Source organism: Rattus rattus, chromosome 3 (assembly GCF_011064425.1).
Source record: "Rattus rattus isolate New Zealand chromosome 3, Rrattus_CSIRO_v1, whole genome shotgun sequence".
NCBI lineage: Eukaryota > Metazoa > Chordata > Mammalia > Rodentia > Muridae > Rattus > Rattus rattus.
In genome coordinates, this window is record NC_046156.1 from 127,289,121 (window position 1) to 127,433,299 (window position 144,179).

Genomic DNA, 144,179 nt, shown 5'->3' on the forward strand with positions numbered 1-144,179 from the left:
GAACGTCCTGGAGCCTGACATATTGACAGCTGGGTGTCCCCCTGGAAGTGCGAGTGAAGAATAGAATGGGCTAAAAGCTGCTCAGTATGTAACACCTCCACCCCCTTTACACTGCCCCACTTCATCCTTACCAGTGAAAACTAGGACTGTATCCTAAGGAGGCAGAAGTTAAATACTCTGATCCAGAGCTGAGAGGGAAGATGTCATGCAAAAGGAAATCTGGTGAGCAGAGTCATATGGGGCAGTGACTCGGATCTTCAGTAAAATGGCACAGCGCTTTTAAGTCTTACCTGCATGATGATTGCCCAGGAAGCTTTTCTATCTCTGCTTTCACAGGTAAGAGACTAAGACATAACTGGAGCAACAGTGGGTTTTCAAGATCTCTGGTGATTCCAGAGTGACTAGGACAGGACACCTCATTCTCATTTCGGCTGCCATCCATGTCTGCACATTAATTCTCTATCTTAATCAAAGGCAACTTGGAAGAATCCTCTTGCGTGAATGGGCAAACCCCCCAAACAGCAATTCAAAGAACCAGTTAAGGAGAAGACTGAAAACCTAAATTACTATCTCCAAAAAGAGGAGAAAAATAAAGATGAACATCAGGGAAAATAAATTGCAAGACAAGAAAAATGTTCTTGGAAATTAAAATTTTTCAGGAGGGAGAAAGAGAGCTCAAAGTAAAGACCTCAAGAAATTGAACAAGAATCAGACCAGGACATTCCACACATTTCAGAATCTCCAGGAAGAAGAAGCAAAAGGGAAGGGACTTCTTACATGAGTTTCCAGAATGAGACACAAGGTCTTCATCACAGTGGAGACTGAAGACTTCCATCATACTGTGGCATCCAGAAATTTCAAAACTCTAGAGCTAGAGAAGTCTCTAACAATGCAGAAAATATGGCCACATGGAGGGAGAAGACCTGAGTGGCTTAAACGTCCCCAGAACCACGCTGCAAACTAAACGGTAGAGCATGGTTACTTCAAGACTGTAGATGTCCCGCCCTAACCCAACAGTATGAAGTGTGATGATGACATTTTAGAAATGCAAGGTCTCATAGAATTGCTTCCAGTGTCCCCTTCCCCTGGAAGTTTCTGCAGCTTATGCTCTGCCCTGTAAGTGCATAAAGCAGGCAGAGAGGCTCATGGATGCTTCTTCCATACTTCTTAAGGCCCATATTCAGCTCTCTGGCCTGTGCTGCAAATAGATTTATACACCTCTCACTTCCCTACCCTTTCCCATTCCCAGTCACCGTAAGTATGCCTGTAAAGGACACTTTTAAGCAAGCCTCTCAGGATATCTTACCCTGGACTTAACGCAGACTAAAAACTGCAGCTGGGCAAAGATCACGATGCATTTCTATGATGCCAACTTTCACTTTTGAGATGTAGGCAGGAAGGGCAGATTCAAGGTCATGAGACTGTAAGTGCATTAAGAGCTGGGAAGGAGTACAAATGGGCAGGACACGGAGTCTGCTGGTAACTGCAGCATGCACATGACTTGTTACATGGCCAGGTAATAGGAGGCACAAGAGGCTTGTTGACTTGAATTCAACTGATTTGACAAGGAAAAGGTTATGTAGCAGTGACATGGTCCATACATTTTTCTAATGTAACCCATATTGTTTTGCCTTGATTGAATCACTATGTTCCCATCACTGATCGAATTCTTAACAGAAGCAACTCAGGGAAGGAAGGGGGACAGGTTTACTTCAGTGCACATCAAAGAAGGGAAATTCCTAGTAGCAGTGAGGGCAGGCAGTGACATGAGCCTGGTGGGAGCCTGGGGCAGCCAGTCACTCTCCATCTGCAGTCAGGATGCAGAGAGAGAGATGAATGAGGCGTCCGGCTCACTTTATCATTTTATGCAGTCAGGGACTCCAGCCCCCAAAATGGTCCTGCCCATAGTCAGGGTAAGTCTTCCTTGCACAGTTAAAGCTCTCTGGAAACACCCTCATAAACATACCCAGAGGTTTGACTTCTAAATCCCATCAACTTGACAATGAAGATTAGTCAACACAGGGCAAATAGGTGGTTTTTGGTTTTTTGTTTTGTTTTTCCTGTATCTCCCCAGGAGAGCCATGTTATATTAATAGAATAAATAATTTTCTTTAAAAAAGAAAAATGTCATCCTCTCCACAGGCACATAAGTATTTGACAAAGTTTCAAATATTTCACAATAAAAATATCAAGATAAAAGACTTTCATACTCAATCTGACAGCATGCAATACCCACAGCAAACATGGTACGAGAGAAAAATTGAAAGCATTCCTCCCCCACCCCCCACCAAAAAAGTCAAGGATGTCCTTCCTACTCAACATTAGACAGGGAATTCTAGAGGTGATTAAATGATATAAATAAATAAATAAAGTAAAAGGCACAGGTCAGCACGCAGGAGTTCAACCCACAGCAACATCAAAAAAAGAAGGGGGAAAAAAGGAAAAATATTACAGACTGAGAGAGATACAGGGACAGTATTTACTGTTAACATGATTTTTAATATAGCAAATCTTAAAGAATGTACAAAAAATATAATGTCAAACAAGTTGTACAAGGATTTCAAGGTGATATTGATAGACAAGGATTACATTTCTCCAGGCTAGTGAGAAGCCATGCAAAAATACAAAGCTAAGGAAAGAAGTCCTTTTACAATAATGTGAAAGATAAAGTGCTTGGTAGTAAGGGTAATAAAAGAAATACAAGGCTTCTTCACCAAAAAATGGGGGAAAGATTATGGCTTTATGGCAATGGAAATTTTTGTTTGGAAGTTAGAAATTCTAAAAACATGAAGATGATACTTTCCAAATTGGTCCAAACACAATCCCTGTGCGAATACCAGGTTCATGTGGAAAATTGACAATCTGATTTTAACATCGTTCTTGATATTCATGAACCTCAAAGCAGCCAAAAGCATCTTGAAAAAGAACAATGAAGTTGGAAGAGTTATACCTCCTAATTTCAAAACTTGCTACCAAGATACAATAGCAGGGTTAGCCTGGTGCTGTCCTAAGAACAGAAACTTACGTGAACTGGGAGTCTACAAATAAGTGCCTGTAACTGGGGGGTTTTGTCAAAGTCAACTGCTTTTTGATATGGTTACTAAAAAGATAAATCACAGTAAAAGGACAGCCTACAATGACGATGGATCAACCAGATATCCGCTTGAAATAAAAAGAACTTCAGTCTTTACTGTATACCACACACACCAAGAAATTAATTCAAATTGGATCAAAAGATGTCAATGTGTGATCTAAAGCTCCAAAATATCTAATATTCAAGAAGACAAGAACTTCATGAAAATGTATATCAGCACCCTCATTCCTAGTTAATGGGAATATCAAATAGAGTCAATACTTTGGAAAATAGTTGAACAAATCTTCAGAAGGTCAATCGTATAATTATCATATCATCCAGCCATATTACTCCCAGGAGTACCCCCAAAAGAGATCATCTATAAATGCAGAATACCTTCACAGACAAACAAACCAGTGTTCATCAATCATAATGCTCAAATGTCCTCTAGTAGTTGAGTAAACAAAATGATATATTTCTTGTCTGATAAGTAGACTATGTGGCAGAGTATTGTTACATGCTGTAGTATAGCTGAATTTTGAAAACAGTGTACTAAATGAAAGAAGCCAGATAAAAGATTACATAGTGGGATGGAGAGATGGCTCAGTGGTTAAGAGCACTGACTGCTCTTCCAGAGGTCCTGAGTTCAAATCCCAGCAACTACACGGTAGCTCACAACCATCTGTAATGGAATCTGATGCCCTCTTTTGGTGTGTCTAAGACAGCAACAGTGTACTCATATAAATATAATTATTAAATATTTGTAAAGGCCACATACTGTGTAATCCCATCTATAGGAAATATTTAGAATGGAAAACTCAAGAAACAAAAAGTTTAGAAGTTACTAGGGACTTGATGGGAATAACAAATTGAGAGTGGGTACTAAGTGGGTTCATAGTTCCTTTGGGGGTGATGAAAACTTCTAGAATTAGATAAATGGGATGGCAGCATTCCTTGTGTAGCTTCTAAAAACCACAGAAACATATACATGTGTGAAACCAGATAGGCACAGAGTTAGACATACCTAAGAAAAGGAACAGCTCTATTTTGGTAGCTGTTTTTGCTGATGGTCAGAATGGCCCCTTTTGTGATTAAATATTGAAGCCACAGTTGAGCTGTTCCCTCCATATCAAAAATTTAGGTCACTTTCAAAAAAGGGGGGCACTTTCCTTATTCTCCCATACATGTGCTAATGAAGCATCTGCATCTCCAGGTGACCCTGACTTGATTATAAAGTCACTTACATTATACACTACAACCCCACCCTTTTGTAGACTTTTCTCAAGGATTATGGGAAGATCTGAGGGTTTTAATCTAGCACGGTAGAGTCCATGGCAGCAGAAGTGTATTTTGATAAATGCCCCTCATCACAGTGGACCAAGAAGCAAAGAAAGAATGCTAGCATTCTTTAGCCTTCTCCTTTTCCCTTTCTATGCCATTTGGGTACACACACACACACACACACACACACACACACACACACACTGCCAACCCATGTACAAGATGGTGCTTGCCACGTTCAAGGTAGGCCTTCCCTTCCTGAGTCAGACCTCTCTGAAGACTCTCTCAGGCATGCAGACATGTACCTCACTCATCTCTTGGGTGTTCCCTAGGTAAGGGATGAAAATTTCAGTAGCTGAAGAGGAAGATTGAAGAAAAACTGTAGTTGGGTGATCTTTATTCAGTAAACCAGGAAAGGCACTAGACTCTTGAGGAGGCTGTCAGTGTGGCTGTAGTCTGTAGAGAATGGGGGCTGGTGACAGCTGCTGATGGATTTGGCCTTAGAAACAGATGAGAAGAGAGCAATGATTGCTGAGCAAAGAAGTGGGGAGAGTGATGAGAAATTCCACTTGTGAGCCTCTGTTCTTTCAAGGAGGAAGAGGATGAGTTCTTGAGTCATCCCAGAGTAGCAAAAGGCTTGAGAAGTGGGGAATCAGTAGATGGCCTGGCGACAGAGGTCAGGGTTTAAGAGCAGAGAATGATGTCTCTGGGATAGCTGAGTAGCCTTTGACAATGTATCAATCAGCCATGAGCAATTGCCTCATCAAAGATGAGGCTTGATGAGGCAAGTGGGATAAGAGGGACAGTGTTCTGGAGTGACTGGCCAAACCTTTGTGACATTATCAGAAGTCTGGAAGAAAGAACAGCATCCTCAAAAGATATGCGGAAGGAGAGTCAAAGCCATTTATAATTTGAAGATCACAAACAAATCTGACATGATTTTGAATCCCATGCCTATAACATAGGAACAAAAGTAGGCTAAGACCATGGAGCCACACCTCTTGTGAGCATGATTTCATTTGTCAGAGCAATCCTTTATAGCATGGTTATTCCCGTTGTATAGACAGGGAAACCGAGCTCCAGAGAAGAAATTTCCTCCTCATGCTTTGGTTGGGAGCCTAGCCTCTAATAGCTTAGCCATTTCTCCAGCCTGAGAAGTCATTTCCACAAAGTCACTGTGGCTTGTATTTTCCATAGATACATCTGTACAATGTGTCCTTCCCTCTCTCTTCTTAAAGGATAGTCAAATTCTCCTACCCCTTGTTACAGGTGGAGTTGTAACTGCTTTTACCAAATAGACTTTGTCCAAAATACCTTTATGTTGTTTTTAAGACTGTGTCATAAATGCCATGTCTACCACCTGGTTTCTGTTGGACATTGCTCTATCATAAGATAATCACCATATGGGGATTTGGTACACCTAAAGCCACCATGATGGAGCATGGTCTAAACATGGAGGCACATTTACTCCCAACTCCCGTTCAGGTTCTTACCCAGCGTCTGACATCTGATTGCGGGCCCCTAAAAGGCCCATCACCACCACCAAATAAAACGTTCCCAGATCAGTCCATCCTGAGATTTTTAATCCACATCATCAGCAAAATCAATTGGTCATCATCGTTTTTTTGGATAGTGAATCTTTTCTGTCATCCAGACTGAATTTAAAGTCACTTAGGGGGACACACCTCTTGACATGGGGAACGGGATAGCATTTCAAGAGAGGATTAGCTAAGAAGAGCGGAATGTGCCAGCTGAATGTGGGCAACACCATTTCGTGGGCTGGGGCCCGGGTAGATTAAAAAGGGAAAAGAGAAAGGACACGCACTAGTGTTCATTCCTCTGTGGATAAAACGTGACCCTCCCTCTAGCACCCAGCACATGCCTTCTCCGCCATGATGCTCAAATCATGAGCCAAGGTCAAACCTTCCTTTCTTAGATATTGCCTTGGCCTGGTATTTTGTCACAAGAGTGAGAAGGGTAACTAATGCAAATATGTTTCCAGGCAGAGTGTAACACCGCAAATATACGGAGGACAGCCTTATACCAACAGCGAAGAAATACCCAAGGACCGGCAAGATGGCTCCGCAGGTACAGGCTCAGCTGGAGAGATGGTTCAGTGTACTGATTGGAGTTTGGTCCACAGCACCCATAGCAGGCAGCTCAAATGACTGCTACAACTCCAGGGAGATCTGACACCTCCGAACTCCAAGGCACACACTCACCAGTGTGAACGCATACACCCACGCACACTCAAGTACACATATAATGTGAAAGTAATAAGGATGAATAATTTTGAGAAAAAAATTAACCAGGATTCATGAAAGCTGTGTGACCTGGCAGCTTAACTTTGTGTGTGTGTGTGTGTGTGTGTGTGTGTGTGTGTGTGTGTGTGTACATTTATGAGTGCCCGTGGATGCCAGGTGAGTCTCTGCACTGCTCTCTCAAATTGTTTGTGGCCCTTATTAAGCTTAAAGAGGCCAAAGGCACAATAGATGTTGAAACCAAGCAGCCCATTGCAATAGAAACTCCTGAGTTAGAACTGAAAATTCCAGTGTGCATGGAGCTGAATCTGCCGTTTCTTCTGTGCTTTGTCTTACCATCACCTCCTAGAGAAGATGGCTCTGTTCCTCCAGAAAGCCATGACACAACGGATGGCAGAGTGTCCTAGCAATCATGAAGCCAACTAAATGTCAAGAGAACAGGAGTAGAGGCACCCTGTGTTTCATTAGCACCGTACAGTGAAGTGGCGAACCCCATCTGAACTGAAATCTAAGCCACTCCAAGCTCAAGGGGCCTGCAGCTGTGGGAGGTTAACCTCCTCGATTCTAAAGACTGAACCACTGTTGTTCCTGAACTTAGAAGCAAAGCTCACCTGGAGCCACGGGGCCATCAAAGCAGCATTTCTAACAAGCAGTCCTTGTTACTCCTTGCTCACCAGCTAGAATTGTTCCCACCTCACCGTTAGCTGGAGTCCAAACTGGATAGTTTCACATCAGGAGAACAAAAGCTAAGTGTTCAATGTCTCCATGGTCTCAACACTATTACATCACTAGTCATTTTTTTCTGAAATGATTCTGAACTATATCCCAACCCTGACATCGGTGATTAGCAAGATTTCCATAAAAATCCTCTTCTAGGGCATCACCCAGAGGAGTCACTCTGACAGCTGGGGCTGCGCAGACAGTGTGGGTTTTCTTTCCTGTGGTAGCTACTTCTTAAAAGGGTCTGGTGACCTCAGGAGTTGCTCGAGCCAAGGAAATGGCCTTAGCAAGCCAACCACAGTATCCAGCTTCTCCCCACATCCTCCAAGTTTATTCTCTCACTTTTCCCTTCCCCAATTTGTCTTCTGCTTTCTCAAGTCTCCTAAGTTAACAGGAAAGAATAGTAGATTTGTAGAGGGGCTAGGAGAGCCATGCAAGAGTTTCCAAATTGGCAAGCACGCATCATGTGATAACAGTCAACAGAGCAAATCTTGGGGTCAGTGATATCGTTACAAATCTCACATTTTTATGATTTGATGTTTCTTGTTTTCCTGGCGGAAGATTTGGGGATAGTCTGTCACCAGTGTGAACTCTGTGTTCACACTGAGCTAAGGCAAATGTAGTCCTATCACAGGGTGAACTCTGTGAACACTGTGAACTAAGGCAAACGTATCTGTTTAACTTATGTTGAGACCATTCCCGTTCTTGCTTTCACTTCTCCAAAGGTGTTCTTGGTGGCTGCTCATCAAATTTCCAATGTATTTCTGGAACTATAGGTTGTAGGGGAATGGGTGATAGAGAAGGACCAGGGTATGGAGTCACACTGTTCTGTCATTTGCTGGCTGTCACTTGAGAAGAGACTTAGGGCAGAGAGGACATACCAACCTTGCTGCTGCTTCCTGATATTGCAAGTAGCTGGAGTCCTGTGATTGGTCACCTGGAGGTGATAAGAATGCTGGATCCCTGCCAGGTCTACCACTGAAGCTTGCTATGCAAGCCTGTTGAAGCTCTTGATGGTTGAAGCTCTTTTGTTGATGGTTGACTACAGAGGGGGTCCTGGGAAATGCAGCTTTCAGAAGTAGCCTTTTTGTGTTAACTTACAAAGGAGTTCCGATGAGCGCCATCTGCATTGGAAATGCAGAAATAGTAATGTTTTATCCGCATAAGCCATTGAAACTTGCAGTTTGCTAAAGACCCTCTGATTTCTTGGAGTTCAGATGAAGGTACTTAATAAGCCAGCAGGTCAAGTCATGTGTTGTGTGGCAGAAAACAGTAATGGTAGAAGCTAGGAAAGACACAGATCCATCCAGATCCATCCAGATCCATCGGTGACTCATGGTCAACAGAGAGCAAGCACCCAAGGTTCACACACGTGATCAGTGAAGGCCAAGGGGCAGATCCTGTAATGACTGCTGCTGGCATGAGACGAACCCATTCCTACAGTCTTCATTTGACTTTGAGAATTGTTTTTGTTATCTCCTGATTGGTGGTGGGATTATTTTAGATTATTCCTCTTACTGTGAATTACGCAGTTTGTTCTTAGCTCCCTTGCTAGTCTGCAGACACTGGCCAAATGAAAATTCTGGTCCCACAATTTTGACTAAATGTCAGTAAGCTTTCCGGCTGATTTTGTTAATGTTTCGACAAAGTTCACCTTTCACATCAGCTTAATTAATGCTTAATGTCTATTTCCACATCCTAATTACAATGGAAGAGATAAATGATATCGCCCCACGTGGCAATTGTGAGCTGGGGCATGAAAAGCCCTTCAAGCGGTGCCTATAAAGTAGGGCACAAACTTCAACTTATCACCTAAGTGTGGAGGACTGGAGGCTCTCCAAACGTCCATTTATCCTGCAGGACAGAGCCCAAGGAATTGTCTATCACGTGACTTACTTACACCCTCAGTCTGAACAGTCTCCAAAATACCTTAGTTTTTATTTAGTTTAAGATATTTTGTTATTTTTCCTTTTGACATCTTTGAACTGTGAGTTATTCATACACACACACACACACACACACATATATATATATATATACATATACATATTTCTGGGTAGCTTTATGGAATTTATTGCTAGTTTAATTCCATTATGGCGGAGAACAGACTCCATATAGCTGAATTCTCTCATGGATTATTGTCATTCTTCACTCAGATGCTGTGATTTATTCCTCGGCCCATTGTGATTTCCATGTTTTTGTGGATTTCTCACATTCCTTGTTAGTGATTTACTCTCATTGACGGTACCATAGCCAAATAACTTGCTTTGTGTCCTGCCATTTTGATCTAGTCCTTTTGTCCTTCTTCGTGGCCTACTTGCATGAAGCCAGGCCTGGGGGTACACGCCTCGGAATGCCACCATATGGAAGGCTGAGGCAGGAGGATCTCGAGTTTAAGGCCAGCCAGCTCTACAGTGTACTGCCTACCCCTAGGCTGCCCTCAAATGCTCAGTTCTCTGTGCTTCTGCCTTCTAAGTGATAGGATTACAGACAAGTGTCACCATGCAGAGCATATATAATTATCTGAAGCTGCGATATATACAGCATGTGTCCTTATCCTTTCCAATAAAATACAAGTTCCCAAAAGGGCAGGGACAAGAAATTGTTGATCTTGTCTATACTCAACACATTGCCTGGAACACAGTGGGCACTCAGTAGCTAATGAATAAGTAAATTTATATATGAGCACTGATTCTTCTGTGGTATTATTTTATGCGTTCAATTACCGACTATCTTTATTAAATATTGAGGTCTGGGTTGGCAGACAATGCCACCCTGAACTTGGTTCATGTCTAGCTTTTGGATTGAGGTAATATCATCCAGACTTATGAACTTGGGTGACCAGCACAGCACTGAATTACAGAAACATCTTTTGTTCCCATCATGGTGAGTAGAAGAGAGTTAGAGGAGTCCACAGTAAAAGTCTGGCATGGCAGTAGGACCAGCTCTCCCTTACCATTGCTCCTATTGTTTCTAGATTTCCTCCTTAGCCTGGGGTTGGTTTTCCATGAATAACCTGCTTCCAGGTCAATAAACCGGTCCAAGATGATGAGCATCTTTCATGACAGCTAAGCTCTAATCCCAGATTCTAATCCTGGTTTCTCGGTTACACACCTGTAAGTCACCTTGCCTGACGGAGCAGTGCTGGGTTTCCCTTGCGCTGTCAGGAGGCCCCCTGGTTCACCAGGTCACTGTGGGACAGAGAGGAAGTTTGACAATGCTGTGAAAAGGATGACGTAGGTAGCAGTGCTCAATTTTTAATTAAGAGATGAAACTAGAGACTCACTCTTTATGAGATTTTGGGTTATAGCAGTGATGGCCAACCATTATGAGGCAGTCTTAGATTGTGCTACACAGACTCCATCAGAGGTACTTCTAGTACTGTTACATTGCTTAAAAAGCATGGCTTGGGGACGTGTGACCCAGTACACATGAGGCTATAGGTACCCCTGCTATAAAAGGGGTATGAGACATGATGGCACGAGCCTGTAACTTGAGCATTCCAGAAGACACAGAAAGGCAAGAAGTTCAATGTCATCTTTGGCTAGACAGTAAGTTTAAACTGGCCTAGGATACATAAAACGCTATCCTTTTTCTAAAAGGTCATGATGTCATAAGTATGTGTTCCCTCAATCATTTCACAAATACAGGTGAAGCACTCTCATTGTACAAAGCACCTTTCTTATCACAAAAGACAAAAGAAGGATAAGGATCCCTGGTCACATAGGTTTACATTCTGGTGGTCAAGTCAAACTAGAAATAAATCACCTCAACGTGGTCAGTAGAGTGAAAGAGAGATTACCCAGAAATTTGTAGAATAGTGTTTACTGTAGAGCTGGAGAAGTTGGGTTATAATGAATGTTAGGAGGTAATGGTGAAATGTGTCCAGAGGAGTAAATAGACACAACAGTGAAGAAATGAATGGTGCCTATCCATTGTACTTAATATTAAAGTCCCTGGAAGCTAAAGTTCAGCAAGAAGCTGAGGAAGGGAAGGAAGAGAGAATTACCATCACTTGATTTTGAGACTGCCCAGAATGAATCTGTTGAGAGTAAAGCGAATACAGTAAGACTGACTCAGGAGATCTATGGTCCTGGGAACTCACAATGACTTTGTTCAGAAGCTCAGGTAATATCCTGCCAGGGGTGGGGAGTCCCAAAAGACTGACCAGGCCATTCCTATTAATAAATCACTGGGCCCAGGACTTGTCCCTTGAAATCACTTAAGATTGGTGTTCTCTTTTCGACACCATTGCTCCCACTACCCATGGCTCTAGAGGAGTGTAGGAACCCTCCACAGCACAGATTTTACCTTGACCATAACATGTTTGACTTGTGCTTTTATTTTTCTGGCTTTCTTAAGAACAACAATGAAATAGGGTCTCTGTGTGTAGCCATATTGTCCGAGAAATCACCTTATATTCAAGGCTACCCTTGAACTCATAGAGATCCGCCTGCCTCTGACTCCCAACTGCTGAGATTAAAGATGTGAGGCACCACCAGCCCCTTTCCTGCCTTTTTTGACTCAGAGTCTGGCTATGGAGCCCCTTGAACCCTTGCTTCTCCTTGTCTGCCTCTCAGTGTCTGGGGTGACAGGTGTGCTTCACCCTGGCCTGGTCTTGTCCTCATGAACTGCCTTTCCCTCTGGTGACTTATGTGCTACTTAAGTAGGACCCATCTTTTTGTTTCATTTGTTTCATAATTTCTGCACAGTATCACTTGGCTTATATGTGGCTTAATTTTTTAACTCCACTGTGACAGACTTAAAGTGATTTCAAATCTCTGGTTTTCTCAGTATAAACTCATCTTTGTTTCTGAGTTTTATTAACTCAATATTTCAACAGTGTCCGATTGGCCCCAATCACGTGTCTGCTCCGACCTCTGAATAATTACCTCTTCATCTTTACCTTCATCTTTCTGTAACTAGATAGAAAAGGTGGCCACGAAACTCATTGTTTTCAGAATGGCTCACAATGCAGGCAGATACTCTACAACATGTCTGCATGCTTCATTTGAGTTACATTATATGTTAAGAAAATTTGAAATATCTCCCAATAGTAGTAGTATTGTCTCCTTTTTGCATATTTATTGAAGTAGAATTATATATCACATTATTTCAGAGATATAATTAAATGATATTTCATAAATTATAAGGCAGTATTAACCACTTTGTAAATTAGCATGAAAATTTTCTAGTTATTTAATTTTTCTTAAGAAACAAGTAATTGACAAAAAAAGAAATAAGTAATTGACATAGTCTCGGAATCTAAATGGGATTTGAAATAGGTCAACTGATCTATATTACTCACGTGCACCTTCAAAAAAATTCATGCATGAGACATTTCAGCTAACATTGGTGATTCACCTAGAATTAGCACTCTTGACTTCATAAGAGCTTACGCCTTGGCCTTGCCTTCAGAAACTATAATTAATTTGTTGGGCACATGACAAAGGCATCAAAGTCAAGTTTATACATCTCCAGGTGGTGCTGATGTGAGGCTGTGTTTAAAGCTCACCAGAAATGACGATGTTGTCATAAGTGAACATTTCTAGAAAGGACACATAGGAGCAAACTCTGACCTAGGGGTTGAAGCCACTTGGAAAGAGAAGACTCTTGAGATGAAGGGATCAAAGCAAGTCAAGAGGTATGGGGAAGAGAAAGAGACATGTATATGTGCACACACATAGGGGTGAGGGTTGGGGCTAGTTTGGTGCCACACAGCATGAGAGGTTAGCCCCAGCTCAGTTGATGCTGAAAGAATTTTTTCTTGTTGTTTTGATGGAGGAATGAGTAATTGGCACAAGATGTGTGCTATACCTAGGGTTGGAAGCACTTGATTTTAGAAAATCTTGCTAACAGCAAAATGATCCATGACTGGTGATCTTGAGGAGCTCAGAGATCTTGTCAGAAATGTAGGCCCATCCAACACTTGACTATTCCACTTAATAACACAGCCAGGAAACCCACATTCACATTAAAGATAAGTGTGATTGGCATTAGCTTAATTTCTGATAGGTTTCAGACACTGGCAAGATTGCTTCTGTCACTTCTTGAGTTGAAATTTTATCAATATAAAGACATGTATGGAGGGCCAATGCTCATAGAAGTAATTATCTAGAATGGTGGACCCAGAACCTTCACAGTGGCATTTTTGTCACATACACACTAAAATAAGTGTACCTGGCTGAGATGTACTGCCTTTTCCAGCAGAAAGTAAATGTTATAAAAGTAGGAACTTCATTTGGATTATGATTCATTGCTATCTAGGTAAGTAATCACTGTTCAATACAGGTTTACTTAATGAATGAGTGAATGAGCAAAAGAGAGAAGTGCAGGGTCTATGCAGAACTAGGTCATAGTTCCGAGCCATGGAGTTCCAGGATGTTGGGGGAGCAAGCGGTCTGAGCAGATGTGAATCTGCATAGAACTAGACATCATTCTTCAGTAACCAGGTAGCTATTGCTTTTGATGACAGTAGTGTGATTTCACACTGCTTCAGAACCTGAGGATGCTCTTCCTCCCACTACAATAGCTATGATAGATAACAATGATATGGTCTCCATGAATAAAGAAGATATTCAGGCATCTTCCCAGTGCCTCTTAATGGAAGGTTTTAAACCAGCTAAGACTCTTGGGCAGCAGTTCTCAATCTGTAGATTGCTACTTCTTTGGGGGGGGGTCAAAAACCCTTTTGCAGGGGTCACCTAAGACCATCAGAAAACACAGATATTTACATTATAGTAGAAAAATTACAATTCTGAAGTAGCAATGGAAATAGTTTTATGAGTGAGTGTCACCACAACATGAGGAACTGTCTTGAAGGGTTGCAGCATAAGACGGTTGAGAAGCACTGCCCTAAGGTTTAAAGTTCACTTGGTGGTTGATGGAAGCCCAGAAAACAGAGCAGAAAGGCTTCCATCTTCCCATTGCAGACTGTGCAACCATCTGCTGTGCTGGTGGCTGTCATGGGGAAGAATCCAATAAGGGTCCAGAAAGCCAAGACTCACTGATATCAACACAAGATGGACTCAGAGACCCCAACATGAGGAGGAATCCTCTCTGATCATTCATCTTCAGTGATGCTGTGGGATGTCTTCATGCTTGAGGACTCGTGTATGCAAGCACGGCCTGCTAACTTACTTTCATTGCCCAACCTTCTGACCACACCATAAGTGGATACATTATATATTGTCGTCTCAAAGACTCCTCTAAAGAAGTCCTTAACTATTGGTGATGAGTTTTTTTTTTAATCATTTGCTCTCTCAACCCAACCACATTGACAGCTATAAGTTAGCCTTTCTATGCAAATGTAACCTCTTGATTCCTATTCTCAGCCATTATTGGCTCTATGTTGATCATAAGATACTGACCAGACCAAGTATGATGGTACATATCTTTGATCCCAGCACTTGGGAGGCAGAATCAACAGGATCTCAGTAAGTCTGAGGTCATTCTGGTTTAAATGGTCAGTTCCAGTCCTGCCAGAACATAGTCTGCCTCAGGGAGGGAGGGAGGGAGAACGAGAGAGAGAGAGAGAGAGAGAGAGAGAGAGAGAGAGAGAGAGAGAGAGGTGGGAAGGGGAGCAGAGGGGGAAGGTGAGGGAGGAGATCACAAAGTCAATTCTCTTTTAGACTCCGCCTATTTCTGGGGCCATACCCACCCTCAGCCACACCCATATTACTCCAGTCTTCTCAGCCTTTATCAAAAACTCAGAAATATGTTCAGTTCTATCTCAAACCTTTCATGCTGTCGGTCAATTCTGGAATCAAACTCATCCCTCAGTCATCCTCCATTCACATTGTCATAGAGTGCCACCTCTTCCTTCTCTGGTTTGTGCTCTAACCAAGCTAGGTGTCTTGTTAAGGTTGCTATTGGCATGATGAGATGCTGTGACCAAAACATGGGAAGGAGAGACTTTATTTGGCTTACAATTCCACACTGCAGTCCAGCACAGAAACCTGGAGGGCAGAACCTGACGCTCAGGCTGTGTGGGATGCTGCTTCTGGCTTGCTCCTCATAGCTTGCTCAGCCTGCTTTCTTATAGAATTTAGGACCATCAGCCCAGGGGAGCACCATCCACATATACTGGGCCCTCCCCCATCAATAATTAGGTGTGCTTAGAGTCATTTTCTTAATTGAAGCTTTCTTCTCTCTGATCTCTTGATTGTGTTGACATAAAAGTTGACAGAAAACAAGCCAGTACACAGGGTAAATGTAAGAGTTTCTCACCTAGCTCTTCTCTACTATGGCACACAATTCAACTATAAGGGAATAATTACTGAGTAATTATTTACGTAACATTTTTTCTTCATTAGAAATACCACATCAGTCATAGCACTGGGATAGTTGGTGTTACTTACTTACATTTTCTTCTTCTGAACCTTTTTTTATTTTACAATATTAGGAGAATTATAGAATTATATGTGTGCAGAGTAAAAGAGGAGATTGTATATCTCGACTGGTAACAAGATCTAGGTTGAAAGTTGGAGGGATTTGGGGCTTATTAGCAAATTTGTGCTGATATAACTAACAATAAAGACTGGACCAAACCAATATGGTTCTCACTCCGGAGGCCATATGGCCAAGCTTACAGTGCCAGTAAGAGCCACAAGTGCTCCCTTTCTAAGTTGTAAATGGTCATTTTCTTATTGTGTTCCTCTCCACACCATGGGTGGGAGGGCTCTTGTCTCTTCCTCTGTTTTGTTCTAAATCATATTCCTTGTGTGTGTGTGTGTGTGTGTTTATGTGTGTGTGTGTGTGTGTGTGTGTGTGTGTGTGTGTGTGTATGATCATGCTTGATCAAACAGTCAGAGGAAAACTTACAGGAGTCACTTTTCTTTTTCTATCATGTGGGCTCAGGGACTTAATTGAGGTTGTAAGGCCTATCAACACCTACCTTTATCCACCAAGTCATCTGGACAGCCCCTAGTCCTTTTATTATCAATGACACCAATAGTATCATGTGAGCCCCATTCTCATGACCTCATTTAAGCCTAATTAGCACCCCAGTCAATGCCACTGGAGGTCAGTACTTCATACGTGACAGGGGTGGGTGTCCCAGTCACAACTCAGTCCATAGCAGGTCATCGGCAAGGATTTCTTATGGTGGCAAGTTCTGAGCTGGTTTAAAGAGTGATGGTAGTACCCATGAGAAAGTGGGTCATATGAAATGTCAGGACAGAGTGGTAATTAGAGGAGTCCAAAGGAGAAAGAAAGCGGAGCCTCCTTCTGAAACTCTGTACTGTGGGCATGAGGCAGCCGTTGCTATCTTAGTCAGAGCAGCACCATTTATCCACAGGTAATCAGCTACCCTCAGCAACATCAGGCCTACTGATGGCCCCTCCTCGAAGGCAAGGAGACTCACTGGAACATCGTTTCAGAGTTCAGGTATACCTTCCTAGTTGTATACAGTCCTTCCTGGATGCTTTTGGTCTCACAAGTCCCTTTTCAGAGACACTGCCCAGACAAGAGAAAAGCAGAGGCCATGAGAGCTCGTGGTGGCCTCTTCTACACTGTAGCAAGAAGCCAAGAGGGTCTCCACTGAGGACATTTTATTCCCTTTATAAAATACAATGCGAGTGTGTCCACTGAGGGCTTCTATGGTCCCAAAAGACTTGGAAAATGTTGAGATCGTTGCACAAAGAACAAGAAAGAGCTAATGCGATGTGTGTTCCCTTCCCTCAAGTTCATTCACTGAGATTCTAAGCCCCACAGCGACAGTGTGATGACATAAGGTCCTTGGTAAGTGATTAGGTAATCTTGATTCTCCATGACTGAGACTAGAGCCACTTAATGACCCCAGAAAGCTAGAGTGTTCCTCCCCTACCCCTGGGGATGAGAAGAGACTCTGTTTGTAGGGGGAGTAAAGAGGCTGAAGAACTCACGTGTGAGAGGAATGACAATGGTCCTAGAAATGGGATTTTGAATACAAACATTCACAAGAAGAGCTGATTCTGGGGAAGCCACCATGAGCACTGACATGTAGTGGAGGGAAAGTGCTGGAAACAGGAAAGAGGATGACCTGCTAACCTGCCCAAGGGCCAAGCTACCCAGGCATGTCCAGTCTGTGTGCATCCCAGGAGAGATCTGCGGGTACCTTAACATGACTGTGGGTGAGAATGCCTTAATATCAAAAGGACAGACACATCCTGGTAGTGCTAGAATGTGTTGAGCCCGGTAGTCTGCCTGTCTTACAATTTTGTGTTTAACAGATCTGACCCTCTTACCCTGGGCTTCCTGTGCCCCAGCACTGATTCCATTTTCGCTATGAGAAGAGCCAGGGAAAATGGCCAGTTCCTCAGTCTCCTCTCCTCTCTCTCCTCCTATCGAGGCTCCATATCTGGAAGCTGTTTGGGACAGATACGAAGGTAGAAAAAGACAGGTTAGTCTACAGCCTTACTGCACTGAACATGCCCCATGTCATCTGATCTCAGAAGCTAAGCAGGGTTTGGCCTGGTTAGTACTTGAAAGGAAGAAAAAGATAGGGAGGCAAGAAATTATAATTGTCATCAGAGGACCCACGGAAACCACAGGTGACAGCTGGCATTTACCTGACATCTGCAGCTTGCTCTTGGCTCCTGAGACTAAATGGAAATCTCTGCTTTGCAACAACTGTGTTAGGGGAAAATATGCCCCTGGGAGCCAGCCACTGCCAACACTGCCTCATGAATGTTTTCCCTAAAGAAGAGGTTAGATTTAATAACTGTAGTAAGTAATGTCTTTATTAAGAATTGCTAAAATTAGAAAATGCCATAGATACTCCATCACTCAGAGATTGGTGGTGGTGGTGGTGGCGGTGATGGTGATGGCGATGATGGTGATAGTGGTTGTGGTAGTGGTAGTGATGATGGTGGTGGTGATGGTGGTGGTGGTCGTGATGGTGGTAATAATGCTGATGGTGGTGGTGGTGGTGGTGGTGGCCGTGACAGTGATGGTGATAATGGTGGTGGTGACCATGGAGGGAAAATTAGCTCATGTAGCACTTTAAGGCTTATGATCTTCCTGGGCCTGCTTGAACATCTGCTCTATCCCTGCCAAGGATTAGTACGTGTGCCTGCTCTCCCCAGACACACGTGTTTTAGCAGGTTGCCCCTCTATCTCCCGCCTGCATCTCTGTAGCTGCCAGTTTGTTACCAGCTCCAAAGGCTCACTTGTGTAGTGCAATGGTCACTTTTTATAAAGAAGATCACCTTCACCTAAAGACATGACTTCTTTAGATGGCCTTTCATGGTCTGACAGCTCTCCTTTATACATTGACTATGTTCTCAGCATTCCCACCACACAGTATTAACGCATCGCTTTGTGTGTCTTCCTTTCTGTCCACTGTCAGGTAAAGGCCGAGATTGCATCCTGTGCACTGCCTCATTCCCATAACACTCTACCTTCATTAATGGCATCAGAGCACACTTGAAGCCCTTTGATAACCATCAGGCAGGACTGTCTATGTGAAATCTTGGAACCTCCCGTTTGTCTCATATTTCACCTCCAAGTCTCAGTCAGGTGTCACTGGAGGATTTATCTCTGTGTTTTGCCAGGGAGGGATAATTAGCTCAGATGTCTGTTCACGCTCTTCCATCCTCTGCCTTTTAAAAATTATCTCTAAGTATGGTGGAGGGCAGATGGGTCTTCCAATTACTTGAGCTTGCAGGCTGGTGTCCAGTGACTTTTCTTTTGGTGTCTACCTTAAGCTATCTTGCCTGTAACAGTGAAATGGGATAACAGAAGCATTGAGAATAGAGATCTAGTTTGAATTGCTGCTGCACCCCCTACCTCTAGCTCCTATGACCTTAAACAACTCCTTCACTGCTCCTCGAATTCATCTAGAAAATGGTCTAGCAACTCCGCACTAAGACGCTTGCAGTCCCTAACCTGAGTTAAGGACCTTGGAAGATGTCTTCCACTCTGGTGAGGAATCAGGACATGCCAAGCGGTTTCTGACCATGTGAGTCCCGATTCTGTATTTAATGGAGTGCTACAGCCATTTGATTTATTCCACCTTGTCCCCTTGGAGCCCCCTCCCTGTGTTTTGTGGTTGGTTTTTGTCTCTATGCAGTATTAGTTCTGTGAAAGCGAAAGCGTTGAGGTAGGAAGCCACTGCACCTACTATTTTATGAATCAGGCTGACTTTAAGTGTAAAAATAAAAATACTGTTTTGAAATAACAAACACATAGACAAATTGATCTATAAGAAATTATTTCCAATTCTGTATTTGAAAATATGACATTATAATAAAAACATAAGAAAATGCAGGATGTAATTGCTATTTTGGGTTATCAACTTGACTACATATAATTTTTTTTTGTTTGTTTTTTTTTTTTTTTCGGAGCTGGGGACCGAACCCAGGGCCTTGCGCTCGCTAGGCAAGCGCTCTACCGCTGAGCTAAATCCCCAACCCCGACTACATATAAAATTAACTAGAACCAAGTTCAATATGTGGTGTGTAAGGGTGGGTATGTATGTGTGAGGAGTGAGGAGTGTTTCTTGACAGAATCATTTGAGGTGAGAGGAACCACCCTACATCCAGATCATTCTTTAAATTACCTTTTTTGACATTTTTACTTGTTCTTTCAATATATTGCATCCCAACCACAGTTTCCTCTCCCTCCCATCCTCCCAACCCATGTCCCCTCCCATTGACCTCCCCCCTCCATTTCAGAAAAAACATCAGGCCTCCCAGGCATGTCAACCAGACATGGCATGCCAACTTGCAATATGACTCGTCACCTCCCCTCACATCAAGGCTGGATGATGCAACACAATAGGAGGGAAAGGGTCCCAAAAGCAAGCAAAAGAGAAAGAGCTCCTGCTCCCACTCTCACTGTTAGGATTCCTAGAAGAAGATCAAGCATCACATTTGTAACATAAATGTGAGGCCCCAATCTTCACCAACTACAGCAGCTAGCCTGGGCAACACAGTTAAGCTGGCCCTGGAGAAATGGTTGTGGGAGAACTGGCCGTGCACCTAGACTGGACGGCATGGTAGACCTAGCCTGCCTTGGTGATGTGTGTGCTAGAGAGCTTGGGGTGTGAGTGTGGGAGAGCCAGTCACCCTCTTATATCTCCTCAAGCAGGAGAGCTGTCCATGCCCCTCAACTGGGTCCTGGTAGAGTGGGCACAGGAGAGCTAGCAGGCTTAATAACTGTCACCACAGGTTCAAACACAGGGATTTGAGTTGGACCACTCCAACTTCTACCCTATCTGTGAACTGCTGGAGCCTATGAAGGGGCCAGTCCTACAGATCCAAAGCTGCTGGATCTCCATAATGCAGAGTAGCAACAGGATATCCCAGAGAGAGAGGGAGGGGGAGTAATCCACATGAGGTTCCAAAATTAACAGTGTAACAGAAGCCAGAGGCCTTGAATGAGACCAGTGTCTTGCACTGAACATTTGCACATAAAACTGTTTGGGTAATACATCCCTGGCCCAATAGGAAACCTTATAGGGCCTCTGGGAACAGGAAGATTGGGGCGCTTGTCACTGCAGTCTAGACACCGCCCGGATCTAAAGGGATCCAGTCAAACAGCTCCCTGCATCCAAATCCCAAGGGAGGGAGAGCTAGACCTTCAGAGGGGCAGACAGGCCTGGGAAGCCAGAGGAGACTATGCTCTACCCACATTTCTGACTCTAGAGGAAAATGCCTAGCGCCATCTGGGCCCCCAGTGCACAGGGTCCCGAGCGAAGGCGGGGCAGGCCCTTCTAGTTGTGGCCCTCACTGAGAGCTGAAACCCGGATCTGAGAAGCGACTTCAGACCAGAGACCAGAGGCAAGACCAACTTTTCTGCTCCAAGTGAACTTCCTGGTGGACTCAGTACACATGATGATGGAGGACTTCAAGACAGACATAAAGAACTCCCTTAGAGAAATGCAGGAAAACACATATAAACAAACAGAAGCCTATAGAGAGGAAATGCAAAAACCCCTGAAAGAATTACAGGAAAACACAATCAAACAGGTGAAGGAATTAAAATTGGAAATAGAAGGAATAAAGAAAGCACAAAGGGAGACAACCCTGGATATAGAAAACCAAAGGAAAAGATATAAGCATCACCAGCAGAATGCAAGAAATAGAAGAGAGAATCTCAGGAGCAGAAGAGTCCATAGAAATCATCTACACAACTGTCAAAGATAATGTAAAACAGAAAAAGATACTGGCCCAAAACATACAGGAAATCCAGGACTCAATGAGAAGATCAAACCTAAGGATAATAGCTATAAAAGAGAGTGAAGACTCCCAACTCAAAGGACCAGTAAACATCCTCAATAAAATCATAGAAGAAAACTTCCCTAACCTAAAGAAAGAGATGCCCATAAACATACAAGAAGCCTACAGAACTCCACATAGATTGGACCAGAAAAGAAACTCCTCCTGTCACATAATAGTCAAAACACCAAATGCACAAAATAAAGAAAGAATATTAAAAGCAGTAAGGGGAAAAGGTCAAGTACCATATAAAGGCAGACCCATCAGAATTACACCAGACTTCTCACCAGAGACTATGAAAGCCAGAAGATCCTGGACAGATGTCATACAGACCCTAAGAGAACACAAATGCCAGCCCAGGTTACTGTATCCAGCAAAGCTCTCAAGTAACATTGAGGGAGTAACCAAGATATTCCATGACAAAACCAAATTTACACAATATCTTTCTACAAATCCAGCCCTACAAAGGATAATAAATGGTAAAACCCAACACAAGGAGGCAAGCTACACCCTAGAAAAAGCAAGAAACTAATCGTCTTGGCATCAACACAAAGAGAAGAAAAGCACATAAACTTAACCTCACATCCAAATATAACAGGAAGCAATAATCACCATTCCTTAATATCTCTCAGCATCAATGGTCTCAACTCCCCAATTAAAAGACATAGATTAACAAACTGGATACGCAGTGAGGACCCTGCATTCTGCTGCCAACAGGAAACACACCTCAGAGACAAAGACAGACACTACCTCAGAGTGAAAGGCTGGAAAACAACTTTCCAAGCAAATGATTGGAAGAAGAGTAAGCTGGAGTAGCCATTCTAATACCTAATGAAATCAATTTTCAACTAAAACTCATCAAAAAAGGTAAGGAAAGACACTTCATATTCATCAAAGGAAAAATCCACCAAGATGAACTCTCAATCCTAAATATCTATGCTCCAAATACAAGGGCACCTACATACATAAAAGAAACCTTACTAAAGCTCAAAGCACACATTGCACCTCACACAATAATAGTAGGAGATTTCAACCCCCCACTCGCATCAATGGACAGATTATGGAAACAGTAATTAAACAGAGACATGGACAGACTAAGAGAAGTCATGAACCAAATGGATTTAACAGATGTTTATAGAACATTCTATCCTAAAACAAAAGGATATACCTTCTTCTCACCACCTCATGGTACTTTCTCCAAAATTGACCATATGATCGGTCATAAAACAGGCCTCAACAGATACAGAAAGATAGAAATAATCCCATGCGTACTATCAGACCACCATGGGCTAAAGCTGGTCTTCAGTAACAATAAGGAAAGAATGCCCACATATACATATAAGATGCATAATACTCTACTCAATGATAACCTGGTCAAGGAAGAAATAAAGAAAGAAATTAAAGACTTCTTAGAATTTAATGAAAATGAAGGTACAACATACCAAAACTTATGGGACACAATGAAAGCTGTGCTAAGAGGAAAACTCATAGCGCTGAGTGCCTGCAGAAAGAAACAGGAGAGAGCATATATCAGCAGCTTGACAGCACACCTAAAAGCTCTAGAACAAAAAGAAGAAAACACTTCCAGGAGGAGTAGAAGGCAGGAAATAATCATACTCAGAGTTGAAATCAACCAAGTAGAAGCAAAAAGGACTATACAAAGAATCCACAGAACCAAAAGCTGGTTCGTGGAGAAAATCAACAAGATAGATAAACCCTTAGCCAGACTAACCAGAGGACATAGAGAGTGTGTCCAAATTACCAAATCAGAAATGAAAAGGGAGACATAACAACAGAATCTGAGGAAATTCAAAAAATCATCAGATCCTTCTACAAAAGCCTATATTCAACAAAACTTGAAAATCTGAAGGAAATGGACAACTTCCTTGACAGATACCAGATACTCAAGTTAAATCAGGAACAAGTAAACCATTTAAACAATCCTATAAACAGGTTGGGAATGTAGTTCAGTGGTAGAGTGCTTGCCTAGCAAGCGCAAGGCCCTGGGTTCGGTCCTCAGCTCCGGAAAAAAAAAAGAAAAGAAAAGAAAAGATGTTCACTAAACAACCCATAACTCTTAAAGAAATAGACGCAGTCATTAAAAGTCCCCCAACCAAAAAAGCCCAGGTCCAGATGGGTTCAGTGCAGAATTCTATTCTTCTTCATAGAAGACCTCATATCAATACTATCCAAACTGTTCCACGGAATTGAAACAGATGGAGCGCTACCGAATTCCTTCTATGAAGCCACAATTACTCTTATACCTAAATCACACAAAGACCCAACAAAGAAAGAGAACTTCAGACCAATTTCCCTTATGAATATCGATGCAAAAATACTCAATAAAATTCTGGCAAACTGAATACAAGAACACGTCAAAACAATCATCCATCATGATCAAGTAGGCTTCATTCCAGGGATGCAGGCGTGGTTTAATATTTGGAAAACCATCAACGTAATCCACTATATAAACAAACTGAAAGATAAAAACCACATGATCATTTCAGTAGATGCTGAGAAAGCATTTAACAAAATTCAACACCCCTTCATGATAAAAGTCCTGGAAAGAACAGGAATTCAAGGCCCATACCTAAACATAGTAAAAGCCATATACAGCAAACCAGTGGCTAACATTAAACTAAATGGAGAGAAACTTGAAGCAATCCCACTAAAATCAGGGACTAGACAAGGCTGTCCACTCTCTCTCCTACTTATTCAATATAGTTCTTGAAGTCCTAGCCAGAGCAATCAGACAACAAAAGGAGGTCAAAGGATACAAATTGGAAAGGAAGAAGTCAAAATATCACCATTTGCAGATGATATGATAGTATATTTAAGTGATCCCAAAAAGTTCCACCAGAGAACTACTAAACCTGATAAACACCTTCAGCAAAGTGGCTGGGTATAAAATTAACTCAAATAAATCAGTAGACTTCCTCTACACAAAAGAGAAACAAGTTGAGAAAGAAATTAGGGAAACGACGCCCTTCATAATAGTCCCAAATAATATAAAATACCTTGGTGTGACTTTAACCAAGCAAGTGACAGATCTGTATGATAAGAACTTCAAGCCTCTGAAGAAAGAAATTGAGGAAGATCTCAGAAGATGGAAAGATCTCCCATGCTCATGGATTGGCAGGATTAATGTAGTAAAAATGGCCATTTTACCAAAAGCGATCTACAGATTCAATGAAATCACCATCAAAATTCCAACCCAATTCTTCATAGAGTTAGACAGAACAATTTGCAAATATATCTGGAATAACTAAAAACCCAGGATAGCTAAAACTATCCTCAACAATAAAAGGACTTCAGAGGGAATCACTATCTCTGAACTCAAGCAGTATTACAGAGCAATAGTGATAAAAAACTGCATTGTATTGGTACAGAGACAGAGAGATAGACCAGTGGAATAGAATTGAAGACCCAGAAATGAACTCACACACCTATGGTCACTTGATTTTTGACAAAGTAGCCAAAACCATCCAATGGAAAAAAGATATCATTTTCAACAAATGTTGCTGGTTCAACTGGAGGTCAGCATGCAGAAGAATGCAGATCAATCCATTCTTATCACCCTGTACAAAGTTTAAGTCCAAGTGAATCAAGGACTTCCACATCAAACCAGATACACTCAAACTAATAGAAGAAAAAGTAGGGAAAAGTCTCGAACACATGGGCACTGGAGAAAATTTCCTGAACAAAACATCAATGGTTTATGCTCTAAGATCAAGAATCGACAAATGGGATCTCATAAAACTACAAAGCTTCTGTAAGGCAAAGGACACTGTTGTTAGGACAAAATGGCAACCAACAGATTGGGAAAAGATCTTTACCAATTCTACAACTGATAGAGGGCTTATATCCAAAATATACAAAGAACTCAAGAAGTTAGACCACAGGGAGACAAATAACCCTATTAAAAAATGGGGTTCAGAGCTAAACAAAGAATTCACAGCTGAGGAATGCCGAATGGCTGAGAAACACCTAAAGAAATGTTCAACATCTTTAGTCATAAGGGAAATGCAAATCAAAACAACCCTGAGATTTCACCTCACACCAGTGAGAATGGCTAAGATCAAAAACTCAGGTGACAGCAGATGCTGGAGAGGATGTGGAGAAAGAGGAACACTCCTCCATTGTTGGTGGGATTGCAGACTGGTACAACCATTCTGGAAATCAGTCTGGAGGTTCCTCAGAAAATTAGACATTGAACTACCTGAGGACCCGGCTATACCTCTCTTTGGCATATACCCAAAAGATGGTATAACATATAACATATAACATAGACAAAGACACATGCTCCACTATATTCATAGCAGCCTTATTTATAATAGCCAGAAGCTGGAAAGAACCCAGATGCCCTTCAACAGAGGAATGGATACAGAAAATGTGGTACATCTACACAATGGAATATTACTCAGCTATCAAAAACAATGACTTTATTAAATTCATAGGCAAATGGATGGAACTGGAAAATATCATCCTGAGTGAGGTAACCCAACCACAGAAAAACACACATGGTATGTGTTCATTGATAAGTGGATATTAGCCCAAATGCTCGAATTACCCCTAGATGCACTGAACACATGAAACTCAAGAAGGATGATCAAAATGCGAATGGTTCACTCCTTCTTTAAAAGGGGAACAAGAATACCCTTGGCAGGGAAGAGAGAGGCAAAGATTAGAACAGAGACAGAAGGAACACCCATTCAGAGCCTGCCCCACATGTGGCCCATACATATACAGCCACCAAACTAGGTAAGATGGATGAAGTAAAGAAGTGCAGGCTGACAAGACCGGATGTAGATCTCTCCTGAGAGACACACCCAGAATACAGCAAATACATAGGCTAATGCCAGCAGCAATCCACTGAACTGAGAATAGGACCCCTGTTGAAGGAATCAGAGAAGGGACTGAAAGAGCTTGAAGGGGCTTGAGACCCCATATGAACAACAATGCTAACCAACCAGAGCTTCCAGGGACTAAGCCACTACCCAAAGATAATACATGGACTGACCCTGGGCTCCAACCTCATAGGTAGCAATGAATAGCCTAGTAAGAGCACCAGTTGAAGGGGAAGCCCTTGGTCCTGCCAAGACTGAACCCCGAGTGAACGTGATTGTTGGGGGGAAGGTGGTAATGGGGGGAGTATGAGGAGGGGAAGCCTATATAGAAGGGGAGGGGGAGGGGTTATGGGAATGTTGGTCCGGAAACCGGGAAAGGGAATAACAATTGAAATGTAAATAAGAAATACCAAAGTTAATAAAGATGGAGAAAAAAAGAAATTTAAGTTAAAATTGAGTTAAAAAGAAAAAAAGAACTGGGTAAAATGGTGTACTGTGTGACACACCTTAACCTCCACAGGGAGACAGGTTTTGTTGTTGTTGTTTTGGGAGGGTTTTTATTTTTATGTTTTGTTTTCTTTTGAAAAGGAGGCTGCAAAGGATGAGGGTGGATATGGAGGATGGGGAGATGGGTGGGATTGGGGTGCATGGTATAAAATTCACAAACAATAAAAAGTTTAATATATATTAAATATAATTATATATTAAAGTTTTTATTATTTATATTTATTTATATATAATATTTTATATTATATATAAAATCACACACATACACACACACACACACATGCAGAGGGCCTAGGGAGACCTATGGGTCCAGGTTAGTTGCTTCTCTGTGTTTCCTTGTGGTGCCCTTGTCCCCTCTGTTTCCTACATAAATCCAGATATTTTGAGATCCTTAAATCTGGGCAACACCTTCTGGCAGCAGCTTTTACAAAGGACACAGAGGCCTGCTTTCCCTCACCCCTGACTGGAAAGTTCACTCAATCACTTGTGTTAGCGCTTACTTCTTTGGGATTCTAGGATATACTGAAGGCCAGCTGAGACATCCAACTTCATGGACTGAACAATTATTGGACTGGATTTCCCATCAGGAGGCAGCCACTGCTGGAATAGTCAACAATGGAACCCGTAGACTATTCTAATACACTCTGTGTGTGTGTGTGTGTGTGTGTGTGTCTGTCTGTCTGTCTGTCTGACTGTCTGTGTCTGTGAGTGTGTGTGTCTGTGTCTGTGTGTGTCTGTCTGTCTGTGTCTGTGAGTGTGTGTGTGTCTGTGTCTGTGAGTGTCTGTGAATGTGTACACACATATATGTATGTATGTGTGTATATGTGTATGTGTGTTTGTGTGTGTGTTATGTGTGTGAATGTGTGTGTGAGTGTGTGTGTGAATGTGTGAGTGTGTATGTGAGTGTATATGTATATGTATGAGTGTGTGTGAGTATGTGAGTGTATATGTATATGTGTGTATGAGTGTGTGTGTGTCTGTTTTCTGTTTCTCTATAGAACCCTGACTAATATAAGTTATGAATATACAGGTCCCCACTATTAATTTCCGGGCTCTGCTGTCTGTTCCATGGGATTCAAAGTCCAGGAAGAACATTGTTTTAAACCCTGACAGTCTGTCCAACCGAAGCATTTTTGTATTATCACGCCGGAATGAATATATTTAACTTTAATGGAGAACATTTTATTCAAAATTGCTCCATTCCCAATCATATAAACTATTTCACTCTAGCAAAACGATCTCGCTACAATACAAACTTCTGAAATCTTTACTTCAGTTAGATGGAAAAACAAACCAAACCAACAACTGCCCCCCCACCCCAATCCATCGGTGAGACCAGTTAATCAGTTATGTAAATGTGTCTGAGGACACGTCTACAAAATTGGTCCCAATCAACCATATGTCAAGGGCTTCTGACAATGGAGCCAGAACAATGGCAGCTTTCCTGAACTGTGTGTATAGACGTGAACACACAAAACAAGCAAAAAGCTCATTTCAAGTAAAATTGCTTTCAGTGAGAACCACTCATGTCATACTGGATTGAACGGACTCCATGGAGCACCCCATGTTAAAAAACCATCTTCAAACATAGCCTTCTTGAAAGGATTATTAAGATTATTTGTCAAATCTAATGAAAATTTTATTTTAATTACAGAATTCAAAGCGAGTTGCCATTGTAATGTATTTTCCCCCGGGGAAGGCTGTCAGACTTCTAGTTTCTGCCATTACTCCATAGATACCCAAGCTATAGTTTTCTGTTTCCCGTTGACCCTTATGTCAGCCAGTGTGGTGACATCTGTCTTAATGGGAGCAGTGACAACCATCGCATGACCAGAGAGGACAATAAGTATTCCCCCTACCTGTAATGAAGAAGTGTGCAGTGCTTGGTCCTCCATGTCAGAGGCACTTAATTTCCTAGAGACACAGAGGCGTGGGATTTAGCTGGTGGCTTTGCAGACTTAGCTTGAATCAAAGAGAGAACTCTGTTCCCTGAACATGATCAAATCTGTAACACTGCTTGATGAACAGAAGCCAGAAACAACCCAGTGAAGACATGGCCTCACCCCACCTTACCTCAGACTGATGGTGATCTGCCCTGAAAATCAAGAGGCTCCAAGCCCAGTGCAAACCGGATTATGTGGCTGGACATTGGGAGTACCCGGTCTCAGGTAGAGTGTGGGTTCATTGCCACCCTCCTGAGAACTGTCTCAGCCCAGCATGTCTGAGAGCCAAGTGGCAGGAGCTGAGGCACAGGATGAAGCTGCAGAGGTTTCTGGTGGATGATTCCAGGCTGTCTCTAAAGCGTTAATTCTTTTCTTTATCTTCTTTCTTTCATTACTGTCTTAGTTAGGGTTTTACTGCTGTGAACAGACACTGTAACCAAGGCAAGTCTTATAAAGGACAACATTTCATTGGGACTGGCTGACAGGTTCAGAGGTTCAGTCCATTATCATCAAGGTGAGGTAGCATCCAGGCAGGCCTGGTGCAGGAGGAGCTGAGAGTTTTACATCTTCATTGGAAGGCTGCTAACAGAATACTAGCTTCTAAGCAGCTAGGATGAGTGTCTTAAACCCAGTGCCCAGGATGACACACCTACTCCAACAAGGCCACACCTCCAAATAGTGCCGCTTCCAGGGCCAAGCATATTCAAGCCATGACAATTACTTTCTTTCAAAACAAAAACAAAAACAAACAAACATGTTCTCATGTAATTTGAGCTGGCCTCAAAACAACTACTATGTACTCAGAACTGAGCGGGAGCTTCTGGTCCCCTGCCCTCTACCACCCCTAGTGCTGGGATTACGGCTGGGATCAAATCCAGAGCACTAGCCTGCCAGGCCAACACTCTACTAACTGAGCTGCACTTCCAGCCTCATTTATTCTTTTAAAAGATCTTACTCAGTACTTTTTAAAGCTTGGCATGCAAGAATTATACATATTAATGGGGTGCAATGTATGTAATGTAATGAGGCATGTATGTATCATGAAATAATCAAATCATACTAAGTAGCATTTCCATCTCCTTAGAAACACCATTTGTTTGTGTTGGGAAGCTTGAAACTCGTCTCTTTTAGCATTTATAAAGTACATAATCACTTGCTATGACTTGGATGTATTCCATTCCGAGAGGCCAACAGTTCTCTGTTCTACGCGCCTGCATACGAACTAAAGGAGTCCTGAGGCAGGTCACTTGTGTTCAACACTTTCTGTCAGCATCTCAGGGTCCCTCACAGATGTTCAGGCCATACCACGCCATGTGTCACAAGTCCACACCCCAACACTCCTGGTCCAACAATCTGTGTGAGCTAAACTCTATGCAAGTGTGATTATGTGTGCAAGTGCGTGTGCTCCTTGTTAACGGGACTACGTACTTAAACCGATAGATGTAACTGCAAAGCAAAGCTCAGTTTCTCTCAAAACTATGCTGAGCTCTGGAAAGAGTCTACAAAGACCAGCCACAGATTAATGTCCTGACAGCCGGAGGTCAAGTTCCTGTCAACACTGGGATGAGGAAGGTCCAAAAGCCATGTGAGGAGTCAGCATTCAGGCTTCTTCACAGTGTAGAATTTTAATCTTCTATAAAGAACCCCAGACTGGCTCAGGATGGTGGTGCACCCCTGTAGTCCTAGCACTTTGGAGGCTGAGTTTGAGGCCAATGTGGGCGACACAGTAAGACTCTCAGAGCAAAACACCTAGTTGGGAACATTGCATAGTAGACAGTCTAACAGATTGTGGAAGGAAAGAGAGTTAGCACAGACAATCCCCAGACCCTGTTAACAATGGCAGAAAGAAGGCATTTTGGGATTCCCACTGTCCTCATGTCACCCGGGGCCTGGAGGTCCTGGTGTCGGTGATTGTCTAGTGTCATGTGGCTAGTTGATAAGTAGTAAAGCCACACACAAAGTCAAAGTCAATGCACACCACACGAGCCTCTTTCTGGAAGTTAGATTCCAAGTGGAAGAAACTGTTCAACCCAGGTTCCGAGGCATCACTCAGGTCTAGGTGGTGAGCAGGAGTTGTGCGTAGAGATTTGGGGCTGGGGAGCCAGGACACTCACTAGGGTCCATCTTCTTCCACATCCTCCTGAGCCTTTACTTTCCTCCAGGAATGAGGTAACTGTGTCTACTGGGAGAGGAAGCAATGGGTTTCTGCAAAGTATATCTGTATGAAGTGTGTGTGTGTGTGTGTGTGTGTGTGTGTGTGTGTGTGTGTGTGTGTGTGTGTGTGTGTAGCCCAGCGGTCAACCCCAGGTGTCATTCCTCGGGTTCCATCCACCTTGGTTTTTGAGACAAAGTCACTCATTGTCCTGAAGCTTTCAAGTTAGACTAGGTGGGCTAGTTGGGGAGCCCATCTCTACCTCCCCTATCTGCTGCATCTTGACAAGTACATGGTCAGCATCTCAGGCAGAGGAGTCAGCAAGCCTTGCAAAGTGTGAAGCTGCTATTAGGGGTCTCTGTAATCAATAAAGTTGCTGGGAGGCTTCTGCAGGTAACAGAGCATGGCCAGAGATGGGTCTCAAATGGGGCCACTTCGTTTCTGCTAAGTGACAAAATATTGTGACCATGCAATGAGCACCTGATTGGGGACTACTCCTTTTACGAGTAGCAGAAGGTTAAGGAACTTGCTGGACAGTTACATCAGCAGGAACTGGAATGCAAACAAGGCTGGCTGCCTTCCATCTAAGGAACAGCTGGTATTCTACTGAGAGAGGGCAGCAGCCCAGGCTCTGAGGTCCAGTTGAGACGACACTTCCATAGGTCTGCACTCCTCCCTGGAGCCAAGCACCTCAGGGTCCCAGAGCATGGCAGAGGCTGAGATACAAGAGCAGGGGGGCTGGCACAGGAGTGAGGGGAAGCCATCTCTACACTGTGGTGACTCACTTTACCAATTGTCAGAGCTCCTTTGCAGCAATGTTGGGAACCAGAAAAGCAGGATGACAACTGTATAGAAATGTCACAGCCATGCCTATTATTTTGTATGCTAACTAAAACAAGCACTAGTAGTGTGTGTGTGTGTGTGTTGTGTGTGTGTGTGTCCTCCTCTATGATCTCACATTTATTTTTGAGATACAGTCTCACTGCCTGTAGAGCTTGTTGTTTGAGGCGATGCTGGCTGACCAGCAAGCTCCCAGGATCTGTCTTTGCCCCCAGCTTTGGGGTTGCACATATGTGTGGCCATAGCTGGCTTTTGCATGGGTGCTGACGATATTTCTTCTTGCCTTCACAGAAAGTGTTTCACCCTCTGAGTCATCCCTCGATGTCTTAGGTATGGTTTCTATTGCTGCAATGAAACACCATGACCAGAGAAACTTGGAGAGGAAAGGGTTTCTTTGGCTTACACTTCCACACCACTGTTCATCATTGGAGGAAGTCAGGGCAGGAACTCAAGGTCAGAACCTGGAAGCAGGAACTGACGCCAAGCACCAGAGTGCTGCTTACTGGCTTGTTCAACCTGTTTTCTTATATATCCCAGGACCATCTGCTCAAAGGTGGCATTGCCCACAGTAATCTAGGTCCTACCACATCAATAGAGTACTCTAGAAACTTGCCTACAAGCCAATTTTCAGGAGACATGTTCCTCAATTAAAATTCCTCTTTTCCAGATGCCCATGGCTTATGTCAAGTTGATATAAAACTAGTCTGTACACCCAGCCTCCTAAATTTAATTTTAAAAACCCTGAATTTTTGAGGGGGGGAAAACAGAAAGAAATACTGGGAACCATGGGAAAACATTTTAGATACTTTTTCAGACCTTTTGTTCTTCAAACATATTTTTCTTTAAGATAAGACAATATGCTTACTCATGTTGTGAAAATTATCCTACCATATCTTTTTTCATGTTAATTCAATACTTAAACTGGGAGAAATGCTGGGCTGGAGAGGTGTCTCAGCAGTTAAGAGTGCTCATTGACAGTTCAGAGGACAAGCATCCCGGGGTGATACATAACCATCTTAACTCCAATTCCAGATCTGACACCCTCTTCTGGCTTCCATGGCACCTGCACTTGAGAGCACATACGCCATCTCACACACACATGTGCACAAATAAAAATAAATTTCAATAAAATGGTATGGGGGAAGTGAGGAGACTTGAGTCTAACCAACCTCGGATCAAATTATAGTCTTGCTATTCTTGACTGTGTCAAAACTTCTCTTGTCTCAGTGGCCATAGTCACAACTCCTCCAATCTTAATCACAACCTGCCCTCCCTACCTCCCCCTTGTTCCTCTTTCTGTCCCCTTCCCTTCTCCTTCCAGTAGGGATAAGAAAAGTTTTTATTTCCTGTGTACATTGGGAAAAGTATAAGAAATTGAATTGCAGGCCTTTAGCATAGTGTCTCATAAATAATGACATTCACCATTGCTCCAAACGCCCACCCCCAGGGACTCAGACGCATTCAGCTCTATTGCCCCCTCTGTGTTAATCTTCATGCTTCTCCACAATCGTGTGTTGATGAGCAATGACCATCAGAGGGTATGCACAGTTTGGAAGCTTGTCATACAGACTCTCAAGCTGTGTTCTCATTTGTGATGCGTCTTACAGCTCCATGAAGGAAACCAGTTCTGAAGTCAGGAACTATGATCCAGGAAACAAGAGGAACCCAGCCCTTGAGAGTCAGGGGGTGGGGGGGCATCCAAACTAAGGATGGTCCCTATCTGGGTACCGACTACTGTAATACCTTTTAATTAGCAAATGTAAATTGATGCTAATAATGAGTTCTCTAATTTGAGCTCTCAGTTTTCTGGCCCCTGGGATCCATTTGTCTGGAATCCAGTACCTGACTGGCACACATTCAGCCTTTAAATTTCCATCTGACCAACCTAGGTGAGCAGCTGCTGTTGTTAAAGAGGATCAGGGACTCTGTCTCTTCCTGGAAGGACTTGAGGTCTTTGGGTCACAGGTCAACAGCACGCAGGGACATACATTGCTTTGGGGGAGAGGCTGCAAGAGTCCGAAAAATGTTGAGTGCGGAATCACAGCCCTTCACAAGTGCTACTGCTCTGACACAAATTAGGTTAAAGGCTTTCCATCGAACACTGAGTCCCCAGGGAAAACGCAGCCCTTTGGAACAAATACCTCCTTAAAGCTGCCAATCTCAGACATGCAAAGGACAAAACCGAGCTAAAGCAAGGACCAGAGAGCAGGAAAGTAACTCACACAGTCCTGTTAATAAACATACCACTTGCTTTTAAAAGGTATTTATTAAGTAATTGTTTGGTTATTATCCAAAGAAAGGGAATGTAAATTCTGTGCCACAGGTACATGAGAGCTACATCAAAGTCTTGGTTAACACGTACAAATGCCTTCAAAGAAAGAAGCCAAAATACCCTCAATGACATTTCTGACATACTACGGTGACATAAATAGACCAGTCAGTAGCGCCAAGCTACACCATATATCCATATTGCTGTTATGGTACTTAGAAATAGTCACTTGAATAAATATTTTCTAGTATGTTAAATCCACAAGGCTAAATGCAAAGAATATGATTTTATGATTTAAGTTATATATGTGATTTGGAGTTTGAATTTCTACGACTATAAGTATCTATCAAGTGCCCCCCCCCAAGTGTTCTTTCTCTCTGTGTTTGGGGAAGAAGTGGAGTCAAGGGAGGAAGGGTGTTTGTGACTATTTTGGCTGAACTTTCAGGCCATCTTCATGAGACATGTTTTCTGAAAGTAAGATTTTTCTTTTTCCTTTTTCTTTCTTCTCCTTCCAGTTTTGAGAGTGTCTGACAGCCTTTTGAGCATAGGTACTTACAATAAAGGCATAAAGTATTAGTGGAAATTCCAGTAAGTGACCAAAGAGCAGGGGCATAAACACAGAACACTGAAGAAATAAGGTAACAATGTCGCCAGCCTCAATGGCTACTTCCAGTGGCCTAAAAGCATTAGCGTTCAGAAGGAAAATCACAAAAATAAGCTCATCAGAATCTTCCCCCTCAATTGCTTCACATTTGTATTATTACAAAGACTTGGATAATTGTATCTGAAAAAAATATGAATTCAGAAGTGGCATGAGCTTAATATTGGGGGTCTGTGTCGCTACTCTGTAACTTCCTGTTGATTTTGAAAAGCAGATAAACAGATTATACTCCCAATTCATTGGACTTCCATTTGTCACTGATCAACTGTACAACTTTCTCTCGGCCATGCCAGCTATTGTCACAGTTTAGATTGCAAAGAAATCACAGATGACTCATTAGCTAACAAACCAAGTTAGACATGGTGTGTCTTCAAGGACCTTCTCGTTCTTGTCTTCAAGGACCTTCTCTTTCTTGTGATGCTGTTATTTTGCACTAGATACAGTGTTTCTGAAAACACAGTGGCTCTATGAGCTTACACGTTGTGACAAGAACATTCCGTGTATGTAAATATTAAGCAATGTTTTAAAGAGGTACAGACTGCTCTTTAAGAGACAAAAGTGTAGGCACCAGTCTTGCACAAAATCTCACAGTTTTTCTTTTTTCGATATTAAGTTCAAGTATATGGATAAATTTTTAAAAAGACAAAATGAGTTAACAAAAGCATTTGCATGGGAAAAAACTGGACTGTTGGGTTCATCCATCACAACATCTCGTCACAAAGGCCAGCACTGCAGCTTAAAGTTCACTATGAAGGGGTTTTTCTAGGCATAGGTGGTACTAGAAGTGTTTCTAAATTTCCTTACCACAGATTTTTAAAATTATTGTTTGTTTGCTTGCTTGCCTGTTGAGATGGGGTCTCACTCTGCATCCCAGGCTGTGGTGAAACTCACTAAACAACTCGGGCAGTCTTGAACTCCTGGTAATCCTTCTGCCTCAGCTTCTCAAATGCTGGGGTCACAAGTATGTACCACCAAACCCAGCTAGAATTTCCAATTTAGAATAATTGACAAACATAAACATTTAAAGTGATCATTCAAAACATTCTTGTTCAGTTAAGTTACTGTCTATATTAAGGAACATGACCTTGAATTAGAGACTGCCCAAACTGTGACAGAAACCTGACTTCTGGGTAACCAGGGCAATGAAAATAAGAATAAAAAAGAAGCTGACGTCTTTCCTTTCTGAATGCCTTCAGCATGATTCTCACTGGCAGACATAGTAGCTCTGTCTACGATGATTGTGGTGACAGCCTATTCAAACATATTTGCAGCCAAGAATACAACATTGGTGTAGTACCCACTAGAGATGTCTACTCCATAACTCAGCCATCTTTATCCATTATCCACAAAAAAAAAAAAAAAAAAAAAAAAAAAAGCACAGAGATGATTGTGAGATCTCCAAGAATAAATAAAATCTTTGGCTTATTAATTTCTCAGAGCCCAGAACATAGCAGGCCCATCCAAAATGTTGACCAAAGGCAAGCATTCCCAAATAATTGGCTTCAGTGTGATTTTCTTTTGCCCTGAGTCTTAACCAATACAAGAAATATAATAACATAAGGAACTTGCAAGCAATTTTTAAAAAGTAATAATCGGAGAGGACAAATTAGAGATTCCTTTCTCTAAACCCATCCTTTTCCTTTTCAGGTTAACCAGTGAGAAACAGGGTGGCCCCTTTCTCTGTAATTCATTCTCAGGATGTGAGTTTCAGGACTTCTGGTAGGGACCCCAAGAGATGGGGCTAGTGAAGAGATCAAGAAGCTAATTAGAAGTTGGGCTTGTTTCTCTCCAAAACAGTGATTAAATATTTTATTTTAGAAACTTGTCTCAATTCAAGTGTAATATGTTTATAGACACAACTCTGAAGGTTCAGGAAACCAAAATGCCTCCTTTTAATTTACTGAGCACTATTAAGGAGATGAGGGCTGGATGCCTCACACACATGGAACTGAGTGCATCCGTGTGCTGGCCGGCACGCTCCCGAGAATTAACAGAACAGTCAACTGGTTAACGTTGTGTGTTTAGAGTGACTTTTGTGTCCAGATGGATTTGAAAAATATTTCCTTAAAAGTGCTTCTAGTTATGATTGGCTTTTGATGTTTCCAAAGTAAATAGGCAATCTATCACTTCAGCATAATAATCTTTCCTTTTAAGCAGGTGCAAAACAATCAAAACAATTTAACGTCTTAAAATGGCCTAAACAGTCCTTTCAGTAAGAGCTGCTCACAGAATGGAAACAATCATTCTGGAACGATAGATTTAGATCGCCCTGTTGAATAGAGAGACAAAGGAGTGCCTTTGCCAATGAAAACTTAACTTTCAGAACCCAAATGTACAATATGTATTGAAAGGTGTACACATTCTTAATTACGACTGTGAAAGAGACTCGAACTCCACTGACCGTGTCTCTCAGCTAGGCAGTGACATGCGATTAGCAATGCTGTCTTGGAGATGGGACGTGGCAGAGATGAGTTGAAATAAATTATTACACCTTTAAAAAAGTTATGAATGGCGGGGGGCAGAAATGTTTGGAAAATTCTGAGCCTGCCTTACCATTTGAAACTTTCTGACATCCCATAGGTTGTCTGAGCTGGCCAGAGTAAATAATAATTACCTTATTCACAAATTAAAGGCTTGTGGTCTGTTCACATATTAAGACAAAAATAGGCAGTCTATGATTAGCTGTGGTTTTCAAAATATCTCACTTCCTGAATCGATGCATGCAATTAAACATATTTTTTAACGTATAACTTAATTTTAAGATGCATTCCACTCTCTTCCCATCATGAAGGCGGAGCATTTAGGCGCGACAGGATTTATTATTCTAAAATAATATACTATTAAAAACAGTCGAGAGGAACAGGGACATACTTTAAAACATTTTATATGAGATTAGTAATTCTTTCGCATGTACTCTGGAGTGCCTGCCTGGTACGAGAACCATTAGCCACATCCGTCTGTTGAATGCCTGAAATATACCTAGTACAACTGAAGAACTGAGTTGTTTATTTTATTTAACTCTGAATTAGGACAAAGACTTTGTAAAATATGTTACTTAAAAAGTTTTAAGTGTACTCATGAAATTTAAGCCATTGGACCTACTTTTCCGTGCTCAAATTAAATGCATCAACTATTACTAATGAAGCTAACTGTCCAACGTCAAGTGGGTTGCACGTATAGGGAACATACTGGATTTCAGAATTACTATGTTGTTGGAGATTTCTCATCAATAATTGTCTACTCATTACGTACATGCCTTACGCTACGGGGCTTTGGGGTGCGTGTGATGGAGCTTGGTGGAGACTGCTAGCTTTGAAAGGCCATGTCTTAAGTTGTAGTTTGTAATGTCATTTCATTTCTATTATGATGAGAAAAGCAGATGGAGTTTAGTGTTACACACCAAGAAGGACAGAAAGCCGTCGCCCGCACTGTGCCCCTCCTTCCTCTGAGCTGCAAAGCTGCCAGTAGCCCCAATAATAAAATCACGGGTGTGCAGGGGTTGCACATGAGTGCTCTGGTGGGCGCACAAGCAGATCAATCTGCATGGACCCTGCCCATCTGGCTCTACTCCCCACCCCCAATTGTTTCCAGACCCATTTGTCTCTAATCCCCAAACTGACGTTCTGCCTCCTCCCAAGTCCCGCTTGGCTACGGCTTCGGGTGTAGAGCAATGAGCGATGGCGGAGAGATGGGATGTGCTGTCATGTGTTGATGCTCGACTTTGTCCAGGCCCGGGAACTCTCATCCTTCAGAGTGGAAAGCTTTCTCTGGGAGAAGGATTCAAATCCTAGCAGTTTGAACACTGCCACCCGGTACTTCTTGGACATGATGTTGTACAGAATGGGGTTGATGGCAGCGCTGAGGTAGAAGAGGACAAAGGACACCAGGTTGCAGTACTGGCTGATCTGAGCGATCTCCAGAGAGCCAGGCTCGAAGGACTTGGAAAAGAGGTATCTTCCCACGTGGAAGGGCAGCCAGCAGAGGATGAAAGCAAACACCACCACAGCTGAAGGCACACAGAGAGAGACCGTCAGGGTGGGGCACAGCACAAATCACTTCACATCTTTAAGTCTGGACTTTCTTTTCATCATGAGCTGCATGCCCACTGACAAACATCATCTCTTGCTCTTTAACACGGGAAACATGGAACCCTGCCCTCCTTATAAATACTGCCTCCGTTGGTTCTAACACTATAGCACACAGCAAGACTGTCAGACCAACCGCTAACAATCTTCACTGAGCTTCCCAGTCTGTGTGGTAACTACTCTGCTTTGTGATTGACTTGACATGAAGCTCAGCTAAACAGTTTAGTAATGATTATCCCCCATTTATATGCATTATACAGACAACAAGTATAAATGAGGCCAGGTGTTTGCTCTCCACCACAGCAGTGGATCAGAGTTCCCAGGAGCACTTCTCACCCTCCATGCTGGGGTCAAGCATGCCCAGTAAATACTCCAGCCCTGAGCAATGGCTCCGGCAGCACCCTTGTGGGCATACTTAAGAAACAGATTCATTGGCTATCACGTAGACTGAATAAATTCAATTCTGTAGGTAAGGGAATAATGGGGAAAGACCTTGTTTGTCTTCTGTTTTCTTTTCTTTTCTTTCTTTCTTTCTTTCTTCCTCTCTTTCTTTCTTTCTTTCTTTCTTTCTTTCTTTCTGTTTTAGGACAGGCTTTGTTATGTTTCGTGGACCGCTGAACTTAGATTTTTAAAGTAAGTCTTACAAGGGACTGAATGTGCAATTGGAATTAGTAGCCACAGGGAAAGCAAGTCTGTGTCATCTCTAAAAGATATAAGTAGTGGGGTGGGGGGCAGGTAAGCCAAACAATAATAATTACCACCCACCCAAGGCTTCATTTTAGTCATATAAGATAGTTTCTTCAAGAATTCCAAATTTTTAGATTGTTTTTAAAATTCAGCAATGAGAGAAAAATATTGTTCTGGTCCCTGTGCCACTTTAATGTCCCCTTCAAATTTTCAGATGACAATGGGATCGGCATTGAGATGCCAGTGAGATTAGTGAGATTAGGTTATTAGTAACTTCTCTTTAGGACTAAGTGACACATGGAAAGCTATGCACCACGGCAGCAATGTAGACCCTGTCTGGTGCATATGAGTTTACAGTCCCATGGAGGACACAGGGCAAGCACTCATCTGGAAACAGAACCTGACATCCTTGAGAAATCTCTAACATTCTGACATGCAGAATTTGAGAACAATAAAATTGCAAATGAGAAATCATCCCCCTGCAAAAACTAACAAGTATTAAATGTCAGCAAACATGAAATCCCTTGAAAAGTGAGATCAGAGGTTCCTCTTGGACACGAACACCATCTTCATGACTTTACCACACCAAGCGCATGCCTTTGGGGAAGCAGAGTTTATGCAGTAACCGTTCAGTACCCAGACCTTCCTGAAGGACAACTTGAGGAAAGGATGACTTCTCCACCCTATCCTGGCCTATGTTACTGGGGAGACAAATACGAAAACAAGAAAAAGGAGACCCCAGCATTAACCCCCTCCTGGCAAAACCATAGAATAAACAGAGTGGATGTAATTATCTGAGAAAGATGCAGGGCAGAAAACAAATCCCAATATTGAAAACAAACAAAATACATCTCTAAGCTGTCCTTAACAGAGTGACCCAAATTTGTGGTTAGACTTACCATGGAGTAGTTTCTAAACCCAATGCCTGCCTGCTTACCTTAATATTACTGCTTTGATAACCACAAATTCTATGTGAGGGCAAGAACCTAAACCTCGCCGTTAACAATTAGGGGCCTCAATAAACCGTGAGGAGGTATTTCCATCTTGGACCAATTTTCCCAGACCAAGGTTGCTCGTTTTAAGGAATTACCAATATGAGGGGTTTTTTTTTCGTGGAGAAGATACAGGAAAAGACAGGAAGAAAATAGAAAGCAGTGAGACCGAGAACCAAGGTGAGAGAGGCAGAGAAAGACAGAGGCTTGAGAGACTTGGGGAGCGGAGATGATGAGAAACAGAAATAGAGGCCCGTGGTGATGGGTGAAGGGCAAACAGTAGGGGGAAGAAAGGTCAGCGGGTGCCAGGACTCACCGAGCATCTTCACTGTCTGCTTGTGGTTCTGGTCCCGGAGCGAGGCGCCCACCGCTGCGTCTCCGCGTCTCCGCCACAGCTTCCTCCCGATGAGACTGTAGAGCACAGTGAGGCAGAAGACCGGTAGAAAGAAGAAGACGCTGGACACCCACACCATGACCGTGAGCAGCCCAGAGCGCACAGCGAACTCGGTGGCGCGGCATTCGTTGGTGTCCCGGGGATCTGTACCGTTCTCGTGCTCCACGCCCACCAGCACGAAGATGGGCCCGGCGCTGCAGAAAGCCACGGCCCAGATGACAAGGATGACCAGCTTCACGCGGCCCTTAGTGACCACCACCTTGGCCCGCAGAGGGAAGCAGATGGCGAAGTAGCGCTCGACGCTCAGCGCGGTGATGGTGAGGACCGTGGCGTAGGTGCAGCTCTCGCTGACAAACTGGAAGAGTTTGCAGAGCAGGTCGCCGAAGTTCCAGGGCCGGTACTGCCAGAGGCGGACGAGGTCCAGCGGCATGCACAGGAAGATGAGCAGATCCGAGAAGGCCATGCTGGACAGGTAGAGGTTGGTGGTGGTGCGCAGCTCGCGGAAGCGGGACACCACCAGCATGGTGAGCAGGTTGCCCGAGATGCCCACTACGAAGAGCGCCACGCAGGTGGCGGTGACGCCTGCCAGCAGCGGAGCGGGGAACAGCGGCAGCAGTTCGTCAGGCAGTGAGTCGTTGCCGGGGGAAGCGTCCCAATCCAGGTCCAACGTGACGTTAGGCTCCGGCTCCTCGCTGGGGGTCGCGTTCCACATGTTGCCAGGCTTGGGGTCGCAGCCGCGCGGAAATCTGGTCCCCCGAGGAGGTCCTCTTAGGCGCGGGAGAGTGGGGGAGAGGGACGGAGGGAGGAATGGGCGCCGGCGGCAGGAAGGATGCTTGGAGAGGGAAGGGAGAAGTGAGAAGCCTAGGGAGACGGTGGAATAGGGGTGCGAACATTAGTGATAAAAGGATGAGAGTGGCCCACTGCGCGCCTCTTCCTAATCCCTTTACTTCTTCCCCTCCCCTCCTTCCCTCATCTTTTCTTCCCCTTTCCCACTATCTTACCCATGGTCCTGATCTCCCGGTACAGCCTCGACCGTACACTCACTCACTTACCTGTCACCCTATCACCGGAGCAGCGCCACCAGCACTGCCTGGCACTAGAGATCTTGCCCCAACAGCATGTCGTACTCCCCACAGCGTCCGCGTGCGTGGGCTCTGCGGAAGACAGACGCTGCAAAGCGAGTGTGCGAGGACTCCTCTCTCCACTCTTGGGCGCTAGGGTGGCCGGGAAGGATAGGTCATTTGGGTAGAGTAATGAAGGGTGGAGACTGTAGAGGAAGATGCCTTCAGCGGCGGGATCAAAGCCCTTCCTCCACAGAGGGTCGAATTGGTCGGGAGAAAAAGCGAGTGTGCCTCTCGGTGGAGAAAAAAAAGGGCAAACGGAAGCTTCTATTTGTATTCCCAGGAGACAGACCTGGGAAGAGCTACTGGCAATCTTAGAACACACCTCAGTGGGTGTTCGCCCGGATTTTAAAACCAGAAGTGTGCTCTGAGATCACGGATCAAGACCAGAGCTGGTTCAGTCTTCAAGTGTGTGAAAGTCCTGTTCTAAATCCCAGCGCTCTGGATAAGGAGTATGCTGGATTTAGACTAAGGGCGGGACAGGAACTCTGCAGAGCCCCACACACAGGGGAAAATATGTAACAAGTGCGGAAGCCGAAGCAGTCTGTGCTGCCAGGCTGGTGCACGTCGAGGGTGAGCAGTAAACTTCTTTAAAGCTTGGTTTGGAGAGATCGGCTACTTAGAAGCTACGATTTTCCTCCCTCCGGCAAGACCTCCAACCTTCGGAGCTTTAGTTTGCTGTTGTTTCTTTGTAAAATAACAGACAGCGTGAGAATCATTGGGGGGTGGAAGCCAAACACCAGAGATGCACTAGTCACTTGACAAATTAATAAGGGCTAGCGTCGCTTCCTGGTTGCTGTGTGAGATGGGGGATTTCATCCAGTGGGAATGGATCTCAGTGCATCTCAATACTAGCACGGGTCTTCCGAGAACGACTTGCACATCTGCTCTCCAGATCTGGGAATCCACACCTGAAAATTTAGGAAGAGGCTTGGAGAGCACAGAAGTCCCTCTGCAGGGTTCTGGCGCTCTAACAGGAACTCTTCAGCACCTCGGCCAGCGCCCGGGACCTTCAAGTGTGCAGCTAAACGTTCTGATTGGCCTCCTCAAGCCTGGAGCCTTCACCAGCAGTTCAGTCAGTCCTGCACCTCCGTGAAGATAGAAGGAGACCACCCACCAAAATGCAGAGAAATAGTGAAGAGGGTTTTTTTTCTTTCATACCGGAGTGCAATACCGCATGCCTTTGCTAGATGGCTTACCACCTTCTCTATCACCTAAATTGTTAGCGCACAAGTCGGTAAGGCAGGAAACTGGGTGTGTGCACAGGTACATAAGAGATTCACGATGAAAAGAAGTTTGACTCACAGTTTGCCTGTGAATTCACTACACCGTGGCTTAGTTGCACTGATGCATTACAGACTTTGTACCAAACTGACTTCGAATTTATCTAAAATAGTGACAAACCCAGAGTCAACAAGATAGCTCAGCAAGTAAAAGAGTTAGCCTCCAAACCTGATGACCAGAGCTCCAGCCTCAGAACCCACGTGTGCACATGAGTGACCTCCACGGGGCACATAATAAATAAATAGATAAATAAATGACTAGATAGATAAATAAATGCAAAAATAGACAACATAAAAATAAATCTGTATTGTGTTATCAAGAAGCAGCAGGGGGCTTTATAGAAATTGATCCAGTTCTTCATGATATATAAGCTACATAAAACTGTCTCTAAATACATATCAAACACTGCTAGTAACAGAGTAGATGCAACCCAGACAGCTTCTGTGTGCATAAACTTCTAATCTAGAAATGAAGACACAGTTAGGTAAGCCATCCTAGCACGGTTCTGGCAGGTGTATTGAAGGGGAATTGACAAGAAGCCTATAACAAGGAGAAATGTGTTACACTGTGCTTGAGAAAAGATTTCTCGGAAGATGGGGCATCTGAACTGGATCTTGAAGGAGCTGAGTTCTTTCAGAAAAGCAAAAACTTGTTCAGCTGCTCAGGAAAAGGCCACAGAGCACATTGGACCTGAAATGGACGGAATCTAGTTGGGCAAAAGGAGACATTTCTATTGTCCCTGGGGTTTCATAGACTACACTTTCCGCTGAGATGCCCGTAAATACATGTGTGCATATGTGTGTCCTTCATATTCTAGTCAGGAATGTAAAACCCTAAATGGAATCCCAAGGAATCAAATTCCAAATAAACAATTGATTTAACAATTCCTTAAAGACTGATATAAGACCAAGTAAAGGTAGAGCCCAGCGCTTCGTAAGTGGGAGTCACAAAGCAAACAAGCCTGGGAGGAGGTGCGTGTTCTTGGCGTGGTTGTGAGTCAGAAAAGTCTCAGGATCCAAAGAGCCAAAATGACTAAATGCTGCTCCTTGTTTGCCATGGAGTCAAAGCTATGACACCTGACACACTTAGGGATGAGTAGCAGAATGAGTAGCGTTATTAGGTTGACATCAAGTTCCTGATGAAAAGAATAGTTTGATGCTTAGAAGTACACGCTCGACTGTGACATATGCAAGTTACTCTCAATTGTTTAAGAAAACATTGTGTTGAGTGTGCACACACATGACACCTAAATGTTCACATTTGTGGGTGGATGGAACAAATGCTAAGGAAGCAGAGCTGTAAGCGCCAATGGAAACTGAATCGGGGCTAGAAATGGCTCAGGGGTAGAGTGATTGCTCAGAATTTGTGCAGACCTGAGTTAAACCCGGCAAAGTAAGAGCCTAGGCACCACCACACGCATGTCTGTAGCTGACTCTGCTCTCTTCAGTGGTGGCGGTTGAGGAACAGGCATATCTCAAGAGCTCACTAAGCACACATCTAGCATAAAAGGCAAGCTTGCAATTCAGTAAGAGGCCTGTCTCAAGGCAACCAGGCAGACATCCTGCTCACATGCACACCACACACACACACACACACACACACACACACACACACACACACACACACACACACACACACACACACACACACACACACACACACACACACACCACACCACACACACACACACACACACACACACACACACACACACACACACCACACCACCACACACACACACACCACACCACACACACACCACACCACACACACACACACACACACACCACACACACACACACACACACACACACAGAGAGAGAGAGAGAGAGAGAGAGATATTACTCTCAAAAACTATAGAATTAATTTTACTTGTATTTTCATACAGTTTTCCTGAAAGTTTGAATCATAGGCAAAGAAGAGATTTGGAAGCCGTGTTTGTATAGATGCCCCCAATTCAATTTTAGGCAAGAAGAATTGTAGGTCAAAGGTTTTTTGGCTGGGTTGGTGTCCCAGTCCCTCCATTGGAAGTCTCACCTGGTTACAGAAGGTGCCAGTTCAGACTCCATATCCTCCATTGCTGGAAGCCTTAGCTAGGGTCCCCCCTCATAGATTCCACGGAGTTTCCATTGCACTAGGCGTCTAGCTCATGCCTGCGATGCCCCCTAATCCCAGTTGTCTGTCTCTCCCAGTACTCTCTCCCTCCGTTCTCCTCCAACATGATCCTTCCCGTCCCTGTCCCCTCATCCTTCACCTGCAATCTACTTCCCCTTCCCAAAGAGATCGTGTGCCCATCCCTCTTGAGTCCTCCTTGTTATTTAACATCCCTGGGTCTGTGGATTATAACATGGTTGTGCTTTACTTTACAGCTAATATCCAGTTTTAAGTGAGTACATATAATGTTTGTCTTTCTGATTCTGGGTTACCTCACTCTGGATGATTTATTTTCTAGTTCCATCTGTTTGCCTGCAAATTGCATAATGTTATTTTTTAAACAGTTGAGTGATGCTCCACTGTGTAAATGTACCACATTTTCTTTATACATTTTTATACATATACATCAGTTGAAGGATATCTAAGCTGTTGGCAGTTTCTGACTACTATGAACACAGTTGCTATGAATATAATTGAGCAAGTACCCTTATGATATGATGGAGTGTCCTTCGGGTATATGCCCAGGAATGGTATAGCTGGATCTTGTGGTAAATTGATTCCCACTTTTCTAAAGAACTGTCATGTGGGTTTCCAAACTGCCCGTACAAGTTTGCACTCTTACAGCAATGGAGGAGTGTTCCCTTTGCTCCAACCTCACCGGCATGTGCTATCACTTGAGGTTGGTATCTTTCTCCCTTCTTAGCCATTCTGACAGGTTTAAAATGCAATCTCAGAGTTGCTTTGATTTGTATGTCTCTGATGTTGAACGTTTCTTTAAGTTCTTCTTGGCCATTTGAGAATTCTGTTTAATTCTTTACCCCATTTCAATTGGTTTGTTTGAATTGTTGATGTCTAGTCTCTAGATGTGTGCTTGGCAAAGATCTTTTCCCAATCCATTGGCTGCTGTTTTGACAGTATTTTTGCCATACAGAAACTTTTCAGTTCCATGAGGTCCCATCTATCAATTGTCAATCTTAGTGCCTACTCTTCTATCCGGTTCAGTATATATGCTTTTATGTTGAGGTCTTTGATCCAGTTGGACTTGAGTTTTGTGTAGGGTGATCAATATAGATCTGTTTGCTTTCTTCTACATGCTGATATCAGGTTAGACCAGCACAATCTCTTGAAGAAGCTTTCTTTTTGTCCAGTGTGTATTTCTGACTTCTTTGTCAAAAATCAGGTGTATGGATTTTTGGGTCTTTGATTTGATTCCATGATCAACCTGTCTATTTTTTGAGATTATAATTTTTTATTATTTTATTAATTTTATTTCTTATATATATATATGTTATTATTTCCGGGTTTCGAGACAAACATCCCCCCCTCCCCTTCCTTATGGGTGTTCCCCTCCCAACCCTCCCCTTGCTGCCCTCTCCCCAACAGTCTAGTTCACTAGGGGTTGAGGACAGGGCTTCCCCTTCCACTGGTGACTAGGATATTAATTGCAACCCTCCCCGGGAGAGTCCAGGGTCAGTCCATGTATAGTCTTTGGGTGATGGCTTAGTCCTTGGTACTCTGGTTGGTTGGATTGCTATACATGGGGTCTTGTGGTAAAGCTCTTCCAGTTCTTTCTCTGATTCCTTCAAAGGGGTCCCTGTTCTCAGTTAGTGGTTTCCTTCAACGCCTCTGTATTTGCTGTATTCTGGCTGTGTCTCTCAGGGCGATCTGCATTCATTTTGGATCCGTCTTGAGTTTCATTTGTTCCAAGGCATCTGGGGTAATTCAAGCATTTGGGCTATCACTTATCAATGGTACATACCATGTATGTCTTTCTGTGATTGGGTTAGCCATTCAGGATGATAGTTTCAGTTCCAACCATTTGCTTGAATTTCACAAAGTCATTGTTTTGATGCTGAGTAATATTCCTTTAGATGTTCATTTTCTGTATCCATTCCTCTGTTGAAAGGGCATCTGGGTTCTTTCAGCTTTGGCTTATGAATAAGGCCTGATGAACATTGGAGCACGTGTCTTTTTTATATGTTGGGGCATCTTTTGGGTATATGCCCATATAGCTGGATCCTCAGGCAGTTCAATGTCCAATTTTCTGAAACCTCCAGACTGATTTCCAGAAAGTTTTTCACCCCACCAACAATGGAGTGTTCCCTTTCTCCAATTGTCAATCTTAGTGTCACCTGAGTTTTTGATCTTAGCCATTCTCACTGGTGTGAGGTGAAATCTCAGGGTTGTTTTGATTTGCATTTTTTATGACTAACGATGTTGAACATTTCTTTTGTTTCTCAGCCATCCGGCATTCCTCAGCTAATGAATTCTTGTTTAGCTCTGAACCCCATTTTTTTAATAGGGTTATTTGTCTTTGTCTAACTTCTTCAGTTCTTTGTACATTTTGGATATAAGCCCTCTAACCAGGATTGGTAAAATCTTTCCCAATCTGTTGGTTGCCTTTTGTAACCACAGTGTCCTTTGCCTTGTTGTGAAGCTTTTTTGCAGTTTATGAGATCCCATTTTCGATTCTTGATTCAGGCAAAAATCAGGTTTTTTATGGATTTTTTCATGTGTTCCAAATCTTCCCTAGATTCTATTAGTTTGAGTGTATCTGGTTTGATGTCAACCTGTCTATTTTTATTCTGGTACCATGTGGTTTTTGTTAAAAAAGTTGTATTAAAAATAAAGCTTGATTTAGAGATGGTAATACCTTCAGAAGTTCTTTTATCATAGAGGTTTGTTTTAGCTATCCTGGGTTTTTTCCCCACATTAAGTTCAATATTGTTCTTTCAATGTTTGTAAAGAATTGTGTTGTAAAGTGGGAATTTCTAGTTTCATTGGAAATTCAGTTATGGCATGTAATATGACAATTTTCTGGAAATTGTCTTTTGAGAAGATGTTTTGCTGAAGCAGACACACGAGAGGATGTTTTGTTGAGAACAGAAACATGAATTTTTTTTTCTGGAAGCTGCCTGGTGAAAGGGCATGCAGTGTTTTACTGGAGTGGATGCTTGAGAGGATACATGGTGTTTGAAAAGGTGTAAATATAACGGAACAAACAGTGGATGACATTCTCGTATTGGTTCACGTTGCTTTCTTTGCTGATCTTCCACTTGTTATGTCTTCATAGAAAGAAATGGACCAAAGCACTTTTGGTGGTATTCTGGCTGCTTCTACCACGTCTACAGACTCAAGCCAATCAGTGGAGCCTTGTGGTTTCTTCTGGATGGAGCTGCTGCTACTAAGTCATGTTTGGGATTTTGTTCGTGAACTAGACTGCTGAAAATGAAGATTGGAATTGCCCCAAAGAACTATTTCTAAATGGGCCCAACCCCAGTTTCCTATTAACCTTCACCTGCCTCTGGTGGGTGGTGTGTAGAAGGGAGATTGAACAGTTAAGGCACCATAATTAAAGTAGGTTTTGAAAAAGATCTAAGCCTGCACTGTTGGGATTTTGATGGGGATTGTGAAGAATCTGCACATAGTTTTTAGTAAGATGGGCATTTTTATTATGTTAATCTTACTGATCCATGAGCATGAGAGATCTTTCCATCTTCTGATATCTTCTTCCATTCTTTCTTTCTTCGAAGACTTGAAGTTCTTATCATATAACTTGTCCATTGCTTTGTTAGAGTTACACCAAGATGTTTTATATTGTTCATAGCTATTGTGACTAGTGTTGTTTTTCTGATTTCTTTCTCAGCCCATCTATCCTTTGTATATAGGAGGTTGCTGATTTTTTTTTCTTTAGTTAATCTTGTATCCAGTCATTTTGCTGAAGGTGTTTATCAGGTAGAAGTTCCCTGGTAGAATTTTTGGGGTCACTTATATATACTACCATATCATCTATAAATAGTGATGCTTTGACTTCTTCCTTTCCAATTTATATCCTCTTGATCTCCTTTAGTTGTTTTATTGTTCTAGCTAGAACTTCAAGTGCTATATTGAATAGATATGAAGAGAGTGGACAGCCTTACATTGTTCTGAATTTTAGTGGACTTGCTTTGAGTTTTTCTCCATTTAATTTGATGTTGGGTATTGGCTTACTGTATATTGCTTTTGTTGTATTTAGGTATGTTCCTTGTATCCCTGGTCTCTCCAAGAGTTTTATCACAAAGGAGTGTTGGATGTTGCCAAAGGCTTTTTTAATATCTACTGAGATGATCATGTAGATTTTTTTCAGTTTGTTTATTTGCATTACATCGACAGATTTTTGTATGTTGAACTATCCCTACTAAGCCTACTTGATCATGGTGGATGATATTTTTGCCATGTTCTTGGATTTGATTTGTACTTTCTTGAGTATTTTGCATCAATGTTCATGAGAGAAATTGTTCCGCAATTCACTTTCTTTGTTAGGTTTTTGTGTAGATTGGGTATCAGGGTGACAGTGTAGATTGGGTATCAGGGTGACAATGGTTTCAGGAAATGAATTTGATGATGTTCTTTCTGTTTCTATTTTGTGGAACAATTTGAGGAATTTGAGGAGTATCAGGCAGAATTCTGCACTAAAACAGTCTGGCACTATGTTTGTTTGTTTGTGTTTTTGGGGGTTTTTTGTTGTTTTGTTTTGGTTGGGAGACTTTTAATGACTGCTTCTATTTCCTTAGGGTTTTTAGGTCTGCATAAATTGTTTGATCTTGACATAGCTTTGACAAGTAGTATGTATTGAGAAATTTGTCTGTTTCTTTTAGATTTTTCAATTTGTGGAGTACAGGGTTTTGAAGTATGACCTAATGATTCTTGGGTTTTCTTGGTGTCTGTTGTTATGTTTCCTTTGTTGTTGTTGTTGTTGTTTCTGATTTTATCAATTTGGATATTCTCTCTCTGCCTTTTAATTTGGATAAGAGTTTGCCTATCTTGTTGATTTTCTCAAAAAAAAAAAAAAGAACCCCAATTCATTGTTTCATTGATTATATTGTTCTCTATGTTTCCATTTTATTGATTTCTGCCCTCAGTCTGATTGTCCTCTTGGTTATGTTTGCTTTTACTTTTTGTTTTTGAGCTTTCTGCATGCTGTTAAGTTGTTAGAATGTGATTGCTCTAATTTCTTTCTTTCCTTCTTTGTTCGTTTGTTTCATTCATTCCTTCTTTTTTCTTTCTTTCTTTTTACTTCATGTTCTTTGATGCTTTGCTGGAATGTATATTGGTATAAGGATGTCAGAATCCCTGAAACTGGAGTTACAGACCGTTGTGAGCTGCCGTGTGAGTACTGAGAATTGAGCCTGGGTCCTCTGGAAGAGAAGCTGGTGCTCCTAACCACTGAGCCATCTCTCCATCCCTACCTTAATCTCTTTATGAAGGTTCTCGGTGCTGTGACCTTTCCTCTTACACTGCTTTCATTGTGTCCCATAAGTTTGGATATGCTATGCCTTCGTTTACATTGAATTCTAGAAAGTCTTTAATTCCTTTCTTTATTTCCTCTTGACCCAGTGGTCATTTGGTAGAGTTGTTCAGTTTCCATGACTTTATAGACATATTTTGTTGTTTCTGTAGCTGAAATACCCTTTAATCTGTGGTGATGATAAGATATGGGGGGTTATTTCAATTTTCTTGTATCTGGTAAGACTTGCTTTGTGTCCTCATATAAGATTCATTTTGAAGGCAGTTCTATGAGTGAGGTGCTAAGAGGAAGGTATATATATATATATATATATATATGTGTGTGTGTGTGTGTGTGTGTGTGTGTGTGTGTGTGTGTGAAATGTTCTGTATGTATCTGTTAGGTTTCTTTTGAATCATAACATCTGTTAATTTCATTATTCTTCTGTTTAGTTTCTAATTAGATGACCTGTTTGATGAGGACAGGGTGCTAAAGTCTCTCCATGTTAATATGCAGGATTTGATTATGATTTAAGTGTTAGTAATGGTTTATTTTTGTTTTGTTTTTACAAATGTGTGTGCCCTTGCATTTGGGGCATAGATGTTCAGAATTGAGTCATTATCTTGGTGGATTTTTCTTTTGGTGAGTATAAAATTCCCTTCTCCATCTCTTTTGATTAATTTTCACTGGATGTATATTTTGTTAGATATTTAAATAGCTACACCAGGTTCCTTCTTGGGTTCTTTGGCTTGGAAAATCTTTTTCAGTTTTTTACTTGGAAGTAATGTCTATCTTTGATGATGGGGTGTGTTCTCTTGTACCCAACAAAGGGATGAATCCTGTTTTTATATCCATTGTGTTAACCTGTGTCTTTTCATTGGGGAATTGAGCCCATTGATATTGAGAGATATTAAATAATCAATGATTGTTAGTTTCTGTTATTTTGTTGGTGATGGTGCTAGTGGTGAGTGAGTGTGTGTGTGTGTGTGTGTGTGTGTGTGTGTGTGTGTGTGCATGCATAGCAGTTCCTTTCTTTTGGTTTTACTGGTGTGAAAATATTTATTTTCTATGATTTATTGGGTGTAATTAACCTTTTTGTGTTAAAGTTTTTCTTCTAGTGCCTTCTCTAAGGCTAGATTTCTGGATAGATGTTTAAATTTGTCTTTGTATTGGAATATCTTGTTTTCTCCATTTATGGTGACTGAAAGTTTTGCTTGGGTCTGGGCTGGAATCCATGTCTCTTAGAGTCTTCAAAACATCTGTCTAGGCCCTTCTAAGTTACAGCATCTCCACTGAAAATTTGTGTATATTTCTAGTAGGTCTGTCTCTATATGTTACCTTGTCTTTTTCCCTTGGAGCCTTTTAACATTCTTTCTTTGTTCTGTACATTATGTGTTTTGATTATTATGTGGCAGGAAGACTTTCTTTTCCAGTCCAATCCATTTAGTGTTCTGTAGGCTTCTCATATCTTTATAGACATCTCCTTCTTTAGGAAAATTTTCTTCTATGATTTTATTGAAAATATCTTCTGGCCTCTGAGCTGGGACTCTTCTCTTTCTTCTATTCTTGTTATTCTTAGGCTTGGTATTTTATGCTGTCCCAGATTTCCTGGGTGTTTGTGTCAGGAACTTTTCTAGCTTTAGTGTTGTCTTTGAACAAACTATCAATGTCTTCTACATCTGAGATTCTCTCTTCCATCTCTTGCATTCTGCTGGCAATGCTTGCCTCTGTGGTTCCTGTTAGGTTACCTAGGTTTTCCAACTCCAGGATTCTCTCAGTTTGTGTTTTCTTTATTGCTTCTATTTTCATTTCCAGGGCTTGAACAGTTCTATGCATTACCTTCACCTGTTTGTGTTTTCCTGGATTTTTTTAAAGTGATTTATTCATTACCTTTTTAAAGGCCTCAATCATCTTCATAAGATTGGATTTAAGGTCATTTTCTTGTACTTCAGCTGTGTTGGAATGTCCAGGGCTTGTTAGAGCAGGATACCTGGACTCTGGTTGTTCTATATTGCCCTGATTGTTGTTGCTCGTATTCGTAAGCTGTCTTCTAACCATCTGAGTTTGCAGTTATTATAGGTTTAGGAGTCAATTTCTGGGTTTGTCTCTGTTGGATGGATTTTTTCCCCTTGGTTTCTGTTTCCTCTCTGGTCTTCTGGTGTGAGTGGCTTGTGGTTCTGAGGAACAGCAAGTCTTCAGGTCCAGTAGTGTTTTTCAGCGAGAACTTTGGCAGCCTCTGTGACTTCTGGGGTTTTGGAAGCCAGCATTGCCTCTGAGGTTCCGACAACTGGTATGACCTCTGAGTCACACAAGTGTGGCCTCTGGGGTTCCAAGTACTGGCTTGGTCCCTAGTACAGGCTGGCCTCCAGTGGAGCAAGTGATCTTCAGCCAGAGCTGTGGGCCTAGGGTCCTAGTATTTGTGTGGCCTTCAGTAGAGGAGTATGAAGCCCAGGGGAGGGGTTACTGTTGGGGACTGTTGGGTGGGCTTTAAGGAGTTTAGAGGATGGTGTGGGAAGGGTGGTATTATCTGGGATTCCTAGTACCAGTGTGGCCTCTAGTAGAACAGGGGACTTCTCCTGGGGTTGTGAGCTGGAATATGGAGACGTATTTATCAATACATATTAATATAATACACATTAGTTGATTTCCATCTAATAACATTGAAATCACTGCTAACAAAATTGGCAAGGAAGCTTGGGATTTTTATTTCAATTCTTTTTGTCCAATAATAAATATACCCCATGCATGTGCAATTACTTTGCTGTAAAGTTACTTGGCTTAATGCTTTGGTTTGTGTGATCAATCACCTCTTCAATTTAGTGTGTGATATACCCTTTCAGTTGCCTTCAACTTTAGAAGTTATTTTTAACTTTGTTTTCAAATACCTAATACACTTTTATATTCAAGAGAAATTTCAAATCATTTGTTTATTTATCTTATGTAGATGGGTGTTTTTCCTGCATGTATATGTATGGATCACATGCAAGCAGGTCCTATGGAGGCCCAAATACGGAGTGGAATGACCTGGACCTGGAGCTAGAGGTGGCTGTGAGCTGCCATATGGGTTCTGTGAATGAAGCCTGGATCCTCTGGAAGGACAGCCAGAGCTCTTTACAGTTGAGCCATCTCACCAGCCTCTCAAGTAGGTCTTTACACAGAGTATAATTTAAATGTAAAACTCTAAAATAAAATATATCCAGGAAAATGTTTCTTTTCGTATTTCCCAATACATAAAATTAAAAGAACTTTGTGCCAGATGTGGTGACATATGCTTCAATCTGAGCACTTGAGAGACTGAACACATATAGCCAAAACAATCTTGAGGGGGAAACAGACAGCAAAATAAATAAAGCTGAGGGCATCATGATACACGATTTTAGCTTATACTCTAGGACTGTGTGCATAACCAGTGGTGGGGAGCTGGTCTCGCACGCACAAGGCTCTGGATTGACTCTCAGCATCTCAAAACAAAACCAAAAACCAAGCAATATTACTGCAAAATCATCATAACTCAGGCCCATGAACCAGTGGAGGGGCAACTGGGGATATAGAGCAGAGAAAGAGTAGAGTAGCATCTTCTCTGGGGGTCACAATACTGAAAATAAGTAAGCAGGAGAAGAAAACTATCACAACCTCATCTACACACACACACACACACACACACACACACACACACACACACAAATCAATTCAAAATGTATAAGACCTGAAATTATAAAATTATCTCACATTGGTTTAAGTAAAGAAATTTTAATTAAGGTCTTCCAAAACAAACAAACAAACAAGCAAACAAGGAAACAAAACAAAACAAAAATAGGTAACAAAAATGAAAATAATCAAATGACATTCTATTAAAGAAAGGCATTTTGTATCAAAGAACGATGAGATGAAAAGAGTCTAAAGAATGAGAGGAAACATGGGCAAACAGTTAACATGAAAAGTATGAAAAGCCTGGGGCTGGAGAGATGGCTCAGCGGTTAAGAGCACTGACTGCTCTTTCAGAGGTCCTGAGTTCAATTCCCAGTAACTGCAAGGTGGCTCACAACCATCTGTAATAAGATCTGATGCCCTCTTCTGGCACGAAGGTGTTCATGCAGATAGAGTACTCCTATACATGAGATAGATAATTCTTAAAAGAAAAGGGGGAGATTAATATCCAGAATGTTACAAAGAACACTAAAAACATCAAAGAAACCTCACCCAATAATCCAACTAAATGGGCTACAGACAGTAGACATCTTTCAAAGGAAGATATGGCCAGCGTCCTTGCAAATCAACACCATGAGGTATTGCATCACAGCAGGTAGGAGAGCTAGTTGTCATCCACAAGTTAACTAAGGTGGAGAAAGAGAAAGTGATAAACTGTTGGTGCACCCATAGATCAGCACAACCATGTAGGGAAACAGTATGGAAACTCCTTAAAAATAAAAATGGAACAAGGAAGATGGTTCAGGGTGTAAGAACATTCATTGCACAAACCTAGTAATGGGAGTGTAACCCCATAACATAACAGGCTCAGCTTGATCCTGCACACGCCAGTGATCCAGCACCAGGAGCGAGGGGACAGGCCTGTTGAGGTTCACTAGCCACCAGCCTTCTTGGCAAATGTGAGCTCCAGGTTAAGGGAGAGACAACTTAAAAGAATTACATGGAAAGTAACAGAGGACAACCTAGTGCCCTCCTATATCTTCCATGTGCACATAGGCACACACATCACACATATACATCACACTCACACACATATGTAAGCCTCAAAGAGAGCTACCATTTAAGCCAGCAGTTCCACTCATTAAACATATATATATATATGTATATATATATATGTATATATATATATATATATAAAACTCATTAAACTCATGGACATATAAAGAAAGGGGCAGTACAAATATCACACAGTGGAATAGTACTCATCCACAAAAGAGCTACCTGTTTTCAGATGCAGAAAAATTGGCGGAACCAGAAGCCGGCATGTTAAGTGAAATAAGCCAGACGTAGAAGGTCAAAGTACCACATATTCTCTCTCGCTTCTAGAAACCACAAAGTTGCCCTCATAGAACAATAGAGGAGAGGAGTCACCACTGGAGACGGGCGAGGGTGAGGAAAGCAGAGACTCAGAAAAGTCACCAGGAAGGTCGTTAAAGCAAAGAGGAGGGACTGGTTCGTGACTGGTTGCAGCAACCTGTGGTGTATTTTATTTTTAGTCTTTTAAAATTTAGGTATTAGTAGTATTACTATGTGTGTGTTGATGTATGTTTGTGTGTGTGAGTGCAGGCACATGCATGCCATGGTGTTTGTGTGGGGGTCAGAGGACAACTTTCAGAACTCGGTTTTCTCCTTCCACCCTGTTCCATTGAACACATGCAGTCAGGCTTAAGGACTGTGGCCTGTTGCAGCATGTCACCAGCCCAAAGTACTCCAAAGTAATTAGAAAAAGACAAAGACTCCCAGCACACACAAGTGGTTAACGTTCAAAGAGAGGAAAATGTGTGTTACTCTGATGTGATCATTTATATTGTATGTACTTGTATGTACTTGCATGTACTCTGATGTGATCATTTATATTGTATGTACTTATAGCTTTAGCTTTAGTATAGTACACTCATAACCACATCAATTGTCAGTGATAAGAAATAAAAAAATAAAATTTACACAACTTGTGTGTGTTTCTTTGTCTAGATATTTAAGTATCTATTTGTGTGTGACCCACATAAAATGCAGGACATTCAGCCCTCCGTATCTCTGGGTTTTATATGGGTAGATTCAATAAATTCTTTATATTCATACAATTATATTGAGCATGTAAATTTTTGTCAGTGTCCCCTACACAATACAGTATAGTAAATATTTATATAGTATTTATATTGTATTCAATATTGTAAATAATCTAGAAATCATTTACTATGCGCAAAACAGTATGTGTATATTACACACAGATCCTGTATGGATCTGTGTAAGGGATTATGTAAGGAATTTGAGCATCTATAAGTTTTGGTTGTAGACAAGGGGTGAATATATACAATATGCTGCCCTTTTAATCTTAATATTATATCTTGGAATCCTTACGTTACTATGCTCTTTAGAATTCTTTGTTGAGTTCCGTCTACAGACGTTACAGAGCTATTTCTGTGGCAATGGATTGTTTACGATTGGTTGCAACATCTTCGGTGTGTCTTCCTTTCAAAATTTTTATATCAATTATTAGTGTGTAAGTACCCATGAGGGTCTATGCACATGTGTACAAGTGTGGGTGTGTGGTGTGTTTTGGTAATCTTTTACTACTGCATACGATAGTTTGTACATGTGCAGATATAGTAAAATCACATTCAAAGAGTTTAACAGCAATGGCAAATGTCGCATTCGATCTTTCAAACTGTATGAATAAGGCCAGGGAAAACACGAGGCGCCTAAGGGCTGAACCGTGAGCTTTGAGAACAGTTAGGCAATTTCAGCATAAAGCAGACCCCATATTACATTCTGAGAAGTGAGGTTACTGAAGCCCAGGGTAAAAGCAGAGTAGCCACAGTTGTGCTGTGCATTTCCGTATTTCTCCCCTGGGATGTGTATTAGATTGTATCTTCGCTAGTGATGGAACACAGGGTTGCCAACACGTGAACTTTTGCCTGCTTGTTAGATGACATATGGTTTTCCAGCGCATTACAAATGTGTATTCTTTTATTTTGAGGGAGGTTGAACATAATTTCATATATTTGAGAGAAATTTACGCATTATCATGTGAGCCATTTGGGTGATGACTTTGGTCAGTTTTCCCGTGGGGATATTGTTCTCCTTGGTTAAATTTTTAAGAGTCTTGTTGTGTTGGGGAGCTTCTTGGAAATGTGGATATTAAAAACATTTCCTCAATTTTTCATTTGTTTCATTATTCCAGCTCTGCGTATACTCTTCTCTTTTCCTTTTTTTCTTACCATGTCTATTTCATCATATCTGTGTTGCTCCTGGATTTCACATTTGAGGAAGCTCTTCTCCTTGGCACTTTATAAGGAAATCTATCTATTTTTCTATTATTTTGATGTTCTATTTTTTGACACTTACATTTCTGAACCTATTTGCAGTTTATCTTGATATACGAAGTGTCATGTAGACCCAATCTTATTTTTTCCCACCAGCTATGCAATTGTTTCCAACATCATTTATTTAAACATTCATTTTTCGATGTTGATTAGAGCTGAGGATTTTTGTTATATATCAGATTTCTATACATGTACTCAGAGCCCAGACTAGACCCTTGGGCTCTACATACCATCTCTGTAGCCTTCATTTGTACATTCAATGAACTGTTTGCTCCCACTAAATGCTAATTGTAGACTGGAGAAATAGCTCAGTCAGTAACAGGCTTGCCTTGCGAAAACGAGGATCCAAGTTTGATTCCTGGAACCCATTTTTCGAAAGACGGGCATAATGGGTCATATTTGTAATGCCAGCATTGGGAACGCAGAGACAGGAAGGTTCCTGAGGATGACTAGCAGGTGAGCCCAACTGAATTGGTAACCTCCAGGTTAGTAAGAGACCAACGTCTTCAGACTGGAGAGATGGCTCAGCTGTTAAAGGCTGGTCTCACAACCAAAGCCACAAGACTTTGTTTCAAAAACAAAATAAAAACAAAAAACAATAAAACAAGCAAATGGAACCTGAGAAATGACACCCAAAGTTGACCTCTGCCCTCCATGTTCATGTGCATATGTATTTGCACACATGCACAATGCTAATTCTATTTTTTAAATATTTATCTTATATTTGTGTGTATGGGTGTGTGTGTGTGTGTGTGTGTGTGTGTGTGTGTGTGTGTGCAGGTCTATGTCTATCTCTGTGTCTGTGTGTCTCTTCCTGTGTATACATGCACAGGTGCCTTCTGAGGTCAGAAGAGGATCTCTTTTGGTGGGAATGGCAGACAGTTGTGAGCCATCCAGTGGGGGAGGTAGGAACCAAACTCTGGTCTTCTTTAAGAGCATCCAGTACCCTTAACTGCTGAGCCATCTCTTGAATCCCTCAAATACTAATTGTCTTTAATTTAATTTTTCTTACCTTCTTAATCACTTATTATATTTTCTATATTAATTAGGAGTAGGATTGAACAAATACCCAAGAAGTCTAAAAAGAGACATAAACAAGACAAAAGTTTAGCAATTAGATTATAGAATATTCCTGGATGATACTATGAACTCATGGTCTCCTTGTTTCTGTTCTGCCAGCCTTCAGAGTGGCTTCCAACACCAAGGTTGCTTAATGGCTCAAGGTGATCTACTCATCCAAATAAAGTCTAAAGAAGAAGGAACAGAAGAGGAAAGGAAAGATGATGTTCTTAAAGATACAACTCAAATCTCTCATCTATATTGCAGTAGCCATGCACATAACCAAGAGAAACAAGGGAGCTGTTGCATGGCCTCTTTTCCTGTTAGCATAACAAAATGTCATCCTGGACTTTCTTGTGGCCATGGCAACCAGAGCAGAACAAGACAGTGGTAGTCAGGTCTATAGTAATAATAATAGTGATGAGGTTATTGACCCTCCTAGTGAAGGCCAAGAGACCCTCACTTGGGATTCCAGATATTATTATCTCCCTAGCTGCAAGTGATCTTGGTAGATGCTGGATTATAGAAGGTGTAAAGGTGACTAAAGATGAGGCTCTTTGATGCAATGACTATGAGGTTGCCATCCATAGGTGGTTTCTGCAGTGATGCAGCTGTTAGGGGAGAGTCCCCCACTCATGTAAGTATGACCTCATCCATGCTCTGTACATGAGTCCAAAAATCTCATTGATCTCACCAAGTTAGACTTTGGAGAAATTGGAATCTGGTCTATTCCTGGCATTCACCAGGGGTGGTCGGCCATTCACAACAGAAGTAAACCAGAAACTTAGGGTCCCTATGCTGTGACTGGGCATATGCTTAATAGGGTTTGAAATTGGAAAAAAACAACATGCATTCTTTTATGTTTCTCCCAGCCAGATTGCAAATTATTTTAAAGCAAAGATATTCTATAAAATTTACATGATCTGTGAGACCCAGTATAGTGAGTGTGTGTCACCCAAAATAAACATTTACTAATTTCATTAAATTTATATTTCATTTAAATTACATGTCTAAACATAGGATGCAGAAGAGAACTCAGGAAATTTAAGTGTTGTGCAGTGTCTCCCATAAAATATATCATTTGCTTTAATGTTTGATTTAAGCTTTGGACATGATGTACTAACACATTTGGCTTTGCCTCTTGTACTTTTTCTACCATGTCTTATAGCCTCATTTAAATAATCTCATGCACATATTTTAGAGTTAAAAAAAAAACAAAAAAACCACACATCACTTTTTCCAGACCAGCAAGCTGTAAGAATCCAAAACTAATATCAAGTACATCAATACAAGATTATAGTTGTAGAAAAATTTAATTCTAGTACACAAAACATTTCATATTTAGCAAATGAGATATATTTTTATCAGGAAGTATTTTGAATAATTAATTACACAGTTTAAAAATTCATTTAAAATATTTATGATTCTTTAATCAGAGGAGTAGTATATGTCTTTAAAACTCAGTGTATTAAAGACTGGGAGGGTTGCTTGGTGGTTGTTTGGTGGTTGTTTGGTGGTGGTTGTTTGGTGGTTTTAGCATTTAGCAAGCATGGAGACTTGAGTCTGGATTCCCCAGAACCCAAGTAAATTCAGAGTGGGCATAGCGGTCAACCCATAATTCCAACTTCAAAAGGTGGAAGACAGGGTCACTAAAGCAAGCTGCCTGGGAGACTGGCCAGATTGATGAACTTGAGGTTTGATTGAGAGACCCTGCCTCAGTGAATATGGTGAACTCAGGTTTGATTGAGAGACCCTGCCTCAATGAATATGTTGGGAGAGGCATCAAGAGTGATTCTTGACATTAAGGAGATAAAGGAATACTAGTTTGGCTTGCTTTTTCCTTTTCCTCTTCTTTATTCAATCTGAGATGCTGGATGCTGTTGTCTCTCATCCACAGAGGTCTTCCATCCTCAGATAAACCTTTCTGGAAAGATCCTCAACGACATGCCCACAAGTGTGAATCTTAGGTGATTCTAAATCCTGTAAATTTACTGTGAAGAGTAATCATTATGGTCACTTTGATTAATAACTATAATTTTCTATTAATTTTTATCCATTGAAACCTACCTATAGGGCTGGAGAGATGGCTCAGCAGTTAAGAATACTTGCTGCTCTCACAGGGGACCTGAATTGGTTACCAGCAGCCATAGTAGGTGGCTCACAACCACCTGTGATTCCAACTCCAGGTCATCTGATGCCCTCTTCTGGCCTCCGTGGGCATTCCCTTGTAAGTGCACACTCACACCCTCACACATAAATAGAAATTAAAGATGAGATATTTAAAATCTATAAATAGGTTCCCGATTTCACACAGATACTAAATCACGATGATTTATTCATTACTATCTACTGAGAGAAAATAAGTAAACGAAGCTCTAGTTCTTTTGCTTCATACTATGAAGATATGCACAGGTATATACAGTACACATGTCAGCTTTCATCATGTGCCACTGTAACTATACTGTGACTCAGGCCAAAGTCACTGGCAACTTTGTAAACCTCAGTGTATCCAGGTTACATGTTATAAAATGGCAACATTTTGCACCTGGGTAGCCAACCGCCTGCGGAGCAACATGCCTAAGTTTCATTGTGACTACTGTGATATGTATCTTACCCACCATTCTTCATGAAACACAAAGAGAATATGAAAGACTGTTAACAGAAATGGATAGAAGAGCAGGCCCAGAGCCTGACTGACAAAACTACGGCTGCATTTCAACAAGGAATGCATTCTATGCTCCTCCACTTGCAGGGGCCATGATCCCACCTCCCAGGTCCTTCTCGGCCTGGCATGATGCCTGCACCCCACATGGGAGGCCCTCCCATGATGCCAACGATGGACCCTCCTCCTCCTAGGATGATGCTTGTGGGACTAGCTGCTGAAATGAGAACTCCCATGGGAGGCCACATACCCGTGATGCCTGGTCCTCCAGTGATGAGACCTCCCGCCTGCCCTACGATGGTGCCCACATGGCCTGGCATGACCTGGCCAGACAGATAAAAGCAGAAGCGCTCTATCGGTTTGTATTTCTTGTTGTTTCACCAGGAGATCTAGGTGCTGAGCCTGGGTGTTTACTAGATGCATGACAAGGAACTTCCCTTTCAGGAGGGAGAAGTGACACAAAAATATACGTGTTTTTTGCTTATATTGTGAAATGTGAAAATAAAACCGTCAGATCTTTAGTTAAAAAACAAAATGGCAACATTTTTCTTCCTTGCCTGGTTTCTATGGAACTCACTGCCCGTCTAGTGAGGGTTCTTGTATGTATTCCTCAAGTTACTTAAGAATTTGCTTCATTTGGTTGGTGGCATGGCTCAGGGGCTAAAAGTACTTGCCATCCAACCTCATGACCTGAGTTTAGTTGTTGGGATGCAGATGGTGGAAGGGAAGAACTGACTCACAGAAATTGTCTTCTAACTTCCTCATGAGTGTCCTGGCATATGCACATGAGAACTTGTACACGTACACACACACACATACACACACACACAAATAAGTAGATAGATAGATAGATAGATGATAGATAGATAGATAGATAGATAAGATAGATAGATACATAGATAGATAGATAAGATAGATACATAGATACATAGATAGATACATAGATAGATAGATAGATAGATAGATAGATAGATAGATAGATAGATACATAGATACATAGATAGATAGATAGATAGATAGATACATAGATAGATAGATATAGATAGATAGATAGATACATAGATAGATACATAGATAGATAGATAGATACATAGATACATAGATAGATACATAGATAGATACATAGATAGATAGATAGATACATAGATACATAGATACATAGATACATAGATACATAGATACATAGATACATAGATAGATAGATAGATAGATAGATAGATAGATAGATAGATAGATCGATCAACCACCTTTTCTTCCTTCTTCACAAGTACTCTGAGTTTAAGTATTTCCCTTGAACTACAATTTTACTGAGATTTTTTTCTCTTTGAGTCTTTTTCTTTCTTAGTTTGCCTTTTATTAGGAAAAACACATTTTTTCAACACTGTACTGCCAGGTTCTGTATCAACTTGACACAAGTTAGAGACATAAGAGAGGAAGGAACATCAGTTGAGAAAATGCCTCCATTAGATCTAGCTGTAAGGCATTTGATGAACTAGTGATCAATGGGGGAGGGCCCACTCCATTGTGAGTGGTACCATCCCTGGATGGTGTCCTGGGTTCTATAAGAAATCAGGCTGACAGAATACAGCAAATACAGAGGCGTATGCCAGCAGGAAACCACTGAACTGAGAATAGGACCCCCTTTGAAGGAATCAGAGAAAGAACTTTCTTAGTTTGACCCTTTATTACAGCAAAACCAACCAGAGCTTCCAGGACAAGCCACTGTACCAAAGGTTCATGGACTGACCCTGGACTCTGACCTCAGGGTTGCAATGAATATCCTAGTAAGAGCACCAGTGGAAGGGGAAGCCCTGGGTCCTGAAACTGAACCCCTATGAACTAGACTGTTGGGGAGAGGGCAGCAAGGGGGGCATTTGGGAGGAACACCCTAGGAAGGGGGGGGGGGGGGCCCACGAAACTGGGAAAGGAATAACATTCAAATGTATATAAGAAATACTCTGGGTTAATAATAAAAAAAAAAAAAAAAAGAAATCAGGCTGAGCAAATCATGAGGAGGAAGCCAATAAGCAGCGCCCTCCCATGATCTCTGCATCAGCTCCTGCCTCCAGGGTCCAACCCCTCTTGAGTGCCTGTCCTCAGTTCCTCCAATAATCTGGAAGTGTAAGCCAAATAAACCCTTTCCTCCCCAACTTGCTTTTTGATTATGGTGTTTTATCACAGTAGTAGAAACCCTGACTAAGACAAACATCTTCTTAAGAAAAGACTTATGGGAGATCAAATTTTGAGACACTTTTATGTCCTCACTGTCTTTATGATAACGGCATGTAGAGTCCAGTGTTCGTTTGCTTGTTGGTTTTTAAATCATCCTTGTCTTTTTTGGAATTCTGTAAGGGAGTACTATGGACAAGATGACTTTCCGGACAGCAGACATTCTTACCTCACAGTATTGAGCACTTTGAATTCCAAGGTCAAGGGGACTTGGATGTCCGGTGAGGGTCTAGCACCGCATTCTTAGATAGCTGAATCCTTGCTCAGCCCTCAATTTCAGAAGGGGGAAGGGAGCTTTTCTGGGCCCTTTTTAAAGAACTCTCCCTGACAGGGCAAACTCTCACCACCAGCTGAGACCCTCAGTTACTACTATTAATTAATTGTGTGGATGGGTGGTAAACCCAGTCTATACCAGTTACAGAGTTCTACTTTAAACATCATTTTCCCTAGAGAATTTCACCCCCCACCCCACCCCATCCCCACACCCTGGCATCAGATACCTTGGAGCTAGAGTCACGGGTGATTGTAAGCTGCTGAACACGGGTGAAGAGAAATTAAACCCAAGATACAGTCTTTTTTTTTTTTTTTTCCTTTTGAATCTAAATTTTATTTATTTTTTTTTATTAACAGTATTTCTTATATACATTTGGTTATTCCCTTTCCCGGTTTCGGGCAACATCCCCTCCCCTCCCTTCCTGATGGTAATGGCTGAGCCTCTCTGATGACCAACTTCCTCCTTCCTCCTCCTCCTCCCCTCCCCTCCTCCTCCTTCTCTTCTCCTCCTCCCTTCCTTCCTCCTCCTTCCTCTTCCTCCTTTTCTTTTCTTCCTTCTCCCTGCCTCCCCTCCTTCTCCTTCTCCTCCTTTTACTTTTTGTATGTTAGTCTGGGCTCATAGTTCAAATGTGCAGCCCATCATAAGAAAACCAAGATAGCAGGAGCTTGAAGCATCTCTTCACTTCACCTTCACAATCAGGAAGCAGAGAGCAACGCTACTGACCTTTTCCTTTTCCTCAGCCCAGTACTGCAGACTTCAGGAAAGGTGACACCTAACTTTAGGGGTATCTTCTCATCTCAGCCTAATCAACATAATCCCCCAGAGACTAGATGCTCCCTCACAGGTGTGCCTGGAAGTGTGTCTCCTAGGTGACTTCAGATCCTGTGAGGTTTACCATGAACATGAACCACCCCAGTAGACAAATAGATGGTCTTTCTTGTGGCATTCTCATAGTGTGGCATTGTGCTCTGTTCTCGTCTTTCATGTGCCTCCCCCTGCCCAGTCTCCCTCCAGCACGCACAGCCTCTGGCTATCACTCCCTCTTTCCTCCTACCCTCCCTGTTCTCTCAGGATTCATGGGCTACAAGCACACATGAAATACACACACACACACACACACACACACACACACACACACACACACAAATCTAGGTTCAGCATGAGAAGAAAATGTAAGTCTTGCCTTTCTGTGTCTGCTTTATTTTGGTTACCACAGTAGCTTTCATTTCTATGTGTTTTCACACAAATACTATGACTCCTCTTTTCTTAGAGATGCATTTCACTGTATTTGTATCACATTTTCTTTCTCCAGTCATCTGCTAATGGCCACCTAGGCTAGTTAAAGGGTTAGACACTTTTTCAGGGCTGGGGGTTGAATGCAGAACCTCATTAGGGCTAAGCAGACATAAACTACTGAGTGTAAGAGGCCTTGAAGTAGTCACAGAACACACCCGGACACCAAATTCTCAGCCCAAAGGGAGTATATTGCTCTGGAGGGGGACATGGGGAGAGCTGCCCCTATATCATCTAGGATAGGATGAGTGGATAAATCCTGACTGAACCAGTAGAGCCAAAATAAGAATTTTGGTAGCTGGACATTGGTGTTTTGATAGCTGAACCTTGGAGTTTTAGGCATAAGGAAGTGGACACATAATGGAGTAGACCTTGGTGGCTAGCTTTAGGAATGTAATCTTGTGGTTTATCAAGAGAGAGGGAAGAGGGGTTGGCAAGACCAGCCGGCACCATGTTTGCCGTGCTGTCAGAGAGCCCTTTCCTGAGCCGCACACCTAACTGTTGGAATTCTGAGTCCCCTTTGCTCCACCACTCACCTCTCAGCAGCTGATCTCACACCGTGGAGTTTCTTACAAATGCTCCTATTACAGCTCCTCTAGGTTCTGATAATATAAAACTATTTAGCACCGTTGTTTGCGTATCTCAGAGGTACACAGACAACAACCATACCCCAAGCTGAACTCGTGCTCTGCCTAGATCATAAACTCGTCTGATCCCACACTCAACTGTGATGTATTCCCTACCTCGGTGACAGCAATATCCGTTCAGATGGCCAAGCTAAAGATGGGGGACTCAGCTTTTGTACCTGCTTCCTCTTTTCTATCATAATAGGCACGCCTAGCGTGTCACCAGCACGTGCTGACTGGGCCCTACACACATTCTGAATTTCCTACCTCTCCTTTTCCTATTACTCACAGCCAACACCAGTACCTACCCAGGGCCCTGCATTCACGCTGAGCTCTTAGCGGTTCGCTCTGCACATGCAGGCAGAATGAATTGATCCTGTCAGGCCTCCCCGCAAGCCGAGCACACTCGGGGACTCTATATTACTCTCATAAGAAAGAGCGGACCTTAAGTCTTCTGGTTCCCTGAAAGAGATGAAGCCTCTGGCATGGTCTCAGTTGTATTTGTGGCCTTATGGCACGGCGTGCTGGTCATTTAATTCCCTGACAGGTCCTTGGCATTGGGCCAAAGCCATTTCCTCTGCCTGGGAAGTCCAATAACCCTTCCTTCCCCATGGCTGGGCTTCTTCTCCACTGGCCCCACCCTGCCCTGGAAGCCATTTCCACAAAGAAGCTTTCTCTGACTCAGTGAAGCCAGTCTGTGCTTTCCAGGCGACTTTCTCTCATGTGCCTGCTGCCCTGATTGATGTGTTTTGCAGTAGCTCCTATGAAATTTATCCTTTGAGCTACACCCCGCACAGAGTCTGTACTGAGTACATGTTAGCTGAAGGAATCCGTGATCACTATTTGCATTTTTCTATAACTCCAACATGGGCAGTTTAAACTTTAAGCAATATATGGCTTATTCTTTAACGGCACTGAGAGGGTGTCAAGAAGAATGAAATTAAGATGCCCGTGTGAGAGAACCTCAATACAATGTAGTTCGGGGCTGGTGAGAGGGCTCAGAGGGTAAAGGTGATTGTAGCCAAACATGGCTATGTGAGTTTGATCCCCCGAACCCACGTAAAGATGAGGGAAAAGTAATTTCACAAAATTGTCCCTGACTTCTACATGAACACACACACAAACACACAGACACACACACACACACAGAGACACACACACAACATACCAGCATACAACAAAGGAACTACAAAGTATACTTTTGCAACTTTAGACTCCATTTTCACATGCAAATGAAGCAAACCCCATATTCTTTTACATATGTGATCACTCTCAAACTCAGTACTTTTTGAGGCGGACAGACTATGCTATTTTATTTTTTCAATTCACTGATACCATCGTCCCTATTTTTATTGATACCTGTCTGAGAATAGGGTCAAGGAAATGACAACTTCACTAAAGTACAAAGACAATCATCACATAATTCATAATAATTCCAAAAACCTGTCAGCAGTTCTGTTAGGCAGGGTTTTTAGTTCTTAGCAAACAATTTTAAGTGCAGCTAACATAATCCCAAGAGGAAGGTGTTTCTTATTGAAGCCGGTGAGGTGGCACTACCTGCAATCCCAGCATGTGTGAGGCAGAGGCAGGCACATCGGGAATCCAAGGCCAGCTTTGGCTACATGTGACCAAAAAGCAAATATTAATTAGTTAATTAAAATAAAATAATAAAAAGGACAGCTTGTAGGATTTCCAGAAAGATAAGAAAACCTGGTTTGAAAATGAGGCTTGGACTAAACCACCAACCAAAGAGTACACATGGACGGAGCCAGGACTCCAGATACATATGTAGAAGAGGATGGCCTTATCTGACATCAGGGGAGGGAGGCCTGATGCCCCAGCGTAGAGGGATGCTAGAGTAGTGAGGTGGAAGTGGGAGAGTGGGTGGAGGAGCACCCTCACAGAGGCAAAGGGGAGGGAGGAGGGAAAATGGGGTGGGGGGGTTGTGGAGGGGTAACTGGGAAGGGGGATATTATTTGAAATGTAAATGAATAAAATGATTAATAAAAAAAGAAAAGAAAAAAATGAGGTTGGGGGAGGGAGAGGGAACTGTGTGGTCACATTGGGCCCCTAGAGTCTGTTTGGCTTGGGCATCACCACTGCTGTTACCCTGTCTGCCCTCACTGATTATCACCTGGCTGTTCTTGGAAGCTTTGCCACTGCAGATCTTCCGCCCCGGTCTGACAGGCTCCCCACCATCATACCTCTTTAGGTCTAAGAATTACAAGCCCTGACACATTCTGGAGAACGCGTCTTATAGCGTCAGGGAATTTATCCCTCCTCTAGCTTCAAGGAGGCTAGAGAGGGAGGGTCTGGACTCTAATTTGCCTCAGAGAGAGGAGAGCCTTCCTTCCTGTCATGTTGGGAGAGGGGCTGGATTTTACACCTACCCAGGGGGAATTGGATGTGGGGTAGCAGAGTGAGGTTATGATAAAAATGCATTTTATGCATGTACAACATTCTCAAAGAATAAATAAAATATAATACTTTTAAAAAAAACAAGCAAAGGACAGATTATAGGTCCCTTCTGAAAAGGAGTGGATAGTAGTCCAGAGAGCACTGATTCCCCAACCAAACATGGTGGCCTTAGAGAAGGTGGCCATGTCTTTGCTTCAGCTCACCCCAGCCTCCCATACAGACACACATGACCCGGGTCACTAGGCTTGGCAACTGTGCAGAGGAAGGAGTTGACAATTCCACATTGTATGCTAAGATTAAACTGCCATGCTCTACTTGAAAACATGTACAATTTAAAAATAATCCTTAGAAACAAGAATTAATCTTGTAGAAGAAAAAGTGCTAGTGACCAGTGCACAATAGCCTAGACTATCATGTATTAAAATAGTATAAATACTTAAAACATGAGCTTTTCCACCTAATACACGTGCTACACACTAGACGTAACTATGAACATGTTGTGTCATTATTTATCATGGTATGCAGTCATCCGTCAGAAGACGGCGGTTGCTTCTTCCTGTGCTATTGTGGACACTGCTGTGCAGAATGCTGTTAGAAATATCTGTTCTGCTCCCTGCTTTGAACTCTTGACTGAGATGTGGAACTGCTGGACCAAATTCTAGCTTTTTTCACAGTGAAAAACTTCATATCCTCGACAGCGGCGTCCAGGGTTCAAATTTCTTCACGACCTGCCCAACCCTTGTTATTGTTTTTGTTTTGGTTTTCTCCAAATAACAGCCATTCTAATAACTATGAGGCGGTATCACATTGTGGTCTTAACTTGCATTTCCATAATGACTAGTGCTTGAGCATCTTTCTGGTACTCACTGGCCATTCATAGGCCTTTGGAAGAATCTCCGTGTAAGTTCTTTGCCCAATTTTAAAAGTCAAGTTGCTTATTTTGTTGTTGAGGTCCTTTGGTGTTTGCGATCATATTTTTTTCTCACCAACTTATCTTCTAATGACTTTTAAAACATAATAAATAAACAAACAAACAAATAGGAAGAAGGCCAGTTAGCCTAAAGTGGTGTTCATTTTAGTGGCTACCGTCATTACATCTGTCTGCGTAGGCAAAGCAGTTTCAGACTCGCTCAACAGATGGTACAGGGAGCATGAGGCTCGTTGATAGAATCACAACACATTCCATTCAATTAAAACTCCCACTTAGCAGATGCCTCAACAGTTGGCGTCCTCGGAAGCTAATGGGCAGCGCAGACATTACTCTTTCAGAGTCATCTGTACTATGTTTGGGTCTGTAAAACCTGAGGTGTCTGTCAAAGTACTACGCTGGTAGTTTTAGGAAGGCTGGAGAATAGTTACTGTGGGTGGACAGACGGACAGAATTTTCATCTCTGATGATAAGGCACTATGGAGAGTAGGTTGTTTATAAACAGAAAAGATTTGGAAAATGTAAGTTCTCTCATGAGCATGAAGAGTGCACCCTTAGATGACTTAGCTATGGACTGCAATGCACTGATATTAATGAAGGCATTATAAAGGATCCGTGGTCTCACAAATCTCCTTAGAATAGAGACCTGCTCACCCTTTAAAAAGTGCTGACTGTCAGATTTTTCTAAAGCTCGGCAGCTATTCATCGGGGTGGGTAGAGAATTCCACATACCTATGACTGCTTAGGCGAACGCACTTTGCTGTGTAAACTGTTATTCCACATTAGAGCGAGCAGGTGTCTCAAAACACTTCATTCCATAAAGTCAGACCAAGTGCTTTAGGAATCGGAATTTCCCTTTGTGCAAATCATGGAGCAGTCCGTGAGGGAAGGCAGAGGGGACACACATGGCACAGGGATGCAGACAGGCTGTGTGGTCTGGGTCTCCTGACCGGTTGCTGTTCCTAGAAAACACCTTGTCTGAAGCAGATCGTGGACCTGATGCCATCCCTGACGTCTGTTTCTCCTCTCCATCCCCAGTTGAAGTCTCCCTGTTCAGTCCCTCACTTGATCACCACAGGGTGATCTCTGCCTACCTAACCACACAGCCCGGTAATAACAACTTTTAAAGATCTTGCTGTCATCTGTATCTTTCCTATATTAAATTAGTTTATTTTATTGAGACATGGTCTCACATAGCCCAGGCTGGCCTCAAACTCCTGAGGTGGAAAAGATGACTGAGTTTTGATCCTCCTGCTGCCAGCTCCTGAGTTTGTCCATTACACACATGCACCATTTTATGATCATTTCACACAGTACTGGGTATCGAACCAAGAGCTTCAAACATGCTGAGTACGCACTTTACCAGGAGCTACATCTCCAGCCTCGGATCAGTATTGCTTTAAATCATTATTATCTAGGGTTTACAGACATTTCTAGACACTTGTTAAGTAAGTGAATTTACTTCTGGTATTAAAGCATCTTGGGATGCTCCCAGCCAACTATTGAACTAAGAATGAATCTCCAATGGTTAGAGAAATAACTGAATAGAGAAAGGACTGAAGGAGCCGAAGGGGTTGGCAACCCCATAAGAAGAACAATATCAACCAACCAGCCCCCCCAGACCCTCCAGATCCCCCAAGGACTAAACTACCATCCAGAGAAAACACAAGGATGGACCATGGCTCCATCCCCATATGTAGCAGAGGATGGTCTTGTTGGGGCGTCAATGGGAGGAGAGGCCCTCAATCCTGTCAAGGCTTGATGCCCCAGTGTAGGGGAATGTCAGGGTGGGGAGGTGGGAGGGAGTGGGTGGGTGGAGGAGGTAGCAACCTCATAGAAGTGGAGGTGGGGAAGAGGGGTGGATAGTGAGTTTCTGGAGGGGAAACCAGGAAATGGGTTAACATTTAAAATGTAAATTAAAAATGCAATTTAAAAAGCCCCCCTCCCCTCAAAAAAACTTCCTGTGTAAACTTTTGCAAAAGCATGGATCTTAGTCACGGTCTTAGGGGATCACTGGCCAACACTCACATCAACTTGACATTGTGTGTGTAGGTTCAGAGACTATGTGTCCTGTACTCCCTCTCCTTGCTCAACACAAACAACGACAAATCAGAAAAATAAATAAATAAAGCTGCCTCCCTCAGTCTTCCTGTCAAATCTCAAAGAACACTGCTTCCCACCCCCAAACAACAGGAAAACTCAGAACAGCGGAGCCTTGTATGGCAATGGATAGGCCTTGCCTTATTAATGTACAGCCACATTTTACCAGTCACATGATATGAACATGCTTGTAGTTCCAGCTAGTATAGGGGAAAGAAATTTTTCTTTCCTTGATTTCACTGCTAAAACCTGAAACAGTTTACCTCTCAAAGAAATGTAGATAGCCCCAAATGGTAGCATTTGAACCATAGATTGGGTTACTTCACAGAAGGATGGACTTCATGGACTGGCCGTTTCAGACTGAAAAATTACCTCAAGTCTCAGAAATGCTTTGGTCACACCCTGAGGACATCACCTGTTATGCACTTAAATGACAGAACAGGTATGTAAGATAAATTCATATCCAGAAGTCATGGAGTGCTGGTAAACTAACTGTGCCTTCAAAGGGGAAAGAAACAAGGCATTATTTTGTGATGTAACTGCTCCATGCACACTGGTCAGTTTCACAGAACCACAGGCAGCACTGGAAGGCAATATGAGCAAGTCTCACAGCTGAGCTCCACTCTGCCCTTGCTGGGGAAACAGGTGAGCAGCGTGAATCTGCGGGAGAAAGAAGAGTGACTTTCTATCCTATGTAGACTAGGTCTCTTCAGTTTGGAAGTGCTCCAGAGAAACTGGGAGAAAATACCTAATCACACGATGAGGGTAAATGTAGAACTGGCTGACTCCAGTATTAACAAAACCAAAAGACTGATTTTAGAAGGAAATTAAAGGTTAGTAAAAGAAGTACTGCGGATAACTCTGAGAGAGAGAGAGAGAGAGAGAGAGAGAGAGAGAGAGAGAGAGAGAGAGAGAGAGAGGAGAGAAGTATGTGTGCAAGAGAGAAAGGTTTGTGTGAGGAGAGGTGTGTGTGAGAGAGAAAGGTGTGTGAGGAGAGGTTTGTGAGAGAGGTGTGTGTGTGTGTGAGAGAGAGGTGTGAGAGAGAAGTGTGTGTGTGAGAGAAGTATGTGTGTGAGAGAGAAAGGTGTATATGAGAGAGGTGTGTGTATGAGAGTAGTGTGTATGTGAGAGAGAGGTATGTGTGAGAGAAAGAGAGGTGTGTGTAAGAGAGAGGTATGTTTGTGAGAAAGGTGTGTGTAAGGAGATGTGTGTGTGTGATAGAGGTGTGTGTATGAGAGAGAGAGAGGTGTGAAAAAGAGAAAGAGAGGTGTATGCATGAGAGTACAAAAAAGAGGTACGTGAGAGAGGTGTTTGTCTGTGAGAGAAATTTGTGTGAGAGAGAGAAAAAGAGAGGTGTGTGTGAGAGAGAGGTGTGTTTGTATAAGGGGTGTATGTGTGTGAACAAGGGAATTATTGGAAGGGGGAGAGGCAGGAGAGGGAGCACAATGAACCAATAATATACACCTAGATGAAGCAGTTTTAACATGACCGAGAATTACTTTGCTGACACCTGGTCTCAACGAGTTGAGTTCAGAGGTGAGGAAATGGTCGCAATCACACTGACAAGCCTCAGCCAAAACTCTCCTGTTTGAAGTGTTTGCTAAATCACATGCCTTTGCAAAAATGGACTCAAGAATGGATCGTCACTCAGCTCGGGCCTGAGAAACAAGACATGTCGGGAAGGCCCTTCTGCTCCAAGGAGCTGCTGAGGCGCCCCTTTGGGGAGACAGCGCCTTGGGTGCTTGCGGAATCTGGAGTCACTACAGCCACCAACCAGAAGATGGAGCCAACTCTGAGGGGGTGGAGCTGAGGGATGGAAGAACCTAATCAACCCCCCAGAACCATCCTCTCTGGACTGCCTGTGACTAATGATGAATTGTCCCACCACGAGTCCAGCAGAGATGCTGCTGCTGTGAACTGAGGCTGAGCGCATCGAGTTGCTTTAATTAATTATACTTTCCCCAAAATTGCTTTGAGCTACACATATAATTCAGAAGTACTGTGTCTTCCACGTGATGTCTTCTGTCTCTTTTAAGAAGCATCACAACCCTATTTAATCTTTCCCTGAAAATGTATCAGTACTTGAAGCTGCCATAGAAAAAAAAAAAAAAAAAAAAAAAAAAAGGGAGGAGGGGAGAACAGTAGTTCTTAATTTGTTTCCCTTCTACAAGGCAGATGACCGGAAGGGACGCCATACTTTGAGAATCATTTCCTCTTTGACTTCCTCTCTGATTTGAGAAGCACTGTTGAGCAAGGACGCCATTTACTCATCTTTCCAACAGCCAGAGCAATGAGTTTGGTCTTTATTAAGAGAACGCACACTTGTGATGATTAGTTTTGTCAGATTAGTGTGACCTAGAGAGTCTCAGTTAGAGATTGCCTGGATCAGGCTGGCTGGTGGGTCTGTCTCTGGGGGCTGCCCTGATCATCTTAATTGAGGCGAGAAGACCCAGTCTGAGAGGAAGCAGCACCACTCCTTGTTTAGGGCTCTGTAGGAGTAGAGAAAGCTAGGCAAGTACCAAGCATGCGTGCGTTCATCCTCTCTGTGCTTGACTGCGAATTGTGATGTTAAGTTCATTCCACACTGACCTTTCTACTACGGTACTACCTGGAGTTGTGAGCTAAAATAACTGCTCTCATCAATATACTTCACCACAGCGTCAGAAATGCAACCGGGACAGCACTTTAGAAATGCTTAGCACTGCCCTCTGCCCACCCTGATGCCACTCCCCTTGCCAGTGAAAGATTAGGGATGGGCAAGTCTATCATTCTGAATTCCTACTGTTGGGGAAGTTTCCCGCCTTCACAAAAAGATGTACAAAGAGCTCCCCTCTTCACCCCCTTAGTGAAGAGCTGGAGAGCAGCTGTCATCATCCTGCCATTAAAACCCAATGGGGAGCGCAAAGTGCACGGGGAGACAAAATGGCCTCGGCATTAGCAAGGAACCCCGACACAGAAAAACAGTTGTCCTATCCTGGGTTTTCTGTGCCCTTAGTGCAGGCTGGATTAGGCCTTCTGCTGGTTATGCTGGAGTGACGCCAATTTAGCACTTACCCTAAGCTGCTGTGGGCCCAGTGCACCTGGGCCTCTCAGCCTGTCCAAGAAGGTTAAGAAGAAGCAGGGGGGTGTCTTTATTTCCGGTCTCTGTAGCCATCTTGACAGGAATAAAGATATTCTAAAAGCGACACTTGTGCTTGCCCTTTGACCATCAGGCTGTAGAGGCAATGAACTCCAAGATAGTGGAATTTCCCAAGAAAATTTCCTCATGCTGGGGGAAGGAAGAGACTGGGAGTCTGGCTTAGCCAGAGAAGGAGCTTGTGTTTTGGGGACAAAACTAGGTGTCAGACCACCTTATAGGAGAGACTGGAACCCAGACAGCAATGATGGACAAGGCCTCAGCTTGACCAGGGTTGCCGAGTTATGCATAATTCTTGCCCTCTAAATTAAACCCAAACCTTCTCTCTGGACCCCAAAGATGGACACCTGTTCCTCTTCTCAACGTGGCCATGTTGAATAAATCTGCTTCACCAGCGCTTGCTTCATGGGCTGGCTTGAGGACAGCTGGGTAGGTCTAGCTTGTTAGGGTTGTGAGTTAGGGAGGGGGAGGCCTTGACCCCTAACAACTCTGATATCAATCTCTCTCCGTGTACAGTGTGCACAGAAGACTAGCTTTATGGAATTTTACAGAAGACCAGATGGCTACAGACTGACTTTAAGGTATCAGGCACAATTAATGACTAAGACATTACAGTCCCAGCCCTTAGGAATTCTGTGGCAGAAGGGTTAGGAGCTTAAGCCCAGCCTGGTTTACAAGAGATTTTGTTTCAATACTCACCACCCACCAAATTGATTTGGTTTGATTCAATTAAGTAAAATGTCAAGAACTAGTTCTAAGTGAAACAGCTTTTTTCGAGCCTCATCTTCACAAACAGAAAAATACCTAAAGTATTACTATGTTTTTAAGAAAAAGTCTCTAATGATGGTGAGCAAAGGTAACTTGAAAGCCAGACAACCTGTGTTCTATCTCTGGAAACCACAGTGAAAGCAGAGAATTGATTCAAGCACACCCATAACCATAAAGAGGAGGGGGGGGAGGGGAGAGGAGGAAGAGAGGAGGAGGAGGAGGAGGAGGAAGAGAGGAGGATGAATTCTTTTAAATCCCATAAGAAGTGTAGTAAGATAAAGAGCTTCCAGGGTCCTTTTAAAAAAAAAAAGGGCTTAGGCACCCGCCATTAATCATCACTTGAAAGGCAGAGGCAGGTGGATAACTGTGAGTAAAAGTCTAGCCTGGTCCATATAAAGAGATTCTGCCTCCAAATTAAAAAGTCTCTTTATTAATGTAGGTCAATTTGTTATTTATTTTTGTTGGAATATAGAGTTTGAGACCCCAGAATTATTATATTTAGATGATCCATATATATATAAAATGTCTGTCTATATTATCTATAATATATTATCATATACATAAAATTATTATAATTTTCTATCATTACAATATAGAAAGCTACAATTTTCTATCATACTATTACAAAGAACAATGTGTTTATTATCTCATTATGTGTTAAGAATGTAGAAAATTCTTTTCCATAATTTTCCAAAAACTACTGTCTACATTTTATCCAGTAATAGTTTATGGACAGTAAGAGATATGGTGTGTTTTTATATGTACTTGGTTTAGTTCTTTAATGGGAGACCTCGTGGGAGGGCACATAAATAATCCTATATTTTGAAAGCTAAAGAGAACCTTTTGTTATTGCTGTGATGGTCTATATTGCTAATTTTGCAGAATTTAGAATCGCTATGGGAACAAATCTCTGAGGACAGCTGAGGGATTTTTCTAGATTAAGTTCATTGAGGTCAGATGATCTATCCTAAGTGGGGGTGGCACCATGCCACAGGCTGGAATCCCAGACTGAACAAAAAGGAGGAAGGGGTAGGGGGTAGGAGCAGTTGTCACTCCCTTCTCCCTTCCCTGGCAACAGCATGACTCGCTGCCCCCTTCCCCATGTGACAGCTGATCAAACAGGAGCCTCCATGGCTTCCTCCCCAGGACAGACTTTCCACTAAGACTTGTGGCCGCATCAGCTCCTCCTTTCAACCGTTGTCAGGTGTCCTGTCCTAGCAACAAGAAAAACCACTAGGAAAGCGTGAATGTTCTGCTCATTTGAAGACTCTTGCTGGTTTTAAAGACAACCTGTTCTAGAAAAGATAACATAATGAGGGGAGGAAGCCTAGTTATCATCTTCCTAATGAAGTCCGTGCTCATGTCCAAGTACAAGTAATCTGTGTAGCGATTTTCTCCCTGAAGTTTGTTGTCAATGAAACATAAAAGAGGGACATGCACTCACACAGAACTCCTCCAGCCCCCAGGCCTTTGTGTTCTCTAGTCTTTAGTCCATTTGTTAAAAGGAAAATCAAATCACAACTTTAAATAGGGAAGTAAGTAAAGAAGCTTGTTCTAATGCTTTAGTCACGAATATGACTTGCACCTTAAAGTCTGCCAGCAGAAAATAGTTCAAAATTTCTATAATGAAATAGTTAACATTTTCTTCTCTCCAAGTTCCTTATCCATTTTAAAATTTAAGAGGAAAAGAAGGACCTCCCTACAATGCATCGCAGACAGTTATGTAATGTGGTCGTTAAGAACTTGCACATGCAGTTCTCTCTTGAGTCTCCTAATAAGCTTGGGAAAAGAACATAAACCAGATTCACAATTTCAAGCAAGATAGCAACTAACACAGACCCCACACTCTGCCTCCTAAGCTGGTCCCATCCCAGTACTGCCATGGCTCAGCGACAGTGAGACTGATGGTGTCCACCATGTTCAGAGATCAATGTGAGGGTAAGAGATGCTCTCTTCCTGTTAGAGGTTGCTCAGGTCTGGGGTAAGGGAGCAGTTTCAAGACAGCACCTATGTCACTAATGAGAGGTGGGTTGAAAAAGATCTCTCACGGGATTGCTTCTTTCCCTCTGAGTTCAGTGAACAAAGTCTGAAGTGCTGACTCCATGATGGTGTAAGATGAGGACAATGTAGGAATCCATTGCTCTGGCTTGCAGGAATAGCTCTCGTATTAAAGTCTAAGTACTATTCCCCAATAGTAACCACAACGGCAGTCAAACTGATGGTTCCAACAGCAATGTGGAGAACAAGAAACTTGCAGAGTTTTGTGTTTGTATGGGGTAGTGAGATAAAGTGTTGGAGATTCAAAGATTAATAACATTTTAACTTAGATGAAAAAATGAACTTAACTATTAGCTTATAAGAAAAACTTATCAGATGTTAAACACAAACTTACCTGTAATAATTTTAAGTATCAACTGGAAATAATCTAGAATCACATGGAAGATGGGCCTCCAAGAATGTGAGACTGTCTGGGAAGGATTATCTTCATTATGTTAACTAATGTGGGAAGACCTATCCATATGGGTGGCACCATTCCCTGAGCTTAGGATTCTGAACTGTATAAAAATAAAGAAAATTAATGGGAACTATTGTGTATACCTTAATCCATTGTTTTCTTAACAATGCTCAGTTCTCAAAAGCCTCTGTGACTTTCCAGCAGTGGTGGGCTATGACCTGGACTACAGACCAAACTGTCTCTACTTTAAGTTGCTTTCTTCGGGGTGTTTTATTACAGCAACAGGAAAGTTAACTAAGACGTTACCTTAACAGCCTTAAGATTATCCCATGGAAGCTAGGAGAGTGGGGAAAAAGAACACAGTGAAAACTAAACAAGGAGCAAAGATATACAAGTGAGCTCCTGTGTTACGGTTTTTACAACAAGTAAAAATGGGTTAAATTCACCGATCAAGGGCTGAGACCCTCAGACAGATGGCAAAGGGTGTTTAGCACTATATAATTCAGAGGAATACATTGAGCCCAAAGGTGTAAAGAGAGTTCACAGTTAAAAAAAAAAGAGGAAGAGGGAAATATAAAACAATGGAAATTAGAATCATCAGTCTTAGTAGATGATTGTGCCTTACAGGGCAGCGCTACACGTGCTGAAGGGAGAAAGGGAGAAGAATATGTACTGGATGCATTTGCTTTTATTTTTACTAAAGTAAAATGCAAAGGAACACTTTGTGTGCTTCAGAGTTTACAAAGTTTAACATTTCCCAGCCTGGGGAAATGATATCGATACATCTGAAATAATCCCCATCACAGTTAATTTTCTTTCTGGCTTCACTGCTTTCAACTTGGAAGGAAAGAAGAAAAGAGAGAAAAAGAAAAATTCTTCTTAAGATTTTCATGTCTCACAGATGAAAAAAAATATATATATAGCCCTTTATTTCAAGAATATATATTAAAAAGAGCTGGTTAAAGAAAATATCTGACATCAATAATGGATTTTATGCCAAACTATAGTAAATGGCTAAAATAATAGGAAACTACAGAGATGAACTGATTTGCCAAGAAAGAAAAAAATGTAGCAGCGATTGTGCTGGGAAGATGGTTCAGTGGTAACAGCAGCTATGGCTCAAGCATGAAAAATTGTGTTCAAATCCCCAACATCCATGCAAAAAGCCAACATGGCCAGCTGTCAGGAGAATCTCATGGTGCTGCTGGCTGCCAGTAATGGGAGAGACCCTGTCACCAAGAAAACTCATAGGCAGCAATGGTGTGGGGAAGGCCACCGCCTGTAATAACAGGAGGCAGGGCCAAATTGTTGAGACTCCAGGCAGAATTTAGAAAGGTCGACTTAAATTCTGGTTCACTTAAAAACAAAAACCAAAACAACAACAAAACAAGCAAACAAAAGAACACACCTCAGATTCTTAATACAGAACTCAAACTTATTCTCGCAGGAAGCCTGTGGTGAAACTCTTGAAAATATTATTATGCAAAATCTAGTGGTTGTATTTTGTGATCTCGGGTGTTTTGTGCGTTGATTTGTCACAGAACAGGAAGACTCGGGAGTCCATTCCTCCTTCTGTGTCTATTTATTATAACTAGATCGTCTTCAGTATGGCTTTCTAAAGGGCTTTTAAGAAGAAAGACCAGCATGACCTAGAACTCAACACAAAAACCAACCAGAACACACGTGGTGGCGCGTGCCTTTAGCTGCAGCGCTCAGGAGCCAGAGCTAGGCGAATCTCTGAGTTCAAGGTCTCAAGTTCCAGGATAGTCAAAACTACACTGTCTCAAAAAACCAAAACCATCCAATAAACGAAACCTCGGGAGTCTGGGATTTCACCACGTGAAGCCCCATCTTGTTCCTCACAGATTCAGCCAAAGCCTGGAGCTCCATCCGGGTGCACAAGCTTATTTCTTGTGTTTAGCTCCAATTGCCTATAGTCCCAAGGTAAGCAACCTCTCTTCGTTTTAATTTTGTGTTTTTAAGCCCAAGAATTTGTAGACGGTTTGTAGACTCTTACACCTTTAAAGGACTTGATACTGACGAAATTAAGGGAACCTCGCCACCTGGTGGCACTCATGGTGTGTGACAATAAACTGGCCCCTTCTGGTCTGTAAGAAAGCTTTTGCCTAGACACTTAAACAAAAGGGCAGAGCTGACCTCTCCCCTGGGATCATGTCCCTGTCCTTGCTCAGGTTCCCAGTCTGGAGATTTCATACATTCTTTGGGCAAGGTACCCACCGATGATGGGACATAATGTTATCATCACACTCGAGAAGCACATAGCCAGTTACCAGTCATCCACATGGGCACACGCCTGCGCGCGCTTGCACACACACACACGCGCGCGCACACACACACACACACACACACACACACACACACGCACGCACATGCACATGCACACGCACACATACATGCATGCATGCACACACATAGGCACACTCACGCACTCACACACTCTAATGTTGTAGGTGAGATATTTCGTGATTTTTATGCTGACTGCATCCAGAGCTATCCTCATCTGCACACAGCCCTTGAGCACTGGGTTTCACACCCCTGAACCAGATAACAAAGGTGAAAATTGTCAACTGTTGCATAAACATTTAGAGACTGAACATCTTCTAGATCTCTGTAAACTGGTACCAGGTAGATCATTGAAAGCCTACAGCGATCTCATTTGGGGGAACAAAGCAAGTCCCTCAATGAAACACTGGTGTCTGTGGCTGGGTTTTTGGCCTGAGGGTGCTGTGTTCTAGCTGCCTTTCTGTCACATCTGCCCTGAGGTTTCTGCAGCCAGGCCATACCCTAACCAGTTTAATCACTTTCCTGGCATGCCTTCGACCTAGAATATTACTGGGCATTTTAGGGGTGTGTTTGATCACTGCAGCTCGTCTAGTTAATTAAAAAGGCTCCAAAGAAACTGGCTTCTTGATCCAGGTCCATCAAACGCTCATTCGTCACGGAAACAAAAATCCTGTCATTTTCTTTGAGCTCGAACAGCCCCCCCTGGTAGATGGAGTACAGTCCGTACTCAGCTTCTCTGGACCAGCAGCTGTTTCTGGCACTCTTCATCAGCAGTATGGGGTCGGGGTAGCTGGTGTATTTGTAGATGTACTGCACCATCTGTTTGATCCTCCCTCCGTCCTTCGAGACTGTTTTGGAAGCTTCTTTAGCCTCCTTGAACCGGTAGTACGTTTGGGAGTAGATGTAATACAGGCCCTCCTCCTGGATCACCAGCTCTCCGTTTCTCAAGTGCACATGGTTGAGAAATGAATGCCCTCTCCGAGAGGACTCCCAGGTTTCTATCTTCTGGCCCAAGGTCTTTCCATCCTTGGAGACTACATGGAAAAGGAAGAAAGAGTTAGCAGGAGGCAGTTTGCACCGCAGTGAGGAGATACCTTAACCCCTCTGCACAGCCAAGTCTTTTCCTTGGGCTCGCACACCACGCTGATCCAAAATCCAACCTCTCACACTTTTCATCAAAGTGTAAGCCTTACAAAGGCTAGTCACGTGAAAATCGGGTGGCTCAGGGACCCTTTTGACCTGCTTGCTGTCTGTACCTCTTGCCAGCTACGCCACACCCCAATCCACCAAAGGGTCAGGGTTCCCTGTGGTGTCAAAAGTGTCCCTGTGGTGGGAGGTCCCAGTGCTTGGTGATAAAGACAGAGGCGGTGGGTTAGATTATGGTGAGGACAAAGATTCGAGGTTTTGAGCTGGAAGAGTTGATACAAGAGGAGGAGGGAGGGAGGCTGGTGGAGGGGGGGGGGAGAGAAAGAGAGGGAAGAGAGAGGAGGAAAAGAGAGAGAGAGAGAGAGGGAGAGAGAGAGAGAGAGAGAGAGAGGGGGGGAGGGAGAGAGAGAGGTAGGGAGAGAGAGAGAGAGAGAGAGAGAGAGAGAGAGAGAGAGAGAGAGATGAAAATTACTTCAATGATTAAAAATGTCTGAGCATGCTGCCTGCCTCCCAGCCCTTGGGAGCTTGAGACAGAAGAGCTTGGAGTTCTGAAGCCAACCTAGGCTCTGTGAACCACTGTTTATAAAAGAGGAGAAGAAAAGTGGGTAGGAGGGAAGGAGGGGGGGAGGAGAAGACGCAAGAAGAAGCCACAGTAGCAACAAAGGTAGCCCAGTGGGATGCAGTGCTCTCTCATGCACACGTTTCCTGAGGCCAGCTATGGCGGAGTTAGCACGCTCCCTGGGTGTCTTCTTGTTTCACAGAACAGTCTTCTGAGACTGGCTCACGGCTGCGCACTTACAGTCACAGAGATATCTCAGATAGAAGTTAAACCACTTCCAACCATTCCGGAGCCTCACAAATGCTAGGTGTCATCCCCACCCCGACCCTGCTGCCAGCCCCCCATCCCCACCCCAGCCCTCGTGATCCTACTTGGAATTAAGGCTAAGTTGCTTCTCCGAGTGATCCCGGTAATGTGAGCTGCCACTCTCTGGGGTCTTCTACCTCTGGGCAAGGGAGGAGTGCTTAGCTGCTTTTCTAAAAGACACAAGACAGAAGAACATTAGCGCTTGTCAAAAGACACGGTTGTGTCTGAGCTGGCATCCTGAGCACAGGGTCTTCCCAAACTGATCCTTTGGTTTCATAAAGCAGCCCGAATAGTGAGTGGGGCTGGAGAAGTGGCTGCTCTCCCAGGAGACCTGGGTTTGAGCCTTCCACCCACATGACCGCTCACATTGTCTTAACTCCGGTTGCAGGGCAAACAAGAGGATTTGAGTTGAGATTCTTGGCACCCACCTAAAAACTCAGGCCTGGCCACATACCCAGGAGAGCTGGGGGATAGACAGAAACTCTTAAAGGAAGACACATGGCAACCTCTTCTGACCTCTGAAGTGTGAACACAGGCACACACCTATGCACACACATGTGCACATGCATAATATAAATCTTATACAATAATGTCTCTTTAAAATTAGCTTCAAATCCCCATGCCTGCCTATGTTTGGCTAAGATAAATTATATTCTATCAACCAACAAATATTGGCAGGGACAAGAAATGATTCCACACTATGCAGAGCTACAAGGGTGAACTATGGATTCTGCTGAGTCCTCAAGAAACTTACCATATTTTCTGGGCAATACCAGTTGAAAAAATGACTATTTATGGGAAGTGGAGGTAAGGGGTAACCCCTAAGCGGAAGAAGGGCAGAGTCCTAGTTATTGGAGAGCTGAGGTCAGGGGAGGGTTTGCAGAGGAGATGTTGAGAACTTTCCAGTTACTTATCCCTGTAAGTCCAAGAGACCAGCACCTCTATCCCAGGCAACCCACTAAGGGACAAGGAGAAAGCTCACCAACCATCAAGAGACAGAGGCATGCACATAAGTAAGGCAAAGACGGTCAGGCTCTGGGTCTGCCATGATGGAAGAGTGTTTCCAGAGAGCCGAAGCCAAAGCCCAGGGAGGAGAAAAGAAAGAAGTTCAGGTCGAACTTGAAGGAAACCAAGTACACAAGACTCAGGCTGCCTTCCTAAGATACTGGAAGGTGTAAAGAAATGTTTCATGATCAGGCCAACATAGATCGAGGTCTGGTTTGACAGGCAGAGGGAGAGAAGCCGGAAGCTGATCATCAAGTTACAAGGTTGAACACGGTGGTCCATCCTCTAGGTCAAGAGCTCCGGAAGCAAAAGCAGGCAGTAAGTTCTCACAGGTAGGCAGTGAATGAGAAAGGAGAAACCATTTCTGTCTACCTGGTACTCGTTATAAACCACTATTAATGCTGTTCTTGTTATTTTAGGAAGTCACGTTTTCTTCTCAAAGCAAAAATCTCCTGAGCTTTGAAGAAACCCGATGGACTATGCATGGCTCTGAAGTGAGCATGGTAGAGAGGAGTGGATGAATGGAGGGGCAGTGTGGGTATCTGTGGAGGATGCATGCATCATGTGCAGAGGTCAAAGGAGGACGTCAGGTGTCTTGCTCTGTCTAACTCTCCACTTTGGAGCTGGAAGTTGCTCGTGGCTACCCAACTCTTCCCCTAACAGCTCTAATAGTACAGACATATGTGAACCATCTCACCCCAGGCAAAATGGTACTGAAGGCAAGCACTGGGGAAGTGTGGGCCACTCTACACTGAGGTGGAAATGCAGAATATCCAATATGGAAACAACCATGGTGGCCTGAAAACACTAAACACTATTCGTCCACGTGACCTCCTGTGTGTGTGTATGTGTGTGTGTGTGTGTGTGTGTGTGTGTGTGTGTGTGTGTTTATTCAGCAGCATGCTTGTGGAGGCCAGTTTTGAAATGGTTCACCATGTACATTCTATGATTCAACTCAGATTGTCAGCTCCTATATCAGCTGAACTATCCTTTTAGCCCTAGATGTCGTGGTCTTGATCAGCAGTTACTTTATTCCAAGGCTTGAAAAGCACCAGCCCTGACCTCCTGGCCTTCAGGGTTTCTGCTGAGAGGCCAGAAATTACTCTGACAGATTGACCTTTGTGAGTAACTTGGCACCTCTCCTTTATAGCTTGCAGAATTCTTGAAAATATAGAACATTTCCTAGACGTGTGTGATGTTCGGACAAGAGCTACTGGAAGCTCCGCCTCCTTCCAAAGCAGCGTGGCTCCTGAAGCAGCCACATTAGCTGTGAATTCCTAAGAGCGGCTGCCTGTTGGGAGAATGTTAAGGGCTGAATCTGAGGTGGAGCTGCAAAGTCAATTACAATTGGTCTCAGAATTGCCAAGGTCGATGTGCCCACCCACCACTGACCTTCACGGTTACGTGAGAGTCAGGGCATGCCTGCGCCTGACCCTTTGACCCTTTGCTTTTAAATAGACAGATCCAGTTTGCATTTGAGATCATTGCAAGTCTATAGAGAAGCCTGGATTTGAGAGCGAAACTCTGAACCTTTAATTTTCTTATTATGCATATTTTTTCATGGTACCATGGTTGTCTCCCATAAGAACATTGTCTTTCAAGTACACACTACGCACTGAGCAGATTTCCCATTCCCCCGCCTCCCTCCTACCTCCCACCTCCTGTTGGTTCCTTCCATCCATAGTTTCATTTCTGTTTTCATGTCATATATACATATGTACATAATTGTGTATATTTATATAAACTCTGGCATCTTTGCGTAAGAGAAATCATGCAATAGTTGTCTTTTTGAGAGGGGTTTGCTTCACTTGGTATCTCTTCTTGCATCCATTTTCCCACATATGATGTAACTTCATGCTTTACAGCTGAGAAAGTTCTGCTATGTGCTTACCACACTTTGTCTTCGCTTCCTCTCTCACGAGACACATAAGTTGGTACCACGTCAACCATGCAAGCGTCTCTGTGGTATCTTGATTTAGTGTTCTTTATGTACACTGGGTTATGTGGAATATTCGTTTTTGGTGTTTCGAGGGCCACCATGGGGCAGTAATGCTTTAATTTCATGACGTCTCATTTGTCAGTTAGTGGAAACACCATGTTTTTTTTCCATATTGGCTGGACTGGTCTACATTTCACCAGCAGTGTAGAAGGGTTCCCGCTTCCACCAACGCTTGCTGTAAGTACCATTATGACTGGGGTAAGATGAAATGTCAGTGTTTTAATTTATATTTCTCTAATGCCTAGTGAAGATAAACATGTACTTCGTGTGTTGTTGGAAATTTTGGTTTATCTTTTGAGAACTGTTTGTTTGTTTATTGAGCGGGCCATATGAGTTCTTGAGTGCTCTGAGATGTTTCATGCATTGTAGATATTAACCCTCTATCTTATGTATATATGCTAAATGTATATATGTGTGTATATGTACATAGGTATATATGTATATATGTATATATATGGCTATGCATAGCTAGCAAAGATTTCTTTCCCATTTTTCAATAAATGATGTCCTTTGCTGTACAGAAGTGCTTTAATTCCATGAAGTCCCATTTGTCAGTTGGTGGCATCTGTGTAACCAGAGTCCTTTTCAGAAAGTCCTTGCCTATGTTTATTTTTTTCTCTGGTAGTTTCAAGCTTTGTATTAGGGTCTTCGATGCCTTCTGCGTTGTTTATCTACTTTCACTCTTCTGTGTGTGGATGCATGCATTGTTTCTTGAAGAGACTTTTCTCCAAAGTGTATTTTCGATCTCTTTGTCAAACATCAGGTGTCTTAGTTAGGGTTTTACTGTGCGAACAGACACCATGACCAAGGCAAGTCTTATAAGGACAACATTTAATTGGGGCTGGCTTACAGGTTCAGAGGTTCAGTCCATTATCATCAAGGTGGGAGCATGGGAGCATCCAGGCAGTCATGGTTGAGAGCTGAGAGTTCTACATCTTTATCTGAAGGCCACTAGGAGAAGACTGGCTTCCAGACAGCTAGGATGAGGCTCTTAAAGCCTATGTCCACAGTTACACACTTTCTCCAATGAGGCCACACCTATTCCAACAAGGCAACGTCTCCTAATAGTGCCACACCCTGAGCCAAGCATATTCAAACCACCACATCAGGTATTTGTAGCTCTGTGGGTTATGACTGTTTACTTTATCCTATTTCAGTGATCTACCTGTCCATCTTTCCATCTGTGCCATAATGTTTTTGTTGTTATGATTCTGTAGTAGAACCTAAAATCAGGGATAGTGATACCCCCAGCCTCATTCTTTAAGCTCAGGATTGCTTTGGGTATGGGGGGCGGGGGCTTACATGCTTTGATATGAATTTTAGGATCATCTTCTCTGTCCTGTGAAGAAGGTCATTAAGACTTGGCAAATTTTTCACACACAGTAATGTTGATGTGGTGGATGAGGAAGCAGGACATGGATGAGATTATATGTCACACACAAAGAGACAATCAAGCTAAGTAAGAGTGGTAGAAATAACAAAATGCAGCAGCTTCCATACAGATGTATGTGCCAAGGAGAGACTTCCATGAGCCAAGAGTTGAAACAGAGTGAGAGGGGCCAGGAGAGCCAGGGGCAGGCTAGACAAGCCTGGGTAAAGGCACAGTGAGGACTGGGGTAGAGAAAAGACAGGATGATGAGCCTTAACAGGATGCTGAGCATACGGACAGCCTGCCGTAGGTAGCACAGATGAGATCATGGGTAGGTAGAGAGTTTGCAGGGGAAGGACTGAAACACCGAGGGGTTTGGGGTGAAGAAAAGCACTGTGGTCAGAGGCAGAGATGATAGGTAGATTTTGGAGAATTTTATCTATTTTACTTCCTGCCGAGTCCTAGAGCATACTTAAGCTGGCTTATTGATAGCAAAAATAATCAAGTCAGTGAAGAAATTGAAGTAGAAGGAAAGTTCATATGAGAAAAAAAGATAAAGAAAGAATGAAGTTCTGACCATGAGGAGGCTGCGAAGCTTCTCAAGTCCTCGGTGCAAAGACAGAGTCAAGGAACAGCTTAAGACAGAGAGTGAGTAGCGGTCCTCACTGCTGTGCATGTGTGGGAGCAAGGAGAGACCGCAGAGCTATTCAGCTATGACATAGACGGTAGCAAATAAAAATGACAAAATGTACTACCTGGAACTGTAGAGATGGTTTTCTCAAAGGTTCTCAAAGTCACCTACAAATAGTAGTGAACAAGAGGGTTAATGCCCCTAAAAATGTAACAGAATACACATGCTCCTCTTGTCTTTCCAACCTGGAACAGGACACTTCTGCAGCGACATCAATACAGAAGGACTTCTTTTATCTAAGCATAGGAGTTTGGGTGGGATCTGGGATGGATCGTGAGATACCATAATCAAAGGACAATCTGAAAGCTCTGAGTGATACTTGAAGCAGCTAAGGAAGGGAGGGCACAGTTACTGCTTAGGTCAGTCATGTCTCCAGGGCTCCATGAAGCTGATGACTAACCATGTTCCTTCTCTCTGTGTGGACGTGTGTGTGCACGGTGTGTGTGTGTGTGTGTGTGTGTGTGTGTGTGTGTGTGTGTGTGTGTGTGTGTGACAGAGCCAAGCATCTGGAGTGATTATGTAGACCTGAACCTTGCCCACAGATAGGCTCACTCTACAAATGTCTGACTTGGTGCTTGTTATTCTCTACTTTTGATAATGCTAAGTTCATGCCCAAAAATGTGGTACCAAAGTCCCATACTTTTCTAAACATCTTGCAACCCCCACCACCACCCCAGCTTTTGTAGTAACCAATGGAGAAAATCAGTCCAAAAGAGAACACCGAGTCTTTCTGTTTGGGGAGCAGAGCCTGGTTTGAGTCCTTATGACTTCTGAACGCCCTCCACTCATCCCTTGCCCCTCTCAGGACCTGTGCCATCATTGCCTCCTCACTGCAAATGTAGAAGCAGAGCAGCTGTGTCCTAGACCATAAAGCAGAATCTTTCTGTCTTTCCTTTGCTCCAACCCTTCCCTCAGCTGAGCGAGCATTCACTGGAGTCGGCCCCACTGACTCCGGAGAAGGGACAAGGAGTAAGGTGGACCTGAACACTCACCTCTCTTTTCTGTTTGTCTTTCTTTTATTCTAGGACAGGAAGGAAAGAAGAAAGGAGAAGGGAGAAGGAAAGGAAAGGGGGTAGGGGGTCAGGTGAGCATGAGTCAAAGCTTTTAAGAAGGCTTACACTCATGTGGAGGGACCAGGGCTCCAGCTGCATATGTAGCAGAGGATTAGTGTATCTGGCATCAATGGGAGGAGAAGCCCTTGGTGCTCTGAAGGTCCTATGCCCCAGTGTAGGGAATGCTAAGGCAGTGAGGTGAGAGTAGCTGGGTAGGTGAGGGAGCACCCTCATAGAAGCAGGGGGAAGGGAGGGGATAGAGGACTTGTGGAGGGGAAACTGGGAAAGGGGATAACATTTGAAATGTGGATAAATAAAATGTCCAATTTAAAAAAAAAAAAAAGGCTTGCGTTCCTTAGCTGATCTGACCTGCGATGACTTTATCTATCTGCAAATATATGTTTCAAAAGCATAACCATGATTCCTGGGAGCTGCTCTCAGAATGCAATGGGATTCTGTTCAAAACGGGCAGGTGTTCCCAGGAGATAGAGGGCCCCGTGTGCCTGAGCGGAATAGGAAATTCCCCCTCACGCGCTCACATCCACCTGCTCGATGTCCTCTGCCTCCCAGTTCCTCTCGACCCTGGCTGTCCAGGATGAGTCTGTGAGGTTGAGAGGGAAGCAGTTGAGATCTATCACTGATAATTCCCTTCTATCTTCTCCTTGGTTGGTCCTGGCACCTGCTGGCACCTCAGCCCCCAGGCTGCTCCCTAGTTCATGTCTCTCTTCTGATGGCTCACTGAACCCCTTAAGCAAAGGCTTTGGAAATCCTTCACATGTGTCCAAAGCCTGGGCGTTTCCTGACCCTCCTATGCAGTCATCTTCACAGCTATTTCTGCACAACTCATTGTGGGTAATGGCACCCAGCCAGGGAGTGTACACACAGTTGAAAGACCAGGCCATTTGACACTACGTTCCAGGTGCCATCCGGACTCTACTGTGAATACTGCTTAAGTCACCCACTGGAGCCCTTATGGTCAGGACAAAACTATTTCCATGGAACAATGGACTCCCAAATATGTCCGACACAAAGCATCGTCTTCCCACGCTGGGATTTCCCATTCTATCCTTAGACGGTGATCTCATATATGCAGCCTCTTAGTTTGCAAAGTATTTTTAATATCAGCACCTTCATCTGACCTTTTCAGAAAGGCAGACGGCAAATATTTGTAAATGCCATCTTATAAGAAGGAAGCAGGCAGAGAAGGAACTGATTTGACTTCATCTAAAAGTAAAATCAGTTAAACACATTCGGCCAAATGAACCGTTAGCCACACGAGCTTTCTGTCAGAGATCCCAGCAAAGCAACTTCGGCCGACAGACGCCTTTTCCTAACTTGTCATTTGTTGACAGTGAATTGAGATAACCTCACCTTCAACTCCTCAAAGTATCTCTTGTTCCCTCACCCCATTTCTTCTTCTTTACGTGCGTGCAAAAAATAAATGTGTATTTAATTTTAGAGGTCAGCCATGGGAGAAGAAGAGAAAACATCATCATTTGGGCCTCTTTCGTCGTCTAAATGATAACGAATGGCGAAACCACTAGGCCACCTTGAGCGCATGCCCTGTCTGTGCCAGCGTTCACAGAGTAAATGCAAAAGTTAACCTACAGGAGGCGCTGTACAGTCAGCCAGGGCTTTATCCGCTGTCTAATATCAGACAGAACACCATGTTGTCGGGGAATCACTTAAGCACCCTGGGACTTGGTTTCTTTGTTTGCCAAATACAGATTTCCAGGCTTGAAGGTCTGCAAATTCTTTGTTCTTGCTGTAGTGATTACCTACCTCTTCAATGAGCTGATACAGTTGCCTCTTGACCTGCAAGCAGGGTCTGTTCAAGATCCCCTCGTCAGTGGAGTCCCAAAAATCCCCGTCTTCTTTTGAGAAGCAAGCTAGTCCGATTTTGGAGTAATTGTCCTGTAGCTGGGTGGAGATAGGATATAACAGTGTGGTGAACAACACATGCTTTTTCTTTTTACCCATTTTGGAAGCTAAAAGAACGTGGGCAATTTGTGGTTTAAATAAAAGTAGGCCTGCCACCCAGTGTCCACTGATTCTATCTAAGCAGCTGGATGTGGTAGCAGGTGTAGGAATAGGCCAGGCGTCCTGGACCACAGTGCTCTAATCCGCTCCACCTCTCGAAGATGGTTGTCTTTCTAACTTTCCCTCATATGCACATGTTTCTCATTAGACCTTTGTGATGATGACTAAGTTTCTTCCAGCTCTAAGATGATGTGACTCTTCCTCCAAAGCTGGAAACCTGACTGTGTACGCGAAGTGGGGAGTGGAGTCCATTTAAATGCTCACATTTAAATGCTTAACAAAAAGCAACCAACCATTTGGTGAATGGTGGATGTTCTGCCCCTAACCACAGCTCCAGTGACTGAGTAGATTGTAGTTAATGGCATTGTTTCTACTCTGGTTGGACCCCATGGTACCACTAGGATTCTGCACCCCCCAACTCACTGGTTGTTCTCAAAGTCTAGGGACTGATTGAGGAGACTTCGAGCACTACTGAAGGCGTTTTGTCAGGGCAGCAAGCCAGTATTTATAGTAGCCTCATAATTGCCGCCATAGTCCTTACCCTTACCAATGGTCACTCCTTAATGTTATAACCCCTATTCTCACCACATAGCTGCCACGAACCAGCCAGAGCACGCTCATTACCTCAGACTGTTACCAAATCAGGATGGAAGGGGGACTAAAGGGGAAAGAGGAGGAGGATGAAGAGGTCCTTGCAATTAGTTTTTTCTTCTCTTCTTTCCCCTTTGGCTTTGTCTTCCTCACAGCTTGACTACACAGCCTCTACTTCTCAATGCCTGTTGACAGGCGCCTGTAACTCAGCTAGCTGGGAGACTGAAGCCGGAGACTCGCAAGTTGAAAGCTTGTCTAAGCTACAGAGTACTTTCAAGGCCAGCCTGTACAAATCCATAAGACCCTTTCTTAAAACAACACAGAAGAAAACAAAAGTGGAGTTGGGGTGTAGCTCGCTGGTACAGCGCTTGTCTAGCAAGGGTGAAGAGTTGGGGCCTGGCTCACTGGTAGAGTGTGTGTCCATTGTGTGTGAAACCCTTGGTTCTATCCCTGTCAACTGTGGATTTAAAACATCTGTAGATCTGCCTTTAACTGGAGTATGTTTTGAAGAAGCTGGGCTCTAACTCACAGATACCCACTTGCCTCTGCCTTCTGAGTGCTGAGATTTGAGGCTTGCCCTTCCATGCCTGGCCTAAACTTAATACGTCTGTGTATTATTTAAATTTAGTGTCCTGCAAAGTTTGGGGTGGTGGTAAATTTAAGACCTCACCCTTCCTATAGAAAAACAACCTATTGATTGATTGTTTGAAGGATTGAGTGATTGATTGAGTGATTGATTGATTGTAAGTCAGGTCCTCATATGGTCCAGACTAGGTTCACACTTCTTTGATAACCAAGGATGACCCTGAGTTTCTGATCCTCCTTTCTCCCTCCTCCCAACAGCTCTCCTGGTGTTATGTGGTGTCAAGGATTGAAGCAGAGCTTTGTGCTTGCAAGGCAAGCACTCTATGATCTGAGCTGCACTCCAGCACCAAACCATCTCATTACAAAACAGCAATTCCATTCTGTCCAGAATCCCATGGTTCTACACTCATCAAGGTACCTCTAAGCAAAAGTATAAACCCAACTTAATGGATTACCAGTCGTTCACTGTTTAAACCAAGCAAGCAGCCTCAGAGACCTCGGTGGAACACTAATGTCCTCAGAAGGGAAATTTTGTCTTCCTCTTTCCTTGCAGTGGGTTATCTCAACAAAAAAAGGGTTGAGAGCCTGGAAAGTTAGGGCCCAGGGCAGGAAGCTGCTGTTGTTGCTGTGGTCATTCTGAGAAGGTGTCTAAGTGTCCTCTTGTAAGAGAAAGTAGAGTCTGAGAAAGACAAAGTACCTAGGAGGAGAGTAAGTCAGCCCAGCCCAAATTAAACAGCTGGCTAGTGTCCAGGATGACTTCTGGTAATTTCCAGAAACGATTCCAGAAGCTAGGAGGGGAAACCTGGATTGGGTCGGCTTCTGAGAAGGTATAAAAGTTAATGTGATTGAGTTATGGTAATGGTAATGAAGGGGTGGGATGGGGTGACTCAACGGTAGAAGGAAAAATACACTAGAAGCTTAGGGAATTCTTAAGAAGACATGGGCAACTCAGAAAACATGGAAAAGTAAAGGACATTTTCATGAAGGTAAAATCAAATTCTCTCCCCAGCTAATAATAATCTTAAAAAAAAAACAAAAGAAACAAAAACAAAAAACCCAAAATACTAAACCGAAAACAATAGTCCTGCATCCACCTATCCCCTGGCTGACCCTCTGTGTACATGATTGGGATCAGACTGTATGCCAGACCGTGGATATTTTCTCTTAAGATTATGTGGAAATGACGTGTCTTTGAAATCTATGGTGGTAGAGTTCTTGTCTCGCTTGCCCAGTTCCTGGACTCTTAGAACTGCAGACTTCCAAGGAGACCATATGTGTCAGCTTAGACCACGTTTAGGAGATTTGCTACAGAAAATTTAGAAAATTTGTAAACTTTGAAAAAAGAAAGGTCCACTTTATCCCACCATCTTGAGCTCACAGCTCTCTCTGCTGTCGTCGGTCTTACTAGATATTTTTCTGCATAAATAACGATTTATTTCTGGACAAAGGAAATGCAGTGGGGAAGCTTCAACACCCCCCCCCCGCTAACATTTAGCACCTACAGGTGTGAAACCAACGCTGGTCACAAAGGGCTGCAGATTTTGCACTGAGGTTATTCTGGAAATACCTTTGCCTCCTCTCTGCCTCTACATCCTTACTTCACCACATCCTTTCTGCCTCAAGAAACGTGTCCGAGTGAAGAGATACTAAGCTTTATTTGAAATTGCTGGATTTTTAGGCAGAATTTTGAAAACCTTAATTATACTCTCAGACTGCAGGAGTCAACGGAGGATCAGGTCAGTCTTAGAGTAAGGCCACCTTGTCAGTTGACACTGTCTACGCTTAGGACATGCAGCCACAATCTATAAACACAGCTGAGTTCAATCTCTTGTGTAAACTTAGAACTGAAAAGTAGTAATAGCTGGACCCTTTTTCTCAGGGAATTTACAAACCTGGGGCAAATAAGATGACTCAAGGGACCAAAGTATTTACAAACAGCCTTCCGACCTGAGTTCAATCCCCAGGACCCACACGATAGAAGGCAAAAACCTAACTCTTCCAAGTTGTCCTTTGATACTCACATATGATGACCCACAAACACAAACAAACAAACAAATGTAATTTTTAAAGAAAGAAACCTACAGACTTAGGATACAGAGACAACTCAGTCAGGAAAACGCTTGCCAGACAAACTTGTGAACTTGAAATCCATCTTCAGAGCCCACATAAAGTAAGTGAGGCCTAAGGCAGGTGAGGATTGCGCATGAATCTAATCCCAGCACTCAGGAGGCAGAGGTGGGCGAGCCTCTGAGTTCAAGGCTAGTCTGGTTGTCTACAAAGCAAGTTCCAGGACAGCCATGGCTACACAGAAAAACTCTGTCTCAAGAAGGGAGAGAAGGAGAGAGGGAAAGAGGGAGAGAGGGAGACGGGGGAAGAGGGAGAGAGGGAAAGAGGGAGGTGGAAGAATGTGTCTGGAGTCCCAATGTCCAAGAAGAGGAGAGAGATGGATTCTTGGGGTTGGCCCTTAAGAGACTACTAGGTGAGTTCCAAGTTAATGAAGAAAGCCTGCCTTAAATAATAAAAAGGAGGAAAGGAAAGGAAAGAAAAGAAGAGAAAAGAAAAGAAAAGAAGTAGATAGTATCCAGGAAATGACATCAGAGGTCATCCTCTGGCCTCACACATATGCACATACATGTTTGCTGGCACTCGCACACATACACACACACACATACACACACATACATACACACACATACACATATACACACATACACAGAGAGAGAGGGAGAGGGAGAGAGAGGGAGGGAGACAAGGGGGTGGAGATTCTTGATCAGCATGCTCTATAATGAAATCATTGTTAGCCATAATTTTCATAATTATTTTCAAATAAAAGGAGAGCCAGCCTCATCCCCTTGGGAAAATATCTGACTGGGATAATGAAATTCCTGCTCTCAGGATATACAAACTACATTGCCCCAGTAGATCATTGCTATCTGAGTTTTGCACAGCTTGTTTTTCTGGAAACTCTCCCTCACCATGCACTTCCTAACAACACAGCAGGTCAGATGTTGCACAGTGCACTGGGCAATGTGCACTGTGCAGATTTTGTGAGTGTCAGGGGAGGGAGAGACGCAGAGCAGCTCCTGGTATCCACAGCCCTGGGCTCCAGCCCTACCCTGGTTCCAAAGCCGTGTCTGAGCTTGGATAATTCATTTCTCCATCAGGCTCTAGACAAGGGAGTGGGGCGTTCACCGTCCCTACCACTTCTCAGCTCTCTAGAACATATGTTTACTCAACATGGGCACACGCAACCTGAAGCAGAGTTGGTTTTTACTCTTATCAGGGGCTTTCCTGAAGTTGTATCTAGGTTCTCCTGGTACAAAGTCCAACTGTTTTCCCACGAGGAAATAAATCCTGTTTGTAGATCACTAACCAAGACAAGCCTGACCGAAGGAAAAGGCGGGAAGGAAAGCCAGGCCATTGTGTTCACACTATTGTCAACACAGGAACTCCACAGGCTTAAATCAGTGCATACGCCTTTAAAAATTAAAATAAAACAAAGGTGTGTGTGTGTGTGTGTGTGTGTGTGTGTGACAGAGAGAGAGAGAGAGAGAGAGAGAGAGAGAGAGAGAGAGAGAGAGAGAGAGAGAGCATGCGTGTGATGCAGGGTCTCTCACTGGGGCCTGGAGTTCACAAGTAAGACTATATAGACCCTCAGCCAGCAAGCCCCAGGGATTCTTCAGTCTTCTCCCCAGTACTGGGGTTACAGGTGCATGCTGGGTAATCAGGATCAAACTTGAGTTCTCACACTTACATAGGAAGCACTTCCCTGACTGAGCCCCCCCCACCGTAAAACATATTTCAAATATCTGGCTTATGTCCACCCCACCCTCACACCCTCAGCCTTGTTGGACTGAGAAATGTGATAATTTGTGTTAATGTTTTGTCTAGGCTCCGCCCCACAGTTACCTGGCAACAGCCAGGTGTGCCTGGCTCACTATAAAAGGGGTGATTCTCCTCCTCCTCTCTCTCTTGTTTTCTTGCTCTCCATCTGTCCTCTTTCCCCTTCCCCCTCTCTCCACATGCTCATGACCACTCTCTCTCTCTCTCTCTCTCTCTCTCCTCCCTCCTCCCTCCCTCTGTCTGTCTTTCTCTGTCTCTACTACCCTCTCAGCTCCCCTCCCCATGCCCTCAGGGGGAAGGGATGCCTCAACTTGAGCCCACAGAAGCACCTCCTTCCCACACAACTGACTTCACATTCACTAAATATATTCCTTCCCCCATCTTTTTGTAAAACACAGTATTTGGTTCCATGACTCGGATTAAAATGAGATTGCTGCAGCCACAATGCAGAGTACTAACCACTAACCAATCACAGGGAGAGACAAAATGCTAACACTTTGAGCTTCTACTCTGATTTTAGTTCAGATCCATGCTATTCTCCCTGACAGCTTTTCAAAGTGTGACTTGTCTATGTGAGAATTTTTCAGATCCACCTCTTTGTCTGGAGGACAGTGGTTATTATAGACTCACAAGTGGTCAAAGTGCAGACAGGATAGATGTGTGTTAAGCATGGGGTAATCTATGCCCCTCATTTACCTCAAGGTCCAGGCAACTGCAGAGCAGTCTAGGGGATTAGCTCAATCAGTGAAAGGCAACAATGAGTTCAAGGTTCAGTGAGAGGCGGAGAATAAGGGAGAAAACAACTGGCATTTATCTCTAACTGCCAAATTGTATGTGCCAAAATCTCCTCCCCCCTCCCCCCCCCCCCCCCCCCCTCCCCCCCCCTCCCCTCCCCCCCCCCTTCTCCTTCCCTTCTCTCTCTCCGTCTTTTCCTCTCTCTCTCCTTCCCTCTACCTCTCTCCCTCTCTCTTCCTCCTCTTCTCACTCCCATTCTCCCTCTCTCTACCTCTCTCTTCCTCCCTCTTCTCTTTTCTCTCTCTTCCTCTCTCTCCCTCTGTCTCCCTCTATCTCCCTCTGTCTCCCCCCACCCCAACACACACACACACAAAAGGAACTCTCCAGCACTTCACAGAAAGCATTTGTGCAAGGTGACAGTGCTAACTGCACCACTCACAGACACTTTTGAAATGCTAGCAAACTTCCTCAGGGGGTGCCAATATATCCACTGGTAGCTTTCAGAGCCTGTTCTGTAACTACAACTGCTTGGAAGTCTGCCAACTTGCAGCTTTACAAAGTCCTCTCTTTATTAGCAGTTAGAGTCTACCGCTGGGACAGGCATATTTGAGTCCAGAGCTAAGCTTTCAAAGAGCAAGCAGAGGCAAAGCAGAGACAGGTACCCAGCTGCTGCTGAGACCACATGGCTACTAACCTGCTTCACCTCGTTGTTGAAGTACATGTAAGTCACAGCCACAGTCAAGGCCTGCAGGAGCACCTGCAGGAGCACTATGCAGATCACCGTCATCGTGAAGTGCTGACTGAAGCTGGGGCTCTTCAGGTTCCCGGTGGAAGGCATGCTGTTGTCTAGGTCTGACTTCCCCCAGAGCAGCCTTGCATGCAGCCCTGCAGCAGTGAGAGGGAAGACCTCAGTTAGAAAACAAATTGCTCCCGTAGTTTCTTTTTACTGTTGAGAGCAAAAGTGAAAGTGAATCTACAGCCACGCAAGTGGGGGAGGAGGTTATATCCACCCTACGTCTTGGACTGAGGACTTAGCCCTACCACTCCGAGAGCTCACTCTGGTGATACAGGTAAGCCCAGTTCCGGGGCTTTGAGATGGCCCATCCCAACATCTACCCCATCTAAGAACTGCTGGAGCATGTGAAAGTCAGTCCTGCTCATCCGAAGCTGCAGGATCTCCAGAGCACAGGGCAATAGCACGGTAACTGGGAGGAGTCTCAGTGAGGATCCAATATTGAAGGTGTCACAGAAGTCAGAGACCTCAAACCAGACCAGTGACCATCGCTGTGGACATTTGCAAGAGAAGATGTGTGGACAGAGGGATATCCTGTGGGACACACTGGAACGCTCTACAGATTCTATGATGGGATGTTTTCTATGCTTTGTTTTGTTTTATTTATTTTTGTTCTCTGTATTTTTATTTTGTGTGGGGGTGGGGGAGTTACAAGGCAGACAGTGATTACAAGGGGACAGGGAGATGAATGGGACTGGAGTGTATATGATATGAAACTCACAAAGAATCAATAAAAAGTTCATTTGTTTGCTTTTAAAAAACTTTAAAAAAAATCCCAGCTGTTGAATTTTACCAATGAAAAGTTGGGAGCCAGATGCTGGGATGAAAACCTACTAGCTCACAGGCAGAGAAAGCACCCAGCTAACCTTCCTACTTTACCCATGTCCCAGAAGGAAAAGGCTCCACCAACATCCCAAAAGGAAAACACTCTTCTTCTCCGTGCTCAACTCAAAGATTCAGAGCTTTCTGTTTAGTTCACTCCTGGTCAACTGGTTACTTGCTCCGCCTCTTGACCTAGAATTGACTTTATTTGGCTCTTGGATTAAAGTGTGTGCTAAGGCTGAACTACACCCCAACTACTTGTTTACACTAAACGGAAAGCTCTAGGATCAAAGGCTGGGCCATAGCACAATTACAAACAGTTTACAATCTCAGGTTCACAATGTGACCAAATGTCCTGCAACAACCACCTCCAGCTCCCAGACCATTGTTGGTGACTCTCTGAGCCCTGGCAGGTTCTAGCAACAATGTTGCTTTTGCTAATGGTGCTAATTTCTATGCACCATATGACATCTTTCTGGCTGGTATCCCATCATGAGGAACAAAAGGGAATCCATTTGAACTCAAATTCTCTCAGGTCTGCAGATGCTCCCTGCCTTGCAGAAAGATTCCTTTAGTGACTACTTAACTGCAAAGCCAAGACTCCCTCCCAGCAAGGGAGGGCGTCACCTGTTTAAGGGCCTTTAGAAGTAGTGCTCTACTGTGGTGCTGTAATTAAGTTACCATCTTCTTGAGACAGTCTCTCACTGAAACTAAAGCTTACACAGGATCCTCCTGTCTCTGACTCCTGAGCCCTGCCATCACAACCACAGACCACCAGTGTAGTGATCCAAGCTAAGGTCTTCATGATCACACAATGAACACTTTACCATCTCCCCAGCCCTACCCATTGCCTCTTTTTTAATGACTTGGGAGCTTGGGAGTTTAAAACAATGTTTCCACTTTGCTTTTATTTGGTTGGTTTTTTTCCTTCTTTTTTTTTTTTTTTACACTTTTTAATTATTGAAAGGGAATGAAGAGTAGCCTGTAAAAATAACATAAACCAAATCCTTTGCCCATGTGTTCATAGCCACATTTTTGTTTCTCTTTCTTTTCTAATAGTATTTTTCATATTCCTTGACACTTTATACAATGACATAGTCAATTTCAGTTGTCAACTCAACATATTTGAAAAGACAGAACATCAATTCAGGAGTTGGTAATATAGAACCAACCTCTGGGAATATCTGTGGGGTATTTTCATGATTGTTAATTGACATAGAAGGACCTAGACCACTGTGGGCAGTTTCATTCCTGGGCACATGAGTCTGGGCTGTATAGCAAAGGAAACTGAACATAGCTAGAGAAACAAGTCAGTTAGCAATGTCCTACCATGGTCTTTGTTTCAGTTCCTGCCTTTGCTCTCCTCAAAGATTGACTTTAACCCATAAGCCAGAGTCCTTTTTTTCCTCAAGCTAGTTTTGGTCAATGTTTTACCACAGCAAAGAAAGCAAACTAGGGCTGATTATGTATACTATGTCCACCTACCACAGGCTCTCTCCAGCTCCCTCTAGTGTCTGACTCCACCTCCCTTCCCGCTACATGCCCTCTTTTTATTTTGTATTAATAACCCTCTGAATCCAATTTGCTTATAGCACATGAGCATGTAGCCATCTACTGGGTCATGGGCAACCTGCCAGCAACCACAACCCCCAAAGGAGAATAATTTTCCCTTCCTCAGCAGACATCGGCTGCCAATAGCTCTTCTGGTACAGGGGAGTCTTCAGGAGCCCCATCCCCTCTGTGCTGAAATTTTGAATGGCTTAATCATCTGCAGGTAACCATAGCTGCTATGAATTGATGCATGGCACAGCCATGTGGTATCCAAACAACGGCACCCCACAGCTGGCAACCCCAGTCTGCAGGCTCTTATATTCATTCTGCTCTCTCTTCCTGGAACTTTGGAAGATGGGAGGTTGATATCACAGCTAGGTACCTGGAGTCACTAACACTTGGCACTTCGACCATTTATGTGTCTCTGCTTTAACCACTAGCCACCAAAGTTGAGAGTAGCACAAATGTTGACAGCCGTGCTTGCACTATGAAAATCTGCCGTTGCTGAAACTGCAGGTCAGAGCTGGGCTATGTGCCAACTTCTACTCCTCTGCTACAAGTCTTAGCAGTACAGTTATGACTCGCTTTGCTTTAGGTCCCACAATGCCTAAAATCTTAGTACCTGGAGTGTTGGAGAAAGTTTTCCAAACCCAGACTGGTAGTTTCGAGCTGCTCATAGAAGCAAGGTGATGCTTCTAATTTTGTTTGGTCAATATTATATCTTAAATATCAACAGGTACCATTTATAATATTTGTTATTGATGATTATTAATTTAACAATGAAATGCTAAATCTAAATGCTGATCTTTATTATGCAAATAAGAAAAACCTCCAAGTGCAGATGTGTGTGACATAAATAATGAGAAATGTGATAGCTACATCTTAGGGAGTTGGGCTCTCTAAATTAGACTGCCAGAGGATACCAGTGGGTATCAATACCTTGTTAGGGGGACCTATGGATAATATAAACTAATACAGAGACTCACATGCACACTGTGTGAGTGATTCTCAATCTAGGCTGCAGTTTCAAATAATCTGGAAGCCTTTCAAAAGGTCTGTGCCTGTCTTACCCTTCTCCTGTTTTAAAAATAAAAATGACAGGGCTCACCTCCACATGCCACAAGTGTGCTGCCTTCTGCTACCAAATATAATGGGTTTGCATCTTGGTACGTGCAAAGCCTATGGCCAAGAGCAGAGAATGGTCCATCGCCTACCACAAGAGTTTTGTTTCCAAAGCAAAGTCCTTTTTCAACATAGAAAGCACAGGGCTTTTATTCGTATAAAATACACACATACATATTCACACAGAAAACCACTTGGGGGCTGGAGAGATGGCTCAGCGATTAAGAGCACTGACTGCTCTTCCAGAGGTCCTGAGTTCAATTCCTAGCAACCACATGGTGGCTCACAACCATCTGTAATGGGATCTGATGCCCTCTTCTGGTGTGTCTGAAGACAGCTACAGTGTACACACATACATGAAATAAATAAATAAATCTTAAAAAAAAAAAAAAAAGAAAACCACTTGGAAGGTGAGCATGTTTAGTTCAAGCCATACAATACTGGGAATGCTCAGTTTAAGATCATCGTTTAAAAAGAGAAGATGGGGGCTGGAAAGACAACTCAGCCATTAGGAATGCTTGCTGTGCAATCATGAAGTCTAGAGTTTAAATGCTAGCACCCATATACCACGTCTGGCATCTCTGTGCATGCCTATAACTGTAGGTTTGCTGGGGCTCAGTGCTCCCAGACTAGCTGAGAAAATGAGGGCTGGGTTTAGGGAGAGACCTTGCCAGAAGGGAATGATAAGGGCAAAATCATACACACACGCACACACACACATACACACATATACACATATGCACACACACATACATACACACATACACACACGCACACACACAAACACATATACACACATGCATACACACATATACACACATACACACATACACACATGCACACACACATACATGCACATACACACATGCACACATTGCATACACACACACACACATGTACACACACACACGTACACACACATGCACACACACATACATACACACATACATGCACACATGCACACACACATGCACACACACACACACATGTACACACACACACACATGCACACACACACACACACACGCACACATACACACACACACACTCTTTTCCTTTTATTTTTTGTTCCTGAGGCAAGCTTTTACTACGTACCCCAGGCTAGGCTCAGGTTTAGAATCCTTCTACCTCAGCCTCCCTAACTCTGGGATTACAAACAGTTTATGTCGTTTGCTGCATGCTGTGGGTTCTGTAACCTTCTATGTCGTTCCTTTAACAAGTGGTTCCTAAGCTTCATGTTTCCAGAAACAAACCCTAGTTTCCTTGGCTCCCATAATATTTAATTGAATTGTGTAACACCATCAATTAGCATATTCAGTGTTTGGAATCATTTAACTCCTGTTAGAAGTGTAGGTAGGGACAGAGGCTATTCTCCTATACAGGGCGGTTTCAAACCATCGGTACTCAGACTTTGGCCTGTATGTACCCTGTGTGAACGTGAAAGAACTTATTATTACAAGTCGGCTTGCAGGAAGTCAGTACAGAGTTCTGTGGGTATAGCCTACACTTCTGAATATAATTCCTCTCCCGGGAAGCTCTGTCATAAGAATATAAGTGCCATGAATGTAGGACTTTGTCACATATGCTGTAGGCAGCTGATGGTGCAGATCCTAGCCTGCTCTGTGTGCTATATAAACTGAGTAGGCATAATACTCTCTGGAACCTTCTGTCTCTTTCCTCGGCAAGCCAGTGTCACCTGCAGCAGGTCACAACGTGCAGCTGTTAAGTCCCCCTTACAACGTGTAAAAAGAAATTTCTTACTCGCTTCTCTGTGCATGCCCCTGGTGTAGGTGGCAGCATTCATTCTGCACCTAAGGGTGCTATCTTAAGTGCAAATTTCGAGGTAATTCATTAACTAGAGCCAGGAAGCAAGGTGGTGAAGCGAAGACTTCCTCAGTGATCCACAGTGAACGGAGAACTCTGTGTACGATGGCTTCAACAAAACCCCAAGGGGACGTTTCGGGTTAGGTAACCAGGAAAGAGTCAAACAAATAGAAACAGAAATAACACGTTATGAATAAGGTGGCTGAAATCTTGGTGGGGAGATTTGGAGCACCACCACAATCTGCCCCTACACTGTTCCGATACGTACACCCCAGAAACACCACAGTAGACTCCAGTGTCATTTCCAGGCCCCCTCATATGCTTTTCTGGAAACCGAACATACTGGTTACTGGCCAACCCCCAGAGCAGAGTCTACTCAGCGTCAGCCTCATCGGTCTGACTCATGAGCCTTCATGATTCACCACTACTTTCTGGTTTATGTGTGCCCCCTCCCCTTATGGACAGCAATGAAGATCTGTTCTTTTCAGTTGCTCTGGTGCTAAGTAGACAGTGCTTCATGAGGGAAGGAAAATTCAACACAGAAAAAGTTGCATGGTAGCTACTCCAAGGAGATGCGTACTCCGAGTAGCAAGGAAAAGATGGAGTGAGGCCCAGGTTCGTAGGAACGCAGGCACCAGATGAGGGATGCCCCGGGTTTCTGCCTCCCTCTGGTTATCCAGAGGCAGCTGCTGCAGAAATGGAGACTCCAGGATACCCTGGCCTTCTTTAGGCAAGGCCAGAGAAGCCAGGTAGCCTGCACACTGGAAGGGATCCAGGGCCCAATAGGACTCCTCTTTTCCACACTATAGAGACTTTCAGTCACCAGGAGCACAGCGTTATAGAAGTTAGGGCGAGCATGCAGAGAGCACAGTCTCTTTGCCAGCTTTATGTGATTGTGTTTGGACATGCCTTCCCTAGTAGTGTGAACGAGGTATTAATCAGTAGTACAAGCTTCCTGGCATGGAGGTGTTGGTGGCCCAGAATCTCTTCTTTCTTCCTGGGATACTCGATATACTAACACAGAGTTTGTAACTGTTGCAGGTGGTACAGAAAAGGGATTTCTGTAATCGAGATGAGCTCTACAAAATTTGAGCCCACCAGGACCCAGGGAAAGCTGGACTACTGACTTATGCGAATTAACAAGATGTTAACGAATGCATGATAGTAGCAGAAGCATCCCAGTTTTTGAAAATTACTTCCATTAAAGATTACCAGTGTTCTATCCAAGCATGCTGTATTCTTATTAGCAAGAGTAACATCAAGAACTGGCACAGATGACATCACTACTGAAGATAAGGTGACCTCCCAGAATGTGGACCAATGAAAGTGTTGGACTTTACCTGAAATATGCAAACATTAGTAGATTTGTTTTGTAATAAACTGACAAATATGTTCAATAAGAAGGAAACGGTAAGACTGTATTTGAAAACAAGGCGAAGTCACACCTCCAATTTGCATTCTTACTTGTCCCTTCCAAACACGTTATTAAAGGAAATCCTCTCAGGACATTGTGTAGCCTATAGAGGGTACAAGGGACAAGGAGACATTTTGAACTGTATTGCATGGTATCCTGTGTGCCCCCTTTGCCCCTCAAGCTGAATGTTCTGTCCTTGATACTTCAAGTTAAAATCAGGACGGATACTGTTTCCAGTATTTAAAGATGTACTACTCTGAAAATTATTTTGCTTAAAATTATGCTTGTGTTGTATATCAAGGTCATGCTAACAGCTTTCATTCATGTTCTAAAGAAGAGCAAAGAGCACAAAAATTAGCAAGAACCTTACTTATTAAGTGTCATTGTGTACACTCTGCCCCCTTCCTTCTGTGGTGTACTAGTCAACTAACCCCTGTCCAAAATTATGGAGCTGCTCTTAGAAAAAGGCATGAAACTGTGTATGTATTTCTGCTACACAGTAACACGTAGAAACACACAATGCATTGTGGAATATCTGTCCGGTGTATTGCCTTTGAATCGGATGTATTGGCAGAATTGCACAGTGAATAAATATCAGGTTTTTTGTTTGTTCTTTCGTTTCTTTGTTTTGGTTAGTCTTTATGCCACCTAAATTACAGAATAAAATTTTAATTAGCCAATCACAAGAAAATAGCAAGAAGAGTGAATTGCTCACATATAAGCCCTGGCATAAGGCAAGTGGTAGCCTGGGAATCCCATGCCATCTAGACCAAGTGTCCTTACCCCTTCTCCCACAGGTCAGCCATGTCTTCAAGCTGCTTGCTATCAAGATGTGCAACAGAGGCCAGAAGCTGAGGTGTGAGTTCATGTCTAAAAGTCAGGACCGTGTGCTTCTTCTTCCTCCTCTCCCAACCTTCTCTTTTCCTTCCTGTCAATGGACATATGTGACAAGTGTGAGGGTTTCAGTATAGGACTTGTGTTAAATCTCTCCAAAGACCTGTGTTAGTAAAGGTTACTACCGTAAATACCTCAGATAATGAACTTATAAAAGTAAAAGAGTTGTTTGGGCTCAGTTTTGAAGGTTAGCCTAGTAGTTGACTGCTCTTGCTGCTTCTGCCCCTAGTTGCTCTTTGAAAGAGGAAATCCATTGGAAAGTACCATTGAGCAGCCCAGGTTTTCTCTCGTGATGAAAGGGAGGCAAAACCACCCCTGCCTCCACTGCAGAGCAGGGACCTCACCTGAGGGATATTTTCCCCACAAAGAAACATGAGAGAAAAATAATTATGAAGGGCTGTTATCCCAGACATCTTGTTGACCTGTACCTTAAAAGCTTTTAGTTCCTTCCCATTCATTTCAGAGGGAAGTGGGCCTGAGTAATTGGCCAGGAAATAAAGGCACACAAGCTGTTTGTGCCCCCATTAGCAAGCTAATGGGGGTCACTTCGTCTGATCGGAGTCAGGTTAATCACTCTGAGAGCTGTGTGAGGGGGGCTCCAGAGTGCCTGTTTGTTCACCCTGTAATTATGTTTTGAGCCTTTTTCATTAAAGGTATGGTCACCACACTGTCATTTTCTAAGTGTCTCATGCTTTCTTGTCCCTTTGTTGAACTCTCACTTTTTCTGTATTACTGCTCCGCTGTACAGAGAGCAATGCAGGGTCACAGAGGCAGGCTCGCTGAATTGCTCCGCAGACAATGATGTGAAGGCCTTACCTAGGGTCCACAGTGACTACTACACATTGAAAACGTCCCTGTTGTCCACAGTGAATTTAACTCAGCAAAATCGCTAAGGAGGGCTGACAATGTAGCTCGGCAGCTGGAGTGGTCATTCACTGAACTCAAAGCCTTAGGCTTGATCCCCATCACAGCATAAACCAGGAATGGTGTCGTTGCTCAACTATAATTCCATCACTCAGGAGGTGGAGGTAGAAGGATCAAAACTTCAGTCATCCTCAGCTTCACAGTGAGCCTGAGGCCAGTCCGAGTTACACAAGCTCCTATATCATATATGTTATACATCAAAGATAGATGGATACATACATACATACATACTTACATATATATATATGTGTATATATATGTATATATATACATAATACACATATAGACATACCTTTAAGAAGCATTTATAAGATGCTAACAACTCTAGGGTTTAAAAAAAATAATCCATCCTGGGGATGTAATGGTAGAGGGCTTGCCTAGCATAGAACTGAATTCAATTCTTGAACTCAATTCCCAGCATGGAAAAAATAAATCTAGCAACTCTATTTTTCTATCAAAGAAGATGCCTCCTTTGTGATTAGTACCAGCGTTCCTGGCTGTCACCTATGTTTTGTTATTACCTGTAGTTATTTCCTGTAGTTTTTGCTGATGGAGACATTGGGATTGTGTCTTATGGCCCGGCAATCCTGGCCCATTTGACTGGGGTTTCATTGAGAACTTAATGGGCTTTATAGGCTGCAGCGTCACCAACTGCTGGATTGGACTCTGGGATCTGTGTTTAATGTCCTCTGAGACTTCATTAGGCTATATTTTTCTCATCTCTGAAGTGAGACTATTAATATTTATGTCATACAAGTTGTAAGAGAGTTAATGATGACACTGAAGAAAACTGTCTAAATGGGATGCCTGACAGGACTTAAGGTTTGCTTGCAGTCTGCTAGTTGGTCAGGGCCAACTTTCTCAGTTAGGCACAGCCAGCCAGAGGCCTATGGCTCATAAACCTTTTCAGAGTCCTTAGACCATATTTTCATTTTAATTCTCTTAAATTTTGATTAAAATAAGTGTGAAATGTCGAGTACATAATAGGTATTTCAGCCCGAATTAAACTTGTCTTTTAAGCACTGCAGTCTTAAAATGTTGTTCTATTTGAAATTAGGGGACCTCCAAAGCAAAACGGCTCGGGCCTTCTGGAAGCTATCCCATGACTCTGACTTTTAATAGGTGTGACAAAGGTCATACTAGGAGGAGCTTCAGCAAACATGAGAGAGGTAGAAACAAAACGTTAACATTGTAACCTGGTCGTTCCCTGAACCAGGGGCAGTCAATCTCTCCTTGAAAGCAGTGGGAGTAACAAGAAAAAAAAGTAAAAATAATAATAAAAAGCTTTTGTAACAAATGAGTATGACTTTTCAATCATCCCCATCAAAAACAGAACACTTTGAAAAGAATGTTGCTTTTTAGTTAGTTAGCTAGCTAGCTAGTTAGCTAGTTAGCTAGTTAGTTAGTTTCTATGGCTCTGTGTGTTTACTATCCCCTGGGTACGCATTTGCTTATAAATGTTGTCATGACTGTCCAGGGAAAGGTACTACTCACAGTGGATAGCACCTCAGCCTCTCAAATTCTGGGGTTACAGTTGTGCCCCATACTTCATGATCTGGAGTTTAGATCTCTAACCTTTTTACACTAACATTTCCAATGACTTTTTTATCTTTCTAACTTGTCCAGGGTCGGTTTTTGGTTGCAACATTGGGGAATCCTGACAAAAATGTATCTTCTTCACCCTAGTCAAGCTAATCTTTCATAGACCTTCTCACAGGCCCTTCCCTCTGATGATAGATTGTTTCAAGTTGACAATTAAAACTGCCACATTCAGCTAAGCAGAGAATCTGAGGACAACTGGGGCTGCATAAGGAGAAGGAAAGAGGGAAAGGAGGCAGAGAAAGGAGGGGGGAAGGAGATAAAGGAGGAAGAGACAAAAGCCGTATCTGCTACCCCCCCCCACCATTTCAGCAGTGTTAGGGGTCAGGAATGGTGGTGGATACAGAATGTAATGTACGATAGGCTCATAGATTCCATTATCTCTCAGCTCATATCTTCCTCTGTGTCAGAGGTCCTTGATCGGAGATAGTGATCTGTGGAATCCCTTTATGATAGACTAGCTGTGGGCAGACCTGTTGATTGACACTACAGAAGAAAAAGCAAATCCTTATCCAGCAAGAAAAGAACACTGCCTTTGCCAGGGTGAAGGGATCTCGTTCATTCAACTTGCCTGTGCAGTAACTGGTATCCTCCTTTAAGGAATGATACCCTATCATTACCACTCACAATGAATATTTGTGATTTGGGCTGCCTTTCATACAAATATTCTCCTTATCTGAGAAGACTCCAAAAACAGTGAGAGATCAGGCTTCATCTCCCATTATTGAAGCCAGAGGGGCATCACACAGTCTCCCTTCCCCAAGCTGAAAAGGTTTACCAGATGTCTATCCTAGTTCTTCATTCTCAACATAGGACCAGTCAGTTTTTTTATCACTGGACAGAGCCTTATGTATCCCAAGCTAGTCTCAGATTCCATATGAAGTTGAGTGTGGCAGTTAGTTTTAATTGTCAACTTGACACAATCTATCATTAGAGAGAATAGCCTCTGAGAAGGTCTGTAAGGAATTAATCACAGGACTCAAGATATCAGAATCCAGTGTTAGGAGAGTTTTGCTGCTTAGCAACAGTGAGAACACAGTTGATTATCCTTGGGTAACCATAGTGACAGCATCCCTGAGAAAAGTCTTGGCTTGGTGGTACTTCCTTTGTTTCCTTCTAAGATTGTTGGTGATGATGAGTTTTGTTGTTGTTTGTTTTGTTTGCTATTTGCTATTTCATTTGCTTGTTCTCTTTTGAGACAGATTTTTACTCTGTAGCCTACACTCACAGCATTCCTCCTGCCTCATCTTCCCAAGTTCTAGGATTACAGTTGTGCCCCATACTTCATGATCTGAAATTTAGATCCCTAGCCTTTTTATTCTAACACTTCCAATGATGCTTTTTATCTTTCTAAATTCTCAAGGTCCATTTTTGGTTGCAATATTAGGGAATCTAGAAAAAAATGTATTCTCTTCTTAACACGAGTCAAGCAATTGGTAGTAGTTTGTACCAGGAAGCAGAGAAAGCTACTGACCATTGCCCCCAAAATGCAAATACCCAGAGAGACCTAGAGAAGGCAGTGTGACAAATACATTCACAGGACAACGTACACATAATCTGAGCTGCTTGGGAAGTGCATCACTGAAGGAGAGGCCTTAAACTATGTCAGAGGCAGCTGATGCTGTTACTATGGTAACCAAACAAGAACATTTGTCCCACTAATATTTGGTTTGTGAGCACTAATAACAAAAGTCTACCTAATGTGAGTGATGTGCACTCATTCTGACATATGACTTGTCCTTCTTCCTGAGAAGAAACATGAAAAGGAGAAGCAATCGCACCTTTACTACCAAATTTTTCCCCTAGAGTTCCTAGCGTTTGTTAAATACAGCAATATTTACTTTCAAATCATTCTGAAGTCATTCCTCTCTTTCTTCCTCTTGTTCCCTTCCTTCCTTTCTCCTCTCTTTCCTTTCTCCCTTCTTTCCTTGCATCCTTCCTCCCTCTTTTTCTCCTTTCTTTCTCCTCTCCTCCTTACTTTCCTGGCATCCTTCCTCCCTCCTTCCAGTTATCTTATCTATCACAACCTTTACTTTAGGAAAGCTAATAACATATATTTTTCTTTGAGAAATTAATGAGACAGAAATGCAAAAGCCTGAAGCATTGATTGTCAAGAATCATATTTCATGGGATATTTTTAGTTTGGCATATATTTCCCTCAAGATTTATTTTATGCTCATGGAAGTCTATGCTACCAAATTAATAGAGCGAGAGGTGCTAGGGCCCATGCATGCACACTTACAGCATTTGTATTATATATCTGCTTACCCACTTAGCATTGCATTTTTCATTTTATAAAAAAAATTCTCAAAACACTTTATGACAATCATATCCTATCATATAACATTTTTATCCATTCTTCTGCCATTTAGATTACTTTCAAATAATGCCACAATCAAAGCAAAATTATGGCAAATATTTTCTCACATGCCTCATCTCTCTTTTGACTCAGCAGAACTGCTAGGTTAAAACAACATTAAAAAAAATTATTAGTTTGGGGACTGGGTTGCTCAGTGGTGAATAGCACCTGGTTCTCTTCCAAAGGAGCGATGTTAGGTGACTCCCAGCCACCTGTAACTTCAGCTCAGAAAGGATTAAACACCCTCCTGCGGCCTGTTGAGCACCCACACACATGCGGTATACACTCACACAAACACACACTCACAAACAAAATTATATTTAAAACTTTAAAAACACCTTTAAAAGCATATGTTGAATTTACTTTGAGAAATGTTTTACTAGCTAACACTTTCAGTTTGAGTTTAACAGAAAGAAATGACAGCTGTGCTGACACACACTCCCCAGAGGATTCGTGCAAGGTCAATCTCACGTCATGCTTGTAAAGCATCTCGGTTGACTCGATGAGCAGTAGTTCAGTGTTATTTGACATATGAGGTTATAAATCCGTGCCGGAGAGATGGCTCTGTTGGTAAAAGTGCGCACTGTGAGCGCACGGAGACCTGCCTTCAGCCCCCTAGTATCCATGTAAAAAGCCAGGCAAAATGGAGCCCGCAATAGCTGTGCAGAAGAGGCGGAGACAACCATTCTAGCCAACCAGTGAGCTCGGTTTTCAGTGAGGAGCCTGTCTTAACAACAAACTGAGAGCGACTGAGGAAGCCACCCAGTGTGGACCTCTGGCTTCCTCACACACATGCACACAAACACGAACACATACACACATACGAAAGTCCTGCTCCTGCTTTGAGACTCATGTTGCCACTCACCTGTGATTTCAAACTTACAAACATACAACTCAGTAAGGAAAGATGCCGGTGCAATTCCTTCACCAGAAACATACCTTTATAAGTCAGTCAGCTTATTTTAAGAAGGAGGAAGACTACCTCGACTATAATTTCTTTTCTTTATTATTTTGTTATTAATCATCCCATTTGTTTATATCTCAAATGATATCCTCCTTACGGGTTACCCCTCCACAACCCCTCATTCCATCTGCCCTCTTCCCCCTCCCATTTGCCTCTAAGAGGGCGCTCCCCTACCGACCCGCTCCAGCTCCACCTCTGGAGCATCCCCCTATGCTGCGGCATCAAACCTCCACAGGACCAAAGCATCAGACAAGGCCATCCTCTCTTACATATGTATCTAGAGCCATGGGTCCCTCCATGTACCCTCCTTGGTTATTGGTCTAGTCCCTGGGAGCACTAGGTGGTCCGGCCAGCCAACATCGCTCTTCCTATGGGGTTACTAATCCCCCTCTTCTCCTTCCACCAGCTCCCCCGCCTGGGTCCCGAGCTCTGTCTGATGGTTGGCTGTGAGCATCCGCATCTGCATTGGTCAGTTGCTAGCAGAACCTCTCAGGGAACAGCCACACCAGGTTCTCGTCAGAAAGCCCCTCTTGGCAACAGCAACACAAAAGGACTACAATTTCTTGAAATAATTTACTAACCCAAACAAAGAGCAATAACTGAATAATTCAGTATCAAGCATGCCTGCCATTGACTGTGCAAGCACATGCTATGTGTACATTTTCTATCCTGTGGTAAACCCATTTCTGCAGGAGTCTCAAAGTTCATTAGTTTTATCTGAGTCTAAATATCATAGCATCCTTGTCTTGTCTCCACAAAGTAATTTCTTAAAAGCAATTGCAAGCTATAAAACTAGCAATTACTAGATAAGGTCCTACTGGAGAAGCAAGATGTTAGGGGCCGATAGGGCATATAATTTGTGGGAGAAAGGACTTCAGAAGCTAGTGACCCAAGTACCATTGACCCAGACAGTGTGTGGAGGAGAAATTGATGCTGCTTTTCTTTCTTTACAAGGATGTCGATTCTAAGCTGTCTGGGTGGCCTCACAGTAAGAAATATTTTGGATAAAATGTTTCAAGTCAAGAGTCAATGTGGCACTCCCTTTAATTTCCAAAGCATAATGAGGTTTTAAACCAATCGTTGGATGCAGGATTTTCCAGCCAAGTTTATGACCCATTGTGGCTGGTTCGTGTTATTTTATTCTTTAAAAATGGTTTTAGAACATTGTGCCTTAAGGGGAAAGTCCTTTTTCTTTGACATTCAGTCATTGCCTACCGAAGAGTGGATTTCGGGACTCGCTTATACAGTATCTGTGCATAGTCCTGCACACATGTGTCCATGCTGTGTCTCCCCTTTGCTATATCCCCCTCTCTGTGGTTACTGGATCTCATTTTACTTGAACCCACATTAATTAAGGGTTTATAAAGGCTGTTTATGTACAAAGACAGTGCTTTACAAAATATAAACTGAAGACTTCATTAAGAAGGTAACTAAAAGTCACATGTTTTTCTGGGGTTAACACTAGAATTAGATGAACAGAATAACAGAGTTTAAAGTCAATTGCAGTGAAGACATGAGGGAGCCTACAAGTCAGCATTATCCAGAAGGGAAATTGGCACCATACATCAAAGCCATAAAAATGTCCATCCTTGTTGGACTAGCAGCTCCAACGACTAGAAATCCATCCTAAGGGAACAATTACTTTTGCAGAACGATTTATGTGCAAGATAATCATTGTATCCTCGCCCACAAAATTAAAAAACAGAAATAACCCAAGAATGCAATAATAGGAAGATATCAGATTGAAGCCTCTAAAACTGATTATATTTAGCAACTTCAGTGACCATGTGGCAGATATATTCCAATGATTGGACATAATTTATAAACCAGATTTATGGATTAAAGAATCATGGGGTGAAAGAATATTTAATGGGGTGAAAAAAATCACAATGTATTGGTTAGAGAGAAAAACAGGATACAACAGGACGGTGAATAAAGTGTCCTGCAGTGCTGGGCAGGCACAAACTTGTGTGGTAGCTTGGTGCACATGCATTGCCTATGTGAGGGACTCTGAATTTGTGTCTATGTATAGCTGTGTACGTATCACTTTTAATTGGCTATAATAACTTTGCAGTTCTTTTGCAATCATAAACACAGTAACCACACACACACACACACACACACACACACACACACACACGAGTGTTCTTTGCTTCCACTGGAGCCTTTCACAAACTGGCCATTGACCTTCCTCTTTTGCAGCAGCTGTTGGACTGTCTGAAAACTTGCTGAACCCCATGACAGAAAAAGAGAAGCAAAAAAAAAAAAAAAAAAAAAGCCAGGATCTCTAAAGTTGCACTCATTGTATTGTGAGGCAATGGTTTTGATACTGTTTCCCAGTAGGATTAGGGATGAACTGGGGAAATTCTTGGTAGTCCCCTAAGCACCAGCATCCGGAGCCAACCACTGAGAAATCGGATTGAACTGACTCTGCACTCCACTCCAGAGGACAAAACCATTGAGCAAATGATGACAGTCATGAGGAAATCCAGACTCACTCCAACACATATGGCTTCTTTAAAATACAGATTCAGTTACTTCGATGTCCGCCATGTTTTCTCAGAAAAGACTTGGAGGAAACTCCTTCCCAGGACTTGAGAATTCCTGACTTGGTGATGAGCAAGGGCTTCTTCGCAAGGTCTTACAGAGCAGCACATTGAAAAGGACGGGTGAGAGTTACTGGGAAAACGCAGAGTCATTAAGTAGGTTCATGTGGGCAGGGACTGTATGACAGCAGGTTAAAGACAGCTCCCTCCTCAGTGGCTGGTAGCAGCAGCATGCAGAGCTCTGCCTTAATCGTAGCATTGCCTTTGATTAGGGTCCTTGCTTAATCACTCTGGGTCCATGATTCTCTCTGCGTAAGATGAAGGCAGTAATAACAGAGTTAAGGGATCTTGTGGATTGAGTTGAAATGAGGGAAACTACATTATTTAGACATCGTAAAAGACAGAGGTGTTGGTGCTCAACACTTCCGCTATTCATTTGTCTTCTAAATCAGCAGTAGTTGGTGCTGGTTCCCCTGATCCATTCACTAAGAAACACAGTGTACTTCGATCAGTAATGGTAGCTTTCTATGACAGAGATATGGGAAGGGAAGTTATGGAAGCTGAGGCAGGAGGATTACAAGTTTGAGAACAGCATGGACTTTATGAATTCTATGCCAGTCTAAGTCAAACAGCAAGACTGTGTTCTTAAATTGAGAGGAGAGGACCTGGGGTGTAGCTCAGTGGCAAAACGGTGGCCCAGCATGCACAAAGCCTTGGGTTCGATCACTACAGAGGGTGGAATACTTTTGAGTTCTCAGGTCTTTCTGTCTCAGAAGTACATTTGTTCTTACCCTTTTCTGTAAACAATCATACCAATGTCATGTTTCAAAGATAGTATTGGGTTGGCTTATCTCAGAATAACCTCATTTAAACTTTTATTTGGGGGTCTGGAGTGATGCATTAGCAGTGACAAGCACACACAGAAGCAGGGTCTTGTAGCTCAGCTGTTTGCTAAGTCTGACTCTGAATTGATCCCCTTTCTTCCAATTGCCAAGGGCTGAGATTACAGATGTGCACCACAACACCTGTCCTACATTTTTGAATGTGTGTGTGTGTGTGTGTGTGTGTGTGAGAGAGAGAGAGAGAGAGAGAGAGAGAGAGAGAGAGAGAAAGAGAGAGAACCTAAATATGTGGAAGCCATAGCTGTTGGCTTAGCAGCAAACTCCTTTATCTGCTAAGCTATCTTGCCTGCTTAGCATTAGATTGTAGGAAGGCTTAAATCTGGCGTGACTTCTGGTAAGTTGCCTATGTGCCCATTGATGCATGTGGGCAGCAATGAATAGACATTGTCATAGTTAGGGTTCCATTACTGTGAAGGGACAAAATGATCGAGGCAACTCATATGAAGACATATACTTAATTAGGGCTGGCTTAGAGTTTCAAGAGGTTTAGTCCGTTATCACCATGGCAAGAAGCATGGCAGCCTGCAGGCAGACATGGCGCTGGAGGAGCCAAGAGCTCTACAGCTTGATCTGCAGGCAGCAGATGTAAGTTGATGTCGTGCAGGTGAAGGCAGGTGCAGGATAGAATGAGACCTGTCACTGGACGAGAAGGAAGAATGGATGGGAGAAAAGTTTTAGAGAGGAGAGGAGGCCAGAGCAAGAGAACATGTAGACAGATATTAAGACTTCTCTCTGCACATTTACAAGTTGTTATGACTATTCTTAAGGAATGGATGTGTACAGGATTTTGTGTGTCTAGATGAGCAAACTATATCTTATCTAGGTGGGCGATTTATATCTTTATCAATTGGTTATAAGTTAATTGTGTGGATGTAATGTACATTGAGTAATTAACATATAAATCTGGTTGTTGGGTTACAGTTTGTTGGATCATGACTTGGCTGGGTTGTTGGGAGTGAGAGTCCGTGACAGGAAGCCATGCTAGATTATAGAATGCTTGCTTGGAGCTAGTGTGGCATGGGGCCATGCTAGCACGGCCCATGGAACACGATGTGTGTGTCAGGGGTGGTAACAACTCACCCAGGGGACAGTGTGAAAGCAGCTAACAGAGACACAGCTAGAGCGAGTGGATCCACGCAGGAGTAGGAACTCAGGGAACTGGTTGTGCACTTTCTAAATTATACTGCAGGCAGCCAGGAGGAGGATCTGGTTCCATACTGGGCAGAGCTCAAGCATGGGAGATCTCAAAGCCTGGCCTCACAGTGGCACACTTCCTCCAATAAGGCCACACCTCCTAGTAGTGTCACTTCCTATGGCCAAGCCTTCAAATACATGAATCTTTGGGGGCCAAACCTATTCAAACCACCACACAGATATATAATGAAGTAGCCCAAAATCTGCCTAGTTTCTCTTAACTTGGTGTTTTACAAATAAAAGACATGGCCCTGATTCTGAAAACATGTAGATATTTCTAATTTACTTTCAAATAACATCAAGATAGACTCAGCCTGTGGCCCTAAAGGTGAAGGATAGCTTAGGTGGCCAGCAAAGAGCTTCAACTCCAGAAGTAGTGAATGTCAGCACTCAGGGATCAACTATGAGTATCACAGGAAGCTCTGCAATTTGAAGCATTTTTAGTTAAGTACAGAAAACCCCAGGAAATACCCTACAGTTTTCAAATTGGCTTGGTACAAACATTAACCATTATTTTTTTATTGGTGAAAATGCTGTCTATGGAGCAGGATGAAGTATGAAGACAAATTCTGTCTGGTGAAACTCAGAACCCTGAGGGTGGATGATGGACTGGCTGAGCAGAACATTTTAGACACTCACTGTTTTCTTCTGAAGAAAGCCACAGACCAATCACGCCCTGTCTTGTTTTACCTGTACAAATGGTGGCAAATTCTTAATCTTTGGTCTTCTATGCATTTTGCTGGTGGTGGTGGTAGTGGTGGTGGTGGTGGTGGTGGTAGTGGTGGTGGTGGTGGTGGTGGTGGTGGTGGTGGTGGGTGGTGTGGTGTGTGTGTGTGTGTGTGTGTGTGTGTGTGTGTGTGTGTGTTGCCTGATAGTTATTGTAGAAGAAATGGAGCTTTCACATAAGATGGAAGTCTTAGCGGGAGGCGGTCACTCACACCTGTAACCTCAGTCCTCAGGAAGGTTGAATCAGCATCGTTTCAAGTACAAAGCCACCCTGGGCTACATAGTCTAAACCTAGTCCACCTGCATGCAGAGTGAAATTCTCAATATACACCAACAAAATGTTTTTAAAAAGTAGAAAGTCCAGGCATCATCAGCCTTTTCCGAACAAAGTTATGGGAGTCGTGCTCTGCTCCTTACTCTTCTGTTGCTGTGGCAGATTATTCTGACAACCATACTTTGGAAAGAAAGACTTTATATTCGCATACAGTTCCAGAGCGTGTAAAGTCCATTGTGGTGGGGAAGACCTCTCAGCAGGAGGCCAGGGCCAGTCTGGCAGTCAAGAAGCAGACTTATCCCATGTCCTTGGAGGGAAGTGGGGGGGAGAAGAGAGAGAGAGAGAGAGAGAGAGAGAGAGAATGAGAGAGAGAGAGAGAGAGAGAGAGAGAGAGAGAGAGAGAGAGACAGAGAGAGAGAGGGAGAGAGAGAGAGAGAGAGAGAGAGAGAGAGAGAGAGAGAGAGAGAGAGAGAGAGAATGAGAGAGAGAGGGAGGGAGAGGGGGAGAGGGGAGAGAAGAGGAGGAGGAAGAGGAGGAAAAGGGGGAGGAGCAAGAGAAGAAGGAGGAGGGGGAAGAGGAAGAGGGGGGAGGAAGAGGAAGTGGAAGAGGAGGAGGAGGAAAAGGGGGAGGAGCAAGAGAAGAAGGGGGGGAGGAGGAGGGGGGAGGAGGAGGAAGGACCAGACTATAAAACCTTAAATCCCACCAGCAGTGATGCTTTTCCTCTTGCAAGGCTCCTAAAGGCTCTATAATTTCCCCAGGTGGGGAACAAATATTCAAGCGCATGGGCCTATGGGAGACAATTCCTGTTCAGGGCACGGCACACATGCATGCACAGATGACTGCTTCTTCATTAGTTATCTGCATGTGTGCAGCAAAGGTCTGACGTTTGCTTTCAGCGTGCAGCATAGTGAGTAGTTGGACTTCCTCATACCTAATGTTTTCAGTGACTAATACCTTACCTTAGAAACAGACGGACTGGGGTGGAGGATGTAGGTTATGTGGAGACCTCTGCCCAGTTCATACATGGGGTCGTGGGTTTAATCTTCACCACCACAACATAACAAGAAAGTAAAAAAAAAAAAATAGTACTCCACAAGACTCAGGTATTTCTCAGGCTTTTGTTTGCAATAAAAATCACCTTTGAAAATATGAGCCAGGCATGGTAATACATGCCTTTAATCCCAGCACTAAAGAGTCAGAAACAGGAGGAACTGAGCGAGTTCAAGATCAGCCTGGTCTACAGAGCTAGTTACAAGTCAGTTAGGGCCACACAGTGAGATCCTGTTTTTTTGTTTGTCTGTTTGTTTGTTTTGTTTTCTTTTTCTTTTTTTCGGAGAGATCCTGTTTTTTAAAAAAAGGTTAGATACGGGGGCTGCAGTCACAGCTCGGAGGTAGAGTTCGCTGAGCACTCATGAGGTCGAGGGTTTAATCCTATTAGTGAAGAAAACAAGAGGAAAAGAACAGTGTGGGTTGGAGAACGTAAGATCTATAAATAGGAAAACAGCTGAAAAGATAACTCAAGAAAGTTAAGGCAGAAAATGGCTTCTCCTGAATGTATTCTCCAAGCATGCATTTAATTCTGGCCGTATTACCTCCGGCAAGGGTGAATGGTGAGGAAATGAACAAGCCTACTGAGAATGCGTCCGCTGCACCTGCCTGGGCAGTAGTCCCAGAGCTGCAGAGTCCCGCCGGCCTCTCAACTCTGTCCAAAGCAAAATGATGAGTGAGAAAAATAACTCCCCATTGTTATGTCTGTGTGACTGTCATTCATGGAGCCAGGAATCAAAACAAAACGTAAAAACAGCTCGACCATTGAGTTGTTTTAATGAGAGTTCTGAGCTAATAAACTTATCTGGACCAATCTAGAAACTGAGCTATTTTGGTGACCCCCTCCTATTGAGACTGAACTAAGAAAAGAAATGTCCTCTTCCTACAAGCTGACTTCCTCCTGACAATAAAGACAAGGGTCAGGCAGAATTCTGCCACAAGAACAAACATGTACAGGTAAAGGTCACCTGCTCATGTCAGCATGACAAAAGTCCAAGTTCTGTGGCTTCATGTACCTAACCCATCCTTTACAAAAATGTATCTCTGGGAAGCTTAAAAGTTCTAGCAGGAAGATCCAGATCCAGTCAAATTCCCAGAATCAGTTAACAAAATCCCTGTCAATAACCTCTCAACGAGAAGCATTTGCTGACCTTAACCTAAGGAGCCATGGCAAAAGTGGGAACCAAGGGCTCCCTCTGTACTTGTACCATGTAGGGCTGGCATTTCCCTTCCAGGGCCAATAAGAAGGAAGCTTGCCACGAAGACTGACACTCCACATTTACACACACACACACACACACACACACACACACACACACACACACACAGAGAGAGAGAGAGAGAGAGAGAGAGAGAGAGAGAAGCACCTGTAGTAAGCCTTTAGAAAATCACTATATATTTCTGCAGACATTCATTGATAGAGCTATGAATAAAGAAGATAGGATACCTACGTCGAGTGGAATATTATTCAGTCTTTAAAAAGAGGGGCTGCCAAGATGGTTTAGGACTTAAGGGCACTTGTTGCTCTTTTAGGGGATTGGAGTTTGGTTTCCTGCTCTACAATCAGGCCACTCACAGCTCCAGCTCCAGTGAATCAGAACCCTCTGCTAGCACCAGGGACAGCTGCATGCACACAGACAGAGGCACACAGACATAAACAAAAATAAACTAAATCTTAAAGGGAGACAGGAAAGCAACCTCGTCAACATGCTGTGCTGCGGATGAAACGTTGGGATGGATAAAGTTAGGTGAAAGGCAAACGCCATGATCCTACTTAAGGAGGAATTTACAGCGATACTATGTATAGACAGAGGCTGCCACTAGCTCAAGGAAGGAGGGAAGGGCAGCTATCAGAGGAGTCTGCTGCATCGTCTTCCAGATGGAAGCCTGGAGACTGGCTGCACCCAATGCTAGTGTAGGTAAGTCCACCCAACTCCACGAGGACAAGTCAGACTTGTGTTGCTTACCACAACTTTTATTTTTTTTCAGTTAAAAAAAAGTATAGCATAAATTCATTAAACCAAAATAATTTCCATATGTACGTACATATTATGGACATGTGCATATTAAAAAATAAAATCATTAAAATATAAGTGATGATATATTAGGAGACAATCTGCTCAGATGTTCTTTAAGACTTTTAGGACATTTTTCTTGTATGTGTAGCTGTGTGAGCGGATGCCACTTGTGTGCCAGAGAGGCTATTGGATCTCCTTGGAACTGAAGTCATGGGCAGTTTTTAGCCATCTGATGTAGGTGCTGGGAACCAAGCTCTGGTCCTCGGGAAGGTCAGCCGAGTTCTCACTGCAGCTCAGATCTTCTTCCAGTGTGTTGAAAGAAATGGAACCACAAGAGGTCCGTTAGTTAGAGGCCTCCACGGGTTCTGAATATTGAGATATACGCTTCACTTCCTGCCCCCAGAGCTTTGACACCTCAGTAGTATCACTGCTTGGAGTCCAGCCGTGAGAGAATCCTGCCACTCTGCTCCCTTGGGGCGAGCCACTGGGAGCTCCCCGATTTTCTTGTCATTCCTCTTGGATTGTCTGCCTGTCTGCCCTTGGCGAATGCTGGTGGATTGAGTAATGACCAACAGTGACAGTTGCAGGCTGGGGCTGTGACTGAAGTCACGCCAACTTAGTGGGAAGAAGCTGGAATGGAATGAAGATGCCCACTGTGCAAATCTCAGGAGCAGCATGCCAGGAAGAGGAACCATGGACGGTGAAGGTCGGTGAGTTAGGCAACACAGAAGCCCAGCAAGGCCAATGGGCTGAAGCAGAGGGAGGAGGATGAGCAGTGAGGAGCTGGACATGAGGAAGGTACACTTGCTACCTTCATGCAAAACCACTGGAGGATCTTAAATGATTCGATAATTGGTTTCTATGCCATTGTTACTGTTTTATGAATGTGGAACTTGGGGCTAGCACGACAAGTTCAAGCAGGGATGAGTTAGGAGGCCGCCGGGAAGGACAGGGCAGGAGAGCATGGGCATCTGGGTCTAGGTTAAGGTAATGAGAGAGAGTAAGTCACGTGCCTTGACATAGTCAGCCCCACCTGCCATGGTCCTGTCTGGTCCCACTGGGATTTCTCATTCATCCCTTTTCCCAGTGTTGTTCCCTTTGAAGTTTCGTGTTCTCTCTCTTCTCTCTCTCTCTCTCTCTCTCTCTCTCTCTCTCTCTCTCTCTCTCTCTCTCTCTCCCACCCCCATCCATGTCCTACATGAGAGAGAAATGTAATATCTGTCTTCTGAAGTGCTTATTTTCTAAAACATGATAAACTCCAGATCCAATTTTTCTACAAAAACAATACAACCTCATTTTTCTTTACAGCTGAAAAATACCCCATCGTACCCCAATTGCTTAAGAAGGGATTCGCTTATGTGATTTTCATAGGCTTTCTATTGGTTATTTTGGAAAGTAAAACAAGAGCTTGGGTAGCTTTTGAAAGTTTAGATTTCAATGACAGTTAAGCAGCCCTGTAAGTCTGAGCTCTCCTGTGTGGGTGTGCTGGAGGCTCTGCTGACAAAGAGCCATGCTTCCTGTTCGGCAGGCTTCCCGAGGGCAGTCTTTGCACTGTGTTTCCTGTTGACACTGGAAAAGTCAGGTTTGGCCTTGGCACATCAACTGTAGTGCACGATGCAGGAAAAAAAACAAGTTAAGAAGAAAGCATAGGATAGCAAATGTGTGGGACAGAGTTCCAGCAAATATGAAAAGCTGGAGCAGACACCTAGCATCCACTTGGGCCTCAGATCCACACAGACTTCCCCACTGTTCTCTGGTCTTCCCTCTTACCTGCCATTACTCTATCTGCCCAGGATGCTGAAATGTCTTGCTGCCCACATGTGCACACAAATAAAGACACACACACACACACACACACACACACACACACACACACACACACACACACTTATACATAGGACTAAAAATAAAAATAACATCTCTTTGCAAGGAAGTGGTGGTGGGAGAGAGATGACTCTGTGATTGTGAGTGTGGACTGCCTATGAAGCGGACCACTCAGTGGCCAGTGGCATGGTGGTGCACGCCTTTAACCCCAGCGCTCAGGGGGCAGAGGCAGGCAGATTTCTGTGAATTTGAGGCCAACCTGTTTAACAGAGTGAGTTCCAAGACAGCCAGAAATAAATAGTGAAAAAAAAAATGTATCTCAAAAATATAGACCAAAAAATAAACAACCACCAGCAAAATATTCTGCTTCTTGAACTCTTGAACATTAAAAGAATTTTACAAATCAGGATATCACTTCACACATTTTAACTGACATCTAAAAATAAGTGCAAAAAATAGTTGTTGGGGCTAGAGAGATGGCTCGGTAGTTAGCAGCTCACAACAGCCTGCAACTCCAGTTCCAGAGATCCAGCGCCCTCTTCTGGCCTTCAGGTGGATCTGCACCCATAAATGATCATACCCACAAACAAAATAACACACACATAAACATAATTTATTATTTAATGAATATATTAAAGAAGAAAATGTATGAAAACCCCACACAGCTTTTAGGTAACTTAACTGTTACCAAAACCAAAATTAATAAAACGAAATCAAACAAAACCATTTATTTAAGCACCGCGGCCCTAACCCTTAGTTACTTTTCTGCAATGCACAAATACACAAGTTTTACTCTTGATGTGCAGAGCATTTCCTGAGACTTATTGTTAGTAATTGAGGCACCTGGGGGTGGTGATATGGTTCACTGGTAAAGCCATTTGCTGACTCAGCTAAATTCCCACAACCCACACGGCAAATAATCAACTCCCGAAAGTTGGTCTATGACCTTGGTGTGTGCTCTGGCATGCGTGAACACACACACACACACACACACACACACACACACTCGTACACACACACGCACATGCACACAAATAAATAAAGTAATAAAGTAATTAAGATGGGAATAAATGAGGCTGTATTTGCTTCGTCCAGGTATGAAGAACAAATCGGAAAAGGTCTCTCACTGAACATGGAACTCGATGATGTGACCAGCAATTCACGTGTCTCTTCACCCCTCCCCCCACATATTTTGAAAAAGGCATTCAGAGGTTGAAGATCTGGAGGAACTGTCTGGGAAGGAAAACCGAGTGGCACGAAGTGGACCTCCCATTCTCTCTGGAGGAGCAGACAGGGTCACGTGCTGTCAGTGGGATGAATCACGGATGTTTTTATGGTCACAGGTCAGAGCAAACGTTGCTCTGGGTAACAGAAGTATTTTGCATTCTCCCAGCCTGGCGGTAGGGATGCTCCTGAATTAAGATGGAGGAGTGTTTATCACCAGTGCCTCCCGTAATGACTCAAGGTTCTACTTTGCATTTCCACTGGGGTCACCTTTTGTGCTATGGAGATAAGAGACAGAACGTTGGGCTGATATGAGACCGAGGTTGTTATTGCCTTTCTCCCGGTCCTCTGCGGATCTGAGTGGAATCTCTGAGAAATGTAAACAAAACTGCAGAGGCATTTAAATCAGAAGCCCATTCTCCAACAGAAGACAACACTTGAGCGAGCCGTCCGGTGCGGGCGAGCAATGAGCCGCTAATCCAGTGACCGGACGCAGCCTCGCAGCGGGCTTGATGTGTGTGATAGGGCAGGCAATTACATCTGAAATGGAAATTATAATTACCCACCGTCCCTACCAGTTCACCAGGATCCGCAGACGGCTGCCCTGAAGAGCCGTTTCCAGTCGTTCGCTTTCCCTTCACAGTAACCTTGCCAAGTCTAATGCAAAGCACGTTTTTATTTTAAATCTAATCCCAAGTATTCTGTCACTGGAGCCTCTCCGTCTTTCTGAGAATTAAAACTCAGAGATTCTAAGGAATTTACCCAAGGGGCAGAACTGAGATCGATGATCTGACACTGTCAGACTTAGAAAAATGGAGGCTGTCTTCACAATGCACTCTGGGAAATTCGGATCTGGGTTTAAAAGTACCTTAGGTGATTCTGACAAAATCCAGACGATAAAGAATCTTCCCCTTTTCACGGTGTGTGGCCATTTTTCTACTCCGGAGAATGTTAAAGTAGGGGACAGTCTTGGAATAAGAAGGGCAAGCTCTTGTTTTGTTTAAAAGTTTCCCCGGTGTAGAGAAAACTTTCTCAACTATGATCTCTGCTGGAAAGCAACATGCCATCAAGAGTGGGCCAAAGGGTGGGTGATGTAACTCAGGTAGCATGCTTGCCTAACATGCATAAAGCTCTAAGTGTGATCCTCAGCACTACACAAAACAGGCATGGGGGGCAACTAGGTAGAGCTAAGAGGTTCAAAACTTCAAAGTCGGGGTTGGGGATTTAGCTCAGTGGTAGAGCGCTTGCCTAGCAAGCGCAAGGCCCTGGGTTGGGTCCCCAGCTCGAAGAAAAAAAAAAAAAAAAAAACACACACAAAAAAACCTTCAAAGTCATTGTTGGCTACAAAACAAGTTCAAGGCCAGCATAGTATACATTCCATCTTGTCTCATTTAAAAATAAAAGTGTGTGTGTGTGTGTGTGTGTGTGTGTGTGTGTGTGTGTGTGTATGTATGTATGTATGTAACTGGAGGCATGTCTCAACAGTTAGGAGCACTGGCTGCTCTTCCAGAGGACCCAAGTTCAATTCCTAAACCCCATATAAGCTTCCATCCATCTGTAACCCCAGTTCCAGATGATCAAGTGCTCTCTTCTGGCTTCTGCTGGCATTGGGAAAGCACAGGGCACACAGACATGCATGCACCTATAAAAGAAAGATGATTTTTATAAAGGGGGGACAATGGCTACAGAGATGGCTCAACTGATAAAATGTTTATCACAGAAGCATGAGAGCCTGAGTTTAATCCCTAGAACCCACACAGAGCAGGCGACACTCTGGGTGATTCCCAAGGCTTCCATGGATGGAGGCAGAGACAGGAGGGTCCCCAGAAGCTTTGGAGACGGTTATCATAGCTTATGCAGTAAATAACCTCCTAGATGCATGCCACTGTCAGAAAGGCCATCATTGGGACCCCATCTACCCTATTTTAAGAAGACAGGTTAGGGGTAGAATGACGCTTAGATCCCTACTGAGGACCGATAATACCCTACATATAAATAGAAGTGAGAAATGTGGTGTGCAAATTTTTGTGGCTCTCTTGGGCACTGGTGCTCAAGTTGCTCTCCTGCAGGTCAAATGTCAGAAGAGCCTCAGAAATTCATAATCCATGCTGCGTCACATAACCAAGTCCTTTGGCACTTGTAGCAGGCTACAGACTATGAGTGCCTCCTCTACACAGAACAAACCACTAGTCCTGGTGCATCCTAGATGTGACTCTATTGAGAGGATCATCAAGGGCAACCTGTGTCCGGGACCACCGGCCTGCTTATGCCTTTCTTTGCCTGAGCTAGGTGTTTTCCACTTCATGGGCCCTTGTTTCCAAGTAGCATATGTGAGGGTTACCATCAGCCAAGCATACTGGAGACTTCCTGATAGCTTGCTTCTACACAAGAATGAATTCCATTCTATTGTAGTTAGAAACTTCAGGAAATTGAAACTTATTGTAGGTAAGAACTTTTTGGGAAATCAAAACTTATGCCATTGGTTTCTGATGTGACGTATGTTTATCATTACCCTGAAAAACTGTATTGTGTGATTTTTCTGCTTATAAGCAAGTGCTTATTTTCGCTTGATTAAATGAGACTTGATCAGAATACTGCCTTGTCTCCATTTCTCCCACCTCTTGTCCCATCCATCCCACTCCCCTCTCCAGGGTCTCCATTGATGTTCCCGCCAGCCAGGACATGCACAGGAAGTGGTTCAAACTGATATTATACCGTATGACACTAGCCCAAAAGATGGTAACTGTTTTAAGAAGCCATGGAGGCTGGGATCTTGTGAGTCACTATTTCCTAGTTTTGTGTTTTTGTGTTCATATGAAAGAAAAGTGGGAAATAGTATACACACACATACACATATATGTATGTGTATAGTATATATCATATATTATATATACCATCATAATATATATTTGTGTGTATGTGTGTGGGTACGTGTTTGTATGTATGTATGGAGGCCAGAAGAAGATGTCAGATCCCCCTGGGCTGGAGTTAAAGGCAGTTGTGAGCCAACCAATGTAAGAATCTCTCTGGTCCCCTGAAAGAGGTTCAAGTACTCTTGACACTGAGCCGTCTCTCCAGTCCTTTCCGTTTCCCAATTTGAAAAGCCCGCCCTGTGAGGGGTGTATCCAGCATGTGAAAGTTACAGCAAACCAGCAGCAACTCAGTTCCACAGCACCTCTTGACCCAGGCATTTCAGATGTGTGTACAAGCAGAGCAGTACTTGGCAGGTTGCCACTAACCTAGCCAATGCCTCATTCTCCATGTCCTTAAGGAAAATTGGCCACAACTAATATACTTCATGTGGCTAGGGAAGCAACTTCTGTGGTGTTGGATCAGCAGAAGAATGAGCTCCCAACATAGGTCCTCTGTCTGAATTGCATCAATAACATCACTGTGATTGGCAGTGATCAGATAAAAACATTTCATTTGAGGGACAATGTGTTCCAGGCAATGACCTCAACGGGGGAGATCATTAATTCTGATAAAAGTCAGGGACAGCCCAACAAATAAATTTCCGAAAGGAATAATTTAGGTCAGAGTATGCTGTAACAAACCAAGCAAACTTTAGGAAAAATCCATGACCCGTAGGCTCCTAAGCTCTAAAACAAAGACACCTTATCCAGTGAGAGCTACTACTGAACATGGCTTGTTCTACTGCTAGGCATTTCCTTCTCCCTCTGCTCCCATCCCCACCCCTAAATGAAACTACAGACAAAGAGGGGCACAGCTGTGTGTGTGACACTCACCTGTAATCTGCACCACTTGGGAGGGGACAGTAGGAGTGTCAGGTGTCCAAAAACAGACTCTAAGTCACAATGAGTTCAAAGCTAGCTCAGGCTCTGTGAGTCCTTGTCTCAACCCTACTCAGCCCCACCACCACCCAAATATAAGAACCCCAGAAAAGGTATAAATCCTGTCTGTGAGATTTTTTTTTTTTTTGGTTCTTTTTTTCGGAGCTGGGGATCGAACCCAGGGCCTTGCGCTTCCTAGGCAAGCGCTCTACCACTGAGCTAAATCCCCAACCCCTGTCTGTGAGATTTTTGAAGGTCCTCAATTTTATTCACTCACTTTTGAGACAATGTCTCATCTCATGTGGCCCAGACTGGGCTCATATCAATATGCACCCAAGCATGTGCCACCATCCCTGATTTTGGGCAGTGCTGGGATAAAGCAAGGAAGGCTTTGTACCTGGTAAGCAACCACTGTACCAGCTGAGCTGCATCCACAGCCCTCCTTGGTTCTTTTAAAGTAAAAATCTGGACAACGCTTGCCTATACCAACTGGGGCTGATGACGAGAAGAGGGCACTGCTGGCTCTCCAGCATGGTGGTCATGGACTCTAACCCTTAGACCATAAACCCCAAATCAAAAGCTTTCTTTTGTAAGTTGCCTGGGTCATGGTGTTTTGTCACAGCAATGGAAAAATGACCCACTCTCTCTAGTGTGCTCGTGCATGCACATGCATGTGAGTACACACACACACACACACACATACACACACACACACACACACACACACACAGAGCAGAGGAAGCAAAAGAGAAAGAAATCAAAACCAAAACTTAACTTGTGTTCTTCCTGACACAGAACTAAAAACAAGGAAAGAATTTTAGATACCTTAGAAAACAATAGGAGGAAATTATATCAACTAGAGCAAAAGCCCTTCAATTAATTTTGGTTGGCAAGGAATTTGGCTGTGAAGAGAATAATTAAGTAATTAATTTTAGTTGATACTTAAATAATTCCTTCTATTTCAGAGTAGAGAAAACATTTTCAAAGTTAAATACTTGTGTAGCCCAGTGGTTCAAACCCCTTAGGTAATGAAAGGCTCACTCTCTGAGTGGGCTTAACACTATACGGGTCCATCTTTAAGTTACCAATTGTAATGAAGACAATGAGGCCATCAAATACTGTTTACAGAACACTGTCCCTTTTCTCAGATGCCTTTGTGAGTTAACTATATGAATTGACTTTTCTAAAGTCCTCAACAAACTTAGCCACGACTAAAAATTTTCCCTTAGTTTACAACAGTCTATAGTTTCTGTGCGTGTGGCATTTTATCTAGATGGAACAGGGGAAAGTCTTGTAAGAGGGTCAAGAATGGAGAAAACAATGGCTTCTGACCACACCTGCTTATCATGCCTGAAATTCAACCCAGGTGTGTAAAATGAATCCCTACCTTCCTTACTGATTCTGCTTTCATTCTAAGCAAAAAGAAAAAAAGAAAAAGAAAAGAAAATTTGACATACTAGTTGTCTGTGGATGAACATGAAATTTTACATTGAACTATAAATCCAACAACCATAACAGCATGAAGTCAGAGGGCAGCTTGTGGAAGTCTTTCCACTGTGTGCATTGCAGGATTTGAACTCAGAACCTAGGGCTTGGCGGCAAGTATTTTACACACAAAGCAGCCATCTCACTTTGTTGTTGTTGTTGTAGTTGTTGTTGTTGTTGTTGTTATGGTAGTTGTTGTTGTTGTTGTAGTTGTTGTTGTTGTTGATGATGATGATAATGGATAATCATTCTACTGTAACTGACTTCCAGAGTGTTACAAATATAACTGTAAGCTTTAATCCAAGGATGGCGGAGGAGTGGCGTGGTGGCACAAGCCTGGACTCCCTGTACTTGAAAGGCTGAGGCAGGAGGATCTCCACAAAATGAAGACCAAAAGGCAGTAGGGTTTTACGTAACATTTACACCCGAGTGGCTCAAGCAGCGCACACCTATAACCGAGTGTCAAGAGGGCTGACCGTCACGGGCCACCATGCTTCCTCCATACAGCTCCAGGGCTTGACCTGATGAAGTCTGATGCGGAATACGCAAATACTCAAACATTTGAAGTCTTTGTTTTCTGAATGTACGATGTGAGAGTCAGGTGCTTCCAGCTCAAATGTCCGTCATCCCATCGGGAAGGGGATATGGCGATGCGCTGTGACGAAAGCACCTCTTACATTCTGAGGCTGGAACCTTTGCTGGACCTTACAGCCACAGTTAATGACCTAACCTGAGGCCACTTAAAACTTCAGAGTGCTACTCTGCTGAGTTCTCATCCAGTTTCTTGAATCTGCTTTCAAGAAAACAACGTAACAATCAACCTCACTTGCTTGATTTTCCAGAGTAACTTTTACAGCCTTAACTAACGTGTAACTGTACTCTTTAAATTATGCACTCTTTCGGGACCCTGACCCAGACAATGCGTTTGTATCATTTGCTGAAAGCTGCAAATACAGAGGTTGTAAGCAATTTCCTAAAATCTACCATGGAGTTTGAATGCAGTATTTATAGATGTTGGTTGATAAATAATGATGTCTGGTGTCTGGGACAGTTCGGATCAGTTGTAGCCAGTGATCTAATCCCTTGTAAAACTCTGTGAAAGATTTCTGTAAATCACCTTACTCCGTTCCCGGTATGATGCTTTCTATGCTGTGAGGAAACAAAGATCTTTGTTAAGGAGAGACACACTCAAGCAGTCAAACATGGACAGACATGGGGAGAATGAATCTGTCAGGCAAAGATTCAACTCCCAGAACACACAGGAAGCAGGAAATAGAGGGTTCAAATCTGGACTGGGTCTTAGATGACCCCAAGGGAAAGCAACTTTCTTTCTTTCTGTAATGCAATACGGATGCATTCTGGGTGACTTGGAGTTAATCACTCACTAGTTTTAATCCAAGCAGAGAAACAGAAACTAGTCTACAAAACTGAAACTTAAGGCTGCCAGGAAATCAGTCTAGTTCCAGGACCAGGCTCACAGCAAAACCCAGCAAAAACAGCTCTCCTGAGAGCCTATTTTGTAAACATCACAAAGGTCTGGTAAGGTCAGCTCTGAGAATCTATGCTAGCTTTTCTTGGTTGGTTAGGACTCTGAGCTTTCTCAGACTAACCTGGAAATATCCAAGACAGAGGAAATATATATACACACATATGGAATACACATATGTGTATACACATGTATATGTATGTGTATGTATATATGTGTGTATGTGCATACATGCCTATATGCATATACGTATAGTCTTGCCACTTTGTTTTCTTTCACTCATTTACATTCATTTCTGTTTTCCTGATGGTAGAAGAAAAAAGATGAGTTGGAGGAGAAAATGCAAGGCAAACATGTTCTGACAACATGTGTAAGCATTTCTAGAATATTCTTATACTGAGGAAAGTAAACAGAAACACATAAATCCAGGCGTGCCTCCATCAGCCAGCATGATCTGCCTTGGGTATTTCCAGGTTAGTCTGAACCAAGAAAAGCTAGGCCTTTCCGATGTTTACAAAACAGGCTCTCAGGAGAGCTGTTTTTGCTGGGGTATGCCTGCAGGTACTTGTCTGTGTGCTGACTTCCAACCGTGAGCTTTGTCCCAGAACTAGACTGATTTCCTGGCAGCCTTAAGTTTCAGTTTTATAGACTTTCAGGTTTCTGTTTCTCTGCCTGGATTAAAACTAGTGAGTGATTAACTCCGAGTCACCCAGAATGCATCAGTATTGCATTACGGAAAGAAGGAAAGTTGCTTTCCTTGGAAGCATCTAAGATCTAGTCCAGATTTGAATTCTCTGTTTCCTGTTCCATGTGTGTTCTGGGAGTGGAATCTTTACCTGCCTGAAGAAAAGAAGGTGTTCTTCTCCCCTTGTATGTGTGTGTGTGTGTGTGTGTGTGTGTGTGTGTATATATATATATATATGTATATATATATATATATATCCAATATTTAGAAGGCTGATCCAGGAAGATTGCCATGAGTTCAAGGACTATAGGTTATAAAGGCTATAAAGTAAGTCCCCTATGACCCTACTGAAAGGAGACAGAGGGGGAGGAAGGGGAGGCAGAAGAAGATGAGAATAAAAGGGAAATAGAAGAAAAACAATGTTTTCTACAATGAGTTAAACACCTGTAATCCCAGAGACTGGGAAGTGGAGGCAAGAGGGCTGAATGAAAGGCTAGCCTGGGCTATGTAATGAGACCGTGACTAAAGTCAGACCAACCACCCTGCAAACAATAAGAGTGAAAGAAAGGAGGGGGAAGGATTTAAGTCCAAGCATAAGGAAAAAAAAAAAAATTCTATATTTGTCAGAAGAAACATTGACAAAAAAAGAACTGTTTTTGTTTTGTTTTGTTTTAAGAGAACAGTGTAAAAGCTCACTCTACTGCTTTTTGTTTATTAAGTTATGTTGAGGTTTGGTCTGTTGTATTGTAATGCTAAGTGTGGGCCCCCCAGACCTGGTTGTCCCAGAGACGAGAGAGTTAGCACATAGATCCAAGTGATGCTATGTGACCCTGCCCCCAAGTTATTTCTGATTGGTAAATAAAGGTGTCTACAACATATATCTGGGCGGAATTGGGGTAGGCGGTGCTTGGTGTTCCTGGCCTGGGGTCAGAGAAGAGGCAGGGAGGGAAGATGAGGGAAGAGAGGAGAAAGACTCCACGGTTGGGTGAGTGTTGGAAATGAGGACTGGCCAATTGGAGTTAAGAGCAGCCCTGATGAACCTTAGTAAGCAGTAAAGTCAGGGTTCTCAGTGGGAAATAGATTTTAATAGCGTAGAGGGTAGATATCTGCCCGGCTCTCGTGCTGATTAAGGTTTATTGTAAATAACAGAAGTTGTGTGCCTTTTTTCCAGAAACTGAATGATCAAAAGCCTGGTGAATTAGCCTCGGGCTGAGCAGCAGCAGCTACTGGGGCTTTCTCCACTGAGGAAAAATTCTGGAGAGGTGAACTTGAGATACAGAAGGAACGGAAACATGAGGTTCAGGCCACTTACATCTCAGAGTAGAGCCTTAATCCTGTTACTGAACCCCAGAGATCATACTCCGCTGAAGTCATCCTAGAGATAGAGAATAGTGGAGACAATATTATTCAAGTCCAGGCTTTGGGGCTAAGAACTCCCCTTTTTCAAAAGGAAACAGGCCAACTAGACGTCTCATGGCCAAACCTGACAATTTGACAGAATGATCTCACCATTCTTGCTCTGTGCATAGTGAAAACAAAGGTTTTGATTCTTTGTTTCCCTTTAAGTTTCTGGAAATTCCAGGGCTCACTCAAGGCAGTCTCCTCTGGGATCTGTCAAGTCTGTGCTTACACAACAGGTAGTTGGACTTTCTAAGGCACGCTTTGCCAAGTGAACTTGACTGAACTTCAGTGTCTGCTACTGCTTCTTCCTGTGCTTAGTCTCTCCCCGACTACATCCTAGACTCTGCAGGAGAAAGAAACAGTGTTGTCCTGGGAAAACATAACTCTAACAGTTGGCCGTCATGATAAATGCCCCTGTATATGTGTATGTATGATGAAAGCATACTCATGTCTACATTCTTTGAAGGGGCAGGCAGGGGTGGTTAGGGGTCTCATACAGTCCAAACTGTTGTCAAAACCACTATGTTGCTAAGGATGACCTTGAATGCTAGGGTTGCTGGTGTTAGCCACACATGTGGCTTGCATACCTGTACTCTTAACACTGAATACGATTGCTCTTCTCCCAGGTGGAAATTGCCCTCCTCATCCCCTTTCTTCTCCATGTGATGAGGTGTTATGAATTCTAAAGGACTTGAGGTCAGCATTGCCGATTTCAGGAAACTGCTCCTGAAAGATTAATGTGACTTTTAGGTATCGTTTAAAAAAAATTATAAGATGTGTGTGTGTGTGTGTGTGTGTGTGTGTGTCTGTGTGTGTGTGAGTGTGTGTGTGTGTGTGTGTCTGTCTGTGTCTGTGTGAGTGTGTGTGTGTGTGTGTGTGTGTGTGTATACATGCCTGACAGGGCCAAAAAGAGTAGCAAATACTCTCAACCACTGAGAGAGATCTCTCCACGTCTGAGATGAATATTGTAGCTGGCAGAAAATAGATTTGCTTATACTTTTCAGGAAACTGGGTGGAGTATATCATGGATGAATTTTGAAGAGTCCAAAACAATAAGGTAGTGTATTCTTTTGGTGGGTGTGGTGTGTGTATTGTTGGGGTCAGGTCCTGTCACAGCAACACATTCACTTACTGTAGTCCCAGCTTTAAGTACTTTACTCTATTCAACTAATTAAGTAAGCTTAAGCCTATATTAATGTAAAAGAAAAAACTCAAAGTCTTCCCTTGCATGGAAAAAAAAATCCAAGTTGGTTTATTCATAGGGAAGGTGAAAGAAATCAGAAGCAAAGCCAAACAGAGTAGCTTTCAGAGAAGACCCTACTGCTGAGGACACAGAGCACTTCAAAGTGGCAGGGAATAGAAAAGCCAAGCTGGACTGCCCTGAAAACTTCCTCGCTGCTGACTAACTTCCATAGTGCTGAGAGACACCATAGAGGCTCATGGGAAAGAACAGTTACCAAGAGACATGGATCCTGCATGCTACATGCCCACTGTGGTTTCTTGTTGAAACAAGTCACAGGACAAAATTCTTACTCTGTAATCCTAACCAAATCCCCAAGCTGAGGTCAGAAGTTGTGGTACTTTGAATAGAAATGGCCCCATAGGCGCATATTTTGGTCATTAGGGAGTGGCAGAGACTAGGAGAGGCGGCATTGTTGGAGTGGTTAGGCCTTGTTGGAAGAAGTGTGTCACTGGGAGTGGGTTTTGAAGATTCAAATGCTCAAGCCAGGCCCAGTGTCTTCCTGCTGGCTTTGAATCCAGATGTAGACCTCTCAGCTGCTCCGGCACCATGTCTGCCTGCGAGCTGCATGCTTCCTCTGAACTGTAAGCCAGCCCCGATCAAATGCTTTCCTTTATAAGAGTTGCTATGGTCATGGCGTCCCTTCACAGAAATAGAACGTTGACTAAGACATAGGTCCTAACATAGAGGACACTGCAGTTATTCTCGCTATATGGACATATTGTTAAACTGCCTTCTGATTACCTAATGTTCACAGATTACCTAATGTTTACAGCAGTGAGGTTCTACCTTGGTCAGAGAAGCTCTTTTTGTAGTGGGTAAGTCAGTGCAGAGACCCAATAACTGGCCAAAAGGCTGAGAATGAGTTAACTGTTGAGGAGTGCGTATCCCTAAGAAGAACACCTATGTTAATCTCACCAAAGCTCTGGAAACAACACTGAAGAGACGGAGAGAATGGGAGGAGTGATGTGAAATGTTGTCTTCTGGACAAAGCAAAGTTATTGCGCTGTGAACTCATAGCAGCCATGGCTCCTGGCACAAGAGCGAGCCAGTCAATGTCAACATGGCAGTATGCTTGGGAGGGAGACTGGCATGGCTCCACACATAGCTGAGGAGCTACTGGCAGTTGATGCATGGCTGGGGAGGTGGTTTTTCTTCAGGAGTGTGACCCACGGCTGCCCACGCTGTGGTGAATACCTACACCCTTTGTTAGCATTTCTTCTAGGCTCTGCCCAACAGTTACCTAGCAACAGCCAGGTAGGAGCCTGGCCTGCTATAAAAGAACTGTTTGCCCCCGCCCTGTCCTCTCCCCCAACCCCCACCCCACTTGTTCCTGACCAGCCTCTTCCTTTCTTTCTCTCTTCTCTCTCAGTCCTCTTTCTTTCCCACACTCCCTTCTCACCCCCATTCTCATGCCATGCTCCCAAATAAACTTCATTTTATACTAGACCCGTCGTATGGTGTAGGTTGATGTCATTATGCAGGTGAAGGCAGACAAGATAAAACGAGGCCTGTCATTGGGTGAGAAGGGACGGAGGCGGGAACAGAAGTTTTAGAAGGGAGGAAGAAGACAAGAGGAAGTGGGATCGAGAAGCAGGAGCTGAGAGAACATGGCGGTAGGCGGTAAGATTCTTCTCCGTGCATAGTCACAGGTTGCCATGACTATTCTTAAGGGATGGGTGTGTACAGGATTTTGTGTTGTCTAGATGGGCAAATTATATCTTATCAATTGGATCAGAGGGTATTGCGTGATGTCTTCTTTCATGTGTTAAAGAGAACGTGTGGTGGCAGGATGCACCAGCCCAACACTGAATTGGGATGTGTATGCCGGGCGTGGTGGCAACCAGCCAAGAGAGCTGTGAGTGAGGGCGGGTGGGCCGGATATGGTGCTGAGCTGGAATGGCTCTCAGACGGCAAGTACTTCCGGTACTTGGTCAAAAACTACTTGGAGACACTGTGGAGCCGCCGAGATAAATTAGCGCGAATTCCAAAGACCTGCTGGAGCCAGAACAGGGAGAGTTCAACCACCAGAGCATTCGAGGGAACTGTTCCACCCTTTTTCATTTTTTACCACAAGAGTGTGGTACCTCAGGGGGGATGCATCAGCATGGGCTTGCTAAGACACTCCCTCCCGCCACATCATGCCACCGCATTATAAAACATATCACCCTTGCTAACAGAGGTAACTCTAATTGGACACAGTAGGTTATATGAAGGAGAAAGAAGAGGAGGAAGAGGAGGAGGAAGAAGAGGAAGAGGAAGAGGAGGAGGAAGAGGAGGAGGAGACATAAAATCTATGGGTTTTTTTTTTAATCTCTTCTAATACAATGTGGCTTTATAGTGGCTTTTCCTGAAATTCTTTTCTGCTGTGACGTTCAGAATCTGACTTCCCCTGAGTGCGGTCACTGAGGGAGAAGCCTTGGGAAACTGTGCCTCTGTCCCATGTCCCCACTGCCACTCTCTATTGTTGCTGTGGTTTTAACCTTCTCCTGACATAGATGACAGCATAAAACCAGCAATGTCAATCGTAAGAAAATCACTACTCCAATGTTCATTTTTACAGGATCTGTGTTCCCACGTATTATAAAATATAAGGTGGAGAAAAGGTACCCGGGGGGCCCATGCCACGGTGACCCCCTGAGAAATCACACCATGGAATAGATCTGGTGTAAGCGGGGAGGGATTAATTGTGGAAGGGAGAGAAGTGAGGACCTGGAGAAGGAGTAGAGGCAGAGTAGACATGTAGACAAGCAAACAGACAGACAGGAGCAGAGCCGTGAGGTCAGAGAAGATGGAGCGCAGAGAAGGAGAGAAAGGGCGAGAGACAGATCAGCCAGGAATGCCTGGGAGCAGAGAGCTTGAGTGGCAGAACAGAGCAGCCCTGTTATAAGCAGCACACCTCTGAAGCAGCTGTAAGCTGTTGCTAGGCTCCTGGCTCCTCCCTAGAAGAATCTCTCCGACTCTGGAGAGCCCTGTAAGCTAACACCACAGTCATCCACCATCGGTCCTGTTTATAGCACACTGGGTAGGACAAGAGAATCCTGAAGGATATTTTCCCTGGGTTTCTTAGTAATGCAGAGTTTTTGAGCCAAGCTTTATTCAGGCTCCACAGTGAGGAGAACTGTGATTTTAGAGCCTTTTGTCTGGACTATGAGAACCACTTTCAGAAGGCAAATGCCAGTGGTACTTAGATCAATCGCTAGGCACTGCTAGGCAGCAGACAGTAGTAGGCACCCAGACACATGCTGGCACACGCAGACTGCACAAGGGTAGGCATAGACATACATTCTGCAGATTGGCTCCCAAGCCACACGTAAGTAGACAGACAAACAGAGACGGGCTGCCAAAATGGAAAAAGCAGCATCCTGCCAAAGTAGTCACAGAGCAGATTGTGTCAGTGTTTACTTTGGAAATCTAAGACATCCTGAATCAGCCTCCGCCCCTTTTTTTTTGGCTCATCCCCTGACCCTGTAATGCTATTCCTAGTTGTCAACTTGACTATATCTGGAATGAACTAGAATTTAGAATTGAAGAGCTCACCTATGATCCAGATCTTGAAGCCGGAAGACACAAGTTTCTGACCTGGATCTCAGCACGGAGCTCTTGATGCAGAGTGGCCCTGAAAAGCTTAGGCCGGGGAAGGTAGTACACACCTTTGATCCCAGGCAACTGAGGCAAGATCTCTGAGTTCAAGGATAGCCTGGGACAGAGCAAGTCCCAGATCCAGGGGTGGTGGTACACATTCTGCTGGAGACCTACACTGGAAGAAAGAAGGACATTGGAAGAAGGAAGATTCTTGCATTTACTTGCCAGCACATCTGTTGGAACCAACTTCTACAGACTAGCCTCGTGGGACTGAGCAACTACTAAATTCTTGGACTTTTCATTCACAGCTGACCATTGTTGGGTTAGTTAGACTACAAACTGTAAGTCATCACAACAAATTCCCTCAATATAGAGAGGTGTTCCATAAGTTCTGTGACTCTAGAGAACCCTGACAAATAAATAACCCCTTGGCCTGTGGTGTATCTTTATCAGTGCAGGGCTGTCTAAACAAACACTGCCTCTTATGGCTCTATTCTCTACACTGAATTTCAGGACTCAGCACTGCAGCTGAGTCCTTGCAAAGACCATTTTAGCTTTTTGAGCCTCAGCTTCTTTTCCCCCTCCAAGTGTAGTAGAGAATGAGGCAAGAGGCCAGTCTGGTCTCAATTAGCATATGAGAAAAATAACTGGGAGCTGGCCAGTGCCACAGCTCTCTGTACCCAGATCCTGTGGGGAGAAAGCGGGACTCTCAGAAGTGCAGACAATCCTGAAAGCACAGGGGAGGCCACCATTTCTGATCACATTCCTGGCCCAAGAGGAACCTGCCTGGAGCCCTCTGGACACAGGAACCTAGGAAAAGTCAGGGACAGTATCCTTCCGGTTTCTGCCTGCACAGGAAGCTGACCCTGTGATACAGCTTTCTATACCCAGATCTCCCTAGGAGAAAGCCAGTCTCAAGAAGTGATGACACGCAGACTTACAGGAGGTTCAAGCCACTGTCAGAGACAGCAGGACCAGCTAACACCAGAGATAACCAGAAGGTGAGAGGCTAGGGCAAGAACCTAAGCATTAAAAACCAAGACTACTTGGCCTCATCAGAACTCAGTTCTCCCATCAAAGCAAATACTGGATATCCCAACACACCAGAAAAGCAAGATTTGGATTTAAAATCACATCTCATAATGATGATAGAGGACTGTAAGAAAGATATAAATAATTCCTTTAAAGAAATACAGGACAACATAGGTAAAGAAGTGGAAGCCCTTAAAGAGGAAACACAAAAATACCTTAAAGATTTACAGGAAAACACAAACAAACAGGAGTAGACAGCAGGAAATAATCAAACTCAGGGCTAAAATCAACCAAGTAGAAAGGACTATATAAAGAATAAACAAAACCAGGAGCTGGTTCTTTGAGAAAATCAACAAGATAGATAAACCCTTAACCAGACTAACCAGAGGGCACAAAGAGAGTATCCAAATTAACAAAATCAGAAATGAAAAGGGAGACATAACAACAGAATCTGAGGAAATTTTAAAAAATCATCAAATCCTACTATAAAAGCCTATGCTCAAACCTGGAAAATCTGAATGAAATGGACAATTATCTAGAAAAATACCAGGTATCAAAGTTAAATCAGGATCAGATAAACAATCTAAACAGTTCCATAACTCCTAAAGAAATAGCCACAGCTCCTTGCTCCAAAACCCCGTGGGAAAGAGAGCTCGTCGCCCAGACGTGTGGGCACTCCTGAGACTGCAGGGCAGGAGAGACCGCCACTTCTGCCCACCTTTGCCCACATCCCTGGCCCAAGAGGAAACTGTATAGGGCCTCTGGGAACAGGAAGATAGGGGCACTCAAGCTGCAGAAGCCCTGCGGTCCAGACTGCGCCCGGATATGAAGGGACCTAGTCAAAGAGCTCCCTGTACCCAAATCCCATGGGAGGGAGAGCTAGAACTTCAAAGAGGTAGACACGCCTGGGAAACCAGAGGAGACTACTCTCTGCCCACATTTCTGACTCTAGAGGAAACCACCTAGTGCCATCTGGGCACCCTGTGCACAGGGACCCCGGAGAAGAAGGGGCAGGCTCTTCTGGTTGCTGCCCTCACAGAAAGCTGAAACTGAGCGCCAAGGAGCGACTTCGTGCCCGAGACCAGAGGTAAGACAAACTTTTCCGCTCCAAGTGACCTGCCTGGTAGACTCAGGACACATGCCCACAGGAACAGCTGAAAGCTAGTAGACAGGAACGACTACACACCTGAAAACAGAACACTCTGTTCCCATGACTGACTGAACGAAAACAGAGAAACAGGTCTACAGCACTCCTGACACACAGGACGGTCAAGTCACTGCCAGAAATAGCAGAATAAGATAACACCAGAAACAACCTGATAGCTAGAGGCAAGTCCAGAAAACCAAGCAACAGAAACCAAGACTACATGGCATCATCAGAGCCCAATTCTCCCACCAAAACAAACACTGAATATCCAAACACACCAGAAAAGCAAGATCTAGATTTAAAATCACATTTGATCATGATGATGGAGGACTTTAAGAAAGAGATAAAGAACTCACTTAGAGAAATGCAGGAGAACACAAGTAAACAAGTGGAAGCCCTTAGAGAGGAAACACAAAAATCCCTGAAAGAATTACAGGAAAACACAATCAAACAGGTGAAGGAATTGAAAATGAAATGGAAACAATAAAAAAAGCACAAAGGGAGACAACACTGGAGACAGAAAACCAAAGGAAGAGACAAGGAGCCGTAGATACAAGCATCACCAACAGAATACAAAATATAGAAGAGAAAATCTCAGGAGCAGAAGGTGCCATAGAAAACATCGGCACAACTGTCAAAGATAATGTAAAACGAAAAAGCTATTGGCCCAAAACATACAGGAAATCGAGGACCCAATGAGAAGATCGAACCTAAGGATAATAGGTATAGAAGGAGAGTAAAGACTCCCAACTCAAAGAACCAGTAAATATCTTCAACAAAAACATAGAAGAAAACTTCCCTAACCTATAGAAAGAGATGCCCACAAGAAGCCTACAGAACCCAAACAGATTGGACCAGAAAAGAAACTCCTCCCGTCACATAATAGTCAAAACACCAAATGTACAAAACAAAGAAAAAATATTAAAAGCAGTAAGGGAAAAAGGTCAAGTAACATATAAAGGCAGACCTATCAGAATTACACCAGACTTCTCACCAGAGACTATGAAAGCCAGAAGATCCTAAGAGACCACAAATGCCAGCCCAGGTTACTGTATCCAGCAAAATTCTCAATGAACATAGATGAGGAAACCAAGATATTCCATGACAAAACCAAATTTAGACAATATGGCTCTACAAATTCAGCCCTACAAAGGATAATACATGGTAAAGCCCAACACAAGGAGGCAAGCTGAACCCTAGAAAGAGCAAGAAACTAATCATGTTGTAACAAAACAAAGAGAAAACAAGCACACAAACATAATCCCACCTCTAAATATGAAAATAACAGAAAACAACAATCACTATTCCTTAATATCTCTCAACATCAATGGATTCAATTCCCCAATCAAAAGACACAGATTAACAAACTAGATACGTAATGACGACCCAACATTTTGCTGCCTACAGGAAACACACCTCAGAGACAGAGACAGACACTACCTCAGAGTGAAAGGCTGGAAAACAACTTTCCAACCAAATGGTCTGAAGTAGCAAGCTGGAGTAGCCATTCTAATATCGAATAAAAACGACTTTCAACCAAAAGTCATCAAAAAAGATAAGGAAGGACACTTCATATTCAGCTAAGGAAAAATCTACCAAGATGAACTCTCAATCCTAAATATCTAGGCTCCAAATACAAGGGCACCTACATATATAAAAGAAACCTTACTAAAGCTCACAGCACACATTGCACCTCAAAAAATAATATTAGGAGATTTCAACACCCAACTCTCATCAATGGACAGGTCATGGAAACAGAAATTAAACAGAGACATAGACAGACTAAGACAAGTCATGAACCAAATGGACTTAACAGATATTTATAGAACATTCTATCCTAAAACAAAAGGATATACCTTCTTCTCACCACCTCTTGGTACTTTCTCCAAAATTGATCATATAATCGGGCACAGAACAGGCCTCAAGAGATACAGAAAGATAGAAATAATCCCATGCAGCCTACCAGACCACCACGGACTAAAGCTGGTCTTCAATAACAATAAGGGAAGAACACCCACATATACATGGAAGTTGAACAATGGTCTACTCAATGATAACCTGGTCAAGGAAGAAATAAAGAAAGAAATTAAATACTTTTTAGAATTTAATGAAAATGAAGGTACAACATACCCAAACTTATGGGACGCAATGAAAGCTGGGCTAAGAGGAAAACTCATAGCTCTGCGTGCCTGCAGAAAGAAACAGGAAAGAGCATATGTCAGCAGCTTGACAGCACACCAAAAAGCTCTAGAACAAAAAGAAGCAAATACACCCAGGAGGAGTAGAAGGCAGGAAATAATCAAACTCAGAGCTGAAATCAACCAAGTAGAAACAAAAAGGACTATACAAAGAATCAACAGAACCAAAAGCTGGTTCTTTGAGAAAATCAACAAGACAGATAAACATTTAGCCAGACTAACGAGAGGACACAGAGAGTGTGTCCAAATTAACAAAATCAGAAATGAAAAGGGAGACATAACTACAGATTCAGAGGAAATTCAAAAAATCATCAGATCCTACTACAAAAGCCTATAGTCAACAAAACTTGAAAATCTGGAGGAAATGGACAATTTCCTAGACAGATACCAGGTACTGAAGTTAAATCAGGAACAGATAAACCATTTAAACAACCCCATAACTCCTAAGGAAATAGAAGCAGTCATTAAAGGTCTCCCAACCAAAAAGAACCCAGGTTCAGATGGGTTCAGTGCAGAATTCTATCAGACCTTCATAGAAGATCTCATACCAATACTATCCAAACTATTTCACAAAATTGAAACAGACTGAGCACTACTGAATTCCTTCTATGAAGCCACAATTACTCGTATACCTAAACCACACAAAGACCCAACAAAGAAAGAGAACTTCAGACCAATTTCCCTTATGAATATCCATGCAAAAATACTCAATAAAATTCTTGCAAACCGAATCCAAGAGCACATCAAAACAATCATCCACCATGATCAAGTCGGCTTCATCCCAGGCATGCAGGGATGGTTTAATATATGGAAAACCTTCAACATGATCCATTATATAAACAAACTGAAATAACAGAACCACATGATCATTTCATTAGATGCTAAGAAAACACTTGACAAAATTCAACAGCCCTTCATGATAAAAGGCCTGGAAAGAACAGGAATTCAAGGCTCATACTAAACATAGTAAAAGCCATATACAGCAAACCAGTAGCTAACATTAAACTAAATGGAGAGAAACTTGAAGCAATCCCACTAAAATCAGGGACTAGACAAGACTGCCTACTCTCTCCCTACTTATTCAATATAGTTCTTGAAGTTCTAGCCAGAGCAATCAGACAACAAAAGGAGGTCAAGGGGATACAGATCGGAAAAGAAGAAGTCAAAATATCACTATTTGTAGATGATATGATAGTATATTTAAGTGATCCCAAAAGTTCCACCAGAGAACTACTAAAGCTGATAAACAACTTCAGCAAAGTGGCTGGGTATAAAATTAACTCAAATAAATCAGTAGCCTTCCTCTACACAAAAAAGAAACAAGTTGAGAAAGAAATTGGGGAAACAACACCCTTCATAATAGTCTCAAATAATATAAAATACCTCGGTGTGACTTTAACCAAGCAAGTGAAAGATCTGTATGATAAGAACTTCAAACCTCTGAAGAAAGAAATTGAAGAATATCTCAGAAGATGGAAAGATCTCCCATGCTCATGGATTGGCAGGATTAATATAGTAAAAATGGCCATTTTACCAAAAGTGATCTACATATTCAATGAAATCCCCATCAAAATTCCAATCCAATTCTTCATAGAGTTAGAACAATTTGCAAATTCATCTGGAATAACAAAAAACCCAGGATAGCAAAAAACTATCTTCAACAATAAAAGAACCTCTGGGGGAATCACCATCCCTAACATCAAGCAGTATTACAGAGCAACAGTGATAAAAACTGCATGGTGTTGGTACAGAGACAGAGACAGATAGACAAATGGAATAGAATTGAAGACCCAGAAATGAACCCACACACCTATGGTCACTTGATTTTTGACAAAGTAGCCAAAACCATCCAATGGAAAAAAGATAGCATTTTCAGCAAATGTTGCTGGTTCAACTGGAGGTCAGCATGCAGAAGAATGCAGATGGATCCATTCTTATCACCCTGTACAAAGTTTAAGTCCAAGTGGATCAAGGACTTCCACATCAAACCAGATACACTCAAACTAATAGAAAAAAAAGTAGGGAAGAATCTCGAACACATGGGCACTGGAGAAAATTTCCTGAACAAAACATCAATGGCTTATGCTCTAAGATCAAGAATCGACAAATGGGATCTCATAAAACTGCAAAGCTTCTGTAAGGCAAAGGACACTGTGGTTAGGACAAAATGGCAACCAACAGATTGGGAAAAGATCTCTACCAATCCTACAACTGATAGAGGGCTTATATCCAAAATATACAAAGAACTCACGAAGTTAGACTGCAGGGAGACAAATAACCTATTAAAAAATGGGGTTCAGAGCTAAACAAAGAATTCACAGCTGAGGAATGCCGAATGGCTGAGAAACACCTAAAGAAATGTTCAACATCTTTAGTCATCAGGGAAATGCAAATCAAAACAACCCTGAGATTTCACCTCACACCAGTGAGAATGGCTAAGATCAAAAACTCAGGTGACAGCAGATGCTGGCGAGGATGCGGAGAAAGAGGAACACTCCTCCATTGTTGGTGGGGTTGCAGACTGGTACAACCATTCTGAAAATCAGTCTGGAGGTTCCTCAGAAAATTGGACATTGAACTACCTGAGGACCCAGCTATACCTCTCTTGGGCATATACCCAAAAGATGCCCCAACATACAACAAAGATACATGCTCCACTATGTTCATAGCAGCCTTATTTATAATAGCCAAAAGCTGGAAAGAACCCAGATGCCCTTCAACAGAGGAATGGATACAGAAAATGTGGTACATCTACACAATGGAATATTACTCAGCTATCAAAAACAATAACTTTATGAAATTCATAGGCAAATGGATGGACCTGGAAAATATCATCTTGAGTAAGGTAACCCAATCACAGAAAAACACACATGGTACTCACACATGAAACTCAAGAAGGATGACCAAAATGCGGATCTTCACCCTTTTTAAAGGGGAACAAGAATACCCTTGGCAGGGAATAGAGAGGTAAAGTTTAAAACAGACACAGAAGGAACACCCATTCAGAGCCTGCCCCACATGTGGCCCCATACATATACAGCCCCCCAATTAGATAAGATGGATGAAGCAAAGAAGTGCAGGCCGACAGGAACCGGATGTAGATCTCTCCTGAGAGACTAACCCAGAATACAGCAAATACATAGGCTATGCCAGCAGCAAACCACTGAACTGAGAACGGGACCCCCGTTGAAGGAATCAGAGAAAGGACTGGAAGAGCTGAAGGGGCTTGAGATCCCATATGAACAACCGTGCCAACCAACCAGAACTTCCAGGGCCTAAGCCACTACCCAAAGACTATACATGGACTGACCCTGGGCTCCAACTGCATATGTAGCAATAAATAGCCTAGTAATGGCACCAGTGGAAGGGGAAACCCTTGGTCCTGCCAAGGCTGGACCCCCAGTGAATGGGATTCTTGTGGGGAGGGCGGTAACGGGGGGAGGATTGGAAGGGGAACACCTATATAGAATGGGAGGGGGAGGGGTTAGGAGGACGTTGGCGTGGAATCCAGGAAAGGGAATAACATTTGAAATGTAAATAAGAAATACCCAATTTAATAAAGATAAAAACAACACAAGAACAAAAAACAGAAATAGAAGCAGTTATTAAAATTCTCCCAACAACAAAAAAAAAAAAACCCAGCAAACAGGACCAGATGTGTATAGTGCAGAATTCTATCAGACCTTCATAGAAGACCTAATACCAATACTGTCCAAACTATTCCACAAAAGAGAAACAGAAGGAACACCTGCACAATGGAGTACTACTCAGCTACTAAAAACAACAACTTCATGAAATTCATAGGCAAATTGATGGAACTAGAAAATATCCTGAGTGAGGTAACCCAATTACCACACACACACACACACACACACACACACACCCATGGTGTGCACTCACTGATAAGTGGATATTAGCTCAAAAGCTCAAATTACCCAATGATACAATCCACAGACCACATTAAGCTCAAGAATGACAAACAAAGTGGGGATGCTTCAGTTCTTCTTATAAGAGGGAACAAAAATAATAATAGGAGGAAATATGGAGACAAAGTTTGGAGCAAAGACTGAAGGAATGGCCATCTAGAGCCTGCGCCACCTTGGGATCCAGTCCATACACATACAGCCACCAAACCCAGATAATATTGCTGATGCCAAGAAATGCAT

The 144,179-nt window shown here is 43.1% G+C and overlaps 2 protein-coding genes and 1 pseudogene across 2 annotated transcripts; 1 reads left to right on the forward strand and 2 right to left on the reverse strand.

Moving 5' to 3' along the window:
* Window positions 1-37,617: 37,617 nt before the first annotated feature.
* Window positions 37,618-41,780, reverse strand: Ghsr (growth hormone secretagogue receptor). The gene is made up of 2 exons (XM_032898583.1): window positions 40,836-41,780; window positions 37,618-38,761 (listed from the first exon to the last, which is right to left on the reverse strand). The coding sequence occupies exons 1-2, from the start codon at window positions 41,623-41,625 to the stop codon at window positions 38,457-38,459; spliced, it is 1,095 nt and encodes a 364-aa protein (XP_032754474.1). The 5' UTR covers window positions 41,626-41,780; the 3' UTR covers window positions 37,618-38,456.
* Window positions 41,781-61,401: 19,621 nt separating this feature from the next.
* Window positions 61,402-61,829, forward strand: LOC116896992 (annotated as a pseudogene).
* An 18,313-nt stretch (window positions 61,830-80,142) lies between these two features.
* Tnfsf10 (TNF superfamily member 10) lies at window positions 80,143-96,879 on the reverse strand. Its single transcript, XM_032898584.1, has 5 exons — window positions 96,637-96,879; window positions 89,931-90,068; window positions 87,161-87,203; window positions 82,098-82,202; window positions 80,143-81,055 (listed from the first exon to the last, which is right to left on the reverse strand). Exons 1-5 carry the CDS (start codon window positions 96,778-96,780, stop codon window positions 80,610-80,612), a joined length of 876 nt encoding a protein of 291 aa, XP_032754475.1. The 5' UTR covers window positions 96,781-96,879; the 3' UTR covers window positions 80,143-80,609.
* Window positions 96,880-144,179: the final 47,300 nt, after the last annotated feature.

Bases quoted from the DNA above. Each gene is read 5' to 3' on its own strand.
- Ghsr (XM_032898583.1), bottom strand. From the start codon at position 41,625: ATGTGGAACGCGACCCCCAGCGAGGAGCCGGAGCCTAACGTCACGTTG. The intron at 38,762-40,835 runs GTGAGTCCTGGC...GTGTGCCTTCAG, and splicing joins GCAGACAGTGAAGATGCTCG to CTGTGGTGGTGTTTGCTTTC.
- Tnfsf10 (XM_032898584.1), bottom strand. From the start codon at position 96,780: ATGCCTTCCACCGGGAACCTGAAGAGCCCCAGCTTCAGTCAGCACTTC. The intron at 82,203-87,160 runs GTAGTACATTTT...TGTGTCTTTTAG, and splicing joins AACCATCTCTACAGTTCCAG to AAAAGCAGCTAAGCACTCCT. The intron at 81,056-82,097 runs GTAGGATCACGA...TTTTCCATGTAG, and splicing joins CAACTTAGCCTTAATTCCAA to TCTCCAAGGATGGAAAGACC.